Source organism: Neodiprion fabricii, chromosome 2 (assembly GCF_021155785.1).
Source record: "Neodiprion fabricii isolate iyNeoFabr1 chromosome 2, iyNeoFabr1.1, whole genome shotgun sequence".
In the NCBI taxonomy this organism is placed as follows: Eukaryota; Metazoa; Arthropoda; class Insecta; order Hymenoptera; family Diprionidae; genus Neodiprion; species Neodiprion fabricii.
This window is the reverse complement of record NC_060240.1, coordinates 21,774,304-21,896,516: the sequence shown is the minus strand read 5'-3', so window position 1 is coordinate 21,896,516 and position 122,213 is coordinate 21,774,304. Positions and strand designations below refer to the sequence as shown.

Below are 122,213 nucleotides of genomic sequence, written 5' to 3'. Positions count from 1 at the left end.
AATCATAAACACGAATTGACAGTTGCATTCGAGAAGTAGTACGGCACTGCATGTTTCACGGTAAACACACCTTGAGATAACTCGAGCCTACCAAAACTATGAAGAATAATAACTAAACGAATGAAAGAAACTGTCACAGTCAGACACGCCGTTTTGATGAATGAAAAAGAAAAGTATCTATGAACTTATTTCAATTCCATTATAGTTAACGAACATTTTTCGATGAATATGTGGATATGAAATAATGGTATTTTGGATCATACGTCACTCATACAAATATGAACGCCATAAGCTGGTCTAATTGTTGAATTATTTGATGGGAATGACGACAAGTAGTAATTATATTCTCGTCTTGGTTAGGATTTGATTGGGCGAGCATTCCGTATTGTATTCCACCCCTCTCCACTTTCATGTCCCGTCCGCATCGAGCAGGTGTCACGCGGTGCGAGCATGATCGGATTACATTTGGAAGCAGAATCTAAAGCTGGGTACAATGTACTCGTTACGCTTTACGAGAAATTTGCTAAATCCTTTCTGGAATAGTATAATAATAACAACAACGCGAATAACAACGACATCAATCCCGATATTACACTTGAGGGCGAAACCCTGCAGTAATTGTCGAAGTCACCACACTGTCAACTAGATGACGTACTACTATTACATCGTATACGCAGAGTTAGTTTATACACGGCGTGGGGTAATAATAATGCTGGAGATTTGAAAAGACGTGTCCTAGATTTTGTCGAAGGTGAGATATGTGATATATTGATTAAAAGAATATTCCGTATATTTGAAATACACAGATGTCAGTAAAACTATTTCGATTGAATCAACAGAACAAAAATAAATATTTTCGAAATAGAATGAGGAGAAAGGTTTTTTATTACAAGTTTTCTTTCTGGTTAGCACTTTTCAGTCACGAAATCAAATCTCAACCACTTACTGAGACGCAACTATTAATAATATTAAACGTATTTTGTTGAGTCAGTATAGTATATGATAAATTAATATACGGGGCGGTCGGTTTTAATTGCAGTTGGATTAATAGGTTAGGTTAGATATGAATGAATAATCAAAGATGCTCCCACGTAACGACAATGAATAAAAATCAAAACTAAGAAAGACTTACCTCTCGATAAGCCGGTAATGTGGGTATGTTGTTGCATAGTTCTGTACAGGCCTGTGAGAGTTGTGTAAATGGTTGAGGCTAATTTATAATGAAATGGAATAGGTTATCGTTCAAAATAAATGGTTGAATATGATTTTGATTGGTAGAAGATAACATATATTCTTCAAACTATTAATTATGAAATGAATTAACGATATAAAAGAAAAACCAAATAATCATAAAATGTCTGAATTTAAAGATAGACAACGTCGACGAACGAATTCATATTTAAATACAGAGAAGCTGTAGAACTAGTTGAATTCGATCGTTTACGCTTCTTTCAAAACGTAAGGTTATTTTAATAATATATGAATAATATATAACTAAACATGATGCTCGTCAAAAACATCTATCCTGAACGACTATTATTTCTACTTCTGGTCGGTTATTATTATACGGTATCTCTCTTTTTAAACTAAATGTAACTTATGTTAATAATTCAATTCTACGCTATGGATCAGTCGATCCGTAGAATTATATGCGTTACTTAGCTCTGATTTGAGCTTGCAAAAATATGATTTGGGGGCCGAGCTGTAGACAGGAGAGTGTCTCTCTGAATAGCCAAGGTTATTATCTGCAGCTAAGCGACAATTCTATCTTGCTCAATTTTGCTATGGAACTCTATGAGAAAACCTATATTGATATTCTCTGAAAACAATACTGAATGTTCGACAGTGGCTAGTGAAGCTTGCCACTTGTTTTTGTTTAATAAGACGTTATGCAAAATTTGGAATGATGTTGAAGAAGACTACTCGAATTAATTTATCTTTAGATGCGAAGTTCGGCGAGATTGAGAGCCGTCGGTCGTGTAGATCGGTGTCCGTAGAATTCTGGAGCAGAGCCTCACCTCGAGATCGGAAGGGTTGATGAATCCGAACGATGTTGAACGTCGGGCACTGAGCTTTGTGAATTTAGAACGGTATTCTACTATCGAAAGCTATTGTTTGAAAAAGTCAATTTGGTGCACTCGCGGTTTATATATATATATTGAAAATGATTCTAAAGATTATTAATTAAAAATGATAATGTAGGTATTTATTATTATAAGCACTTAATATTACCTGATTCAGTTTGAATCAGGGCCGAACTTGATTTAATTGGGGAAAATCGAATATCAAGGACATGTCTATTCGCGAAATAATGAGATTTAGTAAAGAACAGTAAAGATTGGAACGTAGAAAATAGTGAGTCTGTTGCAGCTAACAGAATAACCGAATGCTCGGATTTGACGAATTAGCGCGAGACTTTAGGCCGGTCACAATTAAGATTTTCCAACGCTACTCTTGCTCGAGAGGGTTAATCCGGGTAGACGTCTACGTACTTCGCGACTTGACAGACGAAAGACATGGCTTCTTGGGCCTGAGGGTTCAAGGAGCTGCAGTTGCAATAAGTTACAATGGTAATTAGCCAATGAAGTGCGAGGGCGACCTCCTGGTGCCCAAATCTACACGGTCGGCGTTACTTCGCGCTCTTCGACGGTGTTCCGACGATTCTCAATCTCGTCGTTTACACGCGTAAGATGTTGACAAAATGTATCTTAAGATAATTCTCACGCATTCATCCACACATCTTAATAGATAATCTATTTTAATTTGGTGGTTCGAAAGGTAGTGGTTTATCCTAATTATTGATGATAATTTTGACTTAAAAAGAGAGACATTTCCAGGCTGAGCGCTGCTGATGCTAATTCAGCAGACTCTTGTCTCAGTTCTTAGTACCAGTTATAAGAAACAAAGTTGAACATTATACTAGGGATCGTTGCTGGTCTCTACGTGACTTTTGCCAGGAGGGGTGGAACCCACCGGTTTAGGCAATACGATATTTTAATGTTATCTATAGCTGTAGCTTTCGTTACAGCGTTGAAAGGAAATTTGGAAAACACTTCACGTGAGTCTTAGTTATATTGTGATTTCGAAAAAAGTACGCCTGAGCAATACGCCGGACGTAACTATATTATTTCTTAAAAATTGGGTTTTATATTAGCCTGACTTTTATAATTCTGCTTCAAAGGTAGGGTATCTCCTTACTTCAAGTTTAACCCATATCCATTATATGTACCTATTGTACATACAACAGATAAATTTTCGAAAATGAAAAGTTAAGAACCGTTTCGGAGTTACGGTACAGAAATAATACTTCAGATGGACTGAAGTGATAATGTTTATGATAGTAATTGCAAGAGAATTAACAGATGACCTTGTATAGTTATAAAAAATCAACACCACCACTTTTGTCCCGCTTGAAATATATTACACATACCAAGTCACAATTTATCTTGCATCACCTATAACTTGCGTTTTGACTGAATGATTGCAATTGTAGTTTTATCATGGTTTTACATTTCACAGAAGCTCGAGGGCTGAGAATTTAGACGTGTAGAATACTGCAGAGCAGGAATCTACAGATTTTACTCGATCTGTGTAACGCGTTCTCTTTCATGACGTACATTATTTTCCTTCAAGTTGTCACGGTTGGTTTCCGTTCGCTCTGTGGTAAAAAATGTAAAGATCTAGAAATATGTTATATCAACCGAATACTCTTAAGCCTTGACGAGTCGCAGTAGGTGACAATGGAAATTCAATGTTTCACGGGGATTCGAGTTTACTCCGCATCTTTTCTGCAGCGATTCAAGCTTTCAACCAGGCTTGGATAGGATTTCCTTAAAATATATACCTATTACATAGAATCCAAGATATCACCCTCATGAGGATTCATCTCGATTGCTGGTACTGAATTCTTATGACACTGGGGCATTTAGGTACTAAAAGAATGAGGCGATTTTTTTTTACAGTGCGTATTTATGGTTACAGTGCAAGCATGGACTTAGGAACAGTTCCTTAAACACAGCACCGACTAGTCAAGTCATTTTCGGTAAGAAAGATCTTATCGTGCTGTTATGCCCTCACTGAGAACAACGCCCAACTTGGATGTATATTCCTACCGCCATTAACTGAAAACTGTTAAGGACGGTTACCCTAATGGGGTTTTACGTGTCTCATGAAATTGCGTGTTACAAGGTTTCCGCCGATAAGGATTGCTAACCGGTTTCTTATGGCCCCAGGCCCAATTACCCGCAGAGTACAGGTCACGAAAATTCGCCCCGGGGTAACTGTTTTTCAATTCTTCCATTAACGGGTGGGATTACAAGTTCTCACGTTATTCGAACAGGAGTTTGACTTGTCTTATCGTGAATCGCGTTAACAAGGAGAGTCACCCCAGATTTTTAACCTCTAAACACCTCAACTCTCAACAGAGCTAGAAAATTATGCTGTAATTGTGCCAAGGTTCTTACTAGTTATCAAAATTTCGAACGTTGTAGGAACAGTAGAAATCTTCTTGGCGATGTTTCGTTAACCCTTTGAGAAGCAGTGGGACGTATATGTCCTACCTGTTTAGACTCAGTTGTTTTCATATTTCGAACATATTTTTGCACTTTTTATGTGCAAATAACCATTTATTAGACTCTTGATGCCTAAGTTATTAAAATTTCGTGCAAAATTGCAATAATTTATTTATTCATATATTTATTATAAACAATTAAATTGAAAAAACCCCTTTTGAAAAAAAAAAATTGTTTTTTTCTTGTAACGCAGACAGCTGGACTCTGAATTTTTTTTACGCATTCACCATACACAGTTTTATAATATCTATTTTTTCAGAATTTTCCATATACTAGTTTTCACAAAAAAAAAAAAAAAATTGAAAATATCGGAAAATAATCGCCATTTTCAATTTCATAATTCCGACATCAGAATCGTAATTACCGACCCCGATACTTGTGATTCTCTACATTTTTTCATTAAAAAATGTGCCCTTCAAAGTGTTAATGTAATGATACTGATTCATAAACCAATGGTCCTGAACATAATGAATGCAGGTATAAAACTCATAAGTATTCAATGTAAGTTAGTAAGGACTCCGGTTAGTCACAGTCATCTACGAGAACAAAGATGTATTCGAAATGTGCACTTGGGAACAATGAATCTGAGACGGCTAATTTTTTACACTATACAGTTACGTTGGCAATACAGAGAAACCTACAGCGCCACAGTCGGCCGAGCGCGAAACTAACTCAATCTCAATAAACATAACATAACCTATAACCATCGAATCTAACCTTAGAATACCGCGGGGATAATGATTTGTTAGATTGACAGGTATTTTGACCACAACTTAATGTTACCGAGTTACTATTTAATGTGCTGAGTATCAGATTTAACCCTAATAGGTCACTCTGGGTGAATTTCACACCAAACATTACACACGTTACCTTTACTTTGCCGATGTTTTAAAATATTTAAACAATCGATTTTATTTAAGACAACTGAGAGCGGTATTTCTGCAATTCTTAAACAGTACCTAGATATTTATTTTAATTCTAGAATTAAATTAAAACTAAAGCAGGATATTACTTTTCACCCTGTGTCACCGTTGTGGGATTCTGCTGAAGTGTTACCTATCAGGGTTGACAGAAACCATAATCAAACGTTTGATGATTACATTTTGCTATTCTTTATATGGGTGATGAGGATTGGCGTGAGGTGCTATATCAATGATTACGTGGAAAAGTTGGGGGACGCGAATGGATGGTAATACTGGTGCCATTAATTCATAAATGACTGATTACTCGTTACCTAGAACATCGAGCAATTAGCGCACGGTTCCGGAAAAATGGAATCAGCATCACACCCAAGTAAAATTCTGAAACTTTTATGTAACGCATGAGAGTCAAAAAGTCAATTTCACGACCGTGACTCGTGAGGTTGTATAAGGGTAACGTTCAGGGGTTGGAAACACAAAGTTAAAAAACATTTTTGTACAATTTAGGTGATACTTGACTGGCTTCAACCTCCTCGAAGGCCGTCAAGTTATGAAAACTCGATTTTTTATTAATTTGAAAAAATTTTGCGTTACAGTAACTTCAACGCCATGCATCACAGCAGTCCAGATCCCACCAAATTGACGTGTTTGACCGAGAAAGGAGATGACACGTGGTAAGACGGTAGGTCTGTATTGTAGCGACAGCTAGGCCGCGAGGCACGCGTCAGTATCAATGTGAATGTGCGTTCGTGTACTTTCACCGGTGGTGCACTATATCGTACAGAGATGTTGAAAACATGCAACTCCATCCCCGCGTTTGAAATCACATTCAAAGGCGGCCAACTGCGTCTGGTAATCTCATCATAATATCAGCGCGATGTGGCGAGGCGTGATAAGCCTCTACGTTTGTCGATGTGCCCACGGAGAACGTTTGTGGCTTGTACGATCGGGTTTGTCGTTGTATATGATAGCAGCGGTGTGAGGTTGGCGCAGTCACCGAGACAACAATTCGACGCGATGGCCGTCGCGTCGCGATAAATTTTTTAAATGTTTATAGCGTGAAAGAGATTTTTTTGGGAATATTTTCAAGACTCAACAAGCGTCTTTAGACTGGCTATGAGCCAGTCCTCGAACATCCCGTCTCACACTGCAGGTGACAAGTTGATAGAGAAAAAAAAAGAAATAATATCCGATTCGCATGTTGAACTACAACTTCAGATTCGCGATTAACGGTTTTAAAGTCCTCGGATACCATATTACATGAAATATGACGATTTTTTATTTATTTTGAACCACTACAATGGACCCACCATTACAAATTTTGGATATCTGACCTTGGATTCGTTATCGGTGACCCAAAAGACTTCCACCCACCAATTTCTACCAAAATCGGAATGTTTTTAGATTTTTTCCACCATACTGTATTCGCCATTTTGAATTTCGCAATCTGACTTTAGATTTGTGATCCAGGCACCCAACAAATTGATGACCACCGCCAGCGACATCAGTATGATCCGTGTGGAGTAATCCATACTTGATGGATGCTGAGTATGGAGTCACCAAACCTGGGAAAAGTAGCGAAACGCATCTACAGATTGGACATTATTGGTCGGCAAAGACTTGAATGGAATCAAATTGAAAACTTTCGAAGATTATTATTGAGTCAGTAGCTTCATTGCCTCGAACCTTTTGCATATCTATGTTTACAAAATACTTTACCCATTTGCATTGCATCCAAAATTGATTTTTTTTTTTATATATATATAATTTTTCCATTCATTCCAGCGTCATCTTGCACTGCGGTGTGGACATTTTTTCATTTCACAGAGTTTAAAAACTCACATCTTGGGTTAATAATGGTATCTAGATTACTTAATACAGCTATATTTTGCATTGGAGAAAAAATGGTAACAGACATCAATCGAGTCTCTGAATGGGGTTAAGATATTTCGGAAGTGCACAGATATAACATTAATCAAAATACAATGTAACTGTGATAGGGTAAATAAGCAACCCCCTTACGTTCTTACTTCTATAATGAACTCTAGACCTACAAAAAGTACAAATCGCTGGTCCTGCCGATTAGTACCGATTTTCATCAAAGTCTAAATGTTTTAGCTTTTTTTTTCACTTTATTGAATACGCTAAATTTAAATTTTGCAAATCTGACCTTAGATTTGTGAATAGCAATCCAAAAGTCCTCACGGAACTCGGAAATTCATTCAAATCCGTTCGTCCATTCTCAAGATATCATCATATTTATTTGATTTTTTGGACTTTTTTTCTTCATAATTGAAAAATTATTGAACCGATCAAAGCCAAAATCTGATCAGTTACAGGTTTGGAAAAACCGCGTCGATTGAAACCAAAATCATTGAAATCTGATAACTCGTTCTCGAGATATCGTCGGACAAAAAAATTAAACACATACATACATACATACATATACACAGCGGTCATCCGAACATGGCCAGAGGTGATTCTCTAGATCTCAAAACATCGGAGTGTGAGATTCTACATATTCCAAAACAAGAATTTTGAGAAAAGCTCAAAAGCGGCGAAATTGGCGTTCATTTTTCGGAAATTGAACGTTATATATCAGAAAAAAATCATAAATTTACCTTATAATCTTGAAAAATCGTTATCGCGTGTGAAATATTTATTCGAGTAGTAATAAAATATACATGTCCGCTCATTTTGACCAAGGAAGAACATACTTGAGTAATGAGCAATTCTGGAATATGACCTCCGCTGGCCTGCATGACTTGAGATGGATTCAGCCTACCGTTAATGCAACGAAACATCATGGAATAAATCGTTGTACAATTTTCGAACGACATTCAAGGAGTTAGCTTTTCAAAATATGAACACGTCTTCTTTGCTATGACTGACTAACTGAATTTCAGACAATTCTAAAGTTGCGAATTAACGACTTTACATCATATTTGAAGTTGATGCTCCAGTGCTTGTCCTCTGAAAATATTTTTTTCAGATGCATGCGTGTTATAGGAACTCGAATAAGAGAACCTTATGGTTATACCTGTTTTTCCCTCGGATCCGATAAATTCTCTGGACTTTCAAACGATCACGCTCGACTGCATCAACTCCTATAACTCAGACACAGTGTAGTATCTGCTTATAATTTTTGTAAAAGCGACCACGGCTACATCGCGATCGGGATTCTAATACTTCCGAGTTAACGCGTTAGGGATTTCTAGGGTTTAACATACGTGTGGAACGTCTGCGTGCACCTGTTGTCCGCTCAAACCTCCCAGGCGTCCATGAAAGGTATCCCTTCAGCATCGTGAAGGCTGTTAGGTTTGCACGTGTATACGCGGACACGAACCACGAAGGAGGCGAATGAGAAGCGGGGGATTGACTATCCTTCCGGACACGCTATAACTTACGAGGTGTCTTGAATAAATAACGGAAATTTTGTCATTTTGCGTATTGTATTAGTCCGATTCACGTGATTTTTTCATTGTTGTGTTAGTAAACTTATCTGAAAAGTTACCGTAGTGTGCTAGCCATACTGGATATCTAGTATATTGTCAGCTGTCAGAAAGGCTACATGTGTTTTGGTAGGATCGTTGATTTGAAAATGGAGCAGATAACCTGTATTAAATTTTGCTGTAAGAATTTTATTGCTTCGTGATTTCTTGACTAAAAGCAACACCGTAATGATGCCACAGCCACTATATTCGCCAGACATGGCTCCGTGTGACGTTTTTCTGTTCCCAAAAACAAAGAGAACCTTAAGAGGCCATCGTTTTGCAAGCATAGATGAGACTAAAAACGCATCGCCGAGAGAGCTCAAAGCTATCCCAAAGAATGAGTTCCAGAAGTGTTTTGGGGTTTGAGAAATGCGATGGCATGAGTATATAATATCTAATGGAGATTATATTGATGGAGATAACACTGTTGTACACGAACGAATAAAATTTTTTCCAAAAAACGGAAATTCCCGTTACTTTTTTAGCACACCTCGTAGGCCCTCAGGTTTCAGTCATTTAATCAGCATTTTTAACAATTATACATATAACTGAAGTTGCCACGTCTATTACTGCCCATAACGACGCTGTGTAGCCAAAGTGTGAAACCAAGTAAAGACAGGTGGAAAGAGTCCAAAGAATAAGTAGTGATCGAGTAGAAAAATTTCATTCTCCGCAAATGGCACGATCGCGTCCAGATTTTATGAAAGTGCTAATTTTCGTAAAGTTTACGAGAGCTAGGGTAGGTTTTGAATCGGGAAAAACAAAGGGTTTGAAAGTACCAATCCGCTTCTGATCTATCCGAAATGTATAATTTTTTGTCAAACATTCAGCTAAATTGACTATATTATATAAAACTCCATCGTTAAAAACATTGTTGATGAAAAATTTCGATCAAATATTATAAGTATGTCAAATGACAAATATATGTATATCAAAATTCATCAGAAATCCTGAAAATTGCTAGTTTTCGAAAATTTTATGTAGCCCTCATCTTATAACTAAGAATTGCAGAGTAATCGATTTTTTACCGAACTTTTATTTGAATTAATTAGTTTCCTCCAGAATCTTTACGAGGTTAAAATTAGTAACGTTAACGTAACGTAATATGAGGAAAAAAATCACTATTTAGCAATTTAGGAATAAGTTTGAAGAAGTTGGGTTTACAAAATATTCATGTTTCGCAATGCTACGGCTTATTGAATTTCAGACAGTCCTAAAATTGCAGAATAACGATTTGTTCTTGAAAAGCACCGTTTGATCGATCGATCGATTGAAGTTTCAGGTAAGTACATGATGAAAGGTGTTGCTAACCTAAACTTAAGGATAACTGGGCCTCACAGTCTGAATAAAAAGTTAGGGAACGAGAAAAAACAATTCAAAATCTCTATCATTATGTGTTATTTACTTAAGGGATCGTCTCAGTGTGAAATTTTCAAAAAATTGCTGTTTTTTTTTGCATTATCGTATAGTATACACTGTTCTAAACATTCTCTCAAATTTTTAAATCGAAATTCAAATTATTACGGTCGCTACAGCGTTTCTTGTAGAAAAGGAACGGGTTTTCTACCTGCGCGAGTACTAAGGTGCTTAGGTTCTATAACCTTGCAGAATAAACTGTCCAAGCATTTCAGTTCGTTTTTGACATCCACCACGGATAGACGTACGACAGAAACCCCCAAGAAAAAAATCAAGACCTGGCATCGCCGATTGATCGTAAGTAAACGATTTGTATAAACTTTTCCAACTTCAATCTTTAAACGCGTTTTTCTCAGAATGGTGTTTTTCAAAACGGTTTCCACTCTCAAAGGAAGAGTTTTAAAGATATCTAGTTCCAATTTCGGGAGAACATTTTAAACGTCATTCTTTATCGCGCTATGGAAGCTTTTTTTTTTTTTTTGAAAACTTCCTATTTTTTTACGAAAAACTGTCGAAAAAAAGGGCCACATTCGACACTTTTTGTTCAAACCGCCGCCATTTTGTCAAATTTGAAAAAAAAAAAACCCTCCATAGCGCGATAGCGACTTTCCTACAGATCAATAATCTTTTTGAAGTTTTTTTTTCAGATCAAAATTGCGGCCGTCATCGTGGAAACCGTGCAGCACCTTTTTTTTTCACGTGAAATTACAACAATTTATACAACAATGATGCACTCAATAAATAAACTTTAAAAAAATCATTTTGTATTCTTCATAAACGTATTTATTTATGAAAAAAAAATCGGACCGATTAGTTCATGTGAACATTAAAAAAAAAATTCGCGAAAATCAGTGATTTTTCGGAGTGTCACACTGAGACGATCCCTTAAATGATGGTAATCACGAATAAAACAACATCCCTACTACGTTGTATAAACGAATCCGAGCAAATTCGCTCACCAAAGTTAAGATGTCAACAATTAGAGAAAAAGTTCTTCATAACCAGTAATTGAAACTTTCAAAATGAGTAAACTCTAAAGCATTTATTTTGTTGGTTTTTAATGTATGTGCGCGTATTTTGTTTATCAAAGTGGTCTTCCAGTGATCACCTGAAAATTTTTTCACAAATACTTGTCGCCAGAGTGAACAAAAAATAGATTTGTGTTAGAATCATTAAAATTATTAATATCTGAGCTTGGGTTATTCGAATTAGCACATGGCACAAATAGAACATATTTTTCCGAGAGGTTGATCACTCGTGAAATCTGGAAAACACTTTTCTCGAAATCTTGTGAAATCCTTTGGAATCTTCTGAAATTTTTGAAATCTTCAAAATTTTCCTTCGAAAGAATATTTCGAAATCCCATGAAATGTCTCGTAATCTTTTGAAATCCTTTTGATATTGACATCAAGTGTACGTATCAAATCGACGAGTGATTGACCCCTCGAGTTTTTCAAAGCATATATCGTTTTTGCAATTCCGAATCTTTACAGGACATCTTGTGCTTCGTAAAATTGCGCTTATATATAAGAGATTCAAAAATCCCAAACAAACGATTAACATTGGCGGGAAGGAAAACTCACAGAAAGCAGAAAATCCCTGGAAGTGGCTCTCAGCGAGGGTCGGAACGGCAACGCGAGGATGTGAAGGGGCGCCTCCGATGTGCGGGAAGTAAGATAGGTGGGAGAGGTGTGAAAGTTGAAGATGAGGCCCCGTTGCCGGAAAGAGGAGCGGCCCTTGGAGGAAGGGCAACGCACCCTGCACGGACCCTTCGGGTCTTCGTTCCTGGCCCTGCAGACTCTTTCCGCCCGCGGCTCCGGCGTCCGCGTCATTCGTCTTCCGGGTGTCGCCGGCGCCCGGTAACCATCGATGATTCGGCACTTCCGGCGTCCGTCTCGGCGACTCCTCGAGCTCGACTTCCGACGAACAGCAAGGTTTCGCATCGGGGCTTCGAGCGGGCCTCGGACTGCAGGTTTTCGGCATCTCGCCGTCCCCCTTCGGCTCCAGATGACCGTAGAGACGCGCGAAGAATTTCCTGGGCGAAGATGGCCGCCCATTTGCTTGCGTTTTCGTAGTCATGTTTTATTTATTTTTCTTTCTTTCTTCTTCACTCGAAATTATCGTATATCCCGGCGATTATTAACGTTTCGTCGAATCGCGACATGGACTCGAATATCCATCGAGTACTCAGGGAAGGTGGCGTTTATAACTCGACTACGTTAAAATAGTCCTCTAAGTATGTTGATTTAGTGACAAGATTGTGGTCACCTTTCTTCCGCAAAACCGAAATGTTTGTCGGCACTACGAATTCAGAAGGCAGGGAACTGCTGGATTCTCTTAACGATTACTCGACTGGTCGACACATCAAAGTCATCGATACTTGGTCAAGAAGAAGCTCCGAGTCAAGTGACGAACTGATGTAAGGATGAATGAAACCACGCGGATATCGGCTTGAGTAATAGATTAGAAAAAATAAAGTATTCGATGATAAGATCAAAGAAGTATTTCGCTAAAGTAAAACGTCGATCTTCCTTAACCTTGCATTAAGGCTGGGTGGCAACGATTTTTCACAACTTGTTTTGAACAATCTGTAATCCCTAAAACCGCACATAAGTTCTCCATCACCCGTCTCTAAAATTCAGCTTATTTATTTTTTCGATCTTTTTTCAAATTTCAACCCTCTTCTTCACCCCCGTCGTAAAGTTCACCGACTTCGATCACACTTCATCGGCGCGTTGAAAGTGTCTCGTTAACAAAAATACCACAATCACAGGTTTAATTAATACTCCGTTCCTCGTTTCCTAGAGTCTCTCTGTACTTCGAAATTCACCGCGGCACTTTTCCTGGGATGCGGGTATCGCCCAGCCGGACGTGCCAAGCACCTCTGAGACTCCTGACCATCATCATTCATGCACTCGGCATACGCCACTCTCAGCTCGATGCTTAACCCAGCACGGGCCAACGGGGAGGATCTCGCCCCCTTCCCTTCTCTTCCTTCTGCTGCCGCCGCCGCCGCCCCCTAATTTCTCGATTATGATCGGCCCGCCCCCACGTGTCGTTTCTTGCCCCCCTCACGTCTGCATCAAGCCGACACGCTGGCGCACTCTTACGTATCGCACATTTGCCGCGATGTTGTCGTTTTACCTGCGCTATAATTGATCCGATACAAACGCTAGGGCCCTAGGGGCGGGGTTGAAATTTCGAAATTTGAAAACTTCCGAAAGTTGTGTAAAGTGAAGAAATGAAACTTTGACGAAACATCAAAGTTTCGACTGGTCCAAAACCCGACGCTCCAAGTTCGAAAAGCGTAAAGTTTCGACAGGGCAAAATTCCGAAGGAATAAAATACCCAAACTACATAACTCCGACATGTCAATGTACCGCAAGTGTGTAAATGAGAAAATTGAAATCTTAAACATCGAAATACCGAATGATTCAAGATTTTCAGTTCTGATAATTTCTGGCCAGATGAAATTTCAACACTTTGATTTTTCATCGTTTTGAATTCTCGATATTCTTAGGTTCGGAATCCTGGTCATTCTGATTTTTGATTTTTCTTGTTTCTTACACCCATTTGTTGAGCAAACTACGCTGCACGAGCATATTTTGATTTTCCAAATTTTACTCTATGGAAACTTTATTTCTCGAAATTTTGCCCTACGGAACTTTACTTTTCGGAACTTTGCTCTATCGTAACTTAGATTTTCGGAATCTTGCATTGCGGAACTTTGAGTCTTCGGTTTTCCGCCTATTCGAAACTTTGTTGTTTTGCAAAGGTTCGATTTCTTTATCTCAAGTTTCGGAACTTTAACGCCATCCCAAGCGCGGTAGGCTGGAGACAGGAAAAGTTCAAATGACTTGAATAAACTTATATTATTCTTTATCTAAAAAGAACCGTACATTATTAATTTGTTCTAAACAAATTTGGATTGCCTGCAGTATGGGCATTGCCATCTTACTGACGAGAACTGTGTTTTCGCTGCGTATCGAACATTATTTGAAATACAGGTCGAGCTTAAATGCATTCTCTTTGAACTCTGATAAAATTACTATGCGAAAAACAAACAAATGTAATTGAAAAGTAAATATAAAATGTAAAAATATACGGATAATTACCGCCATCCGCAAGCTCTTAACTTCTCAATAGTCGAAAGGGGTATCTCCTTCGAATAGCATTTGTTAGATATATATTGAAAAAATTGCAAAAAAGAATATCAAAAGTAATAGACAAGAATAATTTGCTGTTGATTTATCCTCTGAATTTAAACCTACTTTTTTCATTGCAATCACGCCTGTATTATTATTATTAATTCTACGCTAAGACAAAATTACACTTAATCCACTGGTATTACTAGTAATAAGAATATTATTATGCCGCAAAGAATGAAAACTATCACGTAGCAAAAGAAGTCATGTGGTTGTAATTAGATTATAATGGATTATCGAATGATTCAAAAATATTGTATTCAACTACTGAGTCATTGAAAAACAAAATAAAGCAATGAATAGTAGGTTATGTGTGAGGCATAATTAATTCAATGCCACGTTAACATGCATGATATGTAAAAAATTTTAAATCGGTGGTCCGTTATAGGAGAATGTTTTCCTATAAGCTGGCTAATTCATTGCCGAACTGAATCGGACGTCTCACACGACTTCTCTGGACAGCTACACGTGGAAATATTAAAAAATGTATCCTACCAACTGCGTAGATGTATAAGCGTAGGTGTAAGCCTACAATAAGTGTATTGGAAGACCGGTGATGCTAATACGTACGCAACGGGCGCGTTCACGCTTTGCTGAGCAACAAGCAATCTATATAAGTCCATTCTTTTTCTTCAGTTGTAATCATACCGGGTTTTATTAAGACTCGGTATCTAGGGGTGGAAATACACCAAGAGGGCTCCAAAATTGATCGGCCAATGTTTCTTATTCTCTATTCAACTTCGACCGCTAAGTCCCGCGCACTATAAGCATTACACCCTCAATACCGCGATATTATACCGACAATCTGTACATTGCTAAGAATTTAGAAATTTGAGGAAATCGTGTCAAACATTACGAAAAAATTTGTCAGTATAGATAATAAAAATATTGTTGAATGACAATTTTTGAACGATTTGAATTTTTGTACAAAACTGATTTATCAACATACGAATTCGAAAGTTGTAAAACGATTTTTCTGCCAAAATGTTTATCATACGAAATCTACGAATTATTGAAGTTTTATTTTTCTGTTTCACTTTGGGGATATTTAATAAAAATTTATATAAAACAAGTTCGATATACACTTAATAAAATACCAAAAATCCTTGATCGTTTTATTAATTAGTTATCCCTGTGACAAAAATTCTTACAAATCGGTCATTTTTTCGTCCGTCACGGCGGCCTTCACCCTTAAGGAATCATGCTAGTGTAAAATAACTGATTTTCGCCATTTTTTTTCATGGTTCAAATACGATAACCATTTTGATTTTTCAAGTCGAATCAAAACACTCCTGAAGTACAGAAAATAAATTTTTTAACGTTTATTTTTATTTTTCTTACATTTTTTTAACGGCTATATTTGTCTCAAATTTGGACACGATATACTTCACGTCATTCTTTATCTTGCTAAAGAAGCTTTTTTCTGAAATGTTCATATTTCTTTTAACGAAACCTGTCAAAAAAAAAAAAAAATAGGGTAAATTCGGTATTTTTTTTTTCAAACCGTTCTCGTTTTGATAATTTTGATAAAAAAAGTTTCCACAAGCATGATCCCTTACATAACACAGGGAATGCCGCGTTGTTCGTTAAACGTGACGCATGACGCGGGGGCGTCGAAGAGTTTCTCGTCGAGGCGCATGCTCCTGTCTCTCGGAGCTGATTCGTGAAATGTAATTACGTCGATTTCACATCCAGCGACAATTGGCCGATACCCAAACCCCGTAACATTCGACGTTATAATAGTGGAAAGGAGAGCTTTCTAAAGTTTCGATAGGTGCTTTATCACCGCGTACACATTATACCTACATACAATTATGCCAGTCGACATGATTTCTGGCTGCAGATGCTGAAGAAGAAGCTGCTTCCTTCATAAAAATAATAAAAAATCTTTTTTGAAGAGTGTTTAATTCTCTACAAATATATGTCTGTGAATATTCTTTACGACGAAAGGGTCACGAAATTTTAAGGGTCACGAAAAATTCACATTACAGTACGACGCATCGTTAGCTAGTTATGAAAATCAGAAGGAGCAAAATCCGTTTTTCTCATGTTACTCGTATGGTAGATAAAAAAATTACGACGCGCAACCTCTTAATTTTAATATTAAGAGTTCAAATTTTAACAGGCGTATTTTTATACCTAAATGGAACTTTTGAACCTATTACGTAGAAAAAAAAATTTGTGTTTTTTTCGAAACACCACAAGCTACAATTAAGTTTCATTACACTGCTCAGGAACTTAGTTTTCGGTCAAGCTTGATCAATCGTAATTACATTTTAGTTTCCTCGTTGACGAAGTTGGTATAAAACGGTATTCTTTCTTGTCGAGTATTTTCCCAACCTACACTAACGCAAGATCACGATTATATCTGTCAAACTCTTTCTTAAATAGAATTTTGACACAGACCCGACATAGATCACGTATAATTCAACTGTCAAACAACTATATTCGAATACCTGGATAAAAAAGATTCTATACTTCATTACCATGTATGTGAAGTTTTCTTCCCTTGATATATCGATCAAACCGGAATGAGCTTCACAGCTGTGGGATGCGATTGTTCCGTACATTTATTCACATCGTGTAGTCCGGTGTTTCGTAGAACAGTTTTTTCTACTTCTTTGACGTTGATGTACCGTAGGGAACATAACGACAATTCATTTGAACCTTGGAAATATACCTATTTTAATCAGTCCTACATATGGGACGAAGAGTTAAATGAAATACGGAAGTTCTTCTAAAAAGCACAGATGTCGCAGGACAAAATGCTCCCTCGAGATCGCCAAGAGTGGAAAAAGGCCAAGAAAAAAGAACGCTGCAACTCAGATCAAGCTAACCTGCAACAGCGGTATGCAACGTTACCTTACTCTTCGTTTACAACTGTTTTACGTACTGCTTTCGATGTGAATAGTTTCAGCTTTGAGCACGCTTAGCAGCTTTCAGGATTTTCAATATTCCCTACTGCTTTCGAAACGTGAACCTTCAAATTATGTTCAGCGAGTAGAGGCTTTTACGTGAAATTCGCCACTTCTTCATCGTACCGTTGAAAGTTTGCACAATTAAAAATATAGAGATTGATGAGTTTCTATTATCGAAGAAAAAGGGCAAATCTAACAATAAAGGGGTTAATTGGACCTCCTTCTTTCCATCTCAGGATGTTTGTGAATTTTGTTGTCGAGTTTGAAAACTTATATGATATTTTTAGGACAGAATACACAATTTGATAAAATTTGGGAATATCAGGATGTTTCCGAGGCCTGAGCGGAGTAGCATTAAAGTCCAATTATAGTAATTATTAAATTTAAGCGAATAAAAGTATAGTAACGATGATGGTGCGGGTACCTTTTATGTTTGGTAATAGCTAAATCGAAAAAACGCAATTTTTGTAGAAAATAGTGTTCTGAGTAAAATTGAGCCACGGTTGAGTGAAATCGAATGAACCCACTAGTTTCTTAACCACCGCAATATCAAGCAATTTGAAATAAAGCATCGATATCTAAGCTTATATGTCTATAATTTCAGTATTTGCCACTTTTCTATTTTCAAAAATATCTTCGTAGCTATTATGATTCAATAAATACTATATTTATAAATATCGCGTAATTAAATAAGTAAAAGCATCGATTTTAAGACAGAACTAACCTTTTTAAATTTACAAATAGTCACGTCGCTGAATGGTCAAATTTCGGAAAGGTCGAAATTCCAAAAGATTCCAATTAATATGAGGAAATTTGCGTGAGGCAAAGGGCTTCTGATTTCTCGACACAATTTTTTTCTCGGGACTAGAGAATTCCGAAATGTTCGAGGAATTTCTATAAGTTTGAAAAAACCACCAAATTGTTAATTAAATGCAACACAAAATTAAGCTTATTAATAATTATCAACATCTGTGATTTATTCAGTTCTGTTTAAATTGAAATTTTAATTGTTTATTTTTTCTAACAAAACTAACTAAATCAAACTTTAAAACTTTTCTTAGCTTCCTTCCTGAGGTAAGCAAAAATATTAATCACGCAGTCTTTCAATTAAATAAACAGTACGTTACACCTGGAGTACCTTCACAAGAAAAATCTTTAATTCAAACACACAGTACAGTATCTACAGCTACATGCAATCAAGACGCGATTTCTCGATTTCTCGACACTTTTTTCCCGTCTCGAGTAAAGCCAGATTTCCCGGGAATTCTCGCTTTGAGAAGTTTCGACGAATTCCTAGTAGGCAAGGCATTTATGCCAATAGGAGAATTCATCCCAAAACAACGCCAACCTTCCTTTTATCGGTATGCAAAAATTGATCACTCGATTCTCCAGATGACCGCAGTCTCCGCATCGGCGGTGATTTACGAAGTGTAATAATCGGACGAGCGGACGTCTCGAAGAAGACCTACGACGTCGGTACTCCCGGAGCATCAGGACACACGATTTACGAAGAGAGGGCGTCCCTTTTGCTGCAGGACGTGAACAAGGGAGAAAGACGAGCGTCGCCTAAACGGTGGAACGCCTTGGCTCTTTTCTGTGCCTTGACTTTCGCCCAGTGCTGCGTCGGGAATACCTGGGGTCCGATCGCCACCTCGGCCATGCTTGCTTTCCCATCCTGGCAGAAGAGCATTGTCGCTCTACTATCCAACTGGGGATGCATCGCTTACCTCTCCTGCTGTCTACCCAGCTGTTGGTTTCTCAATCGGCATGGTATAACAACTTGTATTGTTTCTGACGCCCAACCCTACGTGTTTATTGTCCGTGACCAACCCCCGGACACGGACTGCGCCGATCAGTTCGCGTTCTGTTAGCGTTTTTTTAACTCTACTCTCGTCCTGTGTAACTTTACGACAATCGCTATGTGTTCACACTGTATTACAAGGATTTGATACCAACTATCCGAGCAACCGATAGATCACACCATAGGTTTACAGAAGAAATTTCCTTGTTGATTTGAATTGTGGTACTTTATACGCGTATAAGTCCTGAGTATATACATCATGATACCTGCAATATTCAGATCGCAATTTACAAGTATGAGATCCAAAATATTGAAATATGTCACACGGTGCTGTGAACTGTACCGTATTTAATTCTGTAAAAAATTCGCATACTTCACTCTTTCGTAAGTCAATGTAAGAAAACGAAACTGTAAGTTCTCGCGTTAATTTTTTCGTCCTTCAGTGTGTGCACATAAATTAGCTAAAACGGTTAGTTGATAACCCGGTTGCGAAGCGATATATCGCTCAGGAACGCCTATACTTTGAATCCGAATAGAAATAACATTCTCGCTTTATTCTACGCGTAAGTGATAAGAATTATGCTGAATTTAGGGTGATAGAAAAATTAAAATTCGATTTCTTGGGTGTTATTCAATAAAAATCTCGGCGACAACAATCTAAATTAAGTCCTAGGATCACGTATGAGATACGAAGACATCGCAATCGATTCGGTATCTTCGTTTCTAACTTATTCAAAAAACTGCAATTTATATTTCAAAGAATTTTTTAGACGTCACTGGAAATGCGGAAATGAAATATATCTTGTAAAATTCGTCTAACAAAATCCGATTTCCGTTATCAACTTGACGCCAGTTATGTTTATGAATCGGAGTAATTTGTATTAGAATCATATTCGAGATAAAAATGTAAGAAGTCGATCTTAATATCTCCATTATGCGTATGAGGTGTTCCACGTCAAATTAGCAGCCCATGTACCTCACCACCTTCGATTTTGATAATTTTTTAATATAATGTTCTTACAAATCCAAATGTATCTCGGGTATTTTTCAAGATTTTCCTTAACTACTGGTGAACTTTATACAAAATCGCAGAACCAATTCCTAAAACGCGTTTTTTTAAATTTGAAAAAGTTCACACTTAGTCTTTGATTCAAAATGTGATTTTTGAGCGCCACATGATAATGTAATCTCAATGCTTACTATTTATTTCGCAAGTTTTTCGTTTTTCCATATCGGAAGTGGTGTTTTCTTTTTTCTTTCATTTCTCTCGATCTCAATACATTACAGCATCACATTATTTTTATGATTCCGTTATCTATTTAGATCGGAATAAAAATAAAAAATAAAAATACAAACTCTGACATGGTGAAACTAAAAAATTGGGAAAAAATAGTATTTTTTGTGATTCCGTTATCGTGTGTTGTTTAAAAATCACATTTCAAATCATAAAATCTGAGTAAGTTAATTCACATTTTTTTAAATGACGTTTTTGCAATTAGTTTTCGATTTCTTTGAAATTTCACCGATAGTTGGAAAATCGGAAAAAAATTCGGAGGCCCTTTTGGGCTGGTAAAAACATCGTACTAAAAAGTGATTGAAATCAAAGAGGGTAAGGTACATGGACTGCTAATTTGACTTGGTATTCCCCACATACATGTATACTCTGATTTACGTCTGGGCTTATGTGGTGCCTCAATCATCCATGATTTGGCCAATGGAGTGTCGATGTATGATAATTGGTCTTTGTCACTGGCGAATGATCAACCAACTTTGCATGCAATTTGTGTTGCAGGATTAAAGGCGCCGTTGCGCACGGCTGCCGTTATATCGACAATTGCTACGTTTCTTCGATGCCTGACATCACAGGAAACTGCCTTCACCGTGTATGTTTTGAACCTCTTAACAGCGTGACATCACGTATCGTCAATTTTAATTAGTTTTAATTTATTATCATTTTGATTATCATTTGCACAAACCTTTTGCTTTAGTCTAATTTCTTAGATGACACGAGAGATGTGTTGTGTTCACACATGTTCAAAATATATTGATTGAGTATTATGGACCAAATCAAGTTACCATAGCCGTACATAGTCTTAAAAGTATCTTACGTTTTCACCGCATTTCAATTTGTGGGGATAATTTGATCACCGTTCACACGTATACAGAAAAATTTCAAAATCAGTAGTCTGGTTGGGTATTCGAAGCGAGGATCAATTAAATATTCAAAAATATTGACTATCTACAGTATTGAGTGTATAGAGAATATCTTAGATTGTAATGGATTTAATGATTAACGAAGAAATAGCAAACACAACATGAAGCACAATTCATCTATCCTTTATATCTTCGTTTACTCATTTTACACAATACATGCATTAACGAATACTTAGAAAGTACAATGAGTCTCCTTAAATTTCAAATATGTTTATAAATATACTAGGACAATCTCTTGAATCTTGAAAATCAAGTGCGCATGCGCCAAATAATTCAATCTCATTGGTCGGTGAAATTTTAACGCGCGATATTTTTGTTTGCGATGCAGGAGACTAACGTATACAAAATGTTTACGTTTGAATTTTCAAAGAGCATAAGCATTGAATGCCGACTGTTCTTTGAAGAATCAACTGTCCGACCGAATAACAAATGCTTCCCAAACCTTTCTGAGTCACTGCCTCAATTATTTGAGATTCTAACCCCGAAAATTCATATCAACTACATCGCAGCCAGAAACAGTTTGACAGTTGAAAATCGGGATGGCCAGCCTACACGAACAGCCGATAATACTCGCGCATGCGCAGTTGATTTTCAAGTTTCAAGAGATTGTCCCAGTCTAGAGACATATTCGTTTTACATTGTCAAGGGGAAAATTCAATAAAAACTTAGCTTCTCACGAAAGCCGTTGTCGGTGAGTCGGCCGCGATCATTTTATATTCAAAATTCCCAACAGGGTTCGTGAATATTGTAATTTAATAGGAAGAATAATCAAGATAAGAACAATGATAAGAATAAAACTTTGACGTATTGCTTTGCCAAACGTTATGGTACAAGTCTTTGCGTGTGAACGTTTGATGACCGACTGACTGCCAGACTGACCGTAATCCTCGCCCAAGCCTCAACTTCTCGCTCTCTATATGTGTGTAACATTCGTATTTACACTCATAAGATCATTGAAAATACGCGCTGAGAGCATCCATACAACCAATCTAAATATAAGAATACATTTCCAAAATCGGGATCAATTAAATACCATTGTTGATTCTAATAATGTGCAGTAGTTGCTGAGAAGCTCCAACGAAACTGTCACGTATAAAACTACTTGAGCTATTCTGCACGATGACCTCGATTCTTACGAAAGTTCTCGAATTTAGCAAAAATGTTGTCTATATTTTTCGTTCAACATATCTCTTGATCATACTGAAATTATAGATCAGCACACGTCGCAGCGATTATGAACGGGTTGTCAGGGGTGATTGTTGGTCCCGCCGCAGCGCTGGTTTCTGCCACTTGGTTTCCTCCTGGTCAACGAACTACAGCAACAGGTAAACTGTAAGGTTGTTAACTCACATTTTAAATCAGGGTGAACGGATATAGTTGTCGATTTTTCACCAGTCAAGCTCTCACGTTTACCATGAATTATGCATCATATACGTTTCAATTGCCGTAATACAGATGCAACACACAGAAACCGTGTTCGTTTGACTTTAATCGTTTAACTGTAGGCTTTGCATATAATATGCATTTCTATTACTGAAATTGTAACTATAGGTCAAGTTTCATGAAACGAATATTTTCACGCCTGTTTGGATTGCTCATGCCACTCATCTGCAATTGACAATATCCACACAAATGGGTTGATCTTCAGAATTCTTTAATAGGGCTGCTAACTTTACTAACAGTCAAGATCAATCTCACCCTTTTTCCCCATATATTAAATGAATAAACAAACGAACGGAAAGGATTCCAATTTCGACGGTTCCTCGCTATTTTGTCGAGGAATTTAGGAAAGTTACTCATACTCCGACAATCGTCGAAGAAAAATGTGTTTTTTTTGACACATGTTACTATTCCCATATTTCCCGCATTTCAGGGGCCAAATGGTGCATAGCTGAGATACTTTGCGCAATTCTGGGAAGAATGAGGAGTAAAATGAGTCATCGTGAGACTATGTTCGTGCAATATTCAAACCCTTTCCGTTCACTTGTTTATTTAATGTCGGAAGACAAAGGGTGAGTTTTCTCAGTCGGTAAATATAGGAGTACTGCGTGACCTTAGTGTTTGAATTGAACTTATTGCAAAAGTAAAACTTGGAACAAGTAAGTTTACTATCCTGCTCTTGGTACAGGCATCTCGGCCTGTTTCAACCAACTTGGCGTGGCTGGCTCATATTTGGTGGGGCCGGCAATAGTAGCAGCACCTACACTCCGTACCAGGAGTATCCCAAATGAGAATAAGAGTGTAATAAATGGCACAAATCCTTCCTCCGTACGCGCTCAAGTTATGTCTCTGATGCGCATCGGTGTGTTGAAATAATCACGTCACCGTCAACGAGGTACGAGGTACGAATGTGAAAAATGAGGTATATATATTATTCGATGTCCTTGAAGCGCAGAATTCGTCATGCTCTTTCTGATTCTGGCCGGTTTCTTGTGCTTCTTCCCTACGCCTACGGCAAAATTTCAACGACCGCGCCCACCAGCTTCCAGTGGTCATTTCGGCCTTTTCAAGTCACTCCATTACTTGACCCAGTGAGTATGTGAATGAGTTGCTTTCTTTTCCTGTAGTGACTCAAAAAAGTCTTTGCCAGGTGTCAGACCTTTTTGTTATTCTGAGTCTAGCAAAGGGCGTAGCTCATCTGGAATTTTTCGTGTATATAGATATGCTGGCTTGAACGTGAAAAACGTTTAAAACTACCATTCGTAAAAAAAATCTCGCAACTTTTTTCTTTATCGACAAACTCAGAAAAGCATATTTTATTCCTCTCACTACTCTTGAGTTATAAAATCAGTTTCAATTTTGCGACGTGACTGGAATTAGAATCGTGCTAAATTATATGACGACGGAAAATTGAGAGACAAACGTGAGTGTTGTTTTTAGTAATGCTAACTTAAGGGGGTATTCTAGTGTAGAAATTTGAAAAAATCGATTTTTTTTTTATATTTTCAAAGCTTAACCTTTCAAGAATGTGTCCTTAAAAGGACAAGTCAAAATTTCAATTATTTTCAGAGATATAGCTATTTTAGTGACACGTCTTCAATACTGGCTCGGCTGGAACGAATCGAACAAAAGGCGTTGGGGATAATCTGACCACCTGCGGTCTCCTTCGGTTGCAGATACCTATACATTCATACTTTTGTATTGTACCCTTTTATTCTAGTCGTATTATAATATATATGTGTATATAATTCAAGGTTACCCGATTGATCTTTGAATGTCATTTAATGGTTAACATCGGGCGTAATTTTACTCGAAACTTTAAACGCGTTTTTCTCAAAACTACATTTTTCAAAACGGTTGACATGATTTCTCAACTTCTATTGAACCGATTTACTTGAAATTTGGTGAGAATCTTCTCAATACATGTCTCTATCGCACGAACTATTATTATAACGAAATAATAATTTTTACTATTTTTAAAAAATTCAGAAACGTCCAAAAAAGTCAAAAAAAACGTATTATTTTTTCGGACAGCCGTAATTTGGCAAAAAAAAACTTTTTTTCGACTTTTTTTTAGTTAGTACGATAGCTGCAATTATGTAGATTAATAATCTTTTTTTTTTTTTTCTGATTTTGAAAATGCTTGCAATCGTGACAACATTGGCGCGCCATTTTTTTTGTACCCCCCACTTCAACAACTCGTAGCACTTTCAATTTTGTATTTTTTGACTTGTTTTTTTTTTTTGTAATCGTGAAATAATAATAAATGCCTGATAATAAAATGGATGGTAAAAATATTTTTTGTTTTTTGTTTATAGCACTTCAAAAAACACCTCAAATTCATGCCTCTACACTAGAATACCCCCTTAACATGTGCTATGAGAACGGAACCGTATACAATGAATTGCACAGTTTTCTCAGTTTTATAAACCATTAATTTTTAAAGTTTCTCAAGATTGCAGCAAATTTGGACTAATTTTCGAGAAAGCAAAAGTACTAAGCTTGTCGTTAAAACAGGAAGATATGGACTCACTTAAGCTTTATATAACTATCCTTTATATAACAGTTTAATAAGAGTATATATATAATAGGGTGGCGCAAAAAAACCGACTATTTTTTATTTCTAAGTCTCGCGTGAAAAAATGATAATTTTCTATGTTTTAAGAGCCTCCTCCAAAGGACAGCTCAAAAAAAATTTTTAAGAGGTCGCTCCAAATTTTTTTAAATTTCAAAATCCATCGAAAATCGAATTTTTTTTTTTATTTTTATTCTCGTTACGGTATAATTTTGTAGACAAACAAAAAATGAGATTCTGAAAGTTTCAATTCAAAATTTGAATTTCAAAAGGTCACTCAGAATTTTTCTTTATTTATATTAGTGCATGACTTTGGATTTGTTTGAGCGACATTTTAATTATCAATTTAAAATTTCATACATTTTTTTCTTTTATTTAATAATATAATTGACAAAAATTTTCCATATAGTAAATAGTAAATTTTACGTAAAGAGTAATATTACAATGATTGTAATATTACTCTTTACGTAAAATTATTGAGTTAAAAAAAACTTATGTTTCTTTTTATTTTGTTTGATTTTCAGTTCATCTCGTGGAAAATTTTTGTCAATTATAATATTAAATAAAAGAAAAAAAATGTATGAAATTTTAAATTGAATATTAAAATGTCGCTCAAACAAATCCAAAGTCATGCACTAATAAATAAAGAAAAATTCTGAGTGACCTTTTAAAATTCAAATTTTGAATTGAAACTTTCAGAATCTTATTTTTTGTTTGTCTCCAAAATTATACCGTAACGAGAAAAAAAAAAAAAAAAATTCGATTTTCTATGGATTTTGAAATTTAAAAAAATTTGGAGCGACCTCTTAAAAATTTTTTTTCGAGCTGTCCTTTGGAGGAGGCTCTTAAAACATAAAAAATTATCATTTTTTTTTGCGTTTTTTTGCGCCACCCTAATATATAATTATTTTGTTTTATGATTAAGTAATTAAATTATTGTAGGCAACATTCGAAACAATACCGGAGCTGAAAGACGACAAAAAGACGTTTGACACGAAAAAATTTGTTGTCTCAAAGACATTTGCAAGCCAACGGCACCCTAATGAGATTAATCATAATTTCGCATTTGTTTTGCAAATGGAAACGTCTCCGAACCGAACTTTGCTCCGTGAAACTTTTGGTCGTCTTTCGATCGTGCTGTTAAGGCATCTTATGTGTTTAATCACGTCGCAAACTTCCTGGCGATGAAACGCTTTTTAAACGACTTAGGTTCACTAAAAGACACCAACTTTTCCCTGTGTCGCGTGGGCTAATGGATAACAAGAGTTCATTAAGCTCATAGAATGCTTTACACGGTTTCGCGCAGTTGAGAGCTAATTGGGGCTACAATTAAACCGTACTTAAAAAAGTAAAGGTCTATATTCCCACTTTCGTGGTTATAAATAAAGAAATTCAAAGTAATCAATGGTTCTCGTATTTTTATCTTTCGTTACAACCTTTCAAAATTCCTAGTTACAACCGTAATGCACACTAGAAACATCAAATACCCTAATTGTTTATCACGTTGCGGAAACAACTCATTTTACCCTTTACAACTAGGCGATTGATAACGCAGGTCTGTGATGAAATCCTTCTTCAAAAAATAAATTATAGATATAAAGGTTGTAACGCGCCGAATCTATATCTGCGTTTCATTTTTAGCTATCACGTATATATCACATGATATTTTTTTTACTATTCCGAACTGAGAATTTGTTGTGTTTTGTTTTTGCATACTACTCTAATCTATTTAAACAGTATCTGTACATACAAAACCAGTTCAAACTGATAGAAAGAGAAAAAAAGATATCGCCTATCATTGTTTTCACAACAATAAATGCGCCTGCGCAGTTCTCGTTGTAACTTCATGGCGCGCAGTACGTAAAAAAGTTGTCTAGTAGTTATTTTTGTTCCATGCTGGATACTTTGGTAAGTTTTGCATAAAGTTTATACCTCTAGTGAAAATTCATGTTTATTCTAAACTATACAACGAATAAAAAAGTTGTTATTTCAAAACATAATATAAATATATTATACCGATCTTGAATCGTAACCTCGAAGTATTTTAGATTCCTGCTTTAAATTCTGACTTGTCGTTATTTTTTAACACTTGGATTTAGAGTACACGGAGTAAAAAAAATATAAATATACTAGAAACATCAAATTTGTTTAATAGTAAATTTTATTTTATTTTAGTTACGGAATGCCAAGAACTTGCAAAATGCCAATGCCAAAAACTACAAAATGACTAGAATTATACTAATAGATAGATTTTCTGACGATTCTGATGTTTAAACTTTTTGACTTTATAATTTTTTTAATAAATATTGTTTCTATTATTAGTGTTTGATTGTAAGCAAAAATAACATTTAAAAAAAAAACATATGAAAAGTATAAGTGGTACATAATTTTCATTACTATATTTCGAATCAAATCTATTATAATTAGACGCATTAATAAGGAGAGAAAAAAAAATCTTTTTGCACACTTGTGTAATTATTCATTAATAACCACGTTTTTATTATTGTTGTTCGTGTTTTTATAGGTTCGAACGTAAGTGAAAAATGGTTTTTCGCGAATGCCCCAATTACTGAAGCCAGATATTTGTGCAAAAAAAGTTTCGTTGACTGTTTATGTAATATGCAACGGTAATGCATTCCTGGTATCGAAATGTTACCGAAATTTATATAATAATCATGAAATTGGGTTAATTTTTATCATCGTTATTAAAATGTTGAATAATTATCAATCCATTCCAGTCAAAGCTGGATATGTGTTTCTTTACTTTGCTTCATATTGAAAAATTGAACAATCGCGGAATAATAATATTTACGATTCAACAGGATGTTGCTTTTTTTGCTTACATTTAAATGTAACATTTTTATCCGTTTAATCATGTCCCTTTGGCGCAGAGGATAGCGCGTTGGACTTCTAATCCAAAGGTCGTGGGTTCGATCCCCACAAGGGATGAGTTTTTTTTTTGGGTCTCACTTTAAGTGTCATCGGTATGAGGATTGTCATTGACACACCAGTAATGTAGACAATCGATTGGGAATTCACGTCGATACTTTGTGGGCCAGTCACTTTACCTGTATTAAATAATTCGTCGTGCAGGGAATGCGTACAGTGTGCATGATGTTATATGACCAAATGGCTCTAAATGTACATTTTCATGGAAGCAATGTCAGCGTGTGGAGACTCTGTGGAGCCGCAGCATTGAGCCAAGGAGTGACTGGACCATGGCTCGCAATGATCACGATGGCTTTTGCTTCGACTGTAACTCAGGTAAGAATTGAAAACACGGCCACTCACGCTGACCGGCATTGGCGAATGCTTGTCGTTAGAATTCGCGTCTCTGACTCAAATGGTAACGCAGGACGGAAAAACGATGATCAGTCGGAAAAAAAAATTTAGCAGAAGAATTATAGTATACTATAGGATTATATAACAAAATCCTAACAATTGGTTTTACATTTAGTGAAAGGAACGGAACGGCTAATTATTAATATGTACGTGTATAGATTTGCTCAACTTTGCAGGGCGAAGCCGACAAGTTGGCTTTCTGGACAGTAATTTTGGGTAGTTCTCTGGGTGTTTGCGCATCACGGCTGATGGATATATTCCAAGGTCAGTAATATAAGCTATTCTAGGTCTAAAATTTGCTCCTTTAATATTTAAGCGTAACAATAAGAAAGTACTTTGATTTCCGATACTTATCAGGTCACTTGAAGATCGCCATCTTCGTTTTACTTGTTGCATCTTCAGCCATGTTCTTGTGGGTTTTGTTGCTGGAAAAGCAAGTGTTGACCTTCACCAAAGGAGAATTCTACACAGCTGTGGCTCTCGGAGTTTCGTCTAGTTGGGCAACGCCCGCCTTATTTCTCGAATTAGCTTCCGAAATTGCCTATCCGGTCTCCGAAGCTATTGTAGGGGGATACATGATCTTTTTGGCCAATTTCGTGGCCGCAACATTTTACTTCTCTTATTTCCTGCCTGATATGAGTGAGATATTACAAACCATTATTATCACTTTGCAATCAAATTTTTCGAAATCATCTTTATAAGTTTCAGGTTAGATTGAATCATTTATGTTGTACAATCATTCATCTGATTTGCCCGTACGCTTAGTTCAAACAGATTGGTAGAATATTTCCCACTTACAACATACTCTGTCTCTGCACTTCTTTATCTAAATCTAATTTATTTTTATTTTTATAGGTGAACGTTGGTCCAGTTATTGGGTCTTTGGTAGCCTGACAGTCGCTTCGATTTTAGTTATGTACGTGAAGGACGAATATAATCGAACATTAGCTATGCGGTAGGAAATTTTCATATGAAATTAAAAAATAATCACATGGAAAAAAAACTTTGTAACAGATGTACAAGTCTTTCAGTCTACCATCTTATTATCCATTTATTATCTATATCTTAGTATTAGTCAGTTAATTGATTAACAGTATGCTGATATAAGGCTTATCACGATCACTTGAGACGTTCCTTGTAATAGTTCAACGATCCAAATTTTACTGCACTAATGCCTCGACAATAGCTTTTTTATTCACAAATTGTTTTTCACGGCATAATAGCGATATAATTCACGTTTCCGACGACCAATAACTAACTGCGATGAAATATCGGAGATGACATCTAACTTGCCCAAGATCTGAATATGAAGCTTAAAAGGAATATTTGAGTCAACTTGGTCCTGAACAGAAGAGCATGGATCTGACCAAGTCAATGAAATTAAATACGCAATCGCCACTTGACATATGCTCATTAGCGTAGGGAATTATGTGAGATTATCTAATTAACGCCAAATTATTTTCGTTGTATACACTGTACCCGGTTTTTAATCTGACAATGTCCGATTTTACTGATGAACGGTCTACTAATGGCTGCTTTTAAGTCAGTGTGTGAAGTTGACGTAACAAAAACATACCGAAATATTTCGCTTTTAAATGGAAATAAAAAAAATGGTGTAAAAACTACAATGTACTATCGCGATTTTCATGCAGCTTATTGATTTTTACGTAAAATTCAAATGTGCTACAATGGAATGCGTTTGTTTCGAATAGAATATTGGATTATGCTGTTATGCCCATTTTCGCATTTGAAGTACGTGGAAGTTGATATATGGACATATAGTATACGTCAACGTCGAAATCGTCAAACCAGGGCACCCTCTTAACTTGAACAGTCGACTGACGATTCGAAATTGCTAAACAGCCAGCCATGGGTATTCTTTTGAAGCAAGCAATAGGGCACGACAGGTGGAGGTAGTAGCAGTGTTCTATACTTACCGACTCACTTATGAGACCGAATGTTAATTAGTCGGTAACAGTAGAAAATATTCGTATTGACGCTCCGCACCACGTTTCTCACTTATCTTGAAAACGCCCCGTTCAGTTGGCTGTCTCAAGTAGTATTTAGTTATCGCCGTTATCGCTTAAAGCATTGAGCAGCCATATTCTATAAAAGAGAATCACACCAGTCTTATGGAGATTTATTCGCGACACAAATTGAATGGTAACATACCGACATAAGCGATTATAGTAGATTAGATACGCGATCTGTGGTGACGGGACGACGGACTGACATATCGACAAAAATGTTCTGCCTCTTTCTATTTCATGTATTTGTCGTGTGTTAGAAAGAGGCAGTAAATGTATTGTTATCGACCGGACACCACAGTCTTCGCTCAGTAAATTACCGACCAACACTTAACTTGGCTCTCCGAAGTTGCATAAAATGTTACCCAGGGCTGGCTATCTTTAATTGGATGAGGTTACTTCGCTAACAGGATGTAGCCATCATGGAAGACGCATATCGGTACTTCATTGGAGAATTGACTTATAAAGTTAGCTTGAGCTGGCTTGAGTCGGTGAAAATTGAAGCATCCAAGGCTTACCTCGCTATTAGTACTTCTCGTTGCCACCGCCCGGCAATCGGCGCGACAAGACGTGCTCCCAAATGCCCGTATTTACCAATTTACAGCTGATTAGCAGAGTGTTGCAGAAGAAGGGGGGCAACTCGGTGAACTTCAAGCGTGTTACGTTTTCGTTGTCGGAGCAAATCATATCGGTCGAAAAATGAGTGGAAATCTTCGGAGGCAGGTAATTTTTGAAAAAGATTCAATTAAGCGCACGTCACTTTCTGGCATCTTGGTATTTCAACGTTCCAAGTGTTTTTCCTACATGAATTGGTTAGGAACTGGTAGTAGGTCGACGATATGCTTGCATTGTGTAAACTGTAAACTTTCATAATCAACTTATTCATTTAATGAGGCCGAAGTTAGTAACGTTAACGTAATGAAACATTAGGGGAAAAAATTACTATTTTGCAAGTTTATAGTGACCTTGAAGTAGTTAAGGTTTCAAACTATGAATTACCACTGAACTCTACGTTTTCTGAATTTCAGACTCCTGCAATTCTGAAATAACGGTTTTTCAAAACGTTAATCATTAGAATAACATCAGTAACTTCAGCCTCATTTTATTTAATTGGAGTGTCTTTAAACACGTATTGTAAAATAAAACAACAATAGATGAAAAATTTTGTGTTAATGGTATTGACGTTGACTGAAGAATATATCAGTCAACGGTATTGAACAGACCCTGTTATAAAGGGTATTCGAAGATAACTTCGAAACAACGTACAGTACAAGCTATTCATTGTTTTACCAAGAACAATCAAGTCAAATTTTTTTCTCTTACAGTATGTTTCATTCTGCAATTAGTATTTCAAATCTTTTCTACTATAATAATAGTTAGATATAAATTATGACAGAGAGCAAATATGGCATTGTACTTGTAGACTTACTTATTTTTAGCAATAGATTGATTCCAACAACTTTTTTGTATGGTTAACGAATTTTGTACTTATTTCTGGAGACAGAGATAAGTTAGTGAAGACTAGTGATATCAATACGCTATATCAGATTTCATTTAACTCCTCTTGGGAAATTGAGAAAAGAGACTTTTGTCACAGATTTCAGTTTTGAATGAGTCAATTGTGCATAAAATTGTCATCGGACAAGTCTGCATAAAAATCTGAAATAATTGGCAGATATTTCATTCCTTTGAATAAATATGGGAAGCAAAGAAAAGTTTCCCATTTTGGATAATTGGCATGGAATGTCTTCTTTCTAATTATACTGCTTTCCCAAATCCTGCAAAACTTAATCTATCGTTGTGTTTCTTGTTTTATAGTTGCAAATGCAAAGACTGATGATTTCAGGTGCTCGGGACGTTTAAAAAATTGCATCGAACGCGCATGAATACATTTCAAGACGACAAATATGCTTTGGAAGGTGAACTAAAATTTTTTAAAATAAATTTAGTCTTTTAGAAATTTAAGGAAGGATAAGGATAAAATACGTTTGCTTCTGTAATGTATTTGGTTTGTAAATTTCAAGAAATCTAAGAAACTATTTTCAAAGTGACAATACTCTTAAAATATGGCACAATAAATTATTGCAACACCTCAAACCATTTAAAAAAGACACTTCAAAGTGGCATCGCACATGCATTAATATTTTGTTTTTTTTATTTAGCAACAAGAAACAAAATAAATGAAGAGTACAGAAAATGCAAGGATGTTACAGATGAAAATAAAATTGCAGAAGTGAGTGATTTTCACTTTTTGAGAGTGCATCATTGAAAGTATAAAAAAAATGATGTAATCTGGTATTTTTGTTGAGACAGAAGGTTAGTCTTGAAAATTTTATTACAAAAATTTGTACAAAATCTGAAACATTGATTGAATATTTCATTTTCCATCAGTTAAATGAGTTCGCTTTGGCAGTTGAACGAGAGGTGCGAACTACAATTGTCCAGGCTAGAGAAGTAGAGCCAGGAAAGTTTGGTACAATCACTTATTCTTGATGATATGGGTCGATTTTACTAGACATAAAAATGAACAGTAAAAGGTCATCATGATATATTTTTACATTTTCAGCACTTCGCGTTAATACGGACACAGAGAAATTAGACAATGCGACACTTGATGCAGCTGGATGTTTCACCAGCACTCAACGAAAACCTAGTTCGGACTTCAAAAAATGTTCCGACACTACAAATACATCCTGAATCGATATAGATGGATCATAATGTAAATTATATTGGCGCATATTGATTTTTAATAATATGTTGCATTCATGTACAGTGTAATGTAGATAGATCGAATAAACATATCTGTATTGATGTATCATAAAGAATCTATGAGGAATCTATCAAAAGAATTATATGATGTAGACATAATACAAATCTAATCATTTTACATTACATTCGACTAGAGATAGTTGTGTATTGGTATTTTTTTTTTTTTTTTTCTTTTAAGTTAAAACTTCTTCAGCGCCGTTGGTGAAAATTTCTTCAGCACGGGAGTGATTTGAAACTCGATGAAACGAAATGAAACTACTATCTATGTAACGAAATGAAACGACGCGATGAAATGAATAATTATTCTACTCCTCATACTGCATTCTCCTCATTCTCTCGCAGTTTAGTTTCTGAAGGTGTCATTTCTACCACGTGTCAACTGCACACAATTTTTTTTTTTTTTTGAATTGCTAAAACCGGCAGAAATCACTTATTCAAACTTAGTTTGAACTTATTTGGAGTCCGATTCAGTCACACGAAAAGTTAGATCTGTTGTGTAATTGCTTATACGCAAAAGGCGGCGGCGATGGAGTGCTAAGTTAGAAAAATGGGAAAGAAGCTAAATGTAAATAAAAACTATGCTATTAGTAGGTGAAATGACGAATTTAAACTAGTTACAGATATTTCAATATTTAGCCTTTACTTGAGGCCAAATTGATACTAGATATTAAATATTGATTGAAGGGAAAAAAGTTAAACACATTATTACGGATAAATAAAATTTGAAGAAACACACGATGAAAATGTGCAAGCTTCTTTGGGCAAGAAATCGTAGTTCCAACGTACGTGAAATTTATTTTTAGTGGCCTCAACACTATTACTGAGAATTACACTACATCAAACAAACGATAAAGAAACAACTGTATGGTGCATAAATAACGATTTATTACATCAAAAACATGTATGCGACCCGAAATAATCATAATAAATAAAATGTTAGCTGATTAAATTCGATTAATGATCCAAATCGAAATCAATCGATCGAACTTTTCAGTCATGTGTGATGATGATACCTACCATTTACGAATGAACTCCGATTAGTTTAATTTTTGAAAAAGCGTTAAAAAAAACGCTAGAAGAGTCTATGTTATTTTTTTGAAACGAGTGTTCAATATAATCGTAATTTAATTCGGTATTGGAATAAAAAATGTGTTCGGAAAATTAAATGTCCATACTCTTATCAGAAAGTTTCAATTATAGATGATTGAGGTGAAATATAAGTAAACTTGCCTGAAGATTGTATCAGTGAAATCCAATCTATAGATAAATTGCACTTGTTGTGATGAAATTGAAATATTGTGGTAAAAAATGGATATTTCCGATTTTTGCTTTATTCTCTGTATACCCTGGAGGAAATAATTTCTATACTCAAGTATGAATTTCATGTCACGATTTTTTACGAAAATTTCTACGATTAAGTAGAGAATTTTTTCGTAGATTATTTTACTTTTTCATAGGTTTTCGTAAATTTTTGTAATCCATTAGCATTCATTTTTCGTAGAAATCCATATTTTTATGTAGATTATTTTACATTTTGGTGATCAATTCTACTTTTTTGTAGATTATCGTAGATTAGGGAATTTTTTTTTTAACTATTTGGTCTTGATATCCGTACAAAACCATAGTTTTACTTAAATTATTGTACGCTTTCGTAAAACGTTGTACTCTTCCGTCGATTATTATGGATTGGTGTAATTTTTTGTACTTTTAGCTTTTGATATTCGTAAAAAATTGTTGTTTTTCGTAGGTCATCGTATTTCTTCGTAGATTATCGTTGTATTTTATAGATAACTCTAGAATGGCTCGCGTTTACGTGATCGTTATTCTTATAGTTGAAATGGATATAATTTGTTACAGAATATCGTGAAATTACTGGTTTAGAAAAATAAAAAAATGTTAGTCTTTTCATTAGACTCACCTATTGAGACAAGGTGAGTTCGAAATTATACGACAGATTCTCTAAATCCGCCTAGATCTAACTTCAAAGATGAAAAGATCAGTCTTCGAATGTAGATTGTAGACTCAAATTCTGCTAGATACTTAACTTGTCTCCCATACATTTTATTTTTGAGAGAGATGTGACATTTAGAAATGGTTCAAAAAATTTGTTAAGTTCATAAAAAGTTGTACTTTTCAACGAAATTCTAAGAATAACTGCGAAAAACAAATTCATTTTGTCTGAATCGGAAATTATAATTATTTTCTATAGAAAGTCGTAGATCTTCATCAATTTTTGTAGAAACTCGTAGTTTTCCACGAATTTCCACGAAATTTTACAAACAATAATTCTCGTTTGTTTGGGTCCGAAATTGGAATTTTCATGGAAAATCGTAGATTTTCATAATTTTTCAAACAAAATTGTAGATTTCCGTAATTTTTTATGCAATTTACTACGATTTTCGACGATTTTTCATAATCTCCTACGCTTTTGGACCGATCTTCTACTATTTCCGACAATTTTCAATAATCTACACTTTTTTGTAGTTTGGCGTAGAGATTATTCTCATCAGAGAAGATCAGTCTTTGGATATAGACCAAAACTTTGCTTCGTACTTAACTTGTCTGCAATAAATTTTCCTTGTGATAGAGATGCGATATCTAGCGGATGGGTTGGATCCGATATTGTAATTAGTTTTCATAGAAAATTGCCGATTTTCATAATTCTTCGTCGGAATGGGTAATTTTTCGTAGAAATTCAACGTGGTTCTGGGCAAAAAAAAAATGTAGTGCTTGAGTCCAAAAATGAAATCGTCTTTCAGAAAAAGTCGTAGATATTCATAATTTTTTGTTAATCCTCGTAGTTTTCTACGAAATTCTGCGAAAAAAATATTAAATCTACTTGCAAATGCAATTTTCGTACTTTGTCATGTAAAGTCGTTGGTTTTCATAACGTTTCGTAGAAATTTATACTTTTCTACGAAAAATACTACGATTTCTGACGATTATCTGCAATCTTTGTGGGTTTTTTATGATTTGCTACTATTTTCTACGATTTTCCACGACCAGAAATTTTTCGCAGTTTGACGTCGAGATTATTTTCGCAAGAGTATGGAAGTATTCGCAATTTTCATTACCCTGTGGCTATTGAAAGACTGTTCTCTTCAGAAATTTAGACTCCGTTAAGCATGGTCAAGAGGCATAAGAGCAATGTAAATGTGGATGGCACGTATAACTGTCGATCCAACGTCCGTTTGAATGCCACTTATTGGGATTGTAATTTTACAATAAGTCATCTAGGTAGACAAAAATCGAACTAATGCAACCAGGCCAACAGCCGTGTTGACCGTGTTCTTTTGCGTATGGATAGTAGAACAGGTATATTATTGATCACGTTTTATTTATGTTGGATGAGTAATTTGAAACTCGAAGAATTACCATTTGCTTCAATTAAAATTAAAAACTTAGGTCATGTGGTGATAAAATGGCTTTGACAACTAGACTCTGACGTCATGAGGACATTTTCTAATACCTAAGAATGTCTTGAACATCGAAGAATCTACAGCTGAGAAAATACAAGATCTCTCCGATGTTTGGCTCTAAATTTGTTCTCCCGAAAATTGTGGTATTTTTGAGTGAAAAGACTTGGCTTCATTTGTGTGTTCAGAAATAGTCAGTTATACCTGTAACTCATCTACGTCCTTTATACGATTCATTATTTTTCAAATACGAAATGAATTGAGTTGATGGTTTAGTCTATATAATTTTTGTATCAGACCAACATCCAAACTTTTTATAGCTAACAATAAGTCGTTTCGTCCTTTGACAAACTAAAATATCTAAAACTCTTCGCATTCGTATAATTATTTTTCTTATTCCTGTCAGAAATTTTATTATATCTGTCGGCACCGTTGTTACGTTTTGGGAAGAACGTCGGGAGAAATCTTGTCGTGTTTAGGTTTGGGTAGAATTTCTTGTGCAGCCTGTCTCGATCTGCAATTTTGCCTTGGATCGTGCCAGCTATCACTATGCGTGATTGAAATAATTCGTTTCACACAACACTTTAATTTAAAATACACATTTCTTAACAATAAGATGTTCTTTAAATCGATTTTCGAGTTATGGTTTTTACAGTGTTGTTATTCACTAACTGTACTCCTTCACTAACTGTACCTATTAAATATGTACGTACAACCGTTACTCTTTGTATGAACTCAATTCTGATACTTGTAACTTTGGAATGAGAATAAATTGTGATTTAACAGGAAAAAAAAAAACAAACAAACAAACAATCATTCTGCTCAAAAATTCGGAGCCATCAAACTTAATATTATAAAAATATATATTTTAGGGAATCACAGATTCAATATTTACAAGAGGAAACGGGTGACTTAGAATAATCTATAACGTTCTTGATTTCGATACGTTCTGAATGATCTGAAGTCTAAATTGGTTCTGTAATTAATTTGGTTCTGTTCTCTTTCAATATTTGAAGCGATTCTCTTTTGCATCTGCCTGGTTCGAAAGGATCTTCAATAGTGGGAGATCTGGAAGAGACTCCTGATTGGTTTTATGGCTACGTCAGTGCATGACGATTGGTCTTGAAGAGGCCAATCGGTGCAGTGCTGACAAGATAGTTAGTTGCAAGAATGCACATTTAAATTCTAAGAATGATACTTTGTAAACTGATCGTCTTGTCTTTTCTCACGTCCTTACGTTTGGCCAGTGAGGGTTCATGAGCCTGAGTTCCGTGAATTTCTATTGTAGACCCATATGGTCTATGCGTGAGTTGGAATTAAATATATAAAGCAAAGAAATGAAAATGATGTCTATATTGCATAGCATTAAATGAACGTAAGCTCGCTTGCGAAATGACAGATGGTATGTTGTATGCAGATTGTCGGTGCGAGACCATTGCACACCGAGATGGTAACTGAATCTAGATCGATATGGATCTTAAAGGCTATGGTATGAGCATGCGTGATCTCTTATGGTAACTGCACGTCGGTAAGTTACGGTATAGAGAGGGTACAGCCCTAATTATCGGCTGGGACGTAACACCGTCTTGAAACATTGCGATCTCGGTGAAAATATTAAATATTCTGGGCGAATATGACCGATGGTTTCGGCAAGTTTTCGAGAAATGGGTTGGTCGGCTCTTGATGATTAATGCTTGCTGCGGGTTCACTTGAATATTCTACGCCGTCTTCCTTTCCAATCTGTGTCTCCTGTAAATTGTCATAACCCAACGAGTGACCCGAAGAGTTATGATCTTGCAGATATCAATGATATCTGTGTAGGATTTTCGTGAAATTTCAGAAATCCATAGGCTTAGAATGTTTGAAAAGTGAAGAATTAAGTCACGTAGAAAAGAAATTTGGAGTCGTCGGGGATGAGTGAAAGTGGCTGAGTTGGACATGGGAATAATGTAGGTATGTATATACATTAGACCTGTCCTTAAGAAGGGCAAAATCGAATTTTAATGGTCTTACCCCCAAATTGGTTCGTAATAATTCAAAAAAAATGTCTGAATATTTAAAAATTTTTCCTTCCATATCTACCCACAGCTGGGAAGCCTTACTTGTTCCCATAAGAAAATCATTGATTTTTAGTGATTTTTAATCTTTTTTTTACCGCTGCCCTAATTATCAGCCCTACATATTATTGTAAATAGAACTATGGTGCGTTGTAGATAGAACAAAATTAACAAAGGAGACTTACCATTTCACAGTGAGCTAATCTCAAATAGTTTATTTTGGATAATTTCATCCAACTCTCGTTAACTTACGATCGAAAATCTTGGTGCACTTTTTCTCATTGCTATAATTGATTTCCAAACCATAATACGAACAAACATTCAGGACAAACGTGCGACGTGCTCGAACAGCAAGTGAAGCAGGAATCACAGAAAAATTTTAAATCATGGCATAATCGATTTGGCTGCAGGGGTAGCCTTGAATTTTGTTTACGTGATTAATTATTTTGTACAAAGAATTCCGTATGTTTTAAGACTACTCCGATTGAATTCTTTCAATATTTAAATATCCAAATCACGTTTTTCGACTTTTTTCCGCGTTTTTCGCAACATACAAAGAATATAGATGCGATCAATTTAGCCCAAAAATGCTTGTATCAAATTCCAAAAAATTCGACAAAAAGGTAACATAACTGTCAACATTTTCTGAGAATTTACGATTTTTTAGCTGATATTTAGGGCAGAGGTAAAAAAAAGATTAAAAATCACGAAAAATCAATGCTTTTCTTATCGGAAAAAGTACGGCTTCCTAGCAGTGGGTAAATATGGAGCGAAATTTTTTTAAAAATTCTAACATTTTTTTTTTGAATTATTACGAACCACTTTGGGGGTAAGACCATTAAAATTCGATTTTGGCCTTCTTAAGGACAGATCTAATATACACAGACAATTCCGCAATAACCTCCTTTATTTCGGGACAACTATCCTAGTATAATATCTGTGTACAGTTTAGGAAAATTTTAGTAGTAAATGTGTATACTCAAACTGGAAAAAACAATGTAACAAATAAAATAACAATAAAATAGATGACTGTAGTGGAAATGGTGTATGATAACTGATGGTCATAAGTATTGCTAAATATTTAGTACAATTTTCAATTTATTGAATAATTTTTAATGTACAAACTGTCCATTAGCGCACTAATTATAATACAACCTGTGCAAATTGGGCTATTCTTTGGGATAATTTTGGTGCACTATATGTGGATGCAAAATTTTTACACTGACGCTTGACAATATTGTTGTGGAAGATTGTGTAATCTTTATGATTGATCAGTACGGTCACATCATACCTAAGTACTGGAACTTAAATTTTACCTTAACGTTAGAATTTGATGTTGACACAATCGGGGTCGCGTTCCTGATGGAAAAATTTCAACGATTTTTTAAGAAATTTGGATCACGATCGTAGATTTTGAGTCGAATGTTTTGAATAATTTCGCAGTTTATCGTGGATTTGCGTAGAATAATTGGCTTTTTCGTGATTGTTTTTGGTACATTAATCGTCTAAATGGCTGTAATTCCTTGTCGAATATCAGAGTATACCTAGATTGAAAAAACAACTTTTGTTTGCTTTTTTCATGATACTCACCTAGCGAATTGAGATGAGTTCCAAAGTATACGACAAATTCTCAAAATCTTCCGAGATCATACTAAAAAGATGAGAAGAATCTTTGAAAATAGCCCCCCTATCTGCTTGCTACTTATCTTGTTGTTTGATCCTTGTGAGAGAGATACGCCATCTAGCGATGATTCAAGAAGTAGCATCTCTGGTGGAAATGATTTCGACGCCTAACTACGAATTTTATTTTAAGATTGAGTAAAGAAATTTGGACATTTTCGTAGTTTTGGCATAGAATTTTTAGTAGGTTATCGTACTTTTTCGTAGATTAAGTATCGTATTTTATAGATAATTGTAGAATGGTTCGCATTTACGCGATCGTTTTTCTTATATCAAATGTTGAAATGGATCGTGGAATATCACGTGAAACTCCTGGTTTATAAATATAACAAATATTTGTTTTTTTCATAAAACTCACCTATTGCGACAAGGTGAGTTCAAAAATATACGACATTCTCTAAATCCGTCTAGATATCAGTGTTGCGAGGTTTGAGTGGGCATTAGTGCTATTATCTGAAAAAAAAATCACATCATCGTAACAGGTAATCTAGAGATCTTGTTTGGCATTGATTTGGGGGTTAGACGGAAAAAATTCATCAACACCCTAAATAAGGGACACCCTACTGGACATCCAGTTTACCTATACTATAAGTTTCAGAGATGCGTTCTTTCCTGATGGAAGTCACGTACATTTCGACTGGACTATACTCATGTCTAGTTCATACTCAAAAGATGAGTTCAGTCTTTAAATGAAGACTCTAATTCTGCTAGGTACTTAATTTGTCTCCCATAAGTTTTCCTTGTGAGAGAGATGCGACATCTACCGGCGTTTCAAATTTCGTAGAGTTCATGAAAAGTTGCACTTTTCAACGAAATTTCTAACGATGAGAATACTGCGAGAAGAAAAGTTTATGTTGTGTGAGTCCAAAATTGTAATTATCTTTCGCAGAAAATTGTGAATTTTTATAATTTTTTGTAGAAATGGGTAAATTTTTACGAAATTCGACGATTTTTTACAGCAAAAAAATGCATTTCATCCGTGTTGAAAATTGTAATCATCTTTTAGAGAAAATTGTATATTTTTATAATTTTTCGTATAAACTTGTAAATTCAAATATAAATGAATAAAACGTCCATGCAAAACCTACGATTTTCGACGATTTTCCACAATTTTCACGCTTTTGGACGATTTCTTACGATTTCGAATATTCCCTATAATTTTCAACACACTGCACTTTATTGAAGTTTGGCGTGGAAATTATTTTCATCGGAGATATCTGCTCGTAGAGATTTGAAACATTAACAAAAGTCATTTCTAGAATCTGGTATTGTTTACAATATTTTATGAACATTTCTTCGTTTTTGAGTTACAGATTTCCTTAATACTTGTACTCTCTTTTTAATTACATTGTATATTTTCGTATAAAATCCTATATTGCCGGAAGAGTTCATGCAGTTTTATTTTCATTCTTACGGCTAGCGGGTCCAGTTTATTTTTAGTAAAAAAAAAAAACTATTGATTATTATAAAAATTCGTGAAAGTTCGTACTTTTTTTTACAAACATTCACCAAATTTCTTTTCAATGTTTTCGAGTTAATTTTGTATTTTCTTGTAGATAATTCTATATAATCGTAATTTTCAAGTATTTCTAAGAAAAATCTACAAAAAAAAAAAAAAAAAAAAAAAAAAACAACAATGACTTTTTACAACTTTCTATTTTTTCGTGTTTCCGTAGAATATCATAGAAATCATTCGCTCCAGGGGCTGCTCCCACCTTTCATAAAATACACTCTTGCATAAGCATCCAGGTAGACCGGCACCTTATTGATGGAAATTAGTGTTGACGAAGTCAGGGTTCTAGTTTATCCTTTGCAGCTGTTGTTTGTTGATTATTACTTATGTTGAGATCTGGTCTGATTCTGCGATGGGGTTATGGACGGCAGTGATTTCGTTTGTTGGTAGTTTATCGTTCAAGAAACCTTCGACGAATTGCTGTACTGAGTCTACTGTGATTTCTGCTCCATCTTCCATAACTGTATAAATGCCTCGGGGAATGTCAACTGCGGTTAACAGTGGCACAGCATCTTCCAGGCCAATAAACTCTCGCAGAATCTCGGAAGTATCGCACTGAAACTTCAGAACAAGATTTAAATCAGTATTGCCAGTTTAGAAATCACAGCATTCATTATTATTGCGATTTATACCCACATGTTTCATCTCAAGTTAAAATTGCCATTATAACAACGTGGCAACTAAGAAATTGAAAAATGTTGGACCCCAAGAATTGAAGATTATGTTATTTATATTATTTGAGAAGAATTAAATTTCACGTTGCAACTGCAATCTGTAGTTAAAATCTCCAATTAGTCCAAATTATAATTTTTTCCCTCATTTATCATTTGTAAAGAAACTGGGATTCCTGAAAAGTTGAATGCGTGCAATTAACCACCGTTGACTGCACGCACGTAATTTAATTTCGACTACGCAATTATTTTCAGAACTCCCCACTTGTCAAGCGTTATTGGACGCTGAGTAAAATCGCAACAAGCAGTTCTTACAAATCTTGATTTTACCTCCTTCAAGTTTGAAACATTAAGAATTCAGAATATAATTCATGGGTTTGACGCTTATTTATAAGTCTTTAAAATGGTTTTTCAAATTCCCGTTTCTTTTAGAGTAAACGTTTATAATTGACGTTATTTGTTACCTTACACCGTGCAACATTAAAAAATTCACCAATATCTCGAAAAAAAAACAAAGTATTTAGAAATCACCTCTCAAAACGTGCTCAAAATGTAAAAGTGTCAAATTTTACGTTTTTGGTTCTTCGTGACACTTGTTTGAGGGTTATAGTCATAAAAAATATATCTCTGCTGTGCGCAAAAGACATCAAAACATTTAGGTTGCTGATAAATCTACAAAACGCCGCGCGTTTGTGTTAATTCTCCCAACGCATTTTGCTATGTTTGTGGTCGAGTTACTCCTAAAAGTGAAAAAACCTGAATTCCTCACTGCTTGAGAAGTGTTATGAAGCTTATTTAAAGATTGTAATTGAAAATCAAGACAATTCGTTCAAAAAATATAAGTCGTTAAATGAAAAATAAAGTTTTCTGTCGCGTATTTATATAATGTAAAAAGGATCAATAAATATTTTTCATTATGAAACCTGCCGCGATATGACAATTTTATGTATAAACTTCAATTGATTTTAAGTTGAGAAATCATAATTACATACGGTAAACCCAGTGAAAAAAAGTATTCAATTTGTTCTATAGTGTTATTTGTTTTCCAGATGGAAAAATGTATACATCTAGTCTTCCAACATATTTACTATACTACGTACTCTTGTTGTCCACGTCATGTGAAGTTGGGACTGGATGTTTCGCTATCGGATTGTGAGTGTAACAACTATACCTATCTGAATGATGAATTATTGGATTCCAACTCACGTCTAACGCTATGAAGAATTGAAGGTGATCATCCAGGTCGTCATAGGTAGGATCGTAATCGGGATGATCACGTCGGTAGGTTTCCGCTGCCGGAAGCAAAACAGTCTCTCCGAATTGTATTTCGCAGTCATCAGCTTCTACAAAAAAAGCGACGAACAAGGTAATCAGAATGTTAAAATTCACTTTGAGCGTATCTTTGATCAGGGTTTTGTTTGAGGCGCTCGCAGGTTTTCTCTTCGGTCTCGTCGTATCAGTCGCAAAGGTTCTCGAGAATTTGAAACTGTCAATATCGGGCTGAAAACACAGGCATAGTTGCTACTAATTTTCGATATTAAAATTCTGTAACTATACCAAATTTTCCAGGTATCTTTTATATTTACAAAATTCAAAATAACGGATAAAAAATATGACAGTTCTTGTATCTTTGTTGTCCTTGAATTTATCAAATATGGTTATCAAATATGATGAAAAGATATGTTTTTTCGATTCAACCAAATGATATCTGATTCGATGAAAAACAGTAACAAAACCTTTCTTTCGGCATATTTGATCGCCATATTAGGTCAATTCAATAATTTTTTCTTTTAGGAAGTATTAAAAAACTGAAGTATCTGATATCAGTTTTCTGTCATTATCAATGAAATTTACGGATATTGACGTGTATTACGAATTTTAGAAGAATCGGAATTGGCGGTGTCATTGCTCGCCAGAATAATCGTGATTTGTGTAATTATCATGTGAATTTTTTCATCCAAATAATTAATCTATGTAACCGGTATCTGGCTGAGGCTTGTGATTCTGAAGCAGGAACTGCTACCATACTGCTTAACAAGTCTAACGGACAAATTTAGCCAACTGTCGATTTATCGCACAATCGACTAATTGTAGGAGCTATTAATCGTAGTCAACGACTAATCGATTAATGGGACAGTCCTATTTGCTACGCAAGAAGTGATTTACATACCTACAAAGAGGATGATTGCTGGAGCGCGGTGAAGAGTCGTCATGTATTTTTCCGTTAAAATATTAACCAGTCGGCTCGCCCATGGAAAATTCTGAAAAATAAAAGTACGCTCAGAACTTATTAAACAAATAGTCCGGCCAAAATCTCTGACGAAACCGAAAAAAAAAAAAAAAAATAGCGATGAACCACAGGTTACAAAAATGTAAGTGAAGTATCAGTTCAATAATGTGATCTTGTTCGACTACAGTATAGTCGAAATTTGCTGTTGTTTGTTTCTCAGTTGGGACATTAGTTAAATTTCGGTCAATTCGATTACCTTCAATTGCACTTCTTTCATTTTTTTTGAAATTACTGTTCCGATATCCTTTACAACGTAGACTATACGTTTGATCCGTTGTTAAAGTGGGATTTTCACGACTTATACGTCAAAACAATAGCCCTGTAAGAATTTGGCTTTCAAAGAAAAAGTCACAACTAACAGTTTGGCGGCTGAAACAATTGCGAGAGGCGAGGGGACGGATCGACAGAGTTTCAGACGTCTCCTGTAGATGGCACCGGAAATAGCTAGATGGTTTCACATTTGCGTCAGTAAATTTGAATGTGATGACGTCACATCTGCTGATTCGCTCCTAGTGTTCTTGTTTTTGTATAATTTCCCATAAGAAGTTACACCTCATAAGACGATTATTCCCTCTGGTGATCACTGCATTTTAACCTGATTAGCATTTTAACCTGAGTTCATTCTTTTCAAAATCCTCTGATAAAAGAATCACCTAAATCATCAATTCGTACAACACTGGGCAATTTTTTTCTATACATACAGCAAGTTGATTTTTAGACCAGGTGGATCAAACGATTATATGCTACGTGTTATAACACTGGTCAACAGTGGCTTCTGCCACCCTTGATATTTCAGTGGTCTTACAATTGTTAGTAAGGTTTGATGTCAACAACCCTGGAAGTGAGCGTTTTTGGAAATTGTCTCCAGTTACTTATTTTGTCGACGTTTTCATATACGAGTTACGACTCAAAAAAGCAATATTTAGACGAAAAGTTAGATTTTTTTGATTACAAAAGTTTATCAAAAAAATATTATACGGCTTGACAAAAAAAAAAAAATGTATATTTTGCTGCCCTAATTTTTTCCGTAAATTTTGGTGTTTGAAAACAAAGAATTTACGAATAAAATCATGATTATATTAGAAACAATTCCCCGCCATACAATACTACAATAACATAAAAACTAGAGCCAATCTAATATGATCATCAATTGATACAATTCTTCGAAAAAATGAGAGCAACAAAAAGTATGCTTTTTTTTGTTGAGTTGCGTAATCATTTCGAAGAGGTGTAATTCAGCCGCACTTATTCGACCTCAAACCTTACCCAAGCTTCCGGATCTTCGAGCAACTCGGTACGACCTTCCAAAGTGATAATATTGTCACGTTGATCCAAAATCACGAGGGTTGGTATTGCCTGGACGTCAAAAGCGCGGGCGAGTTTCCGTCGTCTTTCTTCTTGCGAAAACGGTATCCTCAACCAGGGCATCGTCTCTGTATACGTGTTGTAAGATTCTTCGCTTCTGAAGTAAACAAGTTATAATAAATTGCCCATGCATTTCCTCTGCGTACAAGGATTACGTTAAATGTGCGGCATTTTTCAAAAATGAACGAATCCCACCGTCAAAATAAAAAATTTGGAGAAGAGAAAAAACTGTTTAAAAAATCTCCAGCAATGTTATTCGTGCTAATTATCATCAACACGAACAAAATAATGTCTCTACTGTGTAACATGAATGAATCCGAGGAATTTCGAACAAAACAAGCTAAGACATCAACCATCTAAGAAAACGTTCGTAATTAACAGTTTGTAAATTATTAAATTCTGGTCTGTTTCATCCGATTTTTATGCTTTTGGGCTCATTTTGTTTACTGATCAGAACCTCAGAAATTGTTGGAACAGCATTTGAGAAATTTTGAATCATAATGTAGTCCCAACTTATAAGGCTCAAATGTGATTGTGATGAACACGTCGTACCACACTTACACGAATATTATATGGGGAATTCAATGCGAACCCGACCAACGTCTAACCATCAACCATTTTCGACTTTGTACCAGAAATTTTATGCAATTATTCCAACTCTGAAACAGCGCCCCGAATTTTTTTTTAAATTTTTTATTCGAGTGGTTAATTATTTATAAATATTTAAAATAATTTTGAGAACGGCCATTTTGAAATTCTTAGAAACTGTATTTTCTATTCCGAACATCTTTGGACTGGGCCCATGGTGGGCCGATTTTTATTGAATTTTTTTTAACGAGTACTTTCGATTTCTTTTATCAACTATAACACAATTTTAAACGGTTTCAGAATTTCCAAAAATGTTGAAAACTTTTATATTTCAAATCACTCCATTATAGAAATAAACCTAGAAATGTTCGATGTGAAAAATGAAAGTTTCAAGAATTTTTTTTGGGAATTCTTAGACCGTGTACAACAATGATTCAGTTGATCAAAAAAAGTGTTGAAAAGACAGAAAGAAAATTGGCTTATCATGGGTTCGGTATTGAAACGTTCGGAATAGCAAATACGGTTCAGGAGATTTTTTTGAGAATTTTATAAATGGTCGTTTTCAAAATCACTTTGAATATTTATGAATATTTAATAGGTAGAATTAAAAATCTGAAAAAATTCAAGGTACTGTTTCATAGTTGGGTAAATTGCATAACAAATTTTTAACGAAATCAAAAATGGCAAGAGTCAGACGTTGGTCGGATTCGCATAGAATTCCCCATATTTTTCATCAACTGTAAGGACAACTATTTGAAAAAAAAAATTTCAGGAAATCTTTGATTCTGTCATGAAACCCGTTCCCAAATTGTGGTTATCCTCGTTTGTGGTATAATTCGAATTTCCTTGGATTTATTTCTATTACAAGGTATAAGGATGTCGTTTCATTCGCGTTTATTATCAACTGCGCAACTGAAATAGCCGAAGATTTTTAACCATTTCTTCTCTGTTTCTAAATTTTAATTCGAACGGGTGATCTCATTCATTCTTAAAGATGTATCCACATGAAAATCGGGTCACGATACTTTTATGCCTGCAGATGAAAGAGGAAGAAATTCTCAAGTAGAAATAGACCCTCCCTATTCTAGCTTTTTGCCTGCCTGGATAATGGATGCCGCGGAGAAAAGGAAAACTTAAACGTTCCTTTGCAGTCGTATCTTTTGACGGTAATGAGTGTGACGTGGGACGAGAGGAGAGCGGAGAAATATTGATCCTCCGGCAACGTGGCGCAAGGTGTACAACCGCCATAGTCCACCGTCTACGCATTCGCTGTATTCAAGGCAACCCGGTGTAGATTTTATGCGTGGATGCCGGACCGGCAGAGAATCTCCCGCCTTTTCTCCTATACTTTTATGGAAAATCAATGAACTATCATTCGGCTATCGCGCCCCGAACGGAGCTTTTTCGCTAACGTAGCTTATCTTTATAGCCTGGCCGTGACTCAAAATAAAATATATTTATATAATGCGAGCATGTTTTATGTGTTTTTCCATGCTTGTGTTCCGTACATGAAGTATCCGTTTTTATGAAGGTCGAGTGAATCTCCGAATGGGTAAAAGAACATTTTCAAGTTCTACCAGTTAAAAGTGATCGTTTTTGAACTGCGTGCAGGAGCTGTCGCGAACAAATCTGATATTATACGACCGTAACCTCAACTTCGTGCTTCGTGAAAACATGCGTAACATACCCTTACACAACGCAAGTATGTTTTACGCGGCTTTCCATGCCTGTGTTCCGTACACAAAGTATCCATTTCTATGACAATCGAGTGAGTGTCTGAATGCGCATGCGCGGAGTGCAGAAAATACCACTTTCAAGTCCTAGGAGTTAGAAGTGGACTTTTCTGAACTGCGCGCATGCGCTATCGCCGACAAATCTGAGATTACGTAACCCCAACCCCAATTTCGTCTTTCGTGCAAAAACATAATTTTCTTATACAGGGTGTCCCTAAATTGCCTCCCACGGACTAGCCAGCATGATACCTCGTTAAAATCCGACCGAGAATTTCTTTTCCGGAAGATCGTCCGATGCATAGTTTTTGAATTATAAGCGATAGCGCTAGGCCAATCAGAGTGCACCATTTCATCTAGATTTGCCGCCACGGAAATTGCTGTTTTGTTCGTCTCGGTGAATTATTATTATTCGTTTACGAATTAAATATCGGCACCTCCCCTCTCTCCCTGTTGTACCCCTTCTCGAGCGCTGACCTCGGTATTGTTGCCGCGGCACACGCTGCCTGCCGCACATCCATGGGCGCACACTTGTGTGTGTTAACAGAAGCGCATCCTCAAGCATGAGGGTTACAGCAGCGAAAGAGGGGAGGTGCCGATATTTAATTCGTAAACGAATAATAATAATTCACCCAGGCGAACAAAACAGCAATTTCCGTGGCGGCAAATCTAGATGAAATGGTGCACTCTGATTGGCCTAGCGCTATCGCTTATAATTCAAAAACTATGCATCGGACGATCTTCCGAAAAAAAAATTCTCGGTTGGATTTTAACGAGGTATCATGCTGGCTAGTCCGTGGAAGGCAATTTAGGGACACCCTGTATAAAAGATTTTATGCAACAAGGAAGCAACGGTCTTTCCGCATCGCGTATTTTTAATATTCGTCTTCGGCTCACGTACGACTCACATTGCAAACTTACGCTCAGCCCAAAAAGACTGGGTTTGCCTCCTTGTTGTACAATATATTATAATCTCCAGTCGAAACGCGCACTCACGTATCAAGACCACACCGCAATATGTGAGTTTAGATTATGTACTATAATTATCAGTAGTAAACGGTGTTCTGTCACAACAGTGGCACCTAGTATCCGGCACTGGTAGTACGAACAGAGCAAGTAATGATAAAATCATGAAAATTTGCAGAGGTCACAATGATAAATATATTTGCCGATACACTCAAGAATATCTGGGCACGCATCATGAGTCCATTTTTTATAATTACAGTAAATTTTTTCAGCCAACACTTTGCAACACTTTTTATAATGCTTTTATTTACTGTTTACGACCGGTTAGCCCTAAGAAAAAATCACTGTACTAAATGAGAAAAGGTTTTCTATGGCAAATAACCGAAATAGGTAAAATATCTGTGTCCGGTATTTATTAGCGATCAGTAATGCAAGACTACATAAATGATAAAAATGCTGACACTTCGAAACTGATTTCAATTTTACTGTGCATTGTTTGAAAACATATCTACCAATAAACATTCCAAATTAGGAACGGCACAGTAGAACCATCAGTTATTCAAAATAAGTATATATACATATGAAATAAAGATATAAGTATAATGAATCACTGTATAAACAAATCGTAGTTTGTTGTAAATGGTCCACACTAACCCAACCTACCGCAAGAATTGATATTTTCGATTTGGCTGAAAGTTGGATATCTTTCTGCATTCTGTTGGAACAGGTTCCTTGATGCTTTCAAGACTTTTCATCAAATCGTTCATGAATAATAAATTATTGTAAATTATTCTGGTTTTTTTTTTAAACGTTTAAAATTTTTTGCAACTACAATCAATTTTAATTTTTTTTTTTTTAAGTTGTGTGTTTTTGAATGTACATTTTGAAAGTGCAATGCAATAAAGTATCAAGTGCCTTTATACCAAATTCCGGGATTTTTCGATGCTTTTCCCTTTTTAAACTTTTCGTTTTTATTACTTATTTGTGATCAATTTTTTTGTTCGTTGATATCTCGAGGACGATTTTCCAGATTTCAACGATCTTGATCTCAATCGACGCGGCTTTTCCAAACTTAGAACTGATGAAATTTTGGCTTTGTTTGGTCCAGTACCTTTTCAATTATTTAAATAACAATATTCCAAAAAATACAATAAAAATGATGATATCTTGAGAATGGATGAACAGATTTGTGTGAAAATTGGTAGCCCAAAATTATTTGGGTCGCTGATCACGAATCTAAAGTCAGATTTGCAAAATTAAATTTGACGTACTCAATATGTCGTAAAAAACTGGTAACGTTTGGATTTTACTGAAAATTGGTACTCGTAGGTTTGTTGGATCACCGATCACGAATTTGAGGTTACATTTGCGAAATCCACAATGGCGAATCCAATATGGTGGGAAAAAATCTAAAAACACTCGGAATTTAGTAAAATTTAGTGGAAGAGGTTTCTTGAGTCACCGATAACGAATTCAAGGTTAGACTAAATTTGTAACAGTGGATCCATTATAGTGGTTCAAATACAAAAAAGAAACCTCGTATTTTCATGTAATATGGCATCTGAAGGTTTTTGAATCGTAGCTCATGACTCTGAATTTGTGGTGCAAAATTCAAATTAGATTTAATATATTTTTTGTTCTGTGAACTTGGAACTTGCAATGTGAAAACAGGAAGTCGAGAGCTGGCTCACAACCAGCTTAAAACCGCTTCTTCTGAATACAATAAAAGGGTCGCTTCTAGAAAGTCTCAAAGTTTTTTTTACATTTTCAGGTGAAGTCCTGCACTGGCGCTTGTAATTTGCCAATTTACTGACAATGTCTTATACTTTCTTTGGTTTTGCTAGATAAATGTTTTCGAGAGTGGAATTCGCAGAAAAAATAACCTCAACCACGCGAAACAATCTTGGAAAAAAAAAAAGTTCTGTGGCTGCTATGAGGACTGATAGAGATTCTGAGACTGTATTTTACAGTTCGAGAGCTTTTTGAATCACGTAAGTACGAATGCTGTGCCGTAAAAATGATACCAGCACTAGGGAAAGCACATAGGATCAAACAAAAAAAAATCAGGTATTCCTCAAGATATAAATTTTATGAAAGAATGTAAATTCGAAAAATTGGTGATTTCGAAAAATTAACCACGGAGCCAGCAATCGAACCTGACGTCTAGAGATGCTTGACCGGAGCCTTACTCCACTAGACCACCTAGCCGCCCTGACTCTGTGTCGTTAATTTCTCTCATCACCAGTGAGTTCGAATTTGTTCGAATTCGATTTCTGGCTCCGTCGTTAATTTTTCGAAATCACCAATTTTTCGAATTTACATTCTTTCAACAATATTCTTCTCGAAAAAAAATGATTTGCACACCCGCATATCATTCATTAGATGGCTTTGCTTGTCTTACGTGGCTTCTCATCGGAAGCAAGGATTCAAAAGGGTAAACACAACATCTACACATTATAGACCTCCATATACACAGTGCTTGAAGAGAAGAAACTTCTTATTCGTACAAATTTTATGTTTGGAAGTATTCCTGTGCCCTCCATGACCATTTTTCCAGGTCTTGTTTTCTCAATTAGGTTACATGATAAAATAGATACTCACCGATCAGAGCTGACAAAAATAACTTCGAAATTGTGCCCTCGTTCTCGAATTTTCTGATATGAATCGACCAGTTGTGGGGTGAAGGCTTTACACGGGGGACACTAGAAATGCAAGAAAAAACAACAATGTATTAATTAACTATGGAACTTGTAACACTTTTTTTCAGGCAAAACTGTTACAAGGGTTACCTGACGCATATCTTGATGCGTAATACTGCTACAACCCTTCCGGGACACGTGTTACCCCAATATTACGGAAAAACCAACTCACAACCCACGTTAAGTTAAGCTAACTACTTAAGTTAATTTTCTTCAGTTTCCTCTCTTATCTATATAACGTGTATGCAGACACAAGCTACGAATACTGTCAATGAGGACAACTACCGCAACATACCGCCAACGAGGATCACTGTCGCCACGAGGGACGACGAGGACTATAGCCGCTGTAAAACCTGGACCAGTGCGAGAATAAAAGCCTGTCTTGACTCTACGTACATAGTCAGTAATCGAAAACATGGGACAACTTCCGGAAGGGGAAGATTTCTTAGTTGGGTTCCGAATTGTTGCAAAAATACCGTACTGCCGCTAGATGCCTAGTTGACGACGTTCAGGATCGTTCGTAAAATTACAGTAGTGCCTCCTCTTATCGACGACTTACCGTCCTGGTGCTGGACTACTACACGACCTACTTTGCGACGACGCAGTTAGCTAAAAGGTGACGACGTGATGAGGAAGCCATTCTGGTGGACCACGGACGTAATGCCTAAAACCCGGAAGGTAGAGTTACGCTGTGATGAAAGCTATTCTGGTGGAACCAGAAGTGCGCGGGAAACAAGAAATCGATCATCCTTTGACTACCGGCACCCAGTGACGACCCTGTGCTAATGTCATTCGGAAGTACCCGACTGTACGAGGAGTACTAGCAACGAGACGTCGGAGCAGGATCTTCCACTGACAATGAGCGCACCACACCTCGTCCCCTTCACGCACCTTATCTTACCACAACCACGAAGTGTTGCACAAAGAGGAATCCAAAAGCAGACACGTGACCAATTGAACTAATTACCGAAGATGAAGGATAACGTGACGTAACGACAGTCAGCGAGATTGTCAGGATCGACGACGATCCACTCACCCCAATTTACCAAACATCAGAATCGACGTCACATGTGCCTCGTTTGTCAGCGTTCTTTCTTATTCTGTACCGGTGTAACAGTATCTTGTTCTCTGTTTTCTATCGTAACTTAACTTCTCTTCACTACCGTCTCTTCGCTTGTGTTTCTGAAGGTAAGGTTGTTCTCGTTCTTGTGAAACCGCGAATTTACTTGAAACATATCTTTGCTATTTCTTTTCTTTAACGTAGCTTGACTACCAACGAACCACGAGTTCGAATAGCTTAATATTCTCTTTATCGAAAGTGACTTCGTGACTGGCTAGTTCTCTTAATTTTAACGTAACTTCTGTTAACTTTAGACCTGAGGTGTAGTTGATTCTCGAATGATTTAAGTAAAAATTGGTACCTTAACTCTCTTCTTTTCTCTCTGCACTTTAGCACTTGATCTTGTGAATGCTCTTACCTAATTTCTGCTGTCTTATCTTTATTGCATTTCTTGTGTCCAGCCTGCCAATTTTTTCTCGCTGATACCGCAATTTGTCACTGAAAATCGTAGTGCCTTGTCTAATATCGCAGCTTCTCTTAAAGTCTCTCACGCTTACAGTTTTCTTGCTTACACTTACGCTTAAGTATAATTTCTATATCTGATAATTATCTTTCTCATACTTTGATTTATCGCTGATACCTTGTCTATAATAAGTGAGTTAGTTTACCCTAAAACATCGGAAATCCCTAACATAACTGTGGCCGTAGATTAATCTAGTTTGTAGTATCGGTAACAAAATCGTAGAGAGTAACTGTAATATCTTTTCTTCTCGTATCTATCATCAATTCTCTTTTCCATAGCGAATTTTTTAACTATCGCAACCCACTCCCTACCGCAAAAGTACCACGATCTAGATTTCTACGTAAAACCACCGTTAATGATTAAGTTCACTAAATCACGAATGTACCGTATCGTCTGTCAGACAACTTCTTAATTCTCGATGTCGCAATTCAAATTACTTAAAAATTCATGAATACTTTCTAATATCAATAATTTTTCTCAACAATATCTTATCTAGTTTACCGTAATAAAATCGTTAGTTAAGTAAGAATCACTGTATTATCCAAATCTTCGCAGTTTTACTGTTCCGTTCGATGATTATAGAATCAATCTAAAATATCGCCTACTCTTGAAGTTATTAACTTCTGTCGATCTTTTCTTACAATTGTCGTACACGAACCGTATATTTTCGATCTTTATTACTCTTTGCTTATTTTTTTTTTTCTATTGCTACTAATCTCTTAGACTGTTATTGTATACTAGTTAATTTTCTCTGGACATTGTAAGCTTGCTGATTTTTGCTTGTCGAATAGTATCATCACGTATCACACTAATATATGCTCTTTGTTTTTGCATTGCTTTCCATCAACCATGTATATGAAACACGTGTGTCTAGGTCAGCGTATCCATAGTAACGTTTGTTGTCATCGTGCATGGTAAGAGAGCAAGGCTGTATATAGTAACCAGGGACGTAGCTAGTCTCCTCACACACTGCCTATATCAGTTCAATTCAATTTAAACATCCTTTTAACGATCTTCGTCATCATCCGATCGGCAAAACATTTTTAGGGGTTTCAGATATTTCCCTAAAGAACGAAGTCACTTTCAGAGAAGCCACAGTCGATCTGATTCGATCAGTCGAAGGTACATATTCATCTGCATTTGTTGGAACCTGCCACGGGCAAATCTTTGAAAGTCAACTAAATTCTACATGCACGCATGTATGTAGACTGCGACTGCTTGAAATACGATTGGAGGAAACCCAGGGAGTCGAATTGCATCAAGGCTTTCACGGTTGAATCCGTGTAGGCGGATGAAATTCATTTATTCTTGACCCTATGCCAAGTCCTAGCGGCATTCGATATTTTTTTCCCCATACATCTGTTCCCGTGATTAAACGCAGCTGGTATTGAGCTAAGCCAAATCTCTTCTTGCTCCCCCAGCTGTCTACATCGATCGAGCAGATCTCAGGTAAGAACCAAATTAAGACTTGGATATTTTGTGCCCGTGAATGGGTAGGGGTAAAAATGTAGAAGGATCAAAAAATTGAAGAGGCGCAATATCGAATTTTTAAAGAAGCGAAAACTTAACTTATAGAATTTAAAAATGTTGAAAGTAGAAGTATGGACAAGTAAAAGAATGGAAAGGTTGGAACATAGAATACCGAATTGTAGAATCGTCAGAATTCCTCTTAAAGTCGTTGACAGATTCTCGATTTTGCCCTTCTATGTTTTGACCTTTCTGTATTTTGTCATTCTGTATTTCGATTTTCCATATTTAAAGTTTACTATACTTGGATTTTGTACATTTTCAAATTTTATGAATAAGGCTCTGAAAATTTGATACTCTGGTCCTTCTATCAATCGACAATTCACGTTTTTTATCCCCACCCCCCATGAAATAACAGTATCATTTAGGTACCTTCCTCATAATTAGGACATGCACCGTAAATATTTAAATTTTGTTTTTTTTCAGCGGTACGGGATGTTTTTGATAAATATTATGTTTTCGAATCCAAAATAACTTCCATTTCCCTTCATCACGTACAGTATTCTTGCAAAATACAAGATGTTTGCACAAACACGAGTTAAGAAAAAACTTGACGTGATGGAAAAAACCTGTGGAATTTTTTGGTTCCAGACCTGTGTTATTATTCTTGAAGAGACACTGCAGTTTTTCCGATTATGTTTTGTCGTTGATGCAGAGTCTCTCGTCAGGCTATAGGTACATCATCATTCGACGGTACGAGAATAATCGTACAATAGGTACATGCAGTGCAAGTATATCTGTACTCCAGGAACAGTTTCCCACGACAAAACACTGCAGGATTTAAGATATTTGCTAAACCTAGCTAGTCAACGTTATTGAAAATACATTGCACGAACTGGAATTACATGGCGGTTTATATGCAAAATACCTATCATTCAAAATGCTGTCATCTCCCTTTTCAGGGGAGATTTTTCTGAAAATAAAGATGTCAGACGGACATGTTTGATCTTCACATGTAATTCTATCAACATGTTTATCAAAGCAGCTTAGTCCGAGCATAAGGATCGATTCATTGCTAAATGTACTCCGCTTCAGTTAAAAAATTAAGTAAATGCCTGCCAATTCTAACACGATCTATTCCAAATGGTGAGCAGCAGTGTTGTATTAAAAAAAAATTCTGTTCATGTAGATGATTTAATAAACCATTCCCCGAGGAGGACCCATAGTCGGTTGAAACGGAGACACAAGAAATGGAGTTTTTATTGCGAAAGACCTACATATCCAACATTCTGCTACATGTAATAAGGAGGTCAAAATACATTTCTACATACGTTATGAAATATTGCCTACGGAATATGCAAATGCATACATTTTCCCATTTAAAATAATTGGACAATAGAAAATACACGTTCAAGCTTTCACGAAATCTTTGGATTTAAGGTACACGCGTAAAATGAAACTATTCTAAGTGTAACCCGGCCCTGCCATCAGCACCACTCCGACTTACCCAATGGGCACTGAAGTACACACCCTTGACGCAGTGCCGGAGCTCCTCGTGTAGCATCGGCTCCTTGTTGTCTCGGCTTCCGCATGGCAAGAGGGGCCCGTCGACGAGGGTGGCCTTGGGATGCGGTGGCGTCCAGGGAAAATTCGCGCCTGTCGGGTCTGCCAGGGTACGTTCGACGCCTCCGCGAGTCACGACCGATCCCGTCCCGCCCTCGACCAGAATCAGAGTCGGGACGTCCGCTTTTATGCGATACCTCCTCGTCAGCCGCGTCTGAAACAAGCCGAAAAACATCATCATCAGCATACGCTTCGTGTCTGTGAAGGGTTACACGTGATAATATCCCAGAACTTTTAACCTCGCGACAAAATATATTGTAAAGGAACCCCAGCAATATTGACCCACAACAATATGATGATAGAGACAAAACCTCCTGACGATAAAACTTCACAAGACTCTTGAATATAACTTTCCTCTATCTGTAAGAGGATCAGGTCAGAGTTCACATAAGTATATCATCCCGTTCTGACTTGGCTCACAAATATCATTGTATCTCTACAACTATTAACCCTCGGAGAACACACAGCGTCTGTCAGAACCTGTCCCAAAGTTTCGATTTTGCTACTATTTTACCTGAATTTTTTCAAATTTTTACCCAAAATATAAAAATAATTTTAAATTGACATTTTTTTACAAAATTTCCTGTTGTTACGTCCTCCAGACTTCATATTCCTTTCCCACAATATTATAGTCACCTTACTTCCTGAATCCTCTCCTTATCTTCACAGAGACAGCAGGTACACGGAGAGACAAATTGTTGCAAAAAGTCCTATAATTACTGGCATTTTAGGGACATATCGGCATTTTTCGCAATGTTTGTTACAATAACAGTAAAAGCTAATATTTCAATTCTACATTCTACTAGTTGACCAGAACAACAAGTACTAAACTGGTGTCAACGATTGTAATCAGTGAATAGTAAAAATAAGAGTAATAGAAAGAGGTATTCATATTATTAAATGATCCTAAAGAAATAGGAATAATGAACTAGCGAATTAAAACTTTGTCCCTGAAAATACTGGAAAAAATCCTATATCGGAGAAAAAGGTAGAGACCATGTTATACATTTTGGACTGACTGCATCAAAACCACGGTCTTACATACAGGTCTGGCAACGAAGGTAGTGGGGGTGGTTCATTTCACGGCCGGTTATGTATCTCACTTTGTGGCCGCCAGGGCAGCGTTGTGATCGAGAGATGGATAATCCACGCGTGCGCAATGCAGCGCCAACGTAATAATAATATTGTTATTGGCACATTTTCATCCCTACCATCCCTACCCCACGTTCATCCCTAGATAGCAGCGCTGCGACATGGCTATTTCAAACACTAAAAACCACGGACAGCAAGAGAACCACGCCGCTCTGTAGAAAATTGGCTTCATTGCCAGACCTGTATGTAAGACCGTGATCAAAACATAATAAAATTACCAGCGAGAATGACGGATTCGTCGCCGAAAACTTCCGGGTACATCCGATGCTAGCCGAGTGTCGCTGAGCATCGAAGATGCAATTATTTACGGCTCCACGTGCTCGAGGTTGTCGCGTTTTACGTTTCACGTAGGCTGTGTTCTCAATCAGTGCAATTCACCAATTATAACTGGAAAAAATGGAAGTCCAAAGCTAAGAAACATTGTAAATACTTCATCATCAGTTTAACTTCTTTAAAGAAATTTAAATTTCGCGGGGCTTATTTCGCCTACGCCGGTAGGTGGCTGCAGACGCGTGGAATATTCACGCGAGCGCTGCAAATTATGACCGCGTAGCATATAAGCAACCGCGCTGACACCATAAATATGTAACTGGTATGCGTTCAGACTTGCGAGCGTATGGATAAGCATAAATGAATATAAGGTTAGGTCTAAGTTTATCAGATTGAGTTAACCGAGGAGGCGAATGGGGAGATTGTTAAAAATATAACCTTGCAAAACTTACATTACAAAATATATATTATGTGTCGTGGATCACCCATATACTCGTATATGTTACTATAAGACACGGATTTAGTAAACGAAAACAAGCGCAATTACTATTTATTTTTAATGCTTGCTGTACAATTCATCCTAAAGTTAGGAATTTGCCAAGGCACGATGGTAAGTAAATTACTTGACGCTACGATCACGATTTTACCATAGTGAGTTATTTACTGTACGAATTATTACTGCTGATTGTCGTATGTTTTACAATCGTCTTTGGGGAAACTGAAAACTTCTTAGGATAGACATCTATCATCCAATAAAATGTCATCCGTGTAAATCTCTGAACTGCAACCAATGAGTCTTCTACCTTCTCTAACAATAAGTTCATCACTTTCATCCTAGCTTCCGCACCAGTCACTTAATTATATCTCTATGCCAATCTAAACACTTCTCCCAAGCCGACTCCTTCACACTGACCACTGTTATAAATCAATTACTTGGTCATGAATGATAAATTAACTGCACCATTTAAATCTTCGTCCTCCCTTGAAACCGATTCCTTCCTTTTTTTAATCATTCCCTGCATTGGGAATAGCGGCATGTAAGTCCATAATCAGCATGTACGAACCCTAAAATAGTCAAATAACACTTAGGCTGGGCGCAGAGTAGGTTTCGGTTGCCGCTCATCGAAATCTACGCGTTCTACTCCGCAACAATTTTTTCATAAAAATAAAAATTTTCAGTAATGTTTTCTGATGATTTTGTTACGGGGTGGTTGATTGTGATCATGACGAGCGGCTATCGATGAGCGCATCCACACCCAGCCGTGATGTTATTATGGCCTATTTCGGGTTCGTCACTCGTCGACTACGCGCACGTACGAAGGATAAGAGGGAATGAGAGGTACTTTCATTGAGGAGTTGAATGTCTAAGTATACAAAATGATTTATTGTCAAAGATATGGAGAGTACAGTGAGAAGATGCAGAGGAGGACAAAGGGAAGAGAGGTAAATTTAGATGTTGGCCGAATGGAAGATGACTTGAGAGTGAGTATATGGGGGGGGGGGGGGGGGGGAGTATGCAAGAGACTGACTTGTTGCAGTACAGGAGTAGAGGGAGTAATCTGCTGACGCGGTATGAAAACTGAGGCAGTGAGGTGATGATAAGAAGAGAATGCAGGGTATAAGGTAGCTGTAAGAGTGTGGGAAAAGAATCTAATGTCTGAAGGACGTAACGATTTAATATTTCTGAAGAAGCATTTGAACTGCGGGGATTGACTACAATATTTGAATTATATGTAAGGAGTTTTTCAATTCGATGGGACGAGCAGTTCTGAAATGGTAGGTCGGGAAAAAAGCAGAGGGTCTCACAAACCCAAAGTGTATTCGGTGATCGGAAAAATAGGCGTGTACTCCTAAGGTTAATCTGGTCGTAACGAAATATAGCATAAAATCTATCCAGACGTTATACCTATCCACAGAAAAAAAAGAATCGAAATTTACTCGATAGTTCTGCAGTTATGAACGAATATACATATAGAAAGGCAGAGAGACGTTGAGTTTTATATACAGAGTGAATTCCTAACGGCCACATGATCCGTTGTCTGCTAAAATTTAATGCGCACGCACTACGATCTGAAGGTGACTGTTTGTCTAGGCCACCTACCGTCATAAATGTAATCTCAAAACGTTGACAATTGTCGCCGGCAGTTGTGCTCACCATCGACGACTGTCAAATTTTTTAAGGTTGTATACATAGTAACGAACTCACGTCTTAATTTATGACGGTTGATCGCCCTGGCAAACAGCCGTTCTCGGATTGTAGCGCATGCGCATTAGAGTTTAACAAACAACGAATCATGCAGTCATTGGGAATTCAATCCGTATGTACAAAAGAAGAGAAGATAAATCTGAGAAATTTTATATAAAACAAGCTGAGATATCAGCAATGTAAGAAAAAATGTACTCGTTTGAATTTTTGAATTGTGATTAATCTCACGTGTGCTTTATCCGATTCAATAATGTTTTTGGGCTTATTTTGCTCGCTGACCACATGCCCATGAATTGTGTGTGAAAAATTCAAGATAGTTTACGTAACAAATAGCTTGGACGTCGAGAAATCAAGTAAAATATTTCGCCCATTATGTTGAAGAAAAAAACTTTGCATATTAGAGGTATGTTTGTTTTTATTAATAAAACGTACTTAAGTTTAACTCATAACCTACAAGTTCCGAGTATTGCGGAGAATTACATTGATTTCCTAACTCATCACGGCTTGCATTGTTTGCTATATTCACTTGTAGTTCTAGGTTTTATAAACAAGCCTTGACCTCTTCCAATTACTTTATCATTACCTTCGGGTTAATTATTTGAGATTTATAACATCACAGCCAGGTGGCAGCCATTTTGGCTAAAGCGGTAACCATGTAGACACTTTTTAGCTTACTATCGGTTATTTAAAGATGTATGGAATAACTAAAACTAAGAAAGTCTCATTCAAGTTAATCTGGTTACACATAATTAAATAAGTTCCCGCGATATAGAAAAAAAATTTTAAATGTAGAATTTTCAATGGAATACCCTTGTAATGGCAACAACTTCAGCAAATAATATTATTTTGTCATTTTTTACCAAAAAATCAGCACTGCTTTGCTAATTCAGATTGCCAATCACTCATTTAATTAGTGAACAAATTTCCCATAGATCGTCTGATTGTGAGTAAGGATTTGGGTAACAATGATATAATTATTGTTTAGTTGAAAGTTTATTATTTATCATCTACAAATTGTAACGATTGTAAGTATACTGTTTTCATCAACTAATATGGCTGACAAGTGTATTTTCTTTGCATTCCTATTGGCATACAATATTTTAAAATTAAATGTGTTGCCACAGGAACGCTCCAGCATTTGAACCGCAGTAGGATTTTTATTTGTTACGTACAATCCTGTCGCCATAGGCACGATCGATTCTTCGTCAATGTATGTACGTGTGATTAACGCCACCCCATTTGATCCAGTTCGCTTTGGGGCAGCAGCGAGCCCACCGCTTCACCGCCGCTGTGGAGGCTCGAAGGGTGTGAGGAAAAAATCATGCGAGTAAAGGGGCTTCGACTCGGTGTTGAGTTGGTAGCAAAGCGCACGCTTGAACTGAACCAGAGATTAAAGATGTATCGGGCGTACACTCGAATAAAAATTACGTGAAAACAAAAACATCGCACTGCGGCAACAAAGGTGACATAACTCAAAAATTCTGGATTGTCAGTTGAAGTGATATTCTGGTTTCGAGGTCTGGGTTTCGGGTGTTTTTCGTGCTCTACATCGTCCATTTGTTTATAGAATTTTCATTGGTGTTTAAAGAACTTGCAGTTAAATTTTTGTGAAAAAAAAAATGGAAATTAAGAAAGGTATGGGTCTCTAAACACGACCGTGACAAAAAAACCGGTTGAGGTGGCTAAAACGATTCGAACGCTCCCATTGATCCGAAACAGAAAAACAACGAGCTTTTTTGATTAACAAGAATGTCGTTATAACCCGTACTAAGAAGGGAAAAAGAATTCTCAAAAATACCAACTGTTTGAAGACAAAATTAATATTTCCCCCATTTTTTTGAATGTTTTTCAATTCTTTTAAACAGTTGTGATAATATGATAGTTTCGCGTGGTAGGGGTTATAGAGGGATGTATACTGAAAATTCATACCAAATGTTAAGTCAACGGGTTGGATAGAACTCGAGATTTTATGTCAACCAGTATGAAAATGTTTTTTTGTGATAAACGCATTTATGTAAAGTTTAATGTTTTGACCTTGGTTTTGGGGCTTATTTTTGTATGAGCTGGAATGGGAATTCTTCTTACCTTTGATTAGCGATTCCTGGGCATAAGGGAAGCCTTCTACCGCAATCGCAAATTCCTTACAGGCCGATTTTTCTGGCCTTGAAGCCAATAAATCTATTGAGACTATAAAACGGTCGTACAATTGTTTCACTCAAGTGCGCATAACTTCCTCCATTTTTGAAAATTTTGTCAACAGGTTTGGGCATAAATATTCATAAAAGATGCAACTATAATAATATGCAAAAAAAAAATTGATCGATCCCTCCAAATTTTTAGACCAAAATACCCCCTTACTACGTTTCGATTGCCGAGATTCTAATCTATAGCCATGTGAAATGACACTTGTGTAGTTGCGAAGCTTGCCACCAGAGAGCAGAAATGTTGCTATGGTTGCTATGGAGTTCTTATGGTCAACTTCAACTTTGATTCGGATCATTGTAGAGGGTGCGAACGGACTTTTTGATATTAATAGTTTCCTTCGAATATCAATGAATTGCCCCTTTAAACTTTTGATGGTTTGATTTTTCTGGTTTTGCTCGTACTGACAATAACTGTTTCTCAGTTGTGTCATCTTTGTCGTCAAAGTGTGACATGATTAAACAAAGGTATAACAATAAGCAGTATAACTTACTCCATCAAGTTAAATGCAATCAAAGAAAAGACCCTGTGATTCGGAAAAAAATTCAACATTGAATTTCAACTGTACTTAAAAACTCTGTTATCAAAAACATCAGAGAAATCATATTATTCATCTTTTTTTTTCACTGTTGAAATCCATATAATTTGATTCGAATTTGTTGGACGAGAGCTCACTCTATTCACAAATAAATACTAACCGTTTGAAACAGAGTTGCTCTTGAGCCCGTTGATACGTGGAAAAATTCGATCTGTAAAATCGTCATAATTTACAAATGGTAAACTTATGATTTAGCGGTAAATAATTTATTTTTACCTGAAATCTAACTCATAATCAGACGATCCATAGAGAATTCAACCACGAATACAATGAGCTATCGTTAATTAGAGTTAGACAAGCCGTGTGATTTTCCCAGTGGAAAATTCAGTGAGAAATCACAGTATAATATTATTTCTCTGAATTTGCCACCAAAATATAAAGTCTTTAGAATTAAAGTTTAGCGTTTTAAATTTTTACCCCGTCTCACGCCAATGTTTTCAGTAATGTGTAACTAGATTAGTTTAAGAGATGCTTTCCAAGACTTTGTTTTATCAAATTTTTGTTTAAGCCACTTTTTCGACCTGACTGTGCGTCCCATATATACTTAAACGTTGTATCCGTTGCCGGCATGCGAGCACAATAGTTAGTATTCATTGTACAAGTTGAGCTCTTTTTAAATTTTGGAAACAGTTAACAATTAGCCTTTTCATCGAGGATATTTCACTTCTGAAGGCTTTATATATTTTTTCTCACATGATTTTGCAGTATAAAATTATAGCGAATTCTGATGAAAGTAATTTGCACCAAGAATCTAGTTTACAGATTCATATCTCTTTGAACTCCCATTTATTTAAACATTAGATTAAACAACGACTTGTCTAAAGTGGTCCTCGAGGTAGCAAGAGAATGATCAACGTCGGCAGCTGACCTCTTTTCTTTTTGGACTGTGTAGCAAGTGGATTTCCACTCTCCGCCGTCTCATGAATACGACCAATCAGTAGCAGATAAATTCCATAAATTAACTTCTTTTCTTTCTCCCTCTCTCTCTCTCTCTCTCTCTCTCTCTCTCTCTCTCTCTCGATCTCTACATGTGAGGGATCAATTTGTACAACTCCTGATCGTCTCTGATCATCTTGTGTGTGTCTGATAATTTTATATACCGTTTCAACGAAACCAATAAGTCTTTGCAAGTTATTTTAAAATTTTGTTTGGCTTTCGTGCCTGACAATGAGATGATAAATGTGGAATATTTCGTTCAATCAAGGTTTTCGAACATTTGAAGTTGAAAACTGTTTGAAAACAAGGGAAGGAATTGGCTCGGATGGCTCGGTTGAAGGACCAAATTGAGTCTGTGAGAATAAAAGATATATTGCAAAGAGAATTATAATAACTGACATAAGATAAGGCAATTAATGCAATTGGAAAAATAAGAGTGGTATTATAACGTAGCGGGAATAGGTCGGTATTGGAAGAATCTGTGAAGTAAAGAAATAGTATTAGTTCGTTGTTGGTTGAGGAGGTTTGTCTAGAGATGTAGACACAAGTTGGTTATTTTCCAATGTAAGTAGAGAATATCCAGGCTATAAGGAAACAGTACACACAATGCGTTTTATGTGTGTAATCGAACGAGTACTAGTAGAGGAAAGAGCGCGAACCAGGCGTGTGGATTCATACAGTGTGTGGATTCAATGCTCTCAAGAAGGTTGCACGAACTAGGTGTCATGGATGAGTGCACGAACTAGGTGCAGGAAAGGATCTTAAGAAGGTTGCACGAACTAGGTGCCTTTGATGAGTCCACGAACTAGGTGCAGGAAAGGATCTCAAGAAGGTCGCACGAATTAGGTGCGTCGACGACAGTGCACGAACTAGGTGCGTTAACGACAGTGCACGAACCAGGTCGGCTAGAACAAACAATGCACGAACTCGGTGCGGTAAAGTAACAGAGGGTACTCGGTGTCAACCTGTGATTCAACCAAGATATCGGGTATTGTGACACTTAATGCTGAACAAACTCGGCTGTGGTCAGACTAGAAGTGGCGCTTTTATATGGGGTGGTTGGTCGTATCATGGAGCGTTCAGCAGAATAGCGACTGACAGATTATCTGCTCCCTTGCAGAATTACACTCTTAGGTGCTCATTCACTCATTGTAGGTGAAAGTGAATTCGACAGCGTAAATCCATACATACAGAAAGTTACCAGTCCAATCACAAGAAAAGAAAACATGTAACTAAGGTTTTTCAAACAAAAACACAATTGAAAATGTTTGATTGGACATTAAGACAGTTAAGGATAGACACAAAGCGTCGATTATAGAAGTATACTTCTGAGATGTCAAGCGAATACGAAATTTATTGTACATAACAAATGAAATAAATTCTAGGTGTGTTGGATTGGGTTTGTCAAAGTCTATTGAATTTTTGGTATCCAATCTGACTGTGTTTAGTGATATAAGTCTTGTGTCCAATAAATATTTCCCTTTTATTTTGTGTCTCCATTTACCTGATATTCGAACAGGATCCCTTCAAATTTAAAACATAATGATAAATAATTTAATAATTCATGGGCGATAAAGTTTGCTATACATTTAAGTGTATCCACGTATAAATTAGCAAAATTCTGTGTGAGCATTTTATCCAACGTCACGGATAAAACCAAAAGTTTTGGTCCCTTGTCAAGAAAGTTTAAGGAATTGGCATGCTGTAAAACTAATTATTGATATCTTTAGATGTGTCTTCTTTATATACTAGTATATCAACAATGCTAGCATTAACCATCATTGCGCATAAATAGTCTCAGACCTGTAAGTACAAAGCTATACTCAAGGATTCAAATAGTTGAAATCTGTCTCAACTTCACTTATTTTTACTACAATAATACGTTCTATAAACAAATATTTGGTGTGGCCATGGACTTACCCACTAGTCCGGTGGTCGCAAATTTAGTAATGAAAAATCTTAAGCAAACTGTCATTGGTTCTCTTCCGTTTGATTTAACATTTTACAAGAGGTACGTTGATGATATCATTTCTTGCGTACGTGAAGACAATATCCAGGATTTGGTAAATGTATTTAAAAGCTTTCATCCAAGACTCAAATTCACGTTAGAGCTCGTACAACATGGTCAGATCAGCTTTGTAGACACGTTGGTCATTAATGACAATTGGAAAGTAATAACTAACTGGTTTCATAAGGACGCCTCGTAAGGTAGTCGAGTCGGCATATCAATTATGAATCTCATCGCCCACGTCAGTATAAAAAAAGTGTAGCCATTGGGTTATTTGATCGTAGCTTCGTATTATCTCATGGCAAGTTCAGAAGGCGTAATCTCAAACTAATAAGAGCAACTCTTCTATAAAATGGATATCCTCCGAAGCTAATTTCAGAATCCCAAAAACAAAGGGTGTATAAATTTTATAATACTATAAACTTTGGGAATACAGCCAATTCTAAAGACAATAACAACACTGTCACAGGGTCTACCCCTTTTGTTGATGGATTGTCTTATAGTATCAAACACATTTTAGGGAAAGAGACCTTAGTGTTACGCTTGACATTTTTAACAAAATGAACGCTCTATTCACTCTTCTCAAATCTCATACGTCAACGTTAGAAAAAATTGAAAATGTATAAAAAATTAATTGTAAAGACTATCAAAACTGCTATTTTGGACAAGCTGCACAGCATTTAAAAAAACGAATGGGTAATCTTATGATGTAAAGTCTCACGACCCGGACAGGTCGACTCTTGCCTTCCACTCCCTCACTGAAAGTCATGCATTTGATTTCGAGAATATTGAGGTAGTAGACAAAGAAAAAAATTGGCATAAGCAATTCATAAAAGAGATGATACACATCACTAAGAATGAATATTAATAATTAAACCTTAATTAATAATTAAAGAATAATTTCAATAGAATGACCGGCATTCAGAATTTGAGCCGTCTCTACTCTAATATAATCTGAATGATGATGAGTAAGTTTCTAAAATTTTCTAAAGTGTTAAAATTTTCCCGCCTGCACTATGATCCTGATTCAAGCATAGTCAGATAGAAACCAACTGGAGTTTTAATCTAGGCCATCGTGGAATGTAATACTGGTGCATATAGAATCACAATTGAACTTCTAAGTTAGGTCATCTTGGAATGGACCTCCTTTCATCACTTCCTCCTCGTTCACCAAACTCATAGCATCTAAGGTGTCGAGGAATGTCAATAATGTAAGTCAGCTAATTTCACCATTAGCTTGTTGTATATATAATAATTTTTTTCTAGCGGGTAGTCGATTTTTGTCCTACACGGAAAAAAAAATTCTGTTCGGCGAGCTGTATTCTACAGCTCCAGTAACTATACGCACTCTACGGTCTATCTTGTAGTTACAGCAACTATATATTAGTCAGCTCTGATAGCTGCAAGTTGTTCAGCTCTCACAGCTGAATGGTTTTGCTCTAAGAGCTGTAAGTTGCGCCGTGCTCTGGTGCGTTGACATATTTCATAACCTTCAAATTTCATGAGTATGATTTAAATACAGTTGATAGATAATTGTTTAAATAGTCCATTCAAATATGTAAATGACACTGAATGAATAATGATAATAATGATGAAAAATAATAATAATAGCAATATAATTGTACTATTTAATAATAAGCGCTGTGAGCGGAGCCGAAAAATTCTGGTCTAGCTCTTCGAACGAAGCTGTTTAGCTGAGAGAGCTGAACAACGTACAGCTATGACAGCTGACTAACAGTCAGTTATACGAACCATGCAGTGCTCTTCCAATAACAGAACGCTTAGTTCGACGAACTGTTTACAAGTAACATTCTAATATTTAGTTCCACGAGCTGAATTTTTTTTTCCGTGTATGTATAGTGAAATTTGTCTCTCTCTGAAATTGTAAGCCGCACATGTGCTAGGTTAACCTAGTTGATAACCTCATGACACATGGGCATTGTAAAGTCACTGACGCTATCAAACTAAAGAAAATCGAAGTTAAACCATTTATCTGTAATTTCTCTTTGTTTAATAAACAGCCTAAAGATGGCAGGCTGAGCCGGCCAAATCGTCGATACTAAATAATTTGGTTGTTTACTGCCTGACCTTTTCTGACGAGCATATAATGAAGAATATACGCGGCATTCCACGCCAAATCGACCACTTTTGAACCCGACCCCTTTCAATTTGATTAAAAGTTTTTTTATCCTTTTCTACTCTATGAAAAACGTTTCTTAGAATTTTTTCAAATTTTTTCACCCAACCAAAATAAAGTTATGAATTTTTGAAAAAATGGGTTTGTTTTTTTTTTGAAATAGTTATAACTTTTCCAAAATTTGACTTATCGGAAGGTTTTTTTTTGAAAATTTTCGTCTTTCAATGTACTTTTTGAAAAAAGTACACAAAAATTGTTACGCCCCGACGTACCGCCTTGGCGTACCTTTTTTAAAATTTCATCTCATTTCATTTCTCTAATTTCTTCAATGCGCAGATATTATTTCATCGAAATCTGATATTCTAATAACGGCGAGTTCCACGCCTCCTGGCAAAAGTCAGGTAGAGACCAAGAATGATCCCTAGTATAAGGTTCAAAATTATTTCTTACAAGTGGTACCAAGAACTGAGATAGGAGACTGGTGAGCTAGTAACAGCGGAGCTCAGCCTAATAATAGCTCTTTTTTTAAGGCAAAATTATCATTAATATATAGCATAAACTATTCATCCATTGTGAACTAAATTAAAATAGATTACCTATTAAGATGCAGCATGTATGGATGGATGTGTGAACGTTGTACGTAAATATCTCTTGTTCATATTTTTAATATGTCACCGACGAGATTGAGAATCGTCGGAACACCGTCGAAGAGCGTGAAGTAACGCTGACCATGTGGATTTGGGCACCGGGAGGTCGCCCTCGCACCTCATTGGCTAATTACCGATGTAATTTATTACAACTGCAGCTCCTTGGACCCTCAAGCCCAAGAAGCCGCGTCTTTCGTCTGTCAAGTCGCGAGGTGCGTGGACGTCAACCCGTATTAGCCCTTCTTGAGCAAGAGTAGCGTTCGGAAAATTTTAGTTGTGACCGGCCTAAAGTCTCGCGCTAATTCGTCAAATCCGAGCATTCAGTTATTCTGTTAGCTGCAAAAGACTCACTATCTTCTACGTTTACATCTTTACTGTGCTTTACTAAATCTCATTATTTCGCGAATAGTCATTTTTATGCCATTCCATATTCCTTAACTAAATTGAGGTCGGCCCTGATTCAACCGAATCAGGTAATTTTAAGTGCTTATAATAACTACATTATCATTTTTAATAAATAATCTTTGGAATCATTTTTAACATATATCAAAATCAACAAATTTACACTTTCAACCATAGCTTTCGATAGTAGAGTATCATTCTAAATCCACAAAGACTAAGTGCCCGACGTACAACATCGTTCGATTCATCAACTCTTCCGAACTTGAGGTGAGGCCCTGGTTCAGAATTCTACTGACGCAGAACTACACATCTAAAAATAAGTCAAAGCGAGTGCTAATCTTCGACATTGAACGAATTCTTGTTTTCGCCTTTTTAATCAAAATTCACTATTGTAATACCCATTCAAAAATAAGACTAAAGTTGGCGGCTAGCTTCACTACCCCCAATTAGATCGAACGCATTAATCTAAAAAGAGAGATACAATAATCACGACCAGCTAGTTATAACCATCGTTCAGAGTAGATGTTCTTGGTACCAAATAATAATATCCTTTGGAACAGAATAACACACGATTTGCCAAAACCCGCAAACGGTTAAATTTAGTGATTCTGCAGCTTCTCTGCATTTTAATATAAATTCGTCCGTCGGCGTGGATTGTTATATAAATTCAAACACTTTATAAATTGTTACTTTCGGCTTGTAAGTCATTATCGTCATTCATAGTTACCAGACATTTCAATCACCAAATAAAACAGAATATACTTCATATTTTAGCAGTTAAATCACTTCAAACCATTTATTTTGAACGACAACCTTTTTCCATTTTTATTATTATAAATTAGCCTCAATCGTTTGAACAAACCTCACAGACCTGTACAGGACTATAGCAACACGATCCTACAAATTACCGGCTTATCGAAAGGTAGGTCTTTCTTAGTTTTAATTTTTATTCATTGTCGTTACGTGGGAGCATCTTTGATTATTCAATTAATCATTAACTTTTATTAATATTTGGATTTTTAGAAAAAATTGAAAATTTCTTGATAGTGTTACGTTCGGCCTGTCGCGACACGTCTCCCTCATTTCGTCACTCTCCTACGATTCTTATATTAACCTTATCATCTCATTCCTGTCCTCCTATTTTTATTCTGGCTCAAGCCATTCGTTTTTAGCCGACTCTGCTATTTCTATTCCTCACCATTTTGCGCATCTTACATCTACTCCTCTTTACCTCATATTCATTCCTATTTCAACGTTTGACACGATAAATTCTATTTCAACACGCAACAACCTCACGTATAACTCTTCTTACCGATATTGTAAACTACACACTCCGTTTAAACTATTCCACAAATTCTTCAAACAAATATATAGTTGATACCTCAAACATCCAAACGGTTATTCAACTCTTGTCGCAACTTCTGGTTGTCCCCGGACGTAAAAGCGAAGTCGAACCAGTTTATTCCTTACCGATCGGGAATAAACGACGTTCACGGACGTAACAATAGCATTACCATTTTTGTTTTTATTTTCTTTTTGTTATATCAAACTTTGATTTTTCTGAATGCCTACGCATTTTTTTTTGCAATTTTCGGCGATTTTAAATGTTTCCGTTTTCCAAAGTTTGCTGACACTCTATTTATGAAACTCGTTCCATGCCTCTAAAACTTCTTTAGTGTAATGCATAACCATTCACAGAAAACTATCTAAAACTTCAGGACTTTTATTCATATTTAAAAATTTTTTAAATTCTTGCATACGAGTTTTTCAAAATCGCCAAAAATTCTAAACAAATTCATAGGCATTCAGAAAGCCAATGAATTCATTTTATGTGAAATGAAAAACAATTCACTGTAGATTTGTTACAAAATTTTTATTTAAAGAATTTGTACGTTCCATAACATTTTAAACGTGTATCTTAAAAAGGGCATCGCTTTGAAAAGGATATTCCAGCCATTTTTTACCAAGCTACATGATTTTAAAAAAAAAAATTGATAACATTCTTCTATCTCTTTCAGAACACGCCCAGTTCAATTGCATTGTGAATATTAAAGAGAATATACTCAAAAAGTTTACGCAAAGTGAGCATCTCCGCTTATAATTATACTTTTCCACTGAGATGTTAAAATTTTTATTGACAACCTGCGTGAATTTTGTTTACTAAAAACAAATAAAAATACGTAGGTAGTCAAAACTGGCCGTGAGATCTTTCTAAACGTAAAAGAATGCGTTTAATTTCTTTCAGAAATTAGAAAATATTGAACTTAAACTAATTCAATGCTACAACAATTAATGTTATTCAATCAGGATCACATTATTCAATCATCTATTGTATAAAAAAGCGTATCTTTGGACTAAATTTAATAAACGAAGGCTTAATTTTATTTAATAAGAAATTCTATACAAATGGCCAGAGACAGATTTTCTACCAGGCACTCATTTGATAACAAAATCCAATTATCAGGTACCTTACCGTTATAAAATATCTAGCTTCAGCTATTTTGATTGAATTAAATACAAATTTGTTTGATTTAACAAATGATTCAAAGTTATATCACCAGTTGGATGCAATTAATGGCTGTGCTGTTGCGGTTGAAAATCGCCGTTCCGTCATTTTTTCGAAATTGAATCTGCATCATTTTGTTTGAATTCAACTCGTTTGAATTCTTTCCTCAAGTTTTTGAGTAGACAGTACGTTTGATACACGCATAAGTAAAAATGATGTAAAGCACGTTGTTTGCTGGTCCGAATTAATTTTTTTGCAAGCATACAGAGAGATTTTGCAAGAATTGGAGCATCAATGAGAAGCATACTGCCGAGGGAAAAAGAGGGAGATGAAAGGAAAAGTGGAGTAAGCAGAAAACTCGGTAAAGTAAAATTTGTCTTTATGTACCTATATTTCTCCGACATCCAAAAAGGCTCTTATTCTCGTTTTCCAGGCTGCTCGATGAAGTGTAGGCTGAGTAAAAGTAGGCCTGAGAAATTACAAGTGCTTGTTCGCATGCCGCAGGCGACGTTGAAATTTTACTGAACAATGGAAAAATAACAGGTCTGTTAGGGTGGCAAGATAAAACAATGCGAAGTCTTCCGGCCTAATGTGTATATATATGATTGGACTTTTGAAATTCAAGCGGCTTTCTACGATTACAAATAATTAAAAAAAAAGTTTTTCCGCAGACTTAAATTCTTGCCACAAGTTAAAAGGAAGGTATCCCAGATCCATCTCTCCAATTTGCTTTTTTTGTAATATTTTGTAGCAGAGTAAAAATTAAGTGATACGTATGTTTTTTTATCTGCCGTCAAATACTTTGAGGTTGTAGAACCACCTTTCAAAGTAAGGCATGTCAAGGGGCGGTTTGGCAGTTTCACCCACAAGAAAATAATATTTTTTAACCAATCCAAATCCTCTTTTCTCAATTAAAAAAAAAAAAAAAAAAACTGCCAGACTGCCCCTTGACATGCCTTACTTTGGAAGGTGGTTTCACTCCCTTAAATTGTTGAATGGCAGATAAAAAAAATATGCCTCGCTTACTTTTTATTCTACTATCAAAAAGATCAACCTGGGATACCTTCCTTGTTAGAAGAAGAGCCGTAAAAAGACTTTGATCGCATGGAAAGTTTCGCGCCGGGGAAATGTTCATACTCAAAGTATATCAGCAGTGATTGAGATTACGGAATCCGTTTCCTTTGGTTCGTTAAATTTTTAGTCCTCCATCAATCAGCCTGAAGTATAGCGGCGAACTTGTGCGACAATGAAGACCAAGAGAACATTTCAAATTTAGTCGTTCGCTTTTGCAGTGCATCTGCAGAGATAAAAAAGTCTTCCATATTTTCCATATTTTCCAAGCTGATATTTAACCCTTCAGTACCCGCGCTATGAGATTTTTACTCATGCTCGGTTTCAATCTCAATTATTTATCTAAATTCAAATGGAAAGGCCACTTTAATTTTTTTCACCTTCCGCAAATTTTATATTCTTTTCAATTGCACAATAAAAAATTACTCATTTTGATTATAAATTAAAAAAAAAAAATTTTTTTTTTGGAGGACATGAGATTTTTTCTCATGGCGATGAAAAATTTCCCTGTTCGTCTGATCTCGGCTTCGTTCGGATGATTCCGCTGGACCGTAGCGGCCATGTTTGTTTACATATTCACACAAACCACACAAATATACTCATCAGTGTAAAGGAATGTGATCATTTGTGTTATTTATTTAAAAACACTATTTATTCGAAAAAAAATAAAATATATTATTTAAAAATAAACGATTTTTTTGTTGTTTAAAACTTATTTTATTGTTATAAATAATTGAAATGCATTACGAATTTTATGAAAAAAATACTTTAGAAACTGTGATGCGCATGCGCAGAAGCCGTGAGATTTTCTCTCATGGCGAAAGTAAAGAAGGTAAGTCGATTAACGTGGGTACTGAAGGGTTAAATTTGGTTGTCATCAACCGAGATTCTGCATCGATGTCAATTATAATGGAAGGACCTGGATGATCTAAATTCCTCTGAACATAAAGTCGCGTTATACGTGAAATGATTCCTGTCTGTAGGCTGATAACAAAAACCGCCGCTAATGACGCCAAATTTTAGGATGAGGTATAGGTAAGTCAATTTTCTATACCGGAACTCTGAACAAGACTGGAAACACGCATTCGAGATCACCCGAACTTAAAATAAAGATTGCGCGGTAACTTCTACAAGTCAACTCAAAATCTTTGGCATGTAACGAGGGTTTAATCACTGTTGTCTTTTGGCGTACATAGGTTTATGTAATCTCATGTATTCTTTGTAATCTTTTGTTTTCGTTGTAATCTTGTGTATTCTCTGTTATCTTTTTACAATCTATTAGTAGTCTCAGGTAATCTCGATAATTTCCGGTATCCTTTGTGATCTTCGGTAATCTTTGTAATATCTGTAACATTTCCGTTATCCCTGTAATATTTTGTAATCCCTGCAATATTTGTGATTTTTTGTAATCATCGCAATCTATGTAATCATTTGTATTCCTCCTGTAATCCCTATAATCTTTTGTAATCCTACTGTTATCCTTGTAATCTTTCCACAATCTTTGCATCAGTTTGTGATCCTTTTATTGTAATCAGTGTATGCCATTTTTGCATAGTTTATTCAGACTTCTATATGAATCGTTAATTTCTCAGGGTGCTCAATTTGCCCGCCCTTTCCTTATTTATTGTCCCCTATTTTTATATTCGTTTTGTATTTTATCTGTTTTCATATAAATTAGTGGCATTGGATAGCAATTTTTGTTTTCCATGCCACCACTTTGAACAGCTGTGGAATTATTTCACATATTCAGAAAAAAATTGCAACGCAGAATATTTTCGAAGCCCACCAAATTTTGACAATGGTTGATTGGTATAGCAAGGAACATTACTGAATACAATCAATCCAATTTTTAAGTCTAAAAACAATACAAAATTTATTTATTTATTCAATGTAAACATAGCACATATGAACGAATGGTCGAAATTCGTACTTTCCCACGAAGAAGAAACATTTTCTGTTAGCTTATCATGAAAATCCGAATGCCCATTTTTACATAAACTTAATACACGCCAAAAAATTTTACGGAATTTTTCTTGTTGTTTTTATCTGTCCACCATATTGCATTCGTTATTTTGATTTTTCGAATTTCGAGTTCAGATTCGTAATGATTGACCCCAAAAACCACTTAACATAAAGTTTCATTAAAATGAAATAACTTTTTGAATTTATGTCCGCCATATTGGATCCGCCAATTTTTAGTTTTAAAATTACGAAATCAGATTCGTAATCAGCGATCCCAAAAGCCCATTTATGAAATATTTCAAGTGAATCGCATATAAGGAAAAATGTATGCATAAAAGCGTCAAGTTGACCAAACTTTATCGGGAGGGAAATGTTGGAAGAGTTATACCTCGTGTATACATCCAGGCCGTTTTATCGCCTCGGAAGCACGATGCAGGGTAGAGCACACGAGTGAATTGGATCGATCTTAACAGGGGGGGTTACCAAACATGGCAGGGAAGTAAGCTGCAGAAGAAAAGAAGACTTATCCTCCGCGTGCGGAAGCGAGACTAACCATGGTGCCAATAACCATAAAAACCCTGCACCCTGCTTCGTTATGCGCCCATCGTCCCAAAAGGGGGCTCAGATATGCGTGCGGATAATAGGAAAGGAAAGAATAAGAATAAGTACGAAGTCAGTGGACGCGAAAGACGAGAAGACCGCCCTAAACTCAGCCTCGCCTCGCCGAATCATCTCAGGGATTCGGTGAAATTCATTTCTTTGCCTATCGTGCCTACAGAGCTAATGCTTTGGGGTCACTGCACTCGGCAGTCGATGAGATATGTAGTCGTATATTTTTCCAAAGCTTTCCAAAGTATTCCTTTCTCATCCTTTGACCAGGATAAGAGTAATTTTTTCTTTTCATTTCTACAATTCAAAGTAATTGCCGTCACGATTAGGCTGATGAATTACACAGATCTGCAACTAAAAAACCGCACAGGTTTTTTATACTGTTTCTTATAGATTTTGACTCACTGAAACCGGGAAAATAATCAAAAAGTTCCATCATGTTGAGTTTTTTCTTGAACTTGTGTTTGTAGTTTCATGTAGAGTGAAATTTCCGTTTAATTCGAAATCTGGTATCCTATTCTTGATTCTTAAAATTTTACGCAATAGTGATTTCTTATTTCCATTTGATATGTATTAGAGTGAGACCGAAGAATAAATGCAAACAGGGAAGCAGAAAATAGAAAGTGGAAGCGTGTCCAGAGGTGTTTTAAAGAGAAGAAGAAAAGGTTTCATTATCGAAAAGGATGAACACGGAATGTTAAATACATTTTGTAGACAAATTGTTTGTCTAATTTTATAAGAAATATTGTTTAGTTCATTGTAATAAAATGTTGTTTTTTTCATTATTGTGTCTGCTTTTTTTATGCGGACGCCTCGTATTTTGCAAGAATACTGTACGTGACGAAGGGAAATGAAAGTCATTTTAGATTCAGCACACTCGAAAATATAACTTTTACCAAAAATATCCTATGCAGCTGAAAAAAAAAAATATTTTCTTTGCAGACGCGTGCAATTATTCCTTTCATTTTTGCAGATCAATCACTTTGAAAGATCTGCGTACTTAGCGCAGCAAACTTCAAGGCACGAAACATTTCTTGTATCGAATTATACAATACTTCTGAGACTTTATCAGAGAATTCAAGAACTTTCACTAGTCCTTGTTAGATTTGAAATGATGCATCGTGGAAGTTCATAAGAATTCATGTTATTTGATACGATTTTGAATGTGACTAATTCTCGAGTTTTGAAAAGATACCTTTGCAAAAATTCAAAAAATGCTCCGGATTTCGTGAAAATGTCATAAAATTTCATGCGAATTCGGAAGATACGTTATTGGACTTCACGACATTTCGTGAGACGTTAATTGTCGACATTTTACGTGGGACTTTGTGAAAATTTGAGGTACCTCACTGGATTTTTCATTGAATTTTATGAAATGAAAGCAAGATATATTAGAATTTCGCGCGAAAGAATAAATGCATCGCCTTTACGTGTGGTCTACTAATGACTAAAATCAAACATCTAATGGCTATTGGTATTTTTTTAAACTTGTATGGCAACCATATCACACGAAGGAAATGGCATACTAAAAGAAAGAACTTCGCCTAATGCACGGCACCGTGCTTTATAAAATGAGCCCTCACCCCCGAATTTTCCGAAACACTTTCATATTTACATACTTTAATACACGAGTATATATGTATGTAATACATACATATCTTCATACAGGTACATAGTTGAAATGATAGCCATAAATAAGCGCAAGTTTTGAGACAACGAAAATGACGCAATAAAAATAAGTCCCTGAAATGACTTCTTTTCAGTACCACGGCTCTGTCTCACGATGAGTACAAGTCTTGGCTGTATTCTCAGCTTCCTGCAGCGTTTTCCCCTGTCGTTTATACATTCTCGGTCGAGAGACGATGAATAAACACGCCGCGCCTGCACGCTGGAACGCTGCCTCATCTTTCTCACCCATGCATTCCAAATCTTCGCCTAGTAAGATTTCAAAGAATTATTGGGATTCTCGTTTCCCATTGACGTCAGGAAAATCCAGAGTTTGTGAGAAAATATCGATATGCACGGAAAATTTCAGCAAGACTGTGGCATAAATTTCTTCCATTCCTTTCGATAAAATGATATCTGGCTATATTGTCTATCTTTTGTGACATGGTCTTGTGAAATGAATCGGAATATTTTTTGTTCATATATATACTTCATTTCATTCTGCTCGTTTTTAGTATTCATCAATAAGTTAACGTTGAGTTGTTTACAAAAAAAAAAAAAACAGGATTCATACGCTGTTTTCGACAGATATTTTGCTGAAAATTTTATACTTGACACATTCCAGCAAAATTATGAAAAAAATTATGTAAATTCTGCAGCGAAAATAAAAAAATATCCTAACCATAACTAAAGTGGGCAGGCAAAACAGTTACTTTTTATTAATTTTTCAACTAATTCATAATTTTTGTGAGGGAATTTGATTTTTCTGTGGAGTTTTCAGGGTTCAATATATTTTTCCTTATACAACTATGTGCAAATTTTTATAGAAATTAAAAAAATACTAAAAATTTCAAAATCATTTTTTTTTTTTACTTCAAATCTCCAGTTTTGAAATTGAGTGAAAATTTCCCGACAGTTGTTGTATCAGGAAATATATATTGAACCTTGGAAATCTCGAAAAAATTCAAATAATTGAGGAAAAATTAAATCAGTTCAAAAAATTCAGTCATTTGTGGTTATCAAGTTATGACAGTATCACAGATTATTATTTATCTTTTAATTCAATACAATGGAGGTCAAATTGAGATAAATTGATCCGTATTCATAAAATTATAGCAGATCAGGCTGCACTTCTTCAATTTGTGTTGATTCCTATAATTTTTAAAAGGCATATAAAACTGAGATATGGAAATCAGGCTCTATTAACGAATATCCAATCCTCCATTGTCTTCCATTGTAGAATCCCACATGCAGGAACAAAATTGCGTTCTCGAAAATATTTGTAGAAATATACCAATCATGATAAATAATAATGCATCTTTTTACGAAATGAAATTTTTGAACAAAGTTTTGGTTATCTGTGAAATTGAAATAAGCAAAGTAAACAAAACTTCTGTTTTTGTAGTAGCTATGTTAAACAATTTATTCTTATCAGGCAAAAACGTCAAAATAAAACAGAGCTGCGATAGCTGGATCAGTTGAGCTGGAATTTTTCGATACGTTTAAAGCGTGTATTGGGAGAACGGTGTTTGATAAAAACTGAAATCTATATTCGTATCTTTGGGCGTCGTTTATATTCGCTGTTTGATACATGGACGTGAAAAACAGTGCGGGTACAAACGTTTTCCCCTTCACCACACAGCAATGGTTAAAGAAACGTCCGTACCGCGAAAATGCACAAACGTATTATATCAGTGCCACAAAGGGGAAATGAGTTTCAATCCGTGCGAGTATTGAAATAAATCCCTGTTCCTCCACTTCTCGTCACGAGCATAAGCCTGGAATAGTAACCGTTTTGTAATTTGTAAAACTAACCTGATTTTCTGAATATGCATACTTTTCTGATTTGAGATGTAGATAAAATAATATCCTTTTTTTGTGTACCGTCGGCAATCTGCCAATCATTAATTTGACAATTTTATTCTATATTCTACAGCAGTGGCGAGAAATAAAAATACCACTTTGAGCCGTGTAGTTAGACCATTTCAAATAAGAGCAACACTTTTTTTGTGAAGCAAGATTTACGCATTAGTTTTTGCTGTACAAAAACTCTGACCGGAGTATGGAATTTTTACCTCGACACTAACAATAAGAAGTGCTTCGCAGTATGTGACGTTTTCCAATTTAAATAACGTGTAAAAAACCATTATAATTATTTCAGTTCCTTCGCGGAATTTTCGAAAATAACCTTTAGTACAGTTTTATGTAGATATTATAATCACGTAGATAACTGTACTATTTTAAAAATTAACACTGGCATTTTTTACGTTCGAATAACCGAAAACCAAATGTATTAGCAAACTCGGGACCTTGTACTTTTCGTTCAAAATGTTGGATTGAAGCCGAAATCCTAAGGTCGACAAAAAGATACGTCATTATTTGTCTCAAATGAGAAATAGCCACATGGTATGAGGATATAGGGATGATTTTTAATTCGGCAAAACATACGCTTAGCGCTCGTTTCAGCAAGAAGAAAAACGTTGTCCAGTCTGAAACAGTCTAGTGTATAGGATTGTATCCGAAGAAAAAGGGGGACAACACAACTCGGCACAAGTGCCAACAACACCTATATTCGATTTTATAACGAGTTTGCTGGCAAACAAGCAATTTTGTGGACAAATGGTTAATTGACCATGCACTGGTGCCCACGTCGCGTGACAAAGATTGATCTAAAATATCGGCTTCCGAATTTGGGGGTCCAAACGCACGCAGCGGGGTTGAAGTCAAGAATGGAGGGCCTTCGGCATCTTAGTATAAAGGGTGAGGGTGCCTTTTTGCAGTGGCTACTCCATGCTTATGGAGATTTGTTGTTCCACCGGCTCAACACTCGCCGTACACATGGGCATCTAATTCATTTTATCCACTACAGTGCCCTGATTGGTCATTGGCAGTTTGAGGTTATGAAGCACTCCCACCTTTATCGGCCGAGCATACTCACCCTGTTTCTTCCTGTGTCGAATAAATAAACGAACGAAAAGAGTTCAAATTTCGAAAGTGCGTCGCTTTTTCGTAGCGGAATTCAGGAAAGTTACTCACATTCTTAAAATTGTCATAAATTGTGTGCTTTTTTCACATGTGGTACTATTCCCACATTTCCCGCATTTCAGGGTCCAAAAAGTGTTTAGCTGAGGTACTTTGCGCAATTCCGGAAAGAATGAGGAGTAAAACGAGCCACCGTGAGACTGTTTCCATTTAATATTCAGGTCGCTAGACGAAAAATAAGAATTACAATCATTCCGTAAATAAAACTGATGCTTTTACGATCAGCTGGGCGCATACCTGAGCGTTCCTTGGCTCAAAAAAGATTATTGCCTCCTTGTTGCACTCGATTCGTTATATAAAAAAAGTATGTTGCGCGTTTTTTCACGAAACACGAAATTGAGGTTAGGGTCACGTAATGTCAAATGTATTTGCGACAGCGCGTGCGCGCAGTACAAAAGAGCCTAAATTCAACTCCTAGGATATGTACCGTGTGCATGCGCTGTCGCAAACAAATCTGACATTATGCGACTCTAACCTCAATTTTGTGTTTCATAAAAAACGCGTAATGCGTAATGTACTCCGCGCATGCACATTTGCAGACTCGCTCTATCGTCATAGAACCGGATCTTTGTGTACGGAAAACACGCATGAAAAAACGCGTAAACATGCTTGTGTTATAATATAAATTAAATTTTTATCAGTCTAGATAGATTGAATCGAGTGATTAACGACTTTAGTAAGCCTCTCGTTCCACCTCCGTATAAAATAACCCACGTTGAATAGATCTGCTCGAGTTTAGGTACATCGAAGGGAAAACGAAATGCCTCCCGGGGCGCCCAGGGGTTACTTCCCATGGCGAGGACTGGATACTGGATAGAATGAGGGCGAGGGTCAACGGGGTGGCTGGATGAAATCCAAATTGGAATCGGCGGTGCCGTGTAATGGAAGGGCATTGCTGTGCGATTTGATTTGGAAAACGGTTTCAAATTTACATATGTCGAGTTTCCTGCGTCCAAGATTATCATTATTATTGTTGTTGTAACCTGAATTTAATATAGTTAGGCAAAGGTCAGATGGACAAGTTAGGCATATATGTGTACGAAATGTCCACTCTGGATGCCCAGTCGTCTATTATATGACCGACGCTGACCAGCATCAGTTCGTAAATAAGACGTGTAATGTGAAGATATGTAATAGCTTGATATTCATTAATAAATATTATTTGTTCCAATATGAACTCCTGTGAATCTTTATTTGGGCCAGACGGGCGATTAACCTCTTAAAAATGCAACATTGTTGTTGTTGTTGTTTCTACGTGCACGCATGTGTATTAAGATATTTCCTTTGGGAGTGAAAAATTTTTTCCGCTACCATCTGGAAAACTAGTTGCATAACTAAAAATAAAAACTTCTGAATGGTCATCTCGCCCAATTTAAAAAAAAACGAAGCTTTTGGAGTTTAAAGTTTTATTATTTTAGGGGCGGGGGGAGGGGGGTTACAGCTTGTACGGTCTAAAATCATACCTACTTTTTAATGAAAATGATAACACTTGGAGCATGTTGTGTCTAAAGGCTTTATTATTGACAGTTTCAAGAATATTTTAGAATTTTTTCACTGATATTTATAACAAAATGGCAACATAGCGCATATAAGTAGCGAACGACTCTGAACTCGAGCGATTTTGCGGTGGTGCATCTCCTGACGTCACTGCCCAACTTGTAATAAATAGAAAATTTTTCTCGAGTTAAAAACATTTGTTCGGGTTCGAGCTCGTAGCCCAAATGTGGGCAAAAAATTTTCAAATGTATACGAATATAAACAAAAAATTTGATTTTTCAATCAAAAATTTTGAGATTGAAATTCAAAAATCTAGCTAAGAGCTCGAATTGATAAACAAGTTTTAAAGATTGTATCAAAATTTCCAGGCGAACGGATAAAAATTGATCGAGGAACCTGCGCCACTTGATTGAAAACGTACTGGTCGTTCGTTACTTATCTCTGCCATGCCACCATTTTGTTATTAATTTCAAAGAAAAAATTCTAAACCGTTTTTGAAACTATAAATAATGAAGCCCTTGAATTGAAATTGCTCCAAGTGCTTTAATTTTCTTGAAAAAAATTTCCTAAAAATAGGTATGATTTTAGACTGTCCAAGCTGTACCTCCCCTTTAAATGACCTGGGGATGCTCTGTTATTTGCTAAAAACCAGATAGAGCTATCGTGGGTGACAGTTTTGGGAAAAAATAGAGAACTTTCCAAATGTTTGGATATGAAAATCTGAAATGATTAAAGGGAACTATTCGTGCCACAAACTAAGAAAATTTTTAAAAAAGTCCATGGGATCAACAAAAAAAAAGTGACTGACGTCAAAAATAACATTTAATGTCATACATGAATCATTAAATGAGGAGTATAACTATCGCAGTGGAATATTGTTCCTCTAATAGGCAGACGTAACACATTGCGATCAATTTTCACTTTCCGGCGTACAGAAAGTTTCTAAATTTTTCACTTTACTCAATATAATGCATACGAAGAATTAGTACGGTTTTTTTAAACTTTCACCGCTTTACCGGTTGACAGTTCAGACATTTTATTATAATTCGTTGAACTAATCAAATAATTTTTATAAAACTTGCTTCGGGAGTCATTTCACAGAAATACAAAAAACGCCGTTTTCAAAAGGTTATGTTCAATGTTCCAAAAAGCATCTTTATTTTATTTTCTTACTCAAATACTTCTTCTGACGCCAAATGTTACGACAGGAAAGTGTGGTCTAATGGCATAATGTCGCATTCGCCAAAAATGCGATTTCAGTGGAAAAAGGAAGTATCATTTTTTTTCTCCCTTCGCTTTAAAAATGAACAAAATGTTTTATTCAAGTAAAATCAAACATTTGAAAATATAAAGGCAAAAGGTTGTATGTTAGGCATATAGGAATTTTTCCATTAGTAACTACATGAAAAAAAGATCAAATTATAAGGTCGTACCATTTTCTTAGCAATGGCTGTAAAAGCCATCGACACGCATTAATAAATTAAAATCTGCTAAAATTCATAAATCTTATAAAAAAATTCTCGAACATAAAAACAGAAGGGTGTAACCACCAATTTTTTTCTTCTTTGCAAACGCTCTGAAGACTACTGAAACGCATAAAGAATTGAAACTAACTAAGTTACACAGTGACGATGTTGATTTTCTGAACGTCGATTACCCAAATCTTTAATTATCGGAATGATAAGAATAACAATAAAAAATTTTGGTGGTTACGCCCTTATGCAATTACCGTAGATCATTTTTAAAATTTTGATCAGGACCAGAAGGTCGTATCTACCACCACTTCCGATATTTTGCTGTTCGTTGATGATTTTATACTCGAACCCAAAAAAGTAAAAAAAAATATTTTTTGGCAGATAAGACCTTATGGAATTAATCGACATGGGTTTCTATGGTTCGATCAGTATAGCAAAAGGTCGTACGTACCAGTACATACGACCTTTTGCTCTTAATTAAACTGTTATTCAATTTCAACGAATTTTACCATATTTTCTTGTTTTAAGTCTAGATACGATAAGAAAAATATACGCCCTTTTGCCTTTCTCAAAAGCAAACGGTGGTAAGGTGGCGTTTACGACCTTATGCCATTAGACACGTGATATTTAGAGTTATTATCAACAATGTTATTCTATCTACAAATAGCAATATTTTTAATCTCTCTCACCCCGAGTACAGTCGACTTACAACAATTACGTGAATAAAAATTGATGTGGACTGATATGGAATATAATTTAATGTCAATTTAATACTATTCGATGCTAAATTTCCGAATTGTCTATAAAGATTATTGTTCAATAATCCACACTGGCCATTGGCCAATGACATTACATTTTTTACAGTCAAGTTAGATGACTGTGAGGCAGCACTAATTTCAAATCGTTTGTTTGGTTTCATAACTTAAGGTGTTGCGTTAGTATTAGTCGATTTCTTTACCAGAATAAGAAATAGCTAGTTCTTCACGTAGAAAAGCCAACCCTGATCTGATTGTTGACCACTTTTTCAGCTAAGTAAATGTGATTCGCAATGGAACATCTTAAACGCATTCGGAAAGATCGAATGAAACTGATACAGGGTGAGCATATACTTTAACCATCGCAGTGGTGTCCCAGCCAATGGGGAGCTGAGGGAACGGAGGAAATGGAAGTGAGGTAAACAGCGGGGAAGGAGCGCCAGGGAGGGAGATAGGGCTTATTAGGGTTGGACGTCATTGGATTACTGGGGAAATGAAATTGTGTAGCAGTAAGTGGAGGGTTCGGTGGACGGGTTCAGGAGGTCCGTCCAAAAATCTACAATCCATATATATCTATAATAAATACATACATTTTATACAGATATACATATAATGTATATAGTTCAGACTCTGGAGATTTGCTACTTACAGAGCAATCGGGGAAGTCAGTTATTCACGATCAGATGGGCTTTCTGGTTGCGCCGGAAAATTTTTTCTTCGATTTTGTGTCCCTGTCATGCATTAAGGTCAGAGAAAATTCAGGCACAGGAAAGACAGTCGTCTTACGAAGCTGAAGTTAATAACGTTACTGTAAGGAAACAATATCATAGAAAACTTCATTATTGTTCAATTTCAGATACAATTTTAGAATGACGTTCAATAAGTTGGCTTTTTAGAACATGATTGTGCTTTGTTTATTGCGGTTTGCTAAACTGTAGATAATCCTGAAGGTAGGAAGTAAAGATTTTTCCTAAACACGCATCGTTACAATAACGTTACTAACTTTTATCTCATGTTTGTTTCGGGTTATTTTTCGGCACAGCGCGCTACTTCGTTCCTACATCAATAACGTTTTACGTTTGATTGTGGCATTCTACTGGCGAAGACTTTGTACAATACTTCGAAACAAATTCAGGTCTCGGCAAGAGTGGCGGTAAATAGATATAAACACTCGTCAATATGCCCCTTTCGGCATCTTACGTACACCTATTCCCAATATTTTAGGACAAACACAATTCGGGATGGGGAAAATAAACAACACAATTCTGGCGGCCCACATTCTATATAATCTATATATTGACGTACCTTTTGTCAATATTTATGTCAGAGATTTAGTTCTAATGCTTGAATTGAATTCAGTTTTATAGTTAACCCTTTAATTCACGCTCGGATTCTCAGCGTCCCACCTTTTTTTGCAGCTTTTTATTTATTAAACTGCTTTACTTGTTTGGTAACAACTGCTAGGGTTTTTAGTTTCACATGGTCCCTGAAATATTTCTAAGTGTAGTAAAAAAAATATAAAATTTATTCATTCATTTATTGCAAAAATAGCACAAGTAAACAAATGGTCGAAATTTGTACTTTTCTGTAAAAAAAGCATTTTCTGCTAATCTACCATGAAAATGCGTATATCAATTTTTATTCAAACTTAATATACACCAAAAAAATTTCCTTTTTGTTGATTTTGTTTGCGCGCCATATTGGTATTTTCACCGGTTTCAATTTTCGAATTTCCAGTTCAAATTTGTAATCAGTGACCCCAATAACCACGTAACATAAAATTTTATCAAAATCAAGTAACTTGTTGAATTTACGTCGGCCATATTGGATAAGCCATTTTTAATTTTGAGAGATATGCATGAGAGGGTTGAATACACTCTTCCGTTATAAAGAGATATTGATTGTTTGTTTGTTTGTCATCAATGATCTCAAAAACTGTTTGATAAAAAATTTTAAGCGAAAACATGTACCATGTGAAGAGTCATAAGAAGTATGAACTAAACATATCTCATCTATTATACATATTTCATCAATTTGATTTTATCATACCAAGGTGCTTGTACCCGCTAACTACGAAAATAAGTTTGAACTTTGGTAATGGTGGAAAAATATTTCCGAGCATTTTTGACCAAATGGCTGAAATACAACCGATAAATTGAGTGTCAACTCTAATTATATTCAATTTTATTCTGACTACTTCCCGTAATTCAAACGCTTTTAGGGATTTGATACAGATTTAACTGCAGCTTCCCGGATGTTTTCAAACTTCCAATCTCTAGAGAATCAAAATTCGATGTAATTCAATCAGGAAGAAATTAAGATTGAAATTTTCCAGAAAACTTTTCTAAACATCAAGTGGTAAGGCCGGATATTTCCGAAATTTTCCAAAAAAATTTTTGTGCGCTCTTTTGGAAATATTAAGATATCACAAAGTTGACATTTTTCTAAAATGTTTACGAAGCATTTGTGTAAATATCCGAAGGTGTATAGAATTTCGATGAAATTTCTAAAAGTGTTTATATTACGTTAAAATAATCGAAACACGAAAGAAAATAAATAATCGAAGTATCGAAAAATTTTCCGAACTTGGTTAAAAAAAAAAAAAAAATAAAAAAAAAAGCGTCGTAAATATCTTTCCACCTCGGAGTTGCATATATAATTATATACATGCGGTGCACGTGCTGCAGCTTAAGCGGGTCAATTGCTCGTGATAACGAATCCCTGCGTGGCTGCAACAAAGCACGCGGGTATTCCAGAACACAGGGTTTATTCTATCCCCGGCATGTGTTGCTTGCGGCGGACGAGTCAGTATGCAAATTACTGCACCCATCTTGTTGCGCAGTACTGGTTGGCAACAGGGACGAGAGAGCAGGAAAGAGGCAGAGTTTGAGGGGTGCATTGCGTATATATATCACAGGTTACACCCCGTTGATATTCCGGCGTGAGTCAGGCTCCCTCCAAGGGTAGCCATGATCGACGGTTTCGCGCGCGGGGACTAAATATGCAACCCTCGTTACAACGTCGTGCGCTGCAGGTTGTCGGCTTAGTGGATATAAATTCTTTGCACCACCCAGATCCCGTTGCCGTTACTTTCGTGCTCGCTCATATCTACTTACAGCTACGTTTCATATCTGACAGAGTGAATCATTCCTTGGCGAATCGAAGCATTGTCATTTTTTCTGGGATGTTTCTTTTTTATAATTTAAGGGGAAGACGGAGTATCGACCGAGTGAGGAATAGTATATTTTGCAAAAAGGAGGCTAACTTGGACTTTTCGTGCCGAGCGAAAGTTTGCAATATCAGTCGTAGGTCAGCCAAAGGCGAATGTTGCAAATACGCGAGAGGTAAAGACCGTGGTCTTTATGTTGCACACAATTCTTTATAAAACAAGAGTCTACCACAAAAAATACCACTTTCAACTCCGAGGCGTCAAAAGCGGTCCTTTCTGCACTGCGCGCATGCGCTGTCGCAAACGAATCTGACATTACGCGACCCTAACCTCAATTTCTTGCTTCGTAAAAAGCGCACTCTTGTTATATAAAGAAGTAGGTGAATTTTTTTTTTTGTTTATTTTTATTGATTCCATAGTGTTTATCGCCTTTGAATAAAAAAGATACGCTATTGTACGCGGAAGTCATTTTACTCGGTGTTATGTTAGGTATAATATGAATGGGGAAGAAAGAACTAATGGAGGCTTATTTATCTGCTAGCGAATCTTTCTACAAGAATATTCCAAGGGAAATGTGAAATCAAGTCTTGACGTCGACGCAGTTGGACTTTATATATAGTTATAGCTAGGGAATTGTCCTCTGCTCTGTTTTTCTGTCTATATTTTTTTCTTTCCTGTATATTTTAAGTCCTGACTAGAAAGAAACAACGGAAAACAGGACTGAGAGGAAAATGATTCAGTCACAGCGACAACTTTCAGCGGGTTGTTTGTTGAGCATCCCATTAGGGATCTATGAAAAAGGATTGCAGGTAGGCCGCGTCGGTTGTAAAATTTCAATCCAGTAGCTGCCATCGGTATTTGCACAATTATTTCGGTTCAGAAAAAAAAACTTCAAAGCGTTATCTGTTCAGCGTCACCTATGGAAGTGTGTATTTGAATTCGATCCTTCTATATATTGATAAAAGAAAGAAGATATAAAGGTACTTTTTGAAATATCTACGGGATGTCTATACGTTAAACATTTTCCTGTTATGTGTGAAACCGTTTTTTGGCAAATTCAAATTAATGAAGAGTGAAAAAAACATACGTATTATTTTTTTTCAAACCATCTTAAATGTGAAATTAATCTTGTTTTAGCTACTCTGTTTTGTTATCGAGTAAAATTCGATTTGAACGTTACACGATTACGTATTTCCAAATAGAAAAAGTAATACTATCGAAGCGAACTGTAATTCGAGGATATGAAAAATAAATAAGAGTTTAATTGATTGTTAATAACAGATTTTTAGTTACTCACGAAAATTCGAACAGCACATTTCACACTGTAGTTAAGGAGATTACATGAAATTGTCAGCAACTTCCTTTGTTTGTCCACCTACTTCGGACTAATATTGTGTAATTCTTGAGATTGAATGGATAGGAAGAGGAAAGAGATGCTTTGTGTTTACAACGACTTTGTTTTTGTTATGGTGTATCTTTAATGCACATTAAAACTTATACACATCAGCTTTTGCTAGCTCATAATTAAACTTTGCTTTTAGCTGGCAAGATATATAGGTACGATTTTATTCACTATACAGACAGAAGATTTTCGGCCATGCTTTTCTTGGGTTCCTGTACTCCTTTCCGCCGCAGATCGTTATATACATATACGTACGTCACGAGCAATTTTCCCCTCGCCTTAAGAGAACTTTGCTAGCGGTAATGACGTTGAATCATCTTTTTCTCGACTATTTTCGTCGGGTGCGTAATTATATACATCATTTACACTTTAGAACAGGACGACCGACAGTTTTAAAATTTACGGGTGTAACTTTTACCGAGGTTTTTAGTATTTTATAGTTGGAACAAGTATAAATTTTAACTTAAAATCCACACTTGAAAAACGATTAACATAGAAATAGAAGAAAGTTCTTTACAAAACAAACAGTATTCGATGTTTCATTCAAAATTATTTAAAAAAATACATAAAGATGCGAAGAATTTTACTTCTACTAAGAAATGGCAGCATTTTTTGTAGGATACATATACGATAGAGACATCTGAATTTTTCAGAACCTTGTGTGTCTATAAGCAACGGTTTATTATGCATAAGATCATCGACGGGTTCGTTTTATGTACAACGAGAGAAAAAAAGTCGTTGAATCAACTAAATGTGCGGTCAAGGGCAAAGAAATGAATATTTATTTGTGTCAATTCAAGATCTGTTGGTCTAAAAAAGGTGTATTTAGATTACTTAAATCAACTAAACATATTTTTAGACCAAGACATTTGACGCGCAATCACATATTCAGTTGATTTAATGACTTTCTTCTCTCAGTGTGCTAACATGGAAAGAAATGTGAAAAACAGTATCATCAATGATCATGCGGATAGTGAGTTACAAGGAGTAATAATATTATAATATTTTGAAAAAATCAAACCGCTGTACTGTCTGCGTAAATAATTAGGTGATCTCTGACAAGACGCCAAAATTGCATAGACAAAGTATCATTTTTCTATCTGTTTATTTTGAATTTCATTTAGGAAGTTCACAGATACTTGTATTTCTCATAGAAATTTGAAACACCACACCTGTCCTGCTAGAATTTGTAGTTTGATGATTAGCCATCAAGTTACGCAACCTAATTACAATCGAAATTATTTGAATACATTTTGAATAAAAAAATAGAGAAAAAGTGAATTTACAAAATTATTTGTGATACCAAATTTCAACGATCACATATTTTGTTTAACGAATTAATCCATTCTTTGCAACAGGTAATAATCATGAGATTGAAACTTCGTTCTCAACTTTTGTTCTTTATACACGCTTTATACTTTACGCGCAGACTGCAATTGTGGAATGATACCAAATTTATTCTGAGAAAAATGGTGACGCCAGGAGTTTTTTTAAATATCAATTTTTCACGTAATCTGACGATTGTAGGTACCCAGTATAACTTACCGATTATACTCGATCCAACGAGGCAGGAGACACGTGTTTCATGAATCCTTACCGCGACATTAGTCACAATGTTTAACGTTATTCGAAAAAATTTGGCGCTTCATCGACGCAGGTGTTCCTTCGAAGTCTACTCTATCTATTTTTCGCGAGAGGAATTTCCGCGCGTAACCCTTGCACGACGAGTGACTCCGTGTACAAGAGGGATCCCAGAGCCGAAGGGTCGCCGTGCAAGCGTCTGGTGATAGACTCCTCCGCATCCTGAGAGGTAGACGGGCGGGCGGGTGGTTCTAAGCGGTAACACGGGGTGCCCTGTTCGAGTGCAGGGGGTGCACCACGCTGCCGTCGCGTTAACCCGGTTCGTTCGGCCCGGTCGATACCGCTCTCTTCTCTCAGCTCCCTACGCCGGCAACCACCTATTGCTATTTGCCACGAGGCGCCTCGCCTCGTCCACCCCGGCGAAACCCCGTGACGGAGAGAGCGAGAGAGAAAGAGATATAGATAGACAGATAAATGCATAGATAGACATATATAGAGAGATGGATAGATATATAGATAGATAGATAGATACAGTATGCTTATGTCTGTAACAATATTAGACAATGCAGCCACACGCCGTTGCAATAAAAATTATTCTCCGTCTGAGAGAAATAGACAGCGCGATGTAATACAGCGCTTAAGAGTAAGGAATTAAACTGCAGTAGCCTACGCCTAACGCACAATGACCAGCACGCGAAATCTAGAGATAGAAAAGATAAAGAAAGAGAGAGAGAGAGAGAGAGAGAGAGAAGCCTGCATTACCGATATTTGTTATCCTCTGTAGTAGACAACGCAATATACTGCGGCGCTTACTTGGAAACACCCTGTATACCGACACCTTACTCAGCTTTGCTTGGTCTTTGTTTTCAGGTGATGACTCAACTCTCACTGGCTCTCTTCTGTATAATGTATTACCGATATTTGTTCTCCTTGGTAATAGGCAACCCAACACACAGCGGCGTTTACTTAGAAACACCCTGTATACCGACACCTCGCTCAAAATCAGCTTTGCTTGCTCTTTGTTTTGAGGCGATGACTCGACTCCCGCCGGCTCCCTTCTGTAGAACGTAGGCCTTGCATCGAAATGCTGCAGCATCCGTGCATTCAACTCACCCGAATGCCATCGGTGGCTCTGTGAAGTTTTGCTAGATCAAAGTGATTTTTGTTTGTTGGTCAGAATACTACTCTCGTTCTCTTGCAATCATTCCGATAAAAAGATTTTTAATTTTTGGGGTTTTCAAGCGATTCGAAATTTTTTAGAGACTTATTGGAGACCGATTTTTTCGCTTTGTGACAAGTTATAGAGTATCCTTAAGAGCATGTAGCAGTCCTACCCTTACCGGCCGAGCAAACTCATCCTGCTTCTTCCTATATTGAATAAACAAACGAACGGAAAGGGTTCGCATTTTGACGGTGTATCGCTCTTTCGTAGAGACATTCAAGAAAGTTACTCATGTCCATTTGAAAACAGTCTCACGATAGCTCATTTTACTCCTCATTCTTTCCGGAATGACGGAAAGTATCTCAGTTATGCACTTTTTAGCTACCTGAAATGTAGGACAAGTGGGAATTGTAACACGTGTCAAAGATCCACACATTATTTTGACAATTTTCAGGATAAGAGTAACTTTCCTGAATTCCTCTACCAAAGATCGATGCATCGTCGGAATTAGAACCTTTTCCGTTTGTTTGTTTATTTAACATAGGAAGAAAAGGGGTCAGTTTGCTCGGTCGGTAAGGGTAGGACTGCTACACGCTGTTAAGAGGTTGCAGTTCGTAACGTTGATGGAACGAATCAATTTTAGGGAAATTCGCAATTATTTAGAACTTTAGGGTCCCCTGGTATTCAGTAAACCAGAGTGAAGCAAAACATGGTCAGATTTTGTAAACTCAGCTAGTTCAGTCGTCTTTAATTCATGAAGGTAAGTAACATTTATTCAACGGTTCGTTACATTAACATTACTATCTTTCCAACCCCAATTATTGTTCAGCATCATTTTAACCCTACAACTCATGATTAGGGTGCGAGCACACCCCATGTGAACTTTGAACTACGCTCCTGAAGTAGCGAGCGGTATTATCAACTCCTGATCTGAACCATAATTCAGTTCGAAGGTCTGTGAGTAGTGTTAGGTCGGTTGCAGCTTTAGTTGATCGTTGGCTGTCACGCAGTGTGGACCAAAACCGTGTGTGGGGTGTGTACAAACCCCAGTCGTGAATTTACATACGTCCAACTTTTGTGACTGAAAGTTAATCTCATATTTTTTATTGAAATCAACATTTTGTATACGTATTATTACGCAATCTGAAGATAATATTCGTATTATTTACGGATGAGAATAAATAATAATAATTTTTCAAAATGTATGCAGATAATGTCTCGACGCTATAATTTGCGCTCCGTATCAGAAGTTATCGATACACTGTAAGAAAGAGAGAGGATTGAAGCACTGGATTTTTTAGCTATCTGAAATGTGTGACTTTTGATGATGACGAAGATCGCAAAAGTCATGCACATTGCGTTAAGTGTCGCCGAGCCATGTGCGAAGAACACAAACTCCTATTTTGCGCCGATTGTGCGACAATTTATTAAATTGTCATTCAGTATTTCATCCTTTTGAGTTAGTTTAACTTTTTATTTGAATTTATAATAAAAGAAACTCTTGAAACACAATTTTTGGTTTTTGGATTTTTGTTATCTTCAATTTCTCAAATAAATACACTTTTTTAACTGCATAAAGCTACGATAATTTTTTTCAATAGTCTGATGTCTCCTCTCCAAAACACCGCTTGAAATTTTAAGATCGCTTGAATTTCTCGCTTTTCAGTCTTCAAATGAGTTTTTCACTAACTATATATAAATAAAATGAGATTTATCATACACCATTTTCTTTTTCATGAAAAAAATAAGAAAACCATGTATGAGAAAGTCTGTTTATCAGCATAGGGTCGGTTTTATGATCAAGATAGTCGTGGGGTGCGTTCGAACCTCAGTCATGCATTTGAAGGTAAAAAAATATAGTCATAAGTGTAAAGTTAACGCAGCGTAGCTTAGTAATCCATGTGTTTTGAAAAAAAAGTCCCACTGGCGAGAGAAATTCTTTGATTAATCCTAAAATTCTTTGAAAATTCCAGGCTCCTGCATTATACATATACAAGGCACATACAAGAAAAAGTCGGATGATAGTTGAGGAACTGTACGAAGTACATATACTAAATCGTACACAAACAAGCGGATTTGGGCTGACTGTGAGCCAGCCTTTGAACTTCCCGTTATTTGTGCTCGAAACTAGTATATTTCGATACAAGAGGCCAAGCGAGCGTTTTGCGCACTGCGAGTCGGACGGCGGCACGAAGCCGAGGTAGAGCCTCGGCTTCATGCGGCCTGCATACGAGTAGTGCGCAATAAGCGAGTTTGGCCTGGCGTATCAAACACTGTTTTTCTTCACGCTTATATGGAAGTCCGGTTTGTGTAGTGTTTGGGGGCAAGGAAAGCCGGCTTCCGGTGCCTGCAAACGGTGGGCAAACGAAGATCTCGCATGCATAAGTGAAGAAAAATATCATTTATCATTACAATTTTTCATTCCACTATAACGTTCAATAAGTGGACAGTGACCTGAAAAATCTGGTGCTCACATTTCCGATTGAAAGTCGAATACTTTGAGATTCTCTGCCAGTAGGATTCCCTATTATGAATCTCGCGATTCTCACCTCACGTTCGTTTTCGGCAACTCGGAAATCCTCCAGATACTCATTGTTGTCAAAATCCGTTGATCGTGAAATGCGTACACCACTTTTCGCACGTCGTTGATGTATTCATAGAAAGGGGTGGGGGTCATAAAAATAATGAAAAAAAATCTTTATTTTGCAAATGTGACTTCAGATATGTGATCAGCGACCCCAAACACCTTCGGAGACCAATTTTCATGCAAATCCGTTCATCCGTTGCGAAGATAACTTCATTTATATTTTATTTTTGTGAATTTTGTTTTTTAATTTATTCAAAAACTACTAAACCAATCACAGCCAAAATCTAATCAGGTCTAAGTCTGAAAGAGGTGCATCGATTAAGACCAAGTTCATCAAAATCTAACTACTCGTTCTCGAGATATAGTCGGACAAAAAATTGATCACGCACGTACATACATACATACATATACACACACAGACGTCCATTTGAAAATGATTGGAGGTGATTCTCCGGACCTCAAAACGTGGAGATCTAGTGAGAACTTATCTTTTCATTTTCGGGGTGATTACAATAACTTCCTATCTTCTCTGAAATCAGAGAAACGGGAAGTTAAAAACTAGACAAGCGTCTTTAACTCGTGGCAAAAGGGAGAGACGAAATTTTCTGTAGAAAGTCACACGTAAAGAAAGCCTCTGTATACTTGAGGTCCATCCATTTTTTTGGCAATTCTGAAAGCAGCAGTGTATTTATCAAAATAACTGGCCAAACTGTTGAACACATACCGAATTTTGGAAAGAAATATTTTAGGAGATGCAAAAGTCACGGCAATGCACAAGATCAATTTCGTACCAAATATAAAGGTCGAATTAAACAAGTTGCACCGGATGTCGTTTCATATTCATTATTACCACTCTCAAAAGGGTTGTGCATGTGAAATTCTTGAATGTCATCTATTTGATGTATTTCCATGTGATAAAATATTTTGCAATTCGTACACCGATATGAAGGCAGTATAATAGTATTAGGCGAAGCGTGACGAATATACGTCCACTGACTTCAGTAGCATAGTACGTTAACAGAATTAATGTCCATAATAATTACTAAAACAATCCTACAAAAGATATTGCATCTCTTAAAAACAAAGACCTTCACATATTCAATCACCTTCCTTTATATAAAACGTTGAATCATATTTTCGAAAGCTCATTGATCAGCATTCAATCCAAGCACGTTCTTTATAAAATATGTATAATCGTAGAGACATGTTCTGATGATTGTGAGACGTATATGACATTTTTCTGGCAACCTTATTATGATTCCTGTACCATGGAAAAGTTCCGACAGTATTATTTTGTTGTATTCTAGTTCTTGTATTTCGAAGTGTGTGGGTGTTTTTTCATGTATCGTAATTTCAAAATCACAAATTACAAATGCCTTATCGCGCCAAAGGACATTTTACATTCGGTAGTTAATATAACCTTGCTGAACAGCGTTTGTGCGAAATTTTTTATCTGCGTGATTTGCATTCAAATAAACCAAAAGTTACGGGAATACATCAAGAGTAGCTTTCTATCTCTTGTCCAAAGAAAAAAATCCCACTAGTGTGTTCCCGGAAATGAAATACCTACAGAATTTCGTGGTGCCGTCAGACAATCAGATGCAAAGAAGGAGAAGCTATTCATGGGAAGGTAGGTTATCTAGTACAGAGAGATTCTTTATTCGGACGGTATGTTTACCCGAGTTCATGTACCGGTGAAATGGACACACTCGACGTGGGTCCACAAAGAAGTGCGAATCTCCCTTGACAAGTCCACTGCACGAGTATCTTGACTCATCGTCACTGTAAATAGCGTATAGCCAAGAGGCTGAGTGTCCAGGAAAAATGAAAAGCTTACGGCAATTCGGACTCGAGGGGTTAACCATTCATCAGTTTTTGTCTTTCGAGATTTTACGATTTCGAAAGGTTTTACATCATTTTAAATATTTCCGACACTCTGAACGATATTGTGAGATCTCCATGGAGTGCAAAGGATTTTCAAAGCATTTCGTAGGTCTTCATGAGATTTCAAGGATTTCAGGTGATTTCAGAGATATTTAAGATGAGATTTCACAGGTTTGCAAAACTTTCAGAGACTCCAGATGATTTCTAGTGAACTCATAAGTGTTCACATTTTCTCAGGGATTTCATCAGATTTTAAGGATTTCAGGTATTCCACGTGATTTTAATACGTTCAGAAATTTGAAATGATTTCACAAGATGTGACAGAATTTCAGAAAAGCTTAGGGATTTAATATGATTTCATAGACATTCTAGGTTTCGGATCATTTCTCGGGATTTCAAGAATTCAGTGCCACCAATGATTTCCAAAGACCTTAAATGCTTTTGAAGGTTATCAAAAGGTTTTTCATAAGACCTTAAAAAGATGCCGTATGATTTCAGGGTTTCATGTGATTTCAAAGTTTTTCAACATTTCGAGTGACTTCGAAGAATTTCAGGGATTTTGAAGATTTCACATGTTTTAAAAAGCCTTTACTAAATTCGAGGGGGTTTCAGAAATTTCACATGATTACTTAAGATTTCACGAGTGGCGTACACTGTCTGACTATCGTACCTTCCAAATAAAATAAAATAAAATAAAATACAAATATAAAATATAAGTATGAGCTCAACAGAAGTCAAGCAGTGCAATCAGTGCGCGAAACCGATCAAAACAGTGAGAAATGTCTGTGAACTTTATTTGAAATCTTTCCATCCGGGATGCGCCAAATTACATAAGGTTTACAATAAACGTCATCAGTTAGTGCCATGCACAGCTAAAATTAGAGAAATTATAACAACGTCTGAAATAACAAAAACGAGTGAGAATTTACAAGGAGGTAAAGGAAAAACAACGCCAAATGATAAAATGCAAGGAAGCAAAATATCAAAAATCGATAGTATAGACAGGGAAAAGAAGGATAAAAAATGGAAAAACAGTACAACGCCAAAAAGAAGATATTCAGAACGCAACCGCAGATGTGATTCGAAAGGAGATAGAGGCAATAAAGGGTGACACGATCATTGTGATTTCAGGAGATGAATCAAAAAAATGTAATAAGAAATATTGTAGAAGTTGAAGTGAGAAAAATGACAAAAATCTTTAAGGAGGAAATAAATACACTAAAGGAAGAATTACAAAAAATGAACGAAGAATTGGATGTGAAAAATGCTACAGTTGATGCGGATGACGATACAAGAATAACCCATCAACAAAATAAAACGACAGAGACTTCGTACGCGCAAGTGGCAAAAAGGAACAAGCGAGAAGAAATTATGATACTTCCAGTCATACCACAAACTAGTAAAGAAACCGAAGGAAAAATAAAAAACAACATTGATACTATGCAGCTAGGAGTGGGAATTGACAATATTATAAAAGGACCAAAAGGAAAAATCACACTGCAATGCGAAAAAAGTAAAGATCGGGAGGTGCTGACAGGAGGCGGCAACAAAATCTAGGAGAGGAATATAAGGTCTATGCGCGAAATAAGAAGTTACCGAAAATAAAAATCATAGGTATGGAAGAAGAAGCAAGACTCGATGACGATATGTTTATTAAAAAAGTCTGTACGCAAAACGAAATGGAGGTTGATAGAGAATCGTTTAACGATGATCATGGAAGTCGATCCAACAACACATAAACATTTTGTCAAAAAAGCAAGGATTAAAGTCGGCTGGAAGAATTGCCCGGTCTACGATTATGTGAGCGTGATGCGTTGTTTCCATTGCTGGGGGTTTAATCATTTTTCGACGCAGTGTAGAAATGCTAAGATCTGCCGAAGGTGCAGCGACGTCAAGGATGTTGCTGAGTGTACATCAGAAGAAAAAATCTGCATAATCTGTGTCAAATTAAGAGAAAAATTTAATCTCGACGATTTACCCTGTGACCACGAGGCAACAGATATTAATTCTGAGGTATATATAAGAGCAGTAAATAAGAAAAACGAAACATAGTATACGACGACGAATAGCAACGAACAAAATGTAAAAAGTATGAGTCTGGACCATTTATATTGGTTTTGAATGCTCAGGGTTTCCTGCATAACAAAGACGAAATAGAGGATACTGTTACGAACTTGAAGCCTAAAGTAGTGTGTTTAACCGAGACCCATGTTACGGAAGAGATAAACATTGCGGAAATAAAGATGGATAACTACGCAGTTGTCAGATGTGATACTGCCAATACTAGAACAGGTGGTCTATTGACTTATATCGACAAGGACGTACAATATAAAGCAATATCGAAAAAAAGTATCGAAAAAAGAACGTGGATAAGTTCAGTTCAGTTAATGGGCAAGTATAGCGACACAATAATCTGTAATGTATACCGATCACCAAGCCAGAGCGTGAGGAAATTTATAGATGAAATAACTAGAGAATGCGATGAATTGATAGACAAAGGACATATTTTAATTGTTGGGGATTTTAACATTAACCTCAGTAAAGTAAACGACGATTCAAAACGATTGACACGGGACATGAAATGTATCGGACTGAAGCAATATGTAAGCGGACACATTCGTATTACGGAAAGTTCGAAAACGCTAATAGATCTGGTTTTTTCAAATTTTGACATTGCTACCGAAATACATTGGATTCCGAAGATTACTGACCACCAGATTATAAAAGTGGATCTCCTGAAGAATGAAAATAACGATAATGGACTAACGGAATTTTATAGACGTGACTGCTCAAATTTTCACGAATACCAGTTTAATCGAATGATAACAAATTATATTGGATATAATTGTAATAATAATAGTACTGTAAACGAAATGGCAGTACACATGGTGACAGGCATAACGGAATGACTGAACGCAGTGGCACCGAAAATAAAAAAGAGTGTTCCAAAGAAATGGCAAAACAAACCCTGGATTACTAATGTAGTTAAGAAAGCAAGTGGGTGTAGAGACCAAGCGTATAAACAAGCAACAATCAGTAATTTAAAGGAAGACTGGACTTTGCATAAAACAATGCATAACATAGTAGTTTCAGAAACAAGACAAAGTAAAAGAAAATATTACGAAGAAACTATTGATGCCGTAAAAACCGACTCAAAAAGAATGTGGAAAACTTTGAAATCGATAATAGGAGGTAAAAAGAATGACGACAAATTAAAAGATATGGGTCATTCCATGTCAATTCAACGACGTTGCGACGATGACCCGTTTAGATTTGTACGATTTTTTAATATGTTTTTATACATATAGAAAGAAGTCCACAGCTAAATTTTTAGCTCTTTATCTTTTCCCATTCCGGAGTTGTCAATTTTTGAAGAAATCATCGAAAAAAATTCATGTTTCTGACAACAATTAAAATAACCTAATTAAATACAGAAATTTCTAAGTATTTTTTGATGCTCTTTCTGAAAAAAATACAAAAATTGAAAAAAAAATTTCTTGATGCTTTTTTGGCCATTTTTGGCCATTTTTAACCCTTCGTACCAGGTGTTTTTCGTATGACAGTCGTGATCCTTGTGACGAGAGAAAATCTCACGCTATTGCGCAAGCTCCAAGAGCGAAATTTTGAATTTGCGCAGGCGCAAAGAGCGAAATTTTAAATTTGATAAACTAATGTGAAGTTATAAATCTAGTATATTTCATTATAGTATTTTATTTTTCTTAAAGAAGATACTGTCACTCAAAATCAATTTATAACAATACTTAGTTATCACATTTTTTTAATTTCAAAATAATAAAACAATAACTACAACAGCATAGAAAACACGGAGTGACATGGAATATTTATATATCTATATATAATTTCAAATATGGCGACCGGAAACTACGGAAATAACCGAAGTATAACGAAGCCATCCGAATTGAGGTTTTTCTTATCAACGACTTGACTGAAGTGATGAGAGAAATTCTCACAGCTGTCAATAAATATTTTTTTTTGCTTTATACTTTTGAGTTTTCAAAAAAGTTTTATTGACTATCATGTAAAGCATAAAATTCAGTGAACGTAAAAAAATTTTCAAATGGTCATTCCATTTGAAATTATAAAGAAAAAAAAGTTTTAAAATGTGCGTGAGAGATTCTCTCTACGCGACGGGTACGAAGGGTTAATCGAAAAATTGGATTTTCGTTCAGTGGGACACTTTTGATTTTATCCAAAAAAATTTACCAAATTCTACGTTAAAAAACAAAATTTTTGAGCCATAATAGAAGATGGGCTTTCAATAACTTCTAGTGAAAATAATTTAAAAACAAATTTTTTTTCAGTAATTTTGATTTAATTTCCGATATTTGTTTAAATATGAAGCAGTTGCCAAATATCATAGATAAGCAGATTGAAAATTTTAACGAGGTAAGAAAAGAAGAAATTGATAAAATTGTAGATAGACTAAAAAACAATGCAGGAACGGAAGAGGGGATCAGCACGGAAATACTAAAGATTGTGTGGGAAAGTGTGGGGCAAATAGTGTTGGTACTCATAAATAAATCAGTGCATGAAGTCTTCCCGGAAACATGGAAAACATCAACAATAGTGCCGATACCGAAGGTGAGAAGCACGATAAAGGCAGAGGAACACCGGCCGATAAAGATGCTACCTATGTATGAGTAAGTAATAGAAGTTGCAGTAAAAAATCAAATTGTTAAATAAATCGAAAGTAATAACATTCTTAGCGATGAACAGTCAGAATTCCGGGAAGGTTACTCTTGCGAAACGGCACTGCAAAATGTAATAATAACATGTAAAAGAAGTATAGATAAAAATCAAGTGATTGGTGACGTCTTTTTAGATTCTAAACGAGCTTTCGAAACAGTCGACCGAAACATATTACTGCAAAAAATCGAACAATATGGAATTACAGGAGCTGTGTTTAAATGGTTTAAGTCGTATTGAACTAATCTAATGCAACAAGTCAAATATGGTGATTCTACTATGGCGTCAAAGCAGAAAACCAGATATGGCGTCCCCCAGGGCTCTGTACTTGGTCCGCTGCTATTTGTACTATATATTAATGAAATTGTGAAAGAACTCCAATACTGTAAATGTAAAATATTGGCTGATGATACGGTAATATATGTGAGTGACGATGATGTTGGTGAAGTGGAAAGAAAATTAAATGTTGACTTAAATAATGTAAATAATTGGTTAAACAAGAATGCACTAAGACTGAACACGAATAAAACGAAGTTCATGGTAATTCATGACCCGAGGAAAATGCATATGAAGGATTGTTGTAATATAAAAATAAAAGGAAAGAAGATAGAGGAAGTATAAGAGATAAAATATCTAGGTGTAGTAATTGACAAACATTTAAGATTTGACAAGTTGGCAATGTTCATCGTTAAAAAAGTAGCAAAAAAGGTGAATTTCATGTATAGGCTTAATAAATATGTCTCAGTCCCAACTCTAGTCATCATATACAAAACAATCGTTGCACTTGGTTTTGAATATTGTAATACGTTAATGCTAAACATAAATAAATATTAGATGGACATAATACAAAAAACAAAATCGAGCGATGCGAGCAATACTGAAATGTGATAGGTATAGGTATAGGTATACAAGAGTGAGGGATATGCTCGATGCGCTGTGTTTCCTCGATATATGACAGAGAATGAAATATAATGTTTGTTCGTTTGTACATAAAATAAAAATGGGTCTAACGCCCAACTATCTACGAGAGCAAATGAGGCTGGTAGGAGAAACTCATGATTATAACACACGACAACGAGGAAACATACATATACAGCAGCAAAACAATTGCAGGACCAAAAAGTATAACCTACACAGGCTTCGACTACTACAACAAATTACCACAAGCAATAAAGGAAGTGAGGAATATTGATATGTTGCAGAGACTGCTAAAAGAATATGTAAAGAGTGAATGAAGAATGTAAGTGGAAGTGTAATAATGAATGGAGTAAAGCATAGATAAATAAAGCATAGAATGTAAAAAATGTAAAAATGTAACTTCCGTGTGAGAAATAGTAGATTCGAGATAAGTAAAGCATATCCAATCAATCAATTTCGAGGACGGTCTACCCCTCACTGGGACTGCATGCTGTATGTATGACAAGCGGCTGCTGCGAAATGTCATGTCTGTAGTACGCAGGTTACGTGGTATCAGTTACGGTGAAACAGTAGTAGAGACAGCGTCGCGAATCTCTCGAAGTTTGAGCTGGCAATCTGTGAGAGTAAAGGAAAAGGTGAGTGCAAACACCGTAGCGTTCACATTGTACGGCTCAGGGAGAAAACGCGGCACAGTCTTTCATTTCGTTCCAAGGTTGATCTTTCGGAGCCCCGAGGCTTTCGCCGCTCTACCTAATTTTCAGTAGCGTGGCTGCGTCCCTTCGTCAACGAAGCGGAGGATCACATCGGACTGGTTTATGTCCTCTATCATTCTAAGCAAACAGAATGACTCGCATGCTCTCGACTGATCCGGAGTACCGCTGAGGATGCATCGGCTGGGTTTAACTAGCTGTGTTATGTTAGGTCAGGTTGGGTTGGGTTGGGTTGGGTTCACCGCATTGTTTACACCCGCCTTATCCGAGCTCACTTCTCTGTACACCTCAGCCATAGGTGATGCCGTGTCCTCAAAACTCGGAGAGGATGGTGCCAATGAAATTTATGGGCTCTTCCATTCCTCAACCGCACGGGTTCATGCCAAGAAAAATAAATCTTCGGACTCGAATAATTTAAACGTTTCTCTGCACTCCGAGTGAACATCCACGTAAATTCACCGCGATTCCCAAGAACGCGCTAGAAAAACTAGAAGAAGAAGAAACGAATGGAAACTGACGGAAATAGGTTAGTTTGGAATTATGGATGTAACATTTCGAACGTCGGTGCCAGAAACAAAGGTTATGGTTATAGTTTGAAGCATGGAAGTATTTTCTTTGATCTTTCAAAGAAATGCCACAAAAAGATACTGAATATTCTCACGTGTATTCGACAACTGTAAACAATCAGAAAACAATTCGTCGTGGAAAGAAAATATAAACAACATTGAAATATGGCGAATATTTTTGTTAGACATTCTGAAAGATTGTTTGACATTCTTGAGGTTATGCAGTTGCAGGTATGCTCGAGAAAATCAACATGATATGCAAGTTTTCGGATTGCTCTTGAAAGGATAGTATAAGCCAGTTTTTCAAATTCCTACCAATTTCTACAAGCAAGAATCATTTCATTAGTTATAAACTATTGAATTCCAGAAGAAAAATACGTTTTACTAGTCCGTCCAGACGTGATCCGGAATCAAAATAGAAAAATTAATCTCGTAAATGGTAAACGAAAACGTCAGTTCGTCCAAGCTGCAAGGCATAGCCCTATTAGCGAAGAGCACCTCAAGTACCTGAAAACATTGTCCCCCATAATCAGTCTTCCTTCCCGACACTCGATATTCGAATTGCTTTAAAGGTCTATCCGAAAAAAATCTGAAAAAATGTACTAAAAATGATTCGAAAGTTCTACCTTTGCCGACCGAGCTACCGCACTTGTATTTTCCATTCAATTAACAGATTAGCAAATAAAATCATCTCAGATTTTGATAGTGTTTTGCTTTTGTACCGTGTAATAGTGGCAGTCATAAGTATATGATATAATATGAATCACCGAATCCATTTGGTTGTTTGATACAAGGTAAAGATACACGGGAAGTTTGTGGGTACATACAACACGAGTCAAAAAGTTTTGGGACCTGAGTTTTTTTCTTTCGTTTCAAACCATAAGGTATCGGTAAGACCTGAGTTCACCTGGCTGCTACACACAAGCAACTCTGTTGAACAAGGCGCAGCCTACGACCTGACCCTCGGGTGATAGAGACCCACTACTACCACAGGAACCCCAAACCAGGTAAACTCATCGTCAGATGAAATTACTTGCACTCTCGGACTTCCTATGTGCATTGTTGGGGTAGTGCTTATAGCCTTCATGCCTCCGGTAAACATCTTTATTGGGCCGTGAAGCAGCGTGCTAAATGCCATGCAACTACAAACAACATTCGTTGACATTAAAATTTATTTTATATTGTTTACAATTCCGCACGAAACTATGAACGTAATATCTATTGTCAATTGTCGAGAGCTCACTTTTCATTATCATTCGTTATCATTTCTGATAACAATGAGACGACGATAAAGTGAATAGATAATTTTCGGTGGCATTATTCCAACGATTAACATTATGTGTTACGTGGGAACGAGACGTGTACTGAGCAGTGGTGATTAATGACACCGGCTCACAAAAAAAAAAAATAAATAAAAAAGTGGTCCGTACATTTTAACAGACCCACCTAACTTTATGTATTTTCACGCGCTGAATCCGAATCTGAGATCCGTTTGGTCCGTACACGCTCAAAATTTTGAGAAAAGTGCAAAAAACCATAAAAAATGGAAAAAACTGAAGTTTTGGTGATAAAAAAGATTTCTAAATATAGATCATATAAGTTTTACATGTGATTCCATCCGCTGAGTATAAATCTAAAGTTTATTTTGCCTGTAGGCCTTTAAAAATATAAATAAATTGCCAAAAATCCCTAAAAATTGCTATAAATTCTATTTACAGTAATAAAAAAATTGATTAAACATGATTAAATTTATTTCTCACGTATAATTGTGATGCCCTGAATCCAAATAAAAAATCTGTTAATGCGAGTCAGTCAGAAATTTATCAAAAATCTTTCAAAAAAGCATAGAAAGATAAGGTAAGGAACGAGCTCTATCGATATCAAGGGAAGTAGAATGTCAACATAATGGCAGATTTTTGCTGGACGCTGAAGAGAGAAGTAACGAAGGACAATAAAAAACGAAAGAGAAACCCATTGCGTAGGTCATTCGAAGACAAAAGAGTTCGACACAAACGGAGAACAACTCGAAATCGATAAAGCTCGTTCCTTACCTTATCTTTCTATGCTTTTTTGAACGATTTTTGGTAAATTTCTGACTGATTCGCATTAACAGATTTTTTATTTGGATTTAGGGCATCACAATTATATGTGAGAAATAAATTTAATCATCTTTAATCAATTTTTTTATTACTGTAAATACAATTTATAGCAATTTTTAGGGATTTTTGGCAATTTATTTATATTTTTAAGGGCCTACAGGCAAAATAAACTTTAGATTTGTATTCAGCGGATGGAATCACATGTAAAACTTATATGATTTATATTTAGATATTTTTTTTATCACCAAAACTGCAGTTTTTTCCATTTTTTACGGTTTTTTGCACTTTTCTCAAAATTTTGAGGGTGCACGGACCAAATGCACCCCAGATTCGGATTCAGCGCGTCAAAATACATAAAGATAGGTGGGTCTGTTCAAATGTACAGACTGCTTTTTTTTTGTGGGCCGGTGTAATCATAGCTGCTCCTACGTAACGACAATGAATAAAATCTAAAAACTAATAAAACCTACCTTTCGATAAGCCGATAATGTGGGTACGAGTTCTCTTGGTCCTATAGAGGACGGTGAGAGTTCTTTAAATGGTTAAGACCAATTTATTCAAATAATATAGGATGGGTGATTGTTTAAAATAAATGGTTAAAATAAGTTAATGTGGTAAAAGTTAAGATGTATTCTTCAAACAATTCGGTTATAAAAATCAACGATGAGAAATAAATGGTTTAAAATCAAACGAAAAAATATATAACTATTAAAGTGTGTGAATTTAAACATAGATAACGTTGACGGAAGAATTTATGTTCAAATAGAGAAGCTGCAGAAATAGTTAAATACAACCGTTTACGCTGTTCTGTAAGTTTTATATTATGGTGATTAAAGATGTTATTTCTACATAATTGGTACCAGGAACATCTGTGCTGAAGGATTATTAATTCTACAGTTCGTCAGTTATTATAATACTGTATGTCTCTGTTGAGATTAAAAGTAACTTGTATTTAATTAAATTAAATAAATTAAATAAACTAAACAAATTGACCAGTATAATTAAATTAGTTAAATTCAACTGTTTTCGCCTTTTTGAAAGTGTTGTATTATGATGATTAAAGATGTTATTAACACAGAATTGGTACCAAGAACATCTATGCTGAATGATTGTTAATTCTACAGTTGGTCAGTGTTATAATATTGTATCTCACTGTTTGGATTAAAAGTAAATTATATTTATATTTGCAATGAAACCACCAATTCTTGTACATTAAATCGTTATTACGGGATGAGATGAAAACAAGAGAGTTGCTTTCGAAATATCCAAAAGGATATTACTTGTAGCTAGGCACCAATACTACGTTAAAGTGGTCAAAGAATAACATGCATTGCTCTGTAATTTACTATAAAGTTTAACACTACCCAGTTCTAATAAATCGGGGCAGAACTTGATTTGATTTCGGAAATTGAAATAATCACAAAGTGTTTATTTGCAAAATGATGAGAATTAGTACAAAACAAAAAAGTTGAAACGAAGGTGATAGTGAGTCTTTTTCAATTAACAGTATAAACCAAAACGCTCGATGTTAACGTATTAGCACAAGACTTAGGCCGGTCACAACTAAGATTTTCCAACATTACTCTGCTTGGGAAGGACAAGTCCGGATTGACGTCCACGCACCTCACGAATCGACAGACGGAAGACACGGTTTCTTGGTCTTGATGGTCCAAGAGCCCGCCGTTGCAACTTTGTGTATTAATGCGCGCGTTAATTAGCCAATGAGGTGAAAGATTAACCCGAAGCTAGACCTTTGGGTCAGCTCTTTCTGCTGGAACGCCACCTGGGTAATCCAATGGTTCTCAGTCTTCTTACTTACATAATTAAAATATTGACAAAAGATATCTTAATGTAACTTTCACACATACATTCATACTGTATACTAATTACTCTATTTTCATTTGGCGCTTCTGGTGTAAGTGGTATGTCCTAATTATTGATGAAAAATACGTCTTAACAAACGACAGATTTTCAGCTTGAGCTACTGGTACGTAGCTCAGAGTTTTTTCACTTACTTCATGGTGCTCGCTATTTGATCATTTGCGTCATATAATATTGGGGACTACTATCTATTTCTACGTAATTTTTACTAAGAGGGGCGGAACTGGTTTTTATAAGAATGAAAATATTTGTGTGAGACCATGCAACGTGAGAAATTATTCTGAATAAAATGAAATTTTTAAAAAGGTGGACGGGGGCGTAACAATGAAATACGTTGCGGCTGAATATAATTTAAACTAAATATCAACTGTGAATTTTTTGAGTGATAAAGTGATAACTCTTTCAATACGCATGAAATTCAGGAAGACGAAGAGAAATTTTCAGCCTGCTGTTATAAAACGTCCATTAGCAGAAGGAGATCAATAATTTTCAATGGCAACCTCGCGAGTTTGTCACAAATACTTTTGATAGTGACGTCACGAACATCGCAGGGGTCAGATTCCCCTTCACTATTCTAAGGGGATAACGAACCCATAAAAAGAATTTCACCGAAGAGGGGTAGGTTTACTCTGATTTTTTGTCTATTTCCTGGTTCACGGCGAGAAATGCGATCGTTACACAGAGGGAAGGAAATTCTTGAACCAACAAAATAAATTTTGTCGGAGTCTATTCATTTCAAATTAGTATCGCTTGTTCCCAATTCGATAACTTCAATTCAACAATTTTGATTCAGTTAGTTTGTCAAAATGATTTAGCCAAGAGAATCCCTTGATTCTACAAAAGCCTTTGTTGTCACGATCAAGTAAAGTATTGATTTGAGTGAACCTTTCGATGTGTTTCTGAAATTGAGTCTACTAAACATCATTTCATTTGAAATTTACGTATTGTTCCTCCATGTCGCATGTTCGCTGACAGAAACCAATAGATACTTCAAATGAAATAACTACATAAATGTAGCCAGCAAAAAATTTACATAAATTCAATGCCATGTTTTATTGATCTAACCGAAGCTTATTTGGGGTAACTTTTTAAATGAATTGCACTAATATTTTTACGCGGTAAAAGAATCACTATTTGCTTTGAAACAAGTAGCGATTATATTCATCAGAAACGTCGGTATATCAGTGCTTTAAACAGGCACCAGGTGGTGAACCTTCTCGCTATGGAAGTAGCTTCAGAGATAGTTATAAAACCGCGTAATTGGCTCTAGAAAATCGGATACGAATGACGTAAGATAAATTTGTCGTCAAGCCTGTTACAAACAAAAGATAACAATATACTAAGTTATGAATCCTCAAAATTCGTATTGATACAAATAAATATAAGCTATTGACATATGTTCAATTTATATTTCAGCAAATGCAACAATAAGTTTTTCGGTTTTACTCATTATATATCGGGTAAGTCCGCAAAATTATGAGTAAACAGAATTATAAACGACGTGATACAAAGAATTCGTTTGAACTCGTCACTCGACAGGAACTATATTAAAACATGCTCTATTTGTTAGGTACAAGAATTTAATATTTTTGAAACAAAACGATTACGGTGCGTTCAATCAAACTTGTAGTCTTTCCAATCACACATTTTCTTCATACAAAATGTACATTATTGCAAGGAACCCACGCCGTGTTATCTTGAATAAATTAACAGCATGATCATTCAAAGGCTTGATTCAGTTTTTATATTGAGTTTGTACAAAAGTATTTTGTTGAATTAAGTAAGTATTGTGTTCGCTGCATTTGACTATAGCATTTGGTTGAATCAAACGAATATCACTTGGCTTAAATAATCCTTTCCCTTCGCCTACGTGAAAAAGAGGATATTCTTTATTCGTCAAAATTATATGAAGTACAATTTTCGCTCTTTCAAAATCCAATCACTTGTCAAAAGGTTCACTCTTGGCGTTTTTTTAAAAAGCATCTCCCAAAGCTGATAAATAGTTACCAACTGTAAATCCACCATTCGCTATTTTTAGATTAATTGTGACAAAGTAATGAGTTAATTTTCTTGATTCATCGATGACATGTGTAATAAATATAACTAAAAAAAAAAAAAAAATACAACTCAAAACTAGGAAACAAAAATTCGCACATATCAACCTTTTGCATAATATACCTATTGAAAAAAATCTCAAACCGGAGGTCCACTTCATGTCTCACAATACAGTCAAACCACTAACGCTTCGCCCATGGTATATCTATAAAAAATTTAAAGCTCAGTTGAAACTTTTCCGCGGAATGAGCATCGGTCGCGCTAAGCGGTGACTTTGTTTTTTTTAAATCCATGCTGGCACAGCTCCAAATACCGAGGGTACCGCACGTCGGAAAACATAACCTTACGTTAAGTTGGAGCTGCAAAGTGCAGAGAAGTCGAGGATCCTGCGCAGACGGAGCTAGCCGTGAACAGAAGCGCAGATAATGTCGGAGTGAGTCAGACATGTGATCCCGAGTTGGGTACTGCCTGATAAAATTGTACACGAAAATACGCGGCATAGTTTAGGAGGGTCCCGACGGAAATTGCCGTTAAACACACGGCGGACAGTAAGTACTACACTTTCGAGTATATCGTTTGTACGAAACAGTGTGCAGGCTAATTCTCGTGAACTATATTGAGACAATTGGGTAGCCAGCCCGCATTGTATAATTTTCACTGTTTGGAGTTCTTTGTTCGAGTTAAGTGCATTCATTGCTGCTTACATGTCACTTGGTGAACGAAGATAAAAAGATTAACAGAATCAATTAACATTATGGAACGAAGGTTTAAAACGATGCGACGGAAGTTAGTCATGCCCATCTCGATTAAATAGCATCCCCTCGAGAGACTGGAAATCGAACAATCGTGGAGTTCAACAGATGACGCGAAATTATTAATAAATTTAGTTAGCACACACGTTATGCGATGGTTTTTTCTTCTCAACGCTGAAAAAGTGCAGTATCATTTTTCGAATGTTTACATAAATTGTCTGTGAAATGGATTTTCGATAATGACGTGGATTTTTTTTTTTTTTTTTTTGTCGCGCACAAGTTCACATTACAGTTTGTAAATTAAACACCGTGTCTTGGAAAAACGTTGAGAACAAAATGTTTCCCGACTTTTACAAGTGCTGCAGAAACCAAAACGTGCAGTTTTTCTCTCTTCTTCATAATCAACGACAATTACGTGTTTCATTTTTTGTTTTATAAATTCTAAACATGATTTTTGTATTGTTTAAAATGTCGTAAAAAATTCCTGCTTGATTCACTAATGAAACTTCTGCAGATACTTAATTTTCCTAATTATAAAACATAACCAATGGAGATTGTCGATTTGTAAACATATAGACTGACGTAATTGGACTATGATCTTTTCAACGAGCTACAATAATGTATTTCAATTTTACAGGTTGAAGTTAGTTGAACTAAAATATTAAAACAACGATTAAAAAAAAAAAACAATATTTTTCGACTTTGAAATAACTTTGAAGGTGTTCTAACTTTCCCAGGACTTCCAAGTCGGTGGCAAACCAAATACGTTACTTCGCAACGTAACACGTAGAGTTAGAGCCACTTGCAACGGCAGGTGGCTCCCAAAAACCTCCAACTAATTAGGCGTGTATGCAAGATGGCGTGCAGGGGGCACTGCGTGACGAGTGTCCGTTACCGTAGAGGGGGAGGGGGTATGTTTTTATTTATTCTTCCTGTTGCAGGGACAGAATGATAGTACAGCGGCGTTTTAGGCCCGGTTAATTTACGTTCTAATGAATTAAACAGCCGGCATACAAACTTCGGGTTCCCGCATGTTTGCGGGCGTTCTTCGTTGTCTCATTATCTGACCGTAAATCGTGTCGGCTGTACACACGTGTCACGAATCGTTTCGGCAATTGATATGTTTACGGTAAATAGCGAGTTACCTTCCACTTACAATTAGTACAGAGACATATGATTCTTTCAAAGCGATCATATCTCGGATGAACTTTCAATCGATTTGCTCAGAAACATTTTCTATGGAATCGATCTAGCACTAAAATCGATCCATTAAACCGATAAAATTGGAATCGTAATTATAATTGGTTCGTAGGTATGAAATCAAAAAGGCGGGTGCGGGTTAAACTTCCGAATAGTCAAAAGTTCGAGGTTATCAATCTTATATACATATATGCGGATAATGCTTTTTTAAAGCTTTTTTGAAGGTTGGTAACGTTCAGGGCTTTGGCCATTCGGAATTTTGACTATGCAGTGTTTCAACCGTTCGGAATTTAAACTATCCCATATCTCGAGCATTCGGAGTTTTGGCTGTTTAGCGTTTTCACCGTTCGGAATTTTGACTATTCGGTGTTTTGACGATTCGGAATTTTGATTGTTCGGTGTTTCGACCCTTCGGAATTTTTAATATTTAGTTTTGTGACCGTGCGGAATTTGGATTATTCGCTGTTCTGACCATCGGGAATTTCAACACTCCAGTGTTTTGACTGTTCAGAATTAACACTATTCGGTATTCTAGCTATTCGGAATTTCGACTCTTCGTCTTTTTGCCTATTATGAATTTCGCCCCGCACCCGGCCCTTTGCTTCGATCACGTCAGAATCGATTCAAGATCGGCGAGCCCTACCTTTCTTTCGTAGTCGCCGTTGGGCAACGCGAGCCACGGAAGCTCGGCCACGTGTCCCTGGAAGCTCTCCTGGAAGTCGATAACGTCGGCCACGTTGCTCCAAAGGACCACATGGATGACCTCGAACCTCTTCTTGGCGGTGTTGGTAGCGGCGTTAACAGAACCGTAAAGCTCGGTCAGCTGTCTGGTAAAGTCGTCACACGTCGCGCCCGGGTTTATGAAACTGAAGTAGACACCGATCGTCTCGCAGGCGGCCTCGCCTCCCTCGTTCACGAACACCTTCCCCACATCGCAGAGGGCCGAATCCGCCTGGTTGCATCGCACCAGCTGCCGGCCGAACACCCTTTGCTGCCAGTTCGTCGCCCCCGTGTTCGTCTCGCTGACGGCGCTGCCTGCGCACGTGGCCATCAAAATCTATGTCAACCGTACGGTGATCCGCGCACTACTGCCGCGGAGGTCCGGGTGAACTCGAGGCGTCGCGACGCCCGCGTCGTCTTGAGGGGTGGAACGCGCCGGAAGCTCGAGGGGAGAGGGACGCGACGTCGCGCTGACTCCCGTCGGGACGCCCGGCCTGCTCTGCCCTCGCGTCATTAAGTGTATCACGTTTTTCCACCTTATTTTCGTAATTTTTTTCAAAACATCCCCTATTCACAACCCCCGCCGCCTTTCCCCACTTGACAAAGTTCGTGTATCGACGCCGTCAGTTCCTACTCCGCATTTTCAACCGCCGTCGATGCCGCGGAGCTATTCACTTGGAAATCGAATGAACGGTAATTTCGGTCGAGGTAGAAGATTCGAATTTGAGAAGTTCCGAAAGCGCCTAATTCCGAATTATTTGCTGGCGATACTTGAAGTAGGGAAATCAAACATTTACGAAACAACAAAGTTTCGAATGGTCGGAAAGCTGACGACTCAAAGTTCCGAATTGCAATATTCCGAAAAATAAAGTTTCGACAGAGTAAAAAATTCCAAAAATTAAAATATACCCACGCAGCGTAATGTACTCAACGAGTCGGTGTAAAAACACAGAAAAACCGAAAATCAGAATGATCAAGATTCCAAATGTAAAGATATCGAAAATCCAGAATAAAGAAAGATTGAAGTGGTGAAATTTCACCAAGGCAGAAATTCGCAGAGCTGAAAATCTTCGATCATTCGGAATTTTTATGTTTCAGATTTAAAAATTTTCTCATTTTCATACTTTCGGAATTTTTATGTTTCGTCAAAGTTTGATTTCTTTACTTTAAATTTATCCACAACAAAATTCGGAATTTGACGTTTTCGGAACTTTTAAAATTCGGAATTTAAACTTCAGTTATTTGTTGTGTATACTTAAGAGTAGACCGCTGAGAAAGTGGATGAATTTTAGGAACCTATTACTTACTATCAAGCAATTATGCGATTCGATCGAGTTTGTTTCGTTCAATAGTATGGTAAACGAGCTCCGGTAACATGTTTTTGTTAACAGATCCAATTGATACGAAGCATTGTCACTGACTTTAACGTCAACTATTCAGTTAGCTGATGTGTTTTGTTGTGCAAGTACGATATCTAAAGAAAACAGCTGAACCGAATTACTTTTAATTTAGAAACAGCATTTTCGATCCTCTTTGCCACTTCTTTCAAAACATTATCAGATTTTTTGTTAATTCAATTTAAACAATCGCAAAGTTTTTACAAATTATCGAATTTTAACTTTGACCGGTCGCCATTTTGTTCAGAAAGAAAGTAATCGGATCATGGCAAAGAGGGTCCAAGAATACGGTCTCTCAATTTGAAGTAAATTGTTTAAACCGTTTTTGAGATATCGCGGGCACCATAAGACATGCGTTACTGAGCGAAATGATCGACATTATTTTCAACAATAATACCTTCTATCATTTTACTACAATAAAGAAATATGTAAATAAAATTTGATTCGTATAGTTTTGAATATAACAAACCCCCATTGAATTAATTAATTGATTGTCTCAATATTGATTCCCAAATTTTACCCAATGTTTCAGCCGTCCACCTCTATACCCCCTTAACATTGATTTCTACTAATTTTGATTGATTTCTAGCTCATCACGAGTTAATTTTCAGTATATCACGTGATTTCCAACTATGATATTTATTACTTCCTCGACTGAATACCTTTTGTGATAAACCTTGCGATTCAGGACTGTTCTCCCCCTGTTCCTTCGATTTACCAAAGCTTTGTTCTGCCGCCGTGAATCCTTATTCCGTATTTTCAGTCACCGTCGATACCAAATTTTAAGGGATCATGCTCAAGTAACGGGTCGAAAAATAGATGATTCTCGTTAAAATACGCTAATCGGTCTGATTTTTTACGTCAAATCAAAGGACTCGTAAAAAATAGAAAATAAATTTGTAAACGTTTATTTTTATTTTTTTTTTTTTACAATTTTTTTAACGGTCGAAAATGTCTTCGAAAAAAAGGAATCCTCACGGTGTACACGGTTATGCTCGTAAATATTACCTGAAACTAAATTCGTAAAAATATTATTTATCATTACGAAAGCCGCCATCTTGCTACGAAGATTTTTTTTATTAAAATTGACAAAATGGCGGTGGTTTGAAAAAAAGTATCGAATATAGTCTATTTTTTCAACAGTTTTTCGTTAAAAAAAAAATATGAAAATGCCAAAAAAACAAGTTTTCATAGGAAGCTATAAAACTCATTCTTTAAGAGTGTACATCGTTTTGAAAAACCACGTTTCAAGAAAACCATTGAAATAAGTGTAAAGGTAAAAAAAAACGTTTAAGAATTTATTTTCTGTTTTCTATTCAGAGTGCTTTGATTTTACATGTAAAAAAAAAAATCAGAATAATTGACGTTTTGAATCATCGGACATAATCAGCTACTTTTCGACTAGTTACACTAGCAAGATCCCATAAATTTTAGATGGCCGTGACTCCGCAAGCCTTGAATTTCTGTAATTTTGATCAACGCAAAGTTAAAAAACCTACAATAATAAACGTAGTCGTTTGATGTAGGATACTTATGCACAGCTTGTATATTCAACGGTTGACAATGAGAGGGTATAATAAATATGCGATATAGTTGGTTGCTTTATTTTTAAGAGCGTATTTTCGGGGTATTTTGTGAAAGCACTGAATTCTTATTCAAGTTATGTGTCATTTATGCGGATCTAAATTGATATTCTAAATTAACAAAATTCAGATTGACTATGTAAAGATTTAAATATCCCAGCCTCAAACGAAAAAAAAAGTATTCAAGTGTAATTGACTCTATTTTTACGTCACGTAGGGTCCGCATCCTTAGATTTACACCTGTCCTCGAAGAGATGGGCTCTCTCTCACAACGTAACGTATTTTCGTCTTTATAAATATCGTCTATACTGTGTACAATTTTGACATTGATAATGATTACATAATACTTTACTCACAAAAAAAAACATTTAAATGAAGGCATAAGTTAAATAATCACTAAATCAGTATGAATTTCTATAATCAACCTTGTGAGATATCTTCGAAAAGGAAATAACATTAATTTATGATTTCAACGGACGTGTCGCCATTAATAACATCGACTGATCTACGCTACTGGTAACCAAAAGATAAATGATCATCGTAGTGAAACCATTCAAAACATCTAAAATGACGAAACTTCATCGAAACATATGAAATTAAAATGAGAGAGTAAATAATCATTCAAATTGAAGAGATACAATTTATGAATTAAACTAAGAAATACGATTTATTTATACAATTTTTAACGAATAAAAGACGGTTTACATTTAAAATTTTACCTTATTCACCTTTTGACCAATAATTTGTGTATTGTATGAGCGAATAAATGAACATACAATATGTTTTTCGGCTATTGCTATAAATTTGTGTAACAAAAATAAAAGGAATTGGGAGTGGCACTATTCAGAGGTTGTACTGTATTTTACGATGATGCGCTAATGAAGTAGATATGAAAGAATTCGAGAGTATATTTTTCGGTGAGCCTTTTTTTTTGATTTTTTGAGAATAGAACCTCCAGAACTCACAACTCCAGATGGCTACGAAATAGTCCTTCAGATTTTTTGAAAATCCCTGTTCACTTTAGAAGTCCCTGTATTTTTGGAGAAGCGAGAACAGTCGTGACCAAAATTTTCGAAAACTCCACAATTCCAGAATACCCGAAATTTTAGATTACCCGACCCGAAAGTAATCTATTTTACCCGACACAACCCGACCTGAAGAACTTCAGTAGCCTTATAAGGTACGTTGTACCAAAAGTTTTCCACCGCGACAAAAGATAAAAAACTGCTTTCCACTACTTCTTCTGAATTTTCTGCGATATGTACCATTTCATTTGTTGCTGTGTCAAAGACAAAATAAACTCCAGAGAAGTGTTTATAAATTTGTGTTTTGAAAATAATCGATTCATTTTTGGGCTACTTAAAAAGCTGAAACAGAGTTACTTACAGCAATGGTAACATTATATGAATCAAATTTATTAAATTTCTTTAATAGTGAAAAAAGACATTTGATTGTCCGCCCAAGGTTTTTTGTGATCTACCAAATCATTTTGCACGAAGCTATGAATAATATGTTTCATACGCTATGCGGCCCTGCTAAATAAATTATATAATAGCATTAAACACAGGCAACCGATTATACTCTTCGTCCGTGTAATCAGGGGCACAATGTTTCATGGGGTGACTTTGGCGAAATTTTGACAATACACCGATGGTTCTGTTTTTGTTAATATTAAAAAAGGTAAAATCGACAATCCCTTCCTACAAGATTTCGAGATTATGGTAGTATTCGGCCAGAAAATTTTTCTTTTTATCTATAGTGACGAAAATGTACGCGTAAGGAATTTTTGGCGGAAGATTTCGGGCACACCGTTGCTAAAAATTCTTTGTCCATACACGCAACCTAAATCTAGCAAGAAAGAATTTTTGACATTTTTTTTAGTCGTTCCATAACCGAAAACATCAATTCTATCAACATTTCTCCAACGTCCCCCCCCCTTAACGAAAGATTGATTGGCCAACTATCGATATTTTTCACTAATTTTATCCCAAGGTAGTCGTGTATTGTATATTGATTCAATTGTTATATTCATAAAGGCGTCAAAATATTTTTCATTTTATAAAAATAGAGAATACGGAAATCATGAACCAAAGCTTAGATAATGATGCTTAGTTTCAAACCGCTTCATGAAACGGTTCGGAATATAATAAATTTGTTGTATTTCACTCTACAAAGACTCATTCTATTGAAGAAATTATTTTCGAAAAATTTACTGAAGTGCTTTTTTTGATCACGATAGCATCGTTAAGTATTCAATATTACGAAATTGCACAGATATCAATCATGATCGACGAATGGCAATATTGAATATTGAACTGACTACTGAAACAAAAAGAATCTGTTTCACTGGATTTACAGAAAAAGTGCAGTTTTCTGCATAAAGTAAGTGATGGTAGAGTGAAATCAAGAAAATTTACTTCATTATTATCAACCAATTTGAAGGGATGTGAAACGAAGCATCGATATCTAATCTTCCGTTCATAATTCCAGTATATACGACAAAAAAATAATATTTCCAACGAAATCTTTGCATCTTACGAATATAATAATTTAGTCAATGGTCTAGGTACGACTATTTCCAACGATTTTTTGCCAACCAGCCTCCTCAATTTGTGCAGATCACAAAGCACAAGAAGATGTGGACATCCTTAAATAGCTGTGCGCATGCCGTTTCTCCTTTCCCAGTCCGCCCCACGTGTTCCGTCTGGTGCATAAAATATGCTGAATAAATAAACACGAGTAAATCATCCGCTACTTGCTTGCACATGTTCCCTCTGGATGTGGTAATAATTCGGGACAAACGCAGCGGGTTGTGATTCCCCATCTCTTATCGCGGTTATTAAGTTAGGTTAGGTATCGCGTTATTAAGTCTGTAGCATCTGTCGAATCTTGACGATCATAATTCGTAGTTCAGTCAATAGGAGCTTTAACCCTACAAAAGGTGGGTTAGAAATAATTTTGATATATGTTATTTAGTTCCGGGCCCCGACGAAAAATCAAAGTTTTCGACCGCGGGGCGGGAGGGAAGGGCACCATCTCGGATCAAAGGTACAGAAAATTGTTTTTTTTTTTCCAAATTAATTCCTCAACGATTAATCCTACGGCAAAAATGTTTGGCGCAAATTTAAAGAATACTGAATTCCCTACATTTTTTGTTTCATCACTTTCTTTGTAAATCTAATGTGTAACAAATTATTTTGAAAAAATAAGTAGGTCGAAAACTTGGATTTTTCATCGGGGCTCGGAACTAAATAACGTACTTGAAAATTGAGTAATATTATTCTTGGATACGAAGGTCATAAACAAAAAACAGTTTTTTTGTGTTAACGTTTCAGCCCTGATTCCTCTCATGTATATTAGCACAAACATTTCCTCTTATTACCGAAACTTCGCACATTTAATTTTGTTATAACTAACGTTGTACATTATTTTAAAATTTTCTGTTCGTGACAGATGTTCCGAAATAAAATTGTTCTGAGGAGGGCCCCCATCCGGGCTGAAAGGTTAACACAAAAAAAATGTTTTTTGTTTATGACCTTCATATCCAAGAATAATATTACTCAACAATTCACCAAGGTCAAGAAAAATCGTCTTCGTACTTGAAAATCGTTTGTATCCCACCCTTTTTAGGACTAAAGCCACTGTTGACTGGTGGTTAAATTTAAAAAATCGTTTTTTACCTGTATTCCATATATTATTAGTTAAAACAAAAATCCAAAATATAAAATTGATTGCAAATTTATCGGGGAACACGATCCCACCATTAGTTTACCGATATTTCAACGTGGAAACTTGGTAAATCGAATGGATCGGAAAAATTAGAAAATCAAATAGCTAAAAAGCGTATACTTCAAATTGGCTCAAATTTTTAGGAAAGATTCTTTGAAATATGTACTTTCAGCTCACTGTACAATATTGTTACAAAATTTCCCGTGAAAAGATTAAATTGGATGATTATTTGGAAGAATGTTCACGTTTCCGCCGCTATAACTCCGTTACACATCAGACTTACAAAAAAAGTGTTTTCACAAAAAATTGAGTCTTCTTCAAACGTGTATTATACATTTTTGTGGTAGGATCAACCGTTGATGAATTATCTTGCAAGAACTAAGTTTTGGTACCCTCGATCCACGATGGCGCTGACCTCTTCCCCTGCCTCCAATGTCAAAAACTTGGAACTTTCATCGGGGCCTGAAACTAAATAACATGTATCAAAATCATTTATACTCCACCTCTTGTAGAGCAAAAGTCTTTTTTAGTCCCTATTGTGACACTCCGGCCACGTGTGCATGCTTTGTAAAAGAAATATGGATATTGGATGTTTCAAAGTTAGCACAGTTTTAAGTGTATTTGGGATGGGTGAGTACTTGGGATAATTCCACTTCCGCGGGGTGTGTATATATATATATATATATATATATGGGCTATTCCGCGTCAACCGGATCAGTCATCTCTCAGATATTTTTTTAATTTGGCATGTGGATTGTGTAGGGGGAGTTAGATTTTTGTGCCAAAGCGCGAATCTCATAATGCAAAATTCGATTTTTTATTAACAATAACAAATTAGACTCCCATTTTTTTCAAAAATTCATAACTTTGGCAAAAAATTAGATACAATATATTTTTTTCTTTAAAATTACGCGGAAAGCTCCATAGAATTTAAAAAAAAATATGAAATGGTAAAAAAAAGTTGTTATCAATTGTTTATTTAACAATTAATTTTTCAAAGATTTTTAAAACAGTGACTGACACGATCAAAAAATTTTTTTAAAATTCTGACATGTTCCTTGAACTGTACTACAACCTGTGAATTAATTCCAGAGGGGTGTTTTTCTTTTTTTTCAAGTAAAAAATCATTGAAGGTGTCGATGCGCGTGAAATTGCGGCGCGCCGAGTCTCTACGTAATGGCGGGCGGCCGATTGCCGTCCACCGCTACCCCGCGGTGGCGTCGCAGCGTTATTTCAGAGTCATTTTCACGATGTAGGACATGATTGAAGAATCTGAAAAAAATACTGTACCTTCACAGGGCCTGCTCAAAGCGATAAGTGAAGTTTCAGGAATGTGTTTTTCACCGTTTTATTACAGAGATTCAAAACAACGGTTACACACCATGAGAGTGCACATAAATGATAATAATTACATAACTTGCTACTTATTTTAAAATAAAAACACATTCTTGAAACTTCACTTATCGCTTTGAGCAGGCCTTGTGAAGGTACAGTATTTTTTTCAGATTCTTCAATCATGTCCTACATCGTGAAAATGACTCTGAAATAACGCTGCGACGCGACCGCGGGGTAGCGGTGGACGACAACCGGCCGCCCGCCATTACGTAGAGACTCGGCGCGCCGCAATTTCATGCGCATCGACACCTTTAATGATTTTTTACTCGAAAACGAAGAAAAACATCCCTCTGGAATTAATTCACAGATTGTAGTACAGTTCGAGGAACATGTCAGAATTTAAAAAAAATTTTTTGATCGTGTCAGTCACTGTTTTAAAAATCTTTGAAAAATTAATTGTTAAATAAACAATTGATAACAACTTTTTTTTACCATTTCATATTTTTTTTTTAATTCTACGGAGCTTTCCGCGTAATTTTAAAGAAAAAAATATATTGTATCTAATTTTTTGCCAAAGTTATGAATTTTTGAAAAAAATGGGAGTCTAATTTGTTATTGTTAATAAAAAATCGAATTTTGCATTATGAGATTCGCGCTTTGGCACAAAAATCTAACTCCCCCTACACAATCCACATGCCAAATTAAAAAAATATCTGAGAGATGACTGATCCGGTTGACGCGGAATAGCCCATATATATATATATATTCAAGCAAATAACGTGAAGCTAAGACATGAGTTTAAATGTTGAGATTTGCTATTTCAAAAATCAATAGTTTAGCGGGCAGAAGGACCGAAGTCAATTCGAGCTCACGACTACCGATGTAACTCGTGATGTTACAAGGTCCGACAGGCAGAAAGACCGAAGTGCGATCCGCGATGCGTCGACTTGATGCCTGGAGTGTCAAAAGCAAGATGTTAATAAAAATATTGGGGTTCGGCAGGCAAAAAACCGAAGTACGATCCTCGATGCGCAACCTCAATATGTATAAGCACATCTAATACGCTGATTTTATCGATTAATTAAGGCCTAGTTATTCATAATAATATGCTAATTTGCTTATGGGACGATAAGCGAGGGAGTCGGTGACTCGCGGCAGATCGAGTGAAGGTTGTTCGTTGCTGCCAGCTGTGGTCCGGCAAAGATCGTGGAGCGTTGTTTTGCCCCGCGCATTCTTTTTTTTTTGCCGATCGGCGAAATAAATTAATGACTGAATATAGCGAGTTCTAATTAGCTATAAGTGAAATTATAGTATACGGATTCCGACACGTTACACTATTGACTGGACTATCGCGTCTAAGGCAGGAAATAAGGCCGCAGAAAATGTATTAAACGAACTTCGAGGTTGGACTGGCTGTTGACCAACCCTGCGGGTCGTCAGGGCTTCACGAGTCAGCAGCGACGATAATCTCTTGGCAAACCCTCAGGGGTTCGTGGGGCGAATGGAGGTGACCGGTAATCCCCTTTGACTTAAGTTTCAAAATCCTCTGAAAGTACCGCAGCTCGGCGACTCTTGATTGTAACTTTTCCTTGCGACTGCTTTTACCCCCGGCCTTATTAATTGCCACGAGTATTCATCACCGTGCAGGCGTGGTTAAAGCTCTAATTTGAATGGCAACTAAGTATATGCGTACGGATCAATGTACAAGGGCAGAATAGATAGATAAACTTTATTTGTAAAATTTTTCAACTAATATCTAAAGGTGTGTCCTGCATCTCATTAGTGAGTATATTGTTACTCACAATTGGCTACGTAATTGGTTCTTACAATTTTATGTACTTGCTTCCATTGAAGATGGAAAAAATTTGTCATCAATAAGTTTTATTTTATTTTACTTTTCAGATCGAAGTATGCACGGGTACCTTAACGAAGTTCTTGGGCGAAACATTAATTACATTGTGGAAGTTGACAAGTTTCGACATGTGACATATGTGTATTGTAATTGCGTCAAGGAAGCCAGGATTTTTTCAAAAAAATCCCGTTCATTAGTTTCAACGGGAACCGGTTGATGGTGAATTTTCATGAATTTTAGGTAGTTCGTCACTTGCGAGTGGATGAAATTAAAATCTCATTGTCCTGCAGTCGTGCAAGTTTGTCTCCCATTAGAATGCACGCAGTATCTTCAAAGTTTGCAGCTTCGATACTAGTTCCCTAAATTATTTGAAATTTTTGAAAATGATTTCTTGTTTATGATTATAAAAAAGGGTATGAAAGTACATCGCTCGGATTGTTCACA

General features: G+C 36.1%; 3 protein-coding genes and 1 non-coding gene across 9 annotated transcripts; 3 read left to right on the top strand and 1 right to left on the bottom strand.

Annotated features, from left to right (window-relative positions):
- Positions 1–17,438: 17,438 nt before the first annotated feature.
- On the top strand, positions 17,439–30,467 carry LOC124175501. Its single transcript, XM_046555834.1, has 10 exons — positions 17,439–17,454; positions 18,917–19,294; positions 21,118–21,208; positions 22,752–22,876; positions 23,668–24,070; positions 28,713–28,818; positions 29,073–29,160; positions 29,254–29,535; positions 29,752–29,851; positions 30,120–30,467. The coding sequence occupies exons 5-10, from the start codon at positions 23,943–23,945 to the stop codon at positions 30,148–30,150; spliced, it is 735 nt and encodes a 244-aa protein (XP_046411790.1). The 5' UTR covers positions 17,439–17,454; positions 18,917–19,294; positions 21,118–21,208; positions 22,752–22,876; positions 23,668–23,942; the 3' UTR covers positions 30,151–30,467.
- Positions 28,431–28,503, top strand: Trnar-ucu. Its single transcript has one exon. It is a non-coding gene; the product is annotated as a tRNA-Arg (tRNA).
- A 926-nt stretch (positions 30,468–31,393) lies between the features above and the next one.
- LOC124175502 (complex III assembly factor LYRM7) lies at positions 31,394–33,748 on the top strand. 4 transcript variants are annotated; one of them, XM_046555839.1, is made up of 5 exons: positions 31,394–31,642; positions 32,770–32,842; positions 33,086–33,156; positions 33,315–33,396; positions 33,490–33,748. In XM_046555839.1, the coding sequence occupies exons 2-5, from the start codon at positions 32,806–32,808 to the stop codon at positions 33,618–33,620; spliced, it is 321 nt and encodes a 106-aa protein (XP_046411795.1). In that variant the 5' UTR covers positions 31,394–31,642; positions 32,770–32,805; the 3' UTR covers positions 33,621–33,748. The 4 variants fall into 4 exon arrangements, with proteins under 4 accessions (XP_046411795.1, XP_046411794.1, XP_046411791.1 ...); XM_046555838.1 differs by having other exon boundaries at positions 31,397–31,642; positions 32,742–32,842; XM_046555835.1 differs by having other exon boundaries at positions 31,400–31,646.
- An 8,436-nt stretch (positions 33,749–42,184) lies between these two features.
- LOC124175756 (nucleoredoxin-like) lies at positions 42,185–112,242 on the bottom strand. Of its 3 annotated transcripts, none has more exons than XM_046556250.1 (7): positions 111,797–112,242; positions 57,225–57,494; positions 52,570–52,670; positions 46,586–46,781; positions 45,200–45,290; positions 44,236–44,372; positions 42,185–42,919 (listed from the first exon to the last, which is right to left on the bottom strand). In XM_046556250.1, the coding sequence occupies exons 1-7, from the start codon at positions 112,202–112,204 to the stop codon at positions 42,683–42,685; spliced, it is 1,440 nt and encodes a 479-aa protein (XP_046412206.1). In that variant the 5' UTR covers positions 112,205–112,242; the 3' UTR covers positions 42,185–42,682. The 3 variants fall into 3 exon arrangements, with proteins under 3 accessions (XP_046412206.1, XP_046412208.1, XP_046412207.1); XM_046556252.1 differs by having other exon boundaries at positions 42,185–42,913; XM_046556251.1 differs by having other exon boundaries at positions 46,586–46,778.
- Positions 112,243–122,213: the final 9,971 nt, after the last annotated feature.

Excerpts from the sequence above, each read along its gene's own strand:
- LOC124175501 (XM_046555834.1), top strand. The coding sequence starts at position 23,943 with ATGCTCTTTCTGATTCTGGCCGGTTTCTTGTGCTTCTTCCCTACGCCT. Across the intron at positions 24,071-28,712 it reads TCACTCCATTACTTGACCCA|CAATGTCAGCGTGTGGAGAC; the intron begins GTGAGTATGTGA and ends TTTTCATGGAAG. Across the intron at positions 28,819-29,072 it reads TTGCTTCGACTGTAACTCAG|GGCGAAGCCGACAAGTTGGC; the intron begins GTAAGAATTGAA and ends TCAACTTTGCAG.
- LOC124175502 (XM_046555835.1), top strand. The coding sequence starts at position 31,623 with ATGAGTGGAAATCTTCGGAGGCAG. Across the intron at positions 32,843-33,085 it reads CGACAAATATGCTTTGGAAG|CAACAAGAAACAAAATAAAT; the intron begins GTGAACTAAAAT and ends TTTTTTATTTAG. Across the intron at positions 33,157-33,314 it reads ATGAAAATAAAATTGCAGAA|TTAAATGAGTTCGCTTTGGC; the intron begins GTGAGTGATTTT and ends ATTTTCCATCAG.
- LOC124175756 (XM_046556250.1), bottom strand. The coding sequence starts at position 112,204 with ATGGCCACGTGCGCAGGCAGCGCCGTCAGCGAGACGAACACGGGGGCG. Across the intron at positions 52,671-57,224 it reads TGTACTTCAGTGCCCATTGG|TGTCCCCCGTGTAAAGCCTT; the intron begins GTAAGTCGGAGT and ends TTGCATTTCTAG. Across the intron at positions 42,920-44,235 it reads AATTCTTCATAGCGTTAGAC|TTTCAGTGCGATACTTCCGA; the intron begins GTGAGTTGGAAT and ends CTTGTTCTGAAG.